At 45.3% G+C, this 144179-nt stretch overlaps 1 protein-coding gene across 1 annotated transcript; it reads left to right on the forward strand.

The window, feature by feature from the left end:
* The first annotated feature begins 49115 nt into the window (after positions 1-49115).
* Positions 49116-106709, forward strand: LOC144762465 (uncharacterized). Its single transcript, XM_078647676.1, has 3 exons — positions 49116-49174; positions 101673-102208; positions 105706-106709. The coding sequence occupies exons 1-3, from the start codon at positions 49116-49118 to the stop codon at positions 106305-106307; spliced, it is 1197 nt and encodes a 398-aa protein (XP_078503802.1). The 3' UTR covers positions 106308-106709.
* Positions 106710-144179: the final 37470 nt, after the last annotated feature.

A 144179-nucleotide genomic window follows, 5' to 3' on the forward strand; every position in this document is an offset into this window, starting at 1 on the left:
AACTTCCAGTCTCATGATTAGGGTTGCCAGCTCATTATTTTGATGGATCACTGACATAACTTCGACAGACCGAATATCGACTAGACAAAATATCGATGACAAATTATCGATTACAAAAATATCGATTCCCTATACTTAAACAAGAAAACACAAAAATATTGAAACCACAATATCGATAAAAATACATATCGACTACAACATTATCGACCAACAATATTATCGCATTTAAAAACATCGATTTTCACATCTTGACGTGAAACATAGCCAAAATATCGAAAACCAAAATATAGAATACAAATATATCGTCATTTAAAGATTATCGACTTTACAAAATACTTAAATAATGCACTTTATAATTTAAAAATAAATATTATACTCATCACAAATAACCATAAACTCTTTCATAAAATATATACAACATACTATAAATATTGCAAACATTTAAAAATAAACATTTACATCAAACAAACATTTTAAAACACATAAACAACTTTGCTAATAATAAAACATTTCTTACAGCAGATTATAAATATTCTTGCACTTTAAATAAAACAAATGGCATTACCTATATAAAAAAAATCCCTTACACATAAAAATAATAGTAATTGGCGTCACCCATATAAGGAAACCAATTAGCATAACATTTAAAAAAATTCAAATGCACACATGAGAATAGGCTATCAATTTAAACAACCAATAAAGTTTCAGAAACAATTAAACTAATGCTACAAAAACAAGAATTAAACCAGCTAAAATTGCAGTCAAAATCTCCAAAGAAAAGGAAGGGGAAACTCTGCAGGATTGCTGAAAGAAAACTGATTGACTTCAACAGAAAACCAGCTACACCTATCTAAAGTAAGTACTACTACCTTAATATACATCAAAAACCTAACTCTCAATCCTCACACCTGTATTTAAAAAACAAATACCTAAAACATGTCTTTTATTTCTACTCTATTTTCTACAGAGAAAAATAAAATAAAGAAGACCTAGACAACATCTGTACTTCAAACAAAAAAGATAAAAAGTAAGTATATAATTAAAAACATGACTTAAAACCTTAATAGATAGGTAACAAAGTACAAACTAGCTACCAGAGCTCAACCAAAAAATCATAAATACTTTTAAAAGATTGTAACATATTTTCACAATCTCCACAGGCACAAAAGAAATACACTGAAAATAACAATTTGAACAAAATCAACACCTGAAAAGAACAGTTTGAAGAAAAGCAACACCTGAAATCAACATAGAAATATACAGGTAAATATTAAATGTGCTAAACTGTGTTATTAGAATACAACTTTCATTATTTAAAGACTTTCCTAATATTTTAATTTTAATTTCTCCTAGCACCAAAAGACAAGCATGACTGAAGGAGCAAAATGTATTTATTCTCAAAAAGGGAAAATGCTTTGTTGTTATATGGGATATGTTTATACGCAAGAGAAACAGAAAGATATGAAAGTTTTTTGAAAGTGTACAAAATACTATTCTAGCAAATGTTATGGTAGAGCTATAACTCAGGAAACCACTATAACTTATACTAAGGAACATAATCACCCACCCAATGTAACTGAAATAGAGATTAGAGAAATGCTTGATTCCCTCAAAAAGCTAGTACTAGTACTGATCAACCAACAACTGCTATTTTGAAACATCATTTAAGTATACTACCCCAACATGCTTCTAGCCAAGTACCATCTATAGAATCCCTTAAAAGAACTATAGCTAGACAAAAAAGAGCTACATCAACTACTCCTCCCACACCTACAACTTTTGAAAAGTGCAAATTCCCCCTGAACTCTCTGTAACTCACAGTAAAGAACAATTTATACTATATGACAACAAGTCAAAAGATAAAAGAGTTATACTGTTTGCCACAGCAAACAACATGACTAAACTTAACCAATGCCAAACTTGGATGATGGACGGTACTTTTTCTGTATGTCCTAAACCTTTTTACCAATTGTACACTATCCACAGTCATTTCCAAAATGCTAATATTCCCTTCCTATATGCCCTCCTACCAAACAAACAGCAATCTACCTATCAAGAAATACTAACCCAAGTCAAACAACATACTAACGACTATTTTCCACAAAGAATAATCATTGACTTTGAGAAAGCAATGATAAACAGCATCCATAAAACATACCCACACACAGCAATACAAGGTTGCTATTATCATTTCAATCAATGTATATGGCGACATCTACAAAAATCTACATTGAGTATCCAATACGCCACAGATAGCACCTTTGCTTATCAAATCAAAAAACTAATTGCCCTAGCCTATGTGCCTATGACAGATGTTGCTGAACACTATAACTTATTAATAGACAGCCCCTACTATAAAAGAAACAAAGAAAGACTAAGCCCTCTGCTTGACTACTTGGTAGATACATGGGTAGTAAGGCTACACCGATCTGGCCATAGAAGACAACCGAAATATCAAATAGCCTGGTGGAATGTCTACCTTAGCACACTAAATAAGGAAGCTAAAATAAACAATGCAGTTGAAGGATGGCATAATGCCTTCCAATCAACTACAGGTAGAGGGACACCTACCCTTCACAAATTAATACAATCCTTACAAAAAGAGCAGAGTCCGAATGGAGCAATCAGTAACCCTGATTGGACCTAAATTAAGCAAAGAAACAAAAGAAAATGTATAACACACTCCAAAGCCAAGTTACCCTCTACCCAACTAGCAAAGGACTGGAATATCTCTCAATGATAGCTAAAACTATTCTATAAAATATAACATAACTATACATGCAACATTAGCCACTTCTAAATATAACAATTCCTTCCTTTGTTAAATCTAACAAATTGTAATTAAATTATCAAATACATTGTAAAAACATATATTAAATGTATTATGATAATATATTTACAAAATGTTACATATAACATAACAATATAACAAATTAAAACAGTTTTCCCACCCAAAAACATTTTTTTAAATGCTTACATTTCCGTTGCAGCTTGAAAAGTAATCCAATGTCAAACAATCCATACCAAAGCATTCAAAATGTCCATACAATCCAAGGAAGCCCAAAATAAAATGGAAAAATACAAGCAAATCCACAGCGACTCCTCTCCAATGTAATCCACTGGATGTACCCTTCAAAACCCGAAAATAGTAATTTAAAAAAATAAACGCTCCTGGAAAACCCAAAAAACAAAGTATGTGTGTAAAAATAAGAGTATATAATACTCGTGACACAACTTTAAAAAAAAAAACGGACCTCCTCCAAATCATTAAACCGCGACGATAACCTGAAAAATAGAAAAAATACATACCCACCCACACAAAAACACCCATACATATACAAAAACACATATTTATACTCTAAACATATCCATTTACAAACATTTAAACATCTTAGCATACCTCACACACCTACAACTGAAAAGCGGTAAAAACCAAATATCGTACACTCTAAAACACAATCAGGTATCGATAATACTAAATAAACCTAAACACACCACACATACACTTCATTAACTTATAAAATATAATAAAAACAAACTTACCCTCTCCAACGCGAAGCAGCATCCAACCGCGAGTTTTTCCGGCACCAAATGAGCCAAAATAACATTACGCGGTTAAAAAATAGTCCCTTTATATGTGAAAAGGCTATTTATTTCTATTTTTCAACACTTTAAAATTAAAAACCTAGTCTTACATTATATGTTATTAATGATGAATTTTTTTTAATATTTCTAAAATATCCTTTATTTAAAAAAAAAAATTTGCACTGTTCTTTAACTAACTGTTAAAAAGAAAATATTATTTATATGTACACTTTGTAATATAATTACTTTATATGTAAAAAATACTTCTATATGTAACTTTGTGTTAAACATTATATTTATAAATATTTTAATATTATTTTGAAAGTTACCTATGTATTTAAATATTTTTTGTTTATTTACCTATGTAAAAATTTATATTATTAATATTTTCAATATTAATTTTATTCATTTCTAACTTAAACTATTACCATTTTGTAACCCACAAAAATGTTACTATTGTAAAAACTTTATAAAAATGTATCTATCAATGTTCTCTACTTTAAAAGATGAAAAAATGTATGTACAACAATTATTTTTAACATGTTTATTATTAAAATATTTCTAATTTGTATGTGATTAAAATAATTGTTATTAAATAAAATGTACAGTATGTTATTATTTTTGTTATTAAAAATTACAGTTAAAATATATGTGAATAAACATAAACATTATTTAAATGCAATTTAGCATTTCTTTATAAATGTATATATTGACTTGCTATATTTTTTGTGATAATAAACACTATTAACTTAATAATTTATACTGCAAATAAAATCTTTTCCTCTACTTCCCATTTGTTTTTCCATCTTAATAAACTGTTTTTCAATTGTTCCATTTAACCCTGTGTGTGTATACTTTTTTAATATTCAAAATAAATATTAATTAAATAATAATTTTAATAATTTCAGATAATGTTTTTAATGTCATAATTATTAGAATGTATTTATCAATTTATTACTACACTAACATTAATTATAATTACTACTATAGTTTTTATATTTTTATAACAATTATTATTATAGTATTCAACCAACAAAAAATTATTTTTCTACAAATCTTTTGCTATTCTCACTGCACCAATTATAAACTCACAAAAAGGTACTAGACAGTAAACCCATAAAAATTACTATTCCCACTCCACCAAGTATAAAGTCAGGGAAGGGGCTGGACACTTAAAACCATACAAATTACTATTCCCACTCCACCTAGTATAAACTCAGGAAAGGTGCTGGATACTATAACCATATAATTTACTATTCCCACTCCACCAAGTATAAAGTCAGAGAAGGTGCTGGACACTAAACCCATATAAATTACTATTCCCACTCCACCAAGTATAAACTCAGGGAAGATGCTGGACATTCAACCCATATAAATTACTATTCCCACTCCACCAAGTATAAACTCAGGGAAGGTGCTGGACAATAAACCCATATAAATTACTATTCCCACTCCACCAAGTATAAACTCAGGAAAGGTGCTGGACACTAAAACCATATAAATTACTATTCCCACTCCATCAAGTATAAAGTCAGGGAAGGGGCTGGACACTGAAACCATACAAATTACTATTCCCACTCCACCAAGTATAAACTCAGGAAAGGTGCTGGACACTATAACCATATAATTTACTATTCCCACTCCACCAAGTCTAAAGTCAGAGAAGGTGTTGGACACTAAACCCATATAAATTACTATTCCCACTCCACCAAGTATAAACTCAGGGTAGATGCTGGACATTCAACCCATATAAATTACTATTCCCACTCCACCAAGTATAAACTCAGGGAAGGTGCTAGTCAATAAACCCATATAAATTACTATTCCCACTCCACCAAGTATAAACTCAGGGAAGGTGCTGGACACTAAAACCATATAAATTACTATTCCCACTCCACCAAGTATAAAGTCAAGGAAGGTGCTGGACACTAAAACCATATAACTTACTATTCAAACTCCACCAAGTATAAACTCAGAGAAGGGGCTGGACACTAAACCCATATAAATTACTATTCCCACTCCACCAAGTATAAACTCAGGGAAGATGCTGGACACTAAAACCATATACATTACTATTCCCACTCAACCAAGTATAAAGTCAGGGAAGGTGCTGGACACTAAACCCATATAACTTACTATTCCCACTCCACCAAGTATAAACTCAGGGAAGGTGCTGGACACTAAACCCATATAAATTACTATTCCCACTCCACCAAGTATAAAGTCAGGGAAGGTGCTGGACACTTAAAACCATACAAATTACTATTCCCACTCCACCTAGTATAAACTCAGGAAAGGTGCTGGATACTATAACCATATAATTTACTATTCCCACTCCACCAAGTATAAAGTCAGAGAAGGTGCTGGACACTAAACCCATATAAATTACTATTCCCACTCCACCAAGTATAAACTCAGGGAAGATGCTGGACATTCAACCCATATAAATTACTATTCCCACTCCACCAAGTATAAACTCAGGGAAGGTGCTGGACAATAAACCCATATAAATTACTATTCCCACTCCACCAAGTATAAACTCAGGAAAGGTGCTGGACACTAAAACCATATAAATTACTATTCCCACTCCATCAAGTATAAAGTCAGGGAAGGGGCTGGACACTGAAACCATACAAATTACTATTCCCACTCCACCAAGTATAAACTCAGGAAAGGTGCTGGACACTATAACCATATAATTTACTATTCCCACTCCACCAAGTCTAAAGTCAGAGAAGGTGTTGGACACTAAACCCATATAAATTACTATTCCCACTCCACCAAGTATAAACTCAGGGTAGATGCTGGACATTCAACCCATATAAATTACTATTCCCACTCCACCAAGTATAAACTCAGGGAAGGTGCTAGTCAATAAACCCATATAAATTACTATTCCCACTCCACCAAGTATAAACTCAGGGAAGGTGCTGGACACTAAAACCATATAAATTACTATTCCCACTCCACCAAGTATAAAGTCAAGGAAGGTGCTGGACACTAAAACCATATAACTTACTATTCAAACTCCACCAAGTATAAACTCAGAGAAGGGGCTGGACACTAAACCCATATAAATTACTATTCCCACTCCACCAAGTATAAACTCAGGGAAGATGCTGGACACTAAAACCATATACATTACTATTCCCACTCAACCAAGTATAAAGTCAGGGAAGGTGCTGGACACTAAACCCATATAACTTACTATTCCCACTCCACCAAGTATAAACTCAGGGAAGGTGCTGGACACTAAACCCATATAAATTACTATTCCCACTCCACCAAGTATAAAGTCAGGGAAGGTGCTGGACACTAAAACCATACAAATTACTATTCCCACTCCACCAAGTATATTTAAATACATTTGAAAATGTACGGACACAATTTTAAATTGTAATTTTTTTTAACATTTAAATAGAAATAAATTTGCGAATTTATTTCAAAATATTTAAAAAATTCAAATTTCAAATTATTATAAATTTGAAAATTTAAAAAAAACATTTTTTATACACTTCCCACCCTATTCCCCTAAAAACCCACAATCCGCTCCTAAAACATAAATATTTTCAATATTTTCCTGAATTTTTAAATTTTACAAAAAATGTGAATATATATTTTAAAACACTTCCCACCCTATTCCCCTAAAAACCCACAACCCACTCCTAAAAATTATTATACATTTTTAACTATATTTGTTTTTTTCTTACATTTGTTAATAATATTTTCTATATTTTACTAATTTTCAATTTTACCAAAATTATTAAATATATATTTTAAAACACTTCCCACCCTATTCCCCTAAAAACCCACAACCCGCTCCTAAAAATTATTATACATTTTTAACTATATTTTTTAAATTTTTACTAAAATATTTATATATTTTATAATACAAAAGTAACTATTTTAAAAATATTTTTTAACAACAAAATAACTATTTCAACAATATAAACAGTCTACATTTGAATATTCAATATTATGACAGTCGATATTATGACAGTCTATATTTTAACTTTCGATATTTTTCACTATTCCAAAAATTATATTTTTTACAGTCGATATAAATTACTCGATATTTTGAACTTGGATATTTTTTAAAAAACATAGAAATTGATAAAAATGACATCGATATTACTTACCTCGATATTACTGCCATCTCGATATTCTGGAGTCGATATTCTGTCCACTCGAGAATAAAAACTCGATATTTTGACTGCACACCTATTTTGATGTCCCAGACGGTACAAAAATAAGCAGTCATCTGAAGCTGTATTTTCAGCACTTATTTGTATATACTTTGAACAGAAAATATAACTAGAAAACACTTTTAATTGTGTTCTAAGGTGCCTGAATGATCCATGACTGATAGTCAAAGGGAACAAAGAGAGAAAAGTCACATTGTAGATGAATATATACTTTTTTATTTATAACCCTATTTAGGGCCTCATTAGGATGGCGGGCGGGCAACGGAAAACGGGACCGCCCGCCTTAAGGGCAGGGGTCCCGGGGGTGCCATTAGGATGTGCCCGCCACAGTGGCGGGCACATCCTGTATTTTCAGCATTGTGGCGGGCGGTGCTCTCTGCACCGCCCGCCACAATGCTGAAAATGCATTGCAGCATTTGCATAATGAAAGCGGCAGGCACCACGCGGTGCCTGCCGCTTTCATTATGCAAATGCAGGGGGTACCATAGGTACCCCCCTGTGTGTACCCCCTACTGTGGTTCACTCTGGGGGCCCGCAGGGGGCCCCCAGAGTGAAGTCCGCCTGCCTTTCCGTGGCGGCATTGCCGCCACGGAAAGGCATTGAAAAATGCCCATTATAATATGCCTCCAATATGTTATCCCTTAGGCGGCCGGGGCGGTGAACAGGCGGGCGGTGTTTCCCACCGCTGCGGTCCCCTCCGCCATCGTAATATGGCGGGGGGGATGCAGGGAAGGATGTCGGGCGGATTGGCTCCGCCAGGCTGGTGGTAGCCACCGCCAGCCTGGCGGAGCCAGTCCGCCCGACATCCTAATGACCTCCTTAGTGTCAAGACGAGGGCTTTGCAGGCTCTTTAAACAAAACATGGCTAACATTTTTCTTTTGGCAACTCTACTTTATATTTCTTTTCATGAAATGCATTCTCACACTACAGCAGTAAATGTAAAATGCAAATGTAAGGAATAGGCAGAGTGGGCGCACAAGGGGTACTGAAACCAGAAAAAATTAAGCCTCCGTAACCAGTTTAAAATGGTGTGTAAATATGCAAATGGTCTTTAAAGACCTGTGAAAAACTCTGGTGTGCCGGAGATAAGACTCCAGACACTGCCCAGCTGAGCCCACAGCTGCAGCAGCATGGGCTGAGACACACAACATTGGTGGCTTGGAGCCCTTTCAGCCCTATAGGCATTGCACGCCTGTTGCCAGTGATGGTAGGTATCGCAACTCCGTAATTAGCATGGATCACTTCCTCCCTACCCCGAGATATTCTTATACCCAGATATGATATTTGAGGTCTTCAGTCCACCATTGTAATTGATAATTTGGGATATAGGGAGTTGTGACTCGTGTGAGAGGGAAGAGCTGCGATTTCTCCTATTTGATTTGAATTCGCGGTAACCCTCCAAATTTGACAAACTCCCTCAATATACCATTAAGGCTCATACACATATAAAGAAATTAAAAGATGCAAACTGGGGTATCATAATGAAAAATCATGGTGAGGATGTCTCAGCTTGGAGGCCAGGGGCTCAACCTCAGGGGAAAAAAGTAGAGAAGAGAGCAGGCAGCCCTGTCTAATAGATCTCGTAATCACAAAGGTGTCAGAGATCACCCCATTGATCCAGACCTTAGCCTTAAGATTATAGTAGAGTAACTTGATCCAGGACATAAATGTGCGTGGAAAGCCCATCCTACCAAGGACATACTGCAGATAATCCCATTCTAGAGAATCAAAGACTTTGGTGGCATCCAAAAATACAGCCCCAGTAGCAACTCTCGGTTGATGTCCTGCAGGCCTGCAAATAACGTACACAGGTTATGCGAGGTAGAGCTCCCAGGTATGAATCCCAATGGATGGGACGTCAAAAGAGTTAGCCTGTTCGCTAATAATTTTGCCAATATCTAGGCATCACAATTAATCAAGGAGAGTGGTCTGTATGACTCACACCAGTTTGGGGGCTTTCCAGGCTTCGGTAACATATGATTAAGGCCTTGCGCATGGTCATGGGGAGCTTTCCCACCTGTAGCACTTCCCTGAAAATGGTGAGCAGGATTAGGGCCAGAATGTCAAATATGTATTTTAGTCAGGAGCTTTGCTGGCCTGCTGTTGTTGCATCACCTCCCGGATTTCATTGCTGGTGAAATCCTGCTCCAGAAATGTGCACTGGATATTGCTCAGCCAGCCCAGGGCGACATCCTCCAAGTATAGGCACACTTCCACAGCCTCCCTTCGCTGGCTGCTATAAAGGGAGTGGTAGAAAGCTGTAAAGGTTCACAGGATACCAGCGGTGTCTCTATATGTCTGATCATGTTCACCCTGGAGAATAATTACATCAGTGGCAGCACATGGGCATTTTATCATTGTAGCAAGCGTCTTACTGGCCTTTCACCTTCTCCATAGGCTTGTGCACCAGGTTATTTTCAGTGAAACTGACTTTTCCTGAGGGCAAATTCATGGTATTCTGTCAACGTAAACTTAATCTGCTGTGCTGTGCCAGGGTCTGCGGTAGCCGCTTGTTGCACTTGTAATTGTTTGAGTGTTATTTCTAGCCTATCTAAATGATCATGAAGAGGGAGCACTCCTCCTCCACTCTAAGCCAGTCAGAGCTCCTTAATATCAACCTTAAATGCTTCCCAAACTGTACAGATCTGCTGCCTTGACCCTTTGTTTCTTTAAAAAAAATTGAGTATTTCCTGCCTAAGTTCCTCTGCAAAGAGGACATCCAGTGGAATGAGTGAGGAAAGGCACCAATTGGAGCCCACTAGGTATGACATAGGCACAGTAAGTGTAAGTAGGATGAGAGAGTGATCCAAGAAGGTGCATGCGCGATGTCTGACCTCCTGTATCCACGGTCCCATTCCCCTGGAGACCAACCAGTAGTCCAGACGGGACCAACTCCCATGCATCCCTGAATCAAATGGTCCCTCTTTTTCAGGGGGGTGATGGATACACTAAATATCCAGGAGGTCGTGATCCTGGATTATGTCCCACAAGTAGAGTGGTGCTGAGTCACGGAAGCTAGGCGGGAAAAGGGAACGGTCCGGATTCTCATAGAGAACACAATTAAAATTGCTGTCTCAGAGTAGAAGGGAGGGTCCTCGAAGCAATCTGGTCCCACAGATGACCAAAAAACTCTTGGTCATCCGCAATGGGCCCATAGGAATTGACCATGGTAATGTTATGTGACATCAGCCTGTCCCATGTAATTACATATCTGCCAAGGCCCTCAAACATAGACCCCTGTTGTTGGAATGGCACTCTTCATATCACGAGGAGCACTATACTTCTGGCATAACTGCAGTAGGAGTAGGAAGAGAATAGCCTGTAAGATGCCCATTTCCCAGCAAATGGGTGGGAAACACATGCAGTAATATGCCTTTCCTGCAGGAGTGCTATATTAACCCCATGTCTCTCTAAGTAGGATACTATATGCCTCAGTTTACGAGGGTCAGTCTGGCCTCGAATATTCCAGGTGAGGCATGTGTCTGATGTGTGCAAAGAGCCAAGGGTAATACTTGACTCACTGGTCTGCCCTGTGACAGGATGAAGTGGTATCGCGTAGGTGTGATGGGTGGCAGGGATGTAAGTCTCTTAATATGGAAGCAGGGACAGTACCAAGGGGACATATGATATATTGCATTAACAGTTGCCAACCACAACCCCCTAGCTGATGGCCCAAACCCACCAGGGAATTGAATCCTCCCACCCAAAAAGAGAAACAATATCGACATAAAGAATAGAAGACATCTTAGTGTCCAAGTGGTTACCCGTGGGATACAACCAGAGAGATGGTTGAGTCTTCCTTGATTTAGAGAGGGCATCAGGGATAAAGATGAACTAGTTCCCCACCTTGCGTGTTGGGTGGCCAAGTCAATATCATTGGATCGGGTGGGGGAACATGAATAAATGGTGCATAAATAACTCAGGGATGACTGTGATAGTACAGACCAGGTCATTTCAGAGTAGTCAGGGGCGAATCAGTTTGAGATGAGGCAGCTAAGTAAGCCTCACTGGGTGCCGAAGTGGCACTCCATGTAGGAATTCCGAATACCTGTTTTGGGGTAGTGAAGAAATGTTGCTTGCCTTCCACAGTAATCCAAGGACAAGCTGGGTAGGGCATAGCGTATGGGATGGCGGCCAGCTGGAGACACTGTTTGATTGAAATAAAGTTGTGTCTTGCCTCTTGGACTGTAGCCATAAAGGGTGGAAATAGTGAAATATAATTGCTGTCAAAGTTCAATGAAAGCCTTTCCCAAACCAGGAGGAGGGAGGTATCATGGTCTTGGAAATTTAAGAGTTGGGCAATTATGGGATGTGCGGTGCTCCCAATGGGTGCCGATCAGCTAGTTCTCATTGTGCACATACCACTATGGGTAGGAGGGAGAATTACTCTGATCTGAAGAGGGACAGCAGCAATTTTTCAACATAGTCCTTTAGCTTACCAGTGCTGGTGGATTCAGGCATGCCCAGGATTTGGATATTATTAAGGTGAGAGCACACTTCTAAAACCTTGTTCTGAGCCACTGCCACCTTGTGGACCCTCTCCATGTTGAGGAAGGTATCCCCCGGGAAGGACACAGTGTCTTCCACCTTTGAGATGAGCTGCTCGATTCCTGTGGCCAGTTGTCAAGTTTCTCTGGTTTCCGCATAATGATGTCCCTTCTAGCGAAGTCAGGCTGGTCGGCAATGTTATCAATACAAGAGGGGGAACCTTTATAGGACGATATTTAATGGGGTCCACTGTACATGTCCCGACAGTAATCTACAATTAGAAGTACAGAGTTCCCCAGCGTTTGTTGTGATAGTGTGTGACCAAGAGGAAAGTGAACCAGCAGGGAACTAAGGGGTTCCCTTGGTGGGACTAAAGAACCTCACACATCCAGCAGGCTAAGTGACATACTTCATCACTCAGCGGCTAGGTGTCGTGCTTCATCATCGGCTCTTTGCTCCTACATCAGACCGGCGCTGCAATGACTGACGGAGTACCCGAGGGTACTACTTTTGGTGGAGATCTTTTGTCCCGGCCGAAAAAATGAGCGGAAGTGTGAGTGTTCTCGTGTGGTGTAGTCGTGAAAAAGTGGTGAAGGGTGTTTAAAAAAGGTGAGTCAGTCCACAGGGGGAGTTTAATGGCGTGGCTGGCTCCCTTAGTAAAAGGGTGAAAAGGGGGAGTTGAAACCTGCCTAGTTAGTCCAGGTGACTAACTCTACCCTCTTTATTGGTCGACATGTTTCATGCCACTAGGGCAAGTCTTCAGGACCTATCGGTAGCGTACTACACAGTGCACACAAGTGAAAATATTAAAAGCATAGAAAGTATACAACCTTGGTAGGTCGGTAAACAGGCAGGCCTTTGGTCCTACTCTGTGGGATTTGACCTAAAAGGAAAAGTAGGAAGGGTCAAATAGGTAGCAGAAACCAAATGTATGTGCAAATGATATCTGTATTTGAAGTGGTTCCAGAGGGCACACACTGTCTGGTCGTTAATAGCCGTAATAAAATCGGTGAGTGAAGCTATTGCACAGTGGGGGCACCTCACCGAGCAACCATTACTCAGTCAAGAAAATTAAGAGCTGACCAATGGACTTAATGTTATGGCAATGTTTTCATATCATCTACTCCTGTATGCTCTGCCCAGCATCTCAGTCCCAGCGTCAGTCCCTTGGAGAGTCAGGCGGGTGTCAAACTGAAGTTTTGACTGGCAACCCTCAGTTTAACCCATAGTTGTGCAATAGGTGTTGGGGTTAGAATGTTGCAGCACCGCAGTCCAAAGATGGAGTGAGGCATATCGGTACTCCAAGGTATGAAGCATCTGCCTCTGCTCCAATATAACTCAGGCCATGAGGGGGCACGAGCTGACCCACAGCTTTAAGGAGAGATGCAATGATGACTTTCGCTGGCAGGCATAGTGTTGTGTCTCCGCAGGGAGGGTAAAATGCAAACAGGGCACCATGGGAAGACCCACAGTGCAATGTTAGGAACTCACACAGGAATACCTCAATGGAATGTGCATGCGTATAATCTCCGGGAATCTGGAATGGAGCCATGTCACCTCCACGGTGGCACTCCCAGGCTCACTGTCAAATGTTCTGGACTGCCGCTGGGGACGCACTCTACCGCCCCCTGAGCCATAGCGCTTGAGCCAAGCTTCTAGGGTCAGTCTCAGCCGGGCCGAGCGGCAGTGTGGCCACCAGCAGGAAGGCAGGTTGTCTCGCCCGCTTTGGGTCCACGGCTCTCCTTTGATCATGCTGGCCACGAAGGACATACACTCAGCCTGTTCAACGAGAGACCATGCTGCTTTCCAGGTTCAAATCAGGTAGGAATGTGGGCCGAGGTCGGTATTGTCACACGCTTCAACAACACAAGATCAGGCCCCCAGGGCTGTGCCTTGGTAGGCCTCAGCATCGCTAGGCTTCAATTGCCCTTGAACAATTACAGGGCCACCGAACCAAACAAAATCCCCTTCCACATTACCCAGTCCACACTGGAAAGCATGTTTATTTATTTGTGTTGCGCTTTACAGGGTTAACAGATTGTATACAAATAAGCCTTAGGTTGGTGGGTAAAACATTTAGGATAAAAACAAGTACAAACATTTTACAAGAACGAAGGTCCATGACTATAAGGGTGGAGTGCCCGGAGGTGCCGGGTGGGTAGCATCTGGTCAGTCCATGGTCTCGTAGTAATAGAATAAAAACAAGGTCACTGAAGGTGAGTGCAATGCAAGAATTAGGAGAATAATTTGCCCTTTAGGAAGGTTTTGGCTTCCTTTTTAAAACGTGCCAGAGACGGAATTCTTCTAATGGCGGGCGGGGATGAGTTCAATATTCTTGGTGAGGCCCCAGAGAGTGCACAATTATAGGTTTTTTATTTCCGAAAGCGCGGAAGCTGGAGCAAAAGTTCTCTGGAGGACCAGGAGTTTCTGGCTCCTCCGGACACCACGAGATTCTGGGCGAGAAATACAGGGGATTTAGTGTATAGAGCCTTGTGAGTGACACATGCCAGTTTAAGTTGGATTCTAGCTTCAAGAGAAAGCCAGTTCAGAGCTTTCAGATGTGGTGAGATGTGGTCGAATTTTTTAGAACCTGTTAGGAGTCTGGCGGCGGTGTTGAGGCAGGCTTTTAGGGGCGCCAGGGAGATCTTGGGTAGGCCAGAAAGGGTAGTGCACCCATATTCGAGTCTGGAGATAACTAGTGCCTGGACTGCCATTTTTAGGTTGGGGGTGTCAAGGAAAGGTTTAAGTTTTCTTAGATAGCTCAGGTGAAACCTGGCAGTTTTGGCTATCAAGTTGATGTGGTCACACATATTCAAGCTGCTCTCCAGGGTTATTCCAAGGGATTTGGCAGAGTCCACTATGGTCGGTGGGCACTTTAGGGCTGTGATTGCCTTAGTCCATTCCCGAATGTCAGGATTGGTTTTGGGTGGGAAGATTAGAAGGAATTCAGTTTCTTGTGCATTTAGTTTGAGCTGGTTGGAGGTGAGCCATCGGACAGTCAACTTCAAGCCCTCATTCAGGGAAAAAATCTCCTCCGAGGATAGATCTAAAAGGATTAGGAGACAGGTTTTGCCTTGGTCAAGGGCTTGGAGAGCATCATCCACGATATGGAGAATGGCGGTTTTAGTGCTGTGATCCCATGCCTTAATCCGGATTGGAAATCAACTAGTTGGTTGAAGTTGGTGATATGTTGGCTCAGTTGAAGTTATAGAAGGCTAAACAGTGGATCCCTATAAACCTCAGCACCTAGCTTGCTATCCCTTACTGTTGGACTTGGCCCTTTTGGCAGGTTCACCCCTGAACTTTTTGCCTTTTAATATGACACAATGGTAGTGATTTCTGGTCTCTACGCACTTTGGCACTGTGGGCCAGTGTAAAGTGCGTGCGCTCTCTGAGTGCGTGTGGTGAGATTGGCCTGCCCTCCCATAGGAATGCATGGGGGATGTGTGTGTCCATGGTAATTCCTGATGTGAGAGGAGTGCAGGGGCGAGTTTGGTATGTGCAAACTCGTGAGATTAAATGCTGCGCAATGGTGTGCGCAGATTTATTGTGTCTAGTGGAGAAGTACCACTTTTAGAAGTTGGCATTTCTGTGTGCAGGTTCTGCCTGCCTAATGTGAACTGTATGTCTGGCTTGTGATTGACAGGGGCTGGCTGGTGTGCTTGGCTCCAGGAGCCAGGATGGGTCTGCCCGGTGGTGAATAGGGAGATCTGCATGCAGATGGGAGGGAGGGGTTGCACCTGGGACCTGAATAGGGCTGGGCCTCCCCTCCACAATGCTGGCTCCACCCCCTGTGGTGCGTCTGATGTCCCTGGCCTGTCCTGTGAATAGAGGAGAGGAGCTCAAGTGCTCCTAAACTAGTTGTATCTGGTTCCCGCCTAGCCCAGTGCTGTGTCACAAAGGGAAAAAGCTGTTTAAATAAGGGGCTGTGACCACAAGTAAATGTTCTTGTTTTTGACTTGAAACTACCAGGGGCGTGCTGCTGCTGGGGCCCAGGGGAAGGCTTGCCTCCCTGGGCCCTGCCCTGCCCCTGGATGCCTGGAGGACTTTTCCTTGCTGGGAGCTGTTTTGCTCCATCTTTGATGCCCAGGACTTCCTGGACTTTGTTCCCTTTGTGCTTGCTTTTGCTAAGGTTTGATGTTGCCTTGGGAGTCTGGGGGCTGAGCAGCGCGGCGCTGCAGCCCTTGCTGAGGGAATGCCCCTCGTATGGATTCACTCCTCCTTGTGGGCTTTTGCGGGTGCCCACCCCGCTTATTCTGCTTATTTTTGCTTTGATTTAGCAGGAGCCTATGATCCCAGGAAAAGCCAGAGGCACCGACGGAAAGGGCGGGGTCTCCTATTCCTGAGTAGTGACCAGGTGAGGTGAGGCCTAGACCTCATACATAGCAGGTGTGAAGATCACTCTGCTGGTAATGAGGTATTTCTGTACTTGAATGAGTGTATGCGCACTCATCCCATATAAAGATTATGCAGTAGCTATGTATTTCTAGGTCCTGAAGAAAGCCTGGGCGAAATGGCTATATAAGCTGAAACTAGTTGACCATTATATTTTAAGTGGCCTATTTGTTAAAAGCCACTTTCACATGTTTTTAATGAGATTGTAAGAGATGTTAGAATAAAAAGGAGTTTTCTCTTACAAATTCCTTTTTAAAGTTCACTCACTGATAGTTTCCATTAATGAACCATACTCTTATGTTATCTGTTACATCTAGTGACCATCTGGGTCATCTGTTGTAACTTTTCTTTCTACACCTCTTTCTTGTTTGCGATCAACAAGGGAGTTGGTGTTAGGATATCCAAATGATGACACTGGCCTCTCTTGGCAGTCGATGTAAATCCGACTACTCCACACTGGGGTCGCTTGTTGATCTTCTAATTTGACTAAGTGTGTAAATATTGCTGTCCTTTCTCGCTCTCACTCTTTTGTTTTATTTTTGACCACCAGATTCTTTTATGATTAGATCTTTTTTAGCAGGAGCCCACGCTGATTTATGTTTTTTATCACGAGGGAGCCCACCCCTCATTTTGCTGACATCGAGAAGTTCACTGACGCGGCTCCGAGAAGGAGAGTGCCGCCAAAACTGGAAGTCCGGCCCGCGCCCGGCTGACTGTGGGCAGGGCCTGGAGTGCGTCCCTTCAGCTTCCCCCCTGCCTGGGGGAAGCCGTGCGGGTCTCCGAAGCAGGGCGGCAAAGAGGATGGCGACTCAGCAGGGCTCCCATGAGCGGAAGGAGCCCTGCAGCATCTAAAGGAGTTCCCGGGTGAAGGTAATCCCCGTGAGGCTCTCGGGAGGGAGAGAGCCCCACCTTCTGTCCCCGCCGAGCGAAGACTGCTACCGGCGCCTGGAGAGCCCGGTAAGTGTGGGCCTCTCCATGGTAGTGGTGCTGGTGGGAGACAGAGTCAGAGCGGCCCGTATGCTCAGTGGGCCGCTCCAACATGGCTGCATTGTTTAGAGGGCCCCTTGTGGGGGTCCCAAGGCCCCGTGGGCTTGTGGCGTCCATGGTGGGCTTTTTTCTCCAGCTGCCCCACTGTTGAAGGGGGGTCAGCTGCAGCGTTTGGTGGCCATTTCCTGAGGGGGCATATGATTGGGGAGCCATTACTTAAAGGGCCAGAGTGGCCCAGGGGCAGTCCAGGCCCCCCAGTTGTTCCCCGAGTCTGAGGGCTCCAGCATTTGGCTAAGTATCTTCGGAGCCAGTGTGCTCCAAGGAGGCAGATTATTTTCAGACCCAGATGACTCCACCGGCCGCAGTAGTTGTTCTAGAGCCCAGGTGGCTCCAACCTTTGGCACAGTTGTTCTAAGGGCCAGTGAGAGCCCATGCCGCATTATGACAATCTACAGCTGCCCAGCAAATAGTGGGCAGCTGCACCGTTTAGGCGCAAGTCTTAAGAGAGTCCCTGAGAGGGACAGAAGTGGCACAGAGGTGCCAGACCTTAGTGTCAGCTGTATCGTTTAGGCCTCCATGTTATTGTTCGCAGCTGCCCAGCAAGTAGTGGGCAGCTGCAACGTTTAGGTTTTGCGCAGTGGCGCACACTAGACCTTCGATGCCCAGGCAGCAGCCCTGACTTTGTGGACATAGGGCATTTGAGCCCCCTGTTTGAGATGGCCAGTTGGCCAGGGGGATTATTACAGTTATAGGGCGCCAGGCCCTAATGTGATTTATGTGCTACTATTATTTTGGTGCTAGGAAATGTATTGTGTATAGTATGTTTTACGCACCCTATTTGATACCTCCGAAATATGGTTTATGATTATGAGGTTGTTTGCCTATTTTGGGTTTGTGTTAGTGAGATTATACTTCACTGTGTGATTTACGCCCCTATTGTGATTTTTACTTAGGTGGTTAGGGTCTAATGTATTTAGACTTGTGTGATACTGTGCATAATGTAGTTTATGTCACAGACTGATGCAAAGTACAGTGATTACCAGTGTTTACTGGTTGTACGTTTTAAGATCTATTTTACTTTTACCAAGTTCGCTTTGTGATGGTTCTGAGAGTGGTCCCTGTGGCCCTGTCAGGTGTACATAATCCCATGTAAATATTGCCCAGTGCCAGTTGGCACAGTGTACAGTATGTGTTTACTATTCTAATGTCTTTTGATAATACAACGGCTATTTTTTATATACCCTTGTGTGGAGTTCCTTTTGTAGTGTGCCTGGGATGTTGTTGCTGTTGTGGGCGTGCGCAAATGCTTTACACATTGCCTCCGGGATAAGCCTGACTGCTCGTGCCAAGCTACCAAGAGGGTGAGCAGGGGTTATCTTGGCGTGTAACTCCCTTGCCCTGACTAGAGTGGTGGTCTCTGCCTGGCTTTGGCGCAAGCCTTAGCCAACCAGAGATCCCATTTCTAACACCTACTTATATGAATGTAAACTATAACTACCCACTAGAGCGTGTGCACATTGACGAACACCCACTGTCACAGTGTGATTCCAATACAGGAAAATGAAAGCTTGAAACAACAGCACAGATGCACCACAATAAAGATTTGAACAAGGTGTTTTATAAAATCCACGTCCAAAGCGTATTCTTTCCAAAAATATTTCTTCTTTATTTCATATATTTTTTTAAATTATGATCTAAATGATAAAGACACAGCCGACGCATTTCGTCCTTTTCAGAAGGACTTCTCGAGGGCTGTTGCTTCAACAAACATATATACAAATATAAATATAAATATACACCAAAGGACATAAGACAAGACATTATTTTAAAAACATCACAAACTGTTTAACACAGATCTTGCAAAAAGACAATATTCGGCAAACTTATTTGTATCTAATGGATGATTGTGCATCCTGATATTAACATGAGAAATTAGGTAATCAAGGAGAGGAATTTAACACGTACACAGAAAGGGTTGAAGGACGAAGGGAAGGGTGATATATATTAAGAACGTCTTGCTAAAAGAGGTGAGCCAACTCCGTAGTAGTTTAATATCCGAATAAATTCACAAAAAATAAATAGTGATAAAAACCATGTCCCCTATTTGTGAACACATTAGGTTAGTCATGATACCCACCGAGTTAAGTCAGGTAATCTGGCATCATTGGTAAATAGATCGTATGATAAATCAAGAATATAGTTGCCAATTGCATGTGCCCTTAATATGTCTATAGTAAAGGAAACATTTTTTTTAGGATTAATATTCCCCAAATCGCTATATATATGATGGAGTATATAACCCAATACTTACTAGGTTAAAGAGAATTTTTATTAGCACCCTTGATTTGTTTGGGTGAAAGGAAAACGGGGAGTATAATAACTCGCAATAGGAATAATCCAAAGTCCCAGGTAAGGGGGCTCAATGAAGTATAACAAAGGGTTGTTCAATTACAACACCAACCTGTTTCAAGATAAATGTATGCGGTTATATCGGATACTGAGTTGTTAAATAAAAATTGTGTAAGAGAGTTTTATCGATACACGTCTGATATTGAAAATATAACACGTCATAAGTGCAAATACACTTATTTCTATATCACAGACACGTGACCTGGATGTTTTAACTAAGAACAGAGTGGAACCACAATAGTAAAGCCAATACCCGGTTTCCGATGCAAAAATTATGAATCCTATTGCCACATATTGAAGGGTTTTACTGGCATAGCCTATTCAGGAATATGTTGATTTACTGCACACATCAAAAAATTAACTTTAAGGGACGAGAAAAAGAAAATTGATGAATAAATCAAACCGTGATGACACATAACAGTGCAAAAAATCTAATGAATCACCATTTACATGCCAAAAGTAGAAAAGCTTACACATCCTTGGCTGGATTCAAGGAGACATGTCCAGAACATGGATAGAGCAGGAAAACTGGATTAGTTTAGATTTCAAAACAGTTCACTGCTCATGTGAAAGCGAAAGCACATCGTGTTAAGCAAAACTATCAATAGGCGTGGCCAACCCCACGTTATACTAAGTGGCATTGCACCAGTGTACCCTAGGGCGGTGTTGACCGAACCAAGGGAAATCCGTCAGTGCTTGTAAATGGCCATGCGCCCAAATCAATGTACTCACAAGGCCATGTTTTTAAAAAAAAGAAAGGGATGTCTACATGGTCAAAGCACCTCCCCTTCATAAAGCGGGACATTCAAAGTCGGCAGCCAAATTCCCTATTAGTATGAAGGCTGACGAATGAAGCGTAACAGTGAAACCCCCCCTCCCAGACGACAAGGGGTGCTTAAACAGTACCTGTCATATACATCTTGGATCACTTACCAGAATCAGTCAACATCTTCTTCTTAAGTGGAGAGCCAGCTGAATACAAGGCAGTACTCGGAGCCATCTATATATATCCGCACTAACTCCCGTTTATCAGAGACAGCTGTATATGGTAAAGAACTTCCGGGGTTTGCGGACTGTTTTAGCAGCCGCCATCTTACAGTGGTGTGTCCTGTGTAATAATCAATAGGGGAATGGCTAAATTGATACCGATAGTAACTAAGCCTCAGTATAAAAATTGAAAATAATATAAAGCTACTGAAATATACTCCACTAAGGGTTCAAAAAGAGATTTAAAAAACTAAGGAACCAAAGACATACATATCGAGTAGATATAAACTCATATCCGGATTTTACGGATTTTCTGACGGACGCCATCTTATAGTGGTGGACTGTATCGCAGTCACTGTGTGAATAGTTAAATTAATACGAAATAGCGACTGAGCCTCTGTGTAAGAGGCTAAAGTTAAGTATACTAAAAACGCACATTTGCAAGAGAAGACCAAAGGACTTGAAATGTACATATCAAATAGATATGAACATGTTTTTGCCAATTCATAGCCTGTTCTTATAGTAAAGATGAAAAAACAGAATTGTCCGCAAGAAGGGACTGGCAAAGACCGATTCCATAATGTGGGGGAGATATTCCATCTGGGTTTGTGGGAAAGTATATGTCCCAAACATTTTTGGAAGAATACGCTTTGGACGTGGATTTTATATAACACCTTGTTCCAATCCTTATTGTGGTGCATCTGTGCTGCTCTGGCTCAGTTGAAGTTGTACACATTTCTCCAGAACTTTCGCTAGGAGTGGGATATTGGATATAGGTCTAAAGTTGTCTGGGGAGGCAGGATTCAGCGTAGGTTTTTCAAGATGGGGATGACTTGACCGGCTTTTAGAGAGTCAGATATCGACCCCTGTAGAAGGGAGGCGTTGATTATTTTAATCCAAATAGGAATGATAGATTGGGAGGCAGTGGCCAAACAGTTGGAGGGGAGTGGGTCATTGAAGTGGTTGGGTTTAAGGAGGATAGAATTTCCGGAATGGTCGTCATATACTTTGATGTTGGACCAGTGCGCTTGGTTTTTGGGTGATGTCTGGGAGGGCAGCGCGGAGAGATAAGGCAGGTCCAGAGGTGGTTGGGAGTAGGTAGCGGATCTAAGTTTGTTTCCTAAGGTAGGAATTTTGTCAGAGTAGGAGGAGGAGAATTCCTTGCATGATATTAGAGATTTTGGGTTTCTTTGGACGTTTTATCCAGTTAAAAGATTAGTGTTTGACCATTTCAAAGAGCTTGCGGGGTCTGTTCTTGGCGTTCTCCAGTTCAGATCTGAAGAATTCTTTTTTGAATTGAGGATGTTCCTATTATAGGCATTTCTGGGCTGACGGAGAAGTTTTAAGTGGGAGGCTGAGGGGTGCTGTCTCCAGTTTCTTTCTGTCTGCCAGAGGGTTCTCCTTTTATTGTCGAGGGATCTGTTGAACCAGGGGTTTCTGTATTTGATTTGGGTTCTTTTTAGCTTTAGCGGGGCAAGATCATCAAGTATGTTAGACATACTCGAGGTGTAGTGTTCTGTGAGGTTGTTGACCATTGAGATATTTGGGGTGGGGGGTAGGTCAATCTCGCAGCGTGCAGCCAAATTCACTAGATCTAGTCTCTTTGTGTCTCTAACCCAACATTTTGGATTCACAGATTGTGGTGGCCTTGTCTTATGGGACCATCACAAAATAAGGGTAGCGTTACTTCACTCCCATACCAGACGCACAGCTTTATTGCTACATTGCAATAAAGATACTGATGTTTTATCTGTTCAATCACTTTTATTCTTGATATTCCAATGTTCCAAATATTCATTCCATTTTGCTCTGTCACATGAGAGCCATTACATGTATTTACATTTCTGATACTGCAGATATGTCCATCCGGACCTTTTTCTGAAGAAGGAAATACACCTTGTTCATCCTCAGTAGTATAATATTCCCAAGGCATTTTGGGCTATTTCATCGCCCTTCGTCAGGGGGTCACTGCAAATATCAAACACCAACATTTGATTATGTATTTAAGTTTCGCAGTGTATCGCATACTAAACATTAGTTGACTTAATCCATGTTTGAAATGTGTTACGATAGTCAACGTTCTCCCTCTAATTCCATAATCATGTTCTGCGGGACTTCTAACCAAAATTCCTCCACCTCATTAGTTATAAACTCCACACTCTAATGAAGATCCGCAAAATAGCCTTTCTCCACCCTTGTTATATTCAAATACATCCGTCAAAGTAGGAAAAAGTTTCACTAAAGTTCTCCCATACCTGCAGTGTGTGTCCACATTAATTCTTTCCTGTTCTGTCCTTTCACGAATCATTCACCAACTCGCTGGCATCTACTTCTTTTTTCCAGCTCGCCGGATGTAAACCCTCCCCTACTGGGTAACCAATTGTGTGTTCCTCCGTCAACCTCATTCCTACAATTCCTATAACCCAATGTGTGTGAGCACATAACTCTAACAGGTAATTAAGCCATTCAACTAAAACCTAAGTTTGTCACTCATTTATGACAAATGGAGCCACCCCAACAAACAGATCAACAAATGTGATTACACCGCCCACCTTCATGGTGTTAATAGTAACGCCAATTTGACCATTACTTATCTTTATGAACCATGAAATCCTAAATACTAGTAGCAAAGGCAAAAAGTTCCAAACACAGAATACATAGCACTCAGAATTCTCAAAACCGATTGCTCTGATAGTACGGTGGTTGCGCTTGCCAAATTTTTTAAGTGGATGTGGTTAATACGAAGGGACAAGCTGGAAGTATTGCAGCCTCCATAAATATAATCTGGTATTCATGCAGGAAAACAAATGGTATCAATTTTAATGATTTTATCAAACACAGTATTTATTTTTTTATTCGGTCGTGTTGGAACACCCTATATGTGGATAATATTAATTAGATGATTAAATGATGTATTCCCCTGTAAATATTTAAAATGGATGTAATAATGATGAAATGTTGATTTTAATATGTTTATGTACGTCTTTCATGACTAAAAGTCGAAATAAAGACTTATTTGAATTGAATTGAATACATTGTGAAACAGGTACTTTGATGTTTAACATGAATAAAATGGTAATGTTTTCGATGAAAATACTAAAACATCTATTGGTGAACAGATTACTGCCTGAATGTGCGAATATATGTTTTTCTGTAGCGATAATGCTTCTCCGAATTTGGTAGTAGAGACTGGTATTATGGATTATTGTTTGAATTGGGAAGCCTCTTTGTCTGATTTGTATTGCCTATTCAGGTTTGATTTTTCTGTTTCTTTATGATACAGCAGTTGTATATAGATCGATTGTTTGTAATGGGGTTACCGGTTCACTGGTACGTATGCCCTGATCCAGTGCAACAACAACTCTATTCAGGGTAAGGCACAAACAAACCCCAAATTAATCTGTGCTCACCCCCTTGTAGCCTGGCACAGAGCAGTCAGGCTTAATTTAGAGGCAATATGTAAAGTACTTATGGAACACTTCATACAGTAAAACAGTGAAAACACCACACAAAAATATTCCACACCAGGTTAGAAAATTGACAATACAATCGAGCATACAGAAACAAATTTCATTGGTTGCCAATGCATTTCGGCTTTGAACCACAGCACTTCATCAGGGGAATCTGTAACTAGTATATTCATTACAACACTGGTAATCTACAATAGTTTTGAAAACAATATATAGCTGACAAGAGCTCAAAGTATAAGTTTGTGCCTGTGAAAGTACCAATGTCCTGGAAATTGAAGCTAGCAATAGAAAGAGCAAGGAAGAAACACAGAGTGATGAAAAAAAAAACGAGCATAGAGGTCAAGTGATGTGGGGTTAAGAAAAGAGAAAGAAAAAACACATACGATTATTAACACGACCAGCGGTAAGACATCGTTCATGTTTTGGTTTTATTTGACTGAACAGTTATCATATGTTTCTGTATGCTGAATTCAAGTAACCACATTTTTGACATTGGATTGCTCTGCTATGATGAAGGAATAAATCACGCAGATTTTCCACGATTGAAGTTCTTGATGATCCTTCCTAAAGAAACATTTTTGAAATTGAAATTGTTCATTGATTAATATTGACCAATTGTATTCTTCTCACATTTACTTTTTGCTACTTTGACAATTATAGTTGTACACTGATTAGCGACACACGCGTGGTGCACTGGGTCAACCTAGGTATCTATCTAGGTATATCACTTTTCATTTGAACCAGGTGGCTTACAGAACCCCATGCCTGGTGCACACGAAACTGAGTTTGTGTTTATCAATTCATTTAAATCTTTATTCAGAGAATTTGAATACGTTTCCTGAGTGCACACTGGCTGCGTTCATCTATTTGTATACTCTGGAGACAGCAGCATGTTCACAAGATTAGATACTGACTAGATGAATGGCAAATATATCTAACCTTGGAAGGATGACTGATTCAATTACTTTTTGGGCGTTATATATCTGTTCAGTTCAACTCATATTTCATTAAGTTTAGGGAATGTCTTGCACATTATGGTTTTTCTGATGAGGTAGTTTAATGAGTTCATCATCATTATTGTTTCATATTCACATTCAATGTTCTTTAATGGTCCAGGGTGATCGTTTTTCATGTTCGTTTTTACATGTTTTCTTTGATGGGGGTATTGCATTGTGGGTTTTGTAGTCTGCTCGACTCTGAGCGAGGGAGTCATGTGGTCTGATTTTGCACACCTGTGAGGGTGGTTTAAAAAGTCACGAGGGTGGAAGTATTATGTTTGATTCTTGCAAATAACGGGAAGCACGAAGAGTTTCAATGCCGATTTCGGCTTTCCCAAGGTAAATGCGGGCAGTTTGAGTTTGGTGATGGGAGAGGGTTTCATTGTAATTTACGTGGTTAAACTGCAAGGGGTAGTTTAAATCGTTTTAGTCACCATTCAGGTTATTTTCTTGTTTTATTGTATATCTTTTTTGACACAGATTACGGAGGTTTAATGAGTTGTTGTATGGTCCAGTTTCTTTGAATTACTTTGTCACATTTTGTTTCTTTAATCTTCAGCATATTTTTTTCTGTTTTTTAGGTGAGCAAGTTATGTTGTAAAGTAGTTGGCTAAGTGTATTCTTCTAATTTTTTACAGCGACCCCTGACGAAGAACCAGACAGGTTCGAAATGCATTGGGTTATACGGATAGTCCTGTTGTGATGTTTGATTGCCTTCACACGTTTCTGTTTAAGCTTGGATGGGCTACTGAAAATGTTTGAAAATGCATGAATAAAGTATTCCGCACAATCTATCTGTCTCCGGATTGACTCTATATATTATAGAGATTACGAGCAATATATTTGAAAAGGAGTTTGGTTCACTTTGGTATACCTGGTTCATAGAAAAGAGATGGATTATATGGAACACTACTTATTATTCGCCGCAGTGCAACAGCTGGTGCCGCAAACAGCGGCATCTTTTCTTATTGTTTTCAACATGCTGTGTTGGGATGACACACAGCGCTGCTTGTACGCATGTATCCTGCAGTTTCAGCTACAATTTAAATGAATATTAAGGGATGGAGTGTATTCGCTACGTACTCATTTGCTTAACAACTTACTCATTGTCCCAAAAAGCGGTTGCACCCCATTGGATTCTTGGATAAAAGTCAAGTTTTTAAAAAGCAGGGAGTGTCACTCTGGAGACAGCAGCATGTTCACAAGATTAGATACGGACTAGATGAATGGCAAATATATCTAACCTTGGAATGATGACTGATTCGATTACTTTTTGGGCGTTATATATCTGTTCAGTTCAACTCATATTTCATTAAGTTTAGGCAATGTCTTGCATATTATGTTTTTTCTGATGAGGTAGTTTCATGAGTTCGTGATCATTATTTTTTCATATTCACATTCAATGTTCTTTAATGGTCCATGGTGATCGTTTTTCATGTTCGTTTTTTCATGTTTTCTTTGATGGGGGTAATGCATTGTGGGTTTTGTAGTCTGCTCGACTCTAAGCGAGGGAGTCTTGTGGTCTGATTTTGCACACCTGTGAAAGTGATTAAAAAAATCATGAAGGTGGAAGTATTATGTTTGATTCTTGCAAATAATGGGAAGCACGATGAGTTTTAATACCGATTTCGGCTTTCACAAGGTAAATGCGGGCAGTGTGAGTTTAGTGATGGGAAAGGGTTTCATTGTAATTTACGTAGTTAAATTGCAAGGGGTAGTTTAAATCGTTTAAGTCACCATTCAGGTTATTTTCTTGTCTTATTGTATATCTTTTTTGACACAGATTAGGGAGGCTTAATGAGTTGTTGTATGGTCCATTTTCTTTGAATTACTTTGTCACATTTTGTTTCTTTAATCTTCAGCATATTTTTCCCTGGCTGAGTGTATTCTTCTAATTTTTTACAGCGACCCCTGACGAAGAACCAGACAGGTTTGAAATGCATTGGGTTATAAGGATAGTCCTGTTGTGATGTTTGATTGCCTGCACACGTTTCTGTTTAAGCTTGGATGGGCTACTGAAAACGTTTGAAAATGCATGAATAAAGTATTCTGCGCAATCTATCTGTCTCCGGATTGACTCTATAAATTATAGAGATTACGAGCATTATGTTTGAAAAAGAGTTTGGTTCACTTTGGTATACCTGTTTCATAGAGAAGAGATGGATAATATGAAACACTACTTATTATTTGCTGCAGTGCAACAACTGGTGCCGCAAACAGCGGCACCTTTTCTTATTGTTTTCAACATGCTGTGTTGGGACGACACACAGAGCTGCTTGCACTCATGTATCCTGCAGTTTCAACTACAATTTAAATGAATGTTACGGGAAGGAGTGCATTCGCTACGTACTCATTTGCTTAGCAATTTCTAAAAGTGGCATTTTCAGAATTGTAATTTAAAATCCGACTTCACCAAACTTAGAACTTTAAATTAGGGGGCATGGCTAAGGCACCGTGCGAGATTGCCGCCTAGAGCGTTTTCTCTCCCACACCGGGACGGACTTTTGCTCTTAAATTGCGACTATGGCGCTCTTTCTGCTTTCGGACTCCTGCATTGCTCGTCGGAAGTTGTACTGCATCTGGTGAGCCCTTCTTTTCAGGCTAAGCGTCTGCCTGCTTGAAGTTTATCGCGGCGGTTCGTTTTTCTTCAGAACGAACGCCGCCGCCGCCATTTTAGACGCTCGCGTCTGAAATTTCTCCGTGAATGGTGCTTCGTCCTTTCGCCTTTGTTTCTTTCTCTGGGCATTCCTGAAGCCGCTTTTTCAGCAAGAATTGTAGCGTTATCCAGCAGAAACACCCTGCTTGCCCAATGCTTCATGTCAGGAAGATTTGCTTGTATGGTTCACCAATGCTGTTTTACTTGAGGTATTTGGCTCATCTATGTGACTGATATTTTGCATGTTCCTGTTCTCCTGAACACTGCCCATAATTTGAAGCTCAACATGTTTTCTACAATGCGACTTTTTTTTTTCTCTGTCATTTTTGTTGACTGCCTTCTTCTTGTCACATGCCTTAGCTTTTTGCTGCATTTTGCATCATAACCTACTACTATTTTGTCAGGACTGCGTCAACTGAGAAATGCTGCGCTTCTACATTTCTCCTGCACATATTGACATTTCAAACTAGCTCTGCTTGTCTGCAATTATATACCATGGTGTTTATTTGACTTTGGTGTTCCTGTTTTGGTGAGCACCAGTGTTTTCTTCACAGTTTATCTTCCAGCTTCCCTTTTCTGCAATTTTTTGACCTTCTCATTGCCTATTCTCCTGTATATGAATATTTTGGCCTTCCGGAATCCCTTGAGGGGGATGATCCTGTATCTTTTTTCACATCCTTTCTCCCAAAACTTTTGGAAATGCCATCTACCCCCTCTCTCAGTATTCAAAGAGCTCATATACTTGGCCCACATTCGACCACTTTGACGAAACCCCGTGGAGTTATTGTTCTCTTTTTGAAATTTACAGATTTGCTCCCAGTATTTTCAGCAGCTAGAGCTAAGCGACAAGTTTCCTGGCTTGGTCAAAGGGTTTTCTTCTCTCAAGATGTTTCCAATGCCACCGCAGCAAGAAGAAAGGAATTTCTATCTCTACGTTCTCCTTTGCGTACCCTTGGAGCTCGATATGGTTTGTTTCATCCATGTATCTTCAAAGTTACTCATCAAAATCGCACATGGACTTTTCAGGAGCCTGGAGAACTCAAGAACTTTATTCATATTCAATCTAATAGTGGCACGGATACCTCAACTTCTTCTTCTAATGGCTGAATATATATTTGTCCTTCATATTTGTTGATTTTTCTCATTGTCTTTTTCCGCTATGTTCTTGCTGTTGTTAGATATATTAAGAAGCTCTTTACATTTTTGTAGTATTGTTCTATATTTGAATTTGTTGTATTCCTGATGACATATTCCTTCTGTTACGTCTATATTGATTGTTTTCTTTTTCATCCCCTTACATAGAGTCATGTCGTTTACCTTTTACTTCATGCGCCTCCCTCATTGTTGTCTTGATGTCCTAATGTGGTCGGATTCCTGCTCTTCGTACGGTCCATCTTGTTACGTGTCACCACTACCCACTTCCCTCTTGTACTTCCCCTTCAGGTATGTTTTTTACAGTCGTCCTTTTGGATATGTACTGTCTATCCTTTTTTCTCCTCTTTTTCCACCTAGTGAACTTTTTTTCTGCTCCCCCTTTTTCTACCGTGTCCTCTTTTTGCTATTGCTACATACTCTTCTCTTGTTGATGCTTATTATTCTCCTCTTTTTCCTCTTTTCTTTATTTTCCTTTTTCTTTTTCTCTTCGGTTGCATTTGGCATATATCTTCCATTTGTTTTGATTTGCTGATGTATACATATTGTCTTGCATTTATTGTTCTACTAGGCTTCCCCCTATTTAACATTTTGAGTTATCTCGGAACGTAAAATGTTTTGTTAATCCCATTAAATGGCAGAGGGTTCTCTCTCACTTAGTTTCCTATACCCCTGACATTGTCCTCCTACAAGAGACTCACCTTAATGAACTTGAATCCCTTAAATTAAAACGGAGCTGGGTTGGTACCGTTCTTTTTTCCTCCTCCAATAACAAGAAGAATGGGGTTACTATGTAATGTAAGCACACATTTTTATAGCGCAACTATCGCTCCGAGGAGCATCTTGGCGCTCCACACCCAACCCTGATGAAGATGAGTTGGTAGACAGAAGGCAGTGACACACTGTACAATTATTACACCAAAGCTCTGCAGGCTGCGTCAGAGAGCGAAAAGATCCATGTTTTCAATGATCTTCTGAAGTCAACCTCCTTGACTATACAACGGAGCTGAGCTGGCAGTTTATTCCAGGCTTTTGAACCCAGCACAAAGAGGGACTTCCCTCCCTTAGTGGCTAATCTAAATCTAGGGACAACTAAAAGGTTTTGATTGGCAGACCTCAAACATCGCATTGGCGTGTAGTGTTGAAATCCCCTCCGAATATATTTAGGGCCTTGGGACTGAAAGGCTCTGAAAGCAATCACGAGAATTTTAAAAAGAACTCGCTTATAAATTGGCAACCAATGTAAAGTTTTTAGTGCTGCCGAGGCCGATGATCTTTTTGGCCAGCGTAAAACCAGGCGAGCTGCAGCATGCTGAACCATCTGCAGCCTATGCAGCACCGTTTTATTGGTGCCTGCATAAAGACTGTTGCAGTAGTCCAGTCTACTATCCTACTGCATAAAAAGTTAAAATGTAAGGTTTTGTCTGAGGAAAAAGATGTTGATGGCAGATAGATCCTTGCTAATATACTAGTTAAATCAACTCCTTTAACTGTTTTCAATGTTTATGGTCCTACCCAACCTGATTGTACATTTTGGGCTTTAATTACGAGCAAATGCATTCAACATAAAAATGACCTATTGCTCTTAGGTGGTTACTGTAATGAAATTATGGACCCATTTCTCGACCGCAAATCCACGGTTCGATTTATTCCTCACAAGACTCATAAACAATTTCTTGATACCATTTCACAAACACACCTCATTGATTCTTGGAGACTCTTACATCCACACACTTTGGACTACTCTTTCTTTTCTCCTCCTCACTCGTCTTTTTCTCGTCTAGACTATATTTTTCTTTCTCAATCCTTATCTCAGAACTTATTCTCTTCCTCAATTGAACCTATAGTTATTTCTGACGATGCTCCCATTGTAACAGACCTTGATTTGTTTTCACTTCATTCCAAATCTTCTCATTGGCGTTTCAATTGTGCTCTCCTTTCCGATCCTAATTTTTCTTCCTCATTTCAATCCTTTACTAATGATTTCTTTCAAATTCATTCTGACCCTCGTACACCTCCTTATATTCTCTGGGACTCCTATAAAGCTACTGCAAGAGGTTTCATTATTGATTTTGTTTCCAGGGAGAAGAGACAATTTCTTCAGAAACAGAAACTTTCTCTAACTCATATAAAACAGTTAGAACACCAATTGTATACCTCTTCAGACAAAGGTATGTCACCAGAACTTCTCCGTACTAAATTTGAATTTAATAAACTCACAACTGATAATGCTTCCTCTATTCTTCTTCGCAGTACCGCTCGTTATTATGGTGGTCGTAATAAATCTGGTAAACTTTTGGGTAACTATCTTAAATCCCATAAAGAACGTACTCTCATAGACTCCATTCATTCTCTGACAATACTCTTCTTCATAAAGATAAAGATATACTAGATCAATTCCAAATATTTTATCAACAGCTCTATACTCCAGAATCTCCTCCTTCCTCTTCCCTTATTCAATCTTACTTTGAGAAATTACCCAAACCTACAACTTCCATCTCAACTTTCCTGCTCTGGAAATTGATCTCTCATTACAAGAACTTTCTGCTGCTTTATCTTCCCGTACTACAGGTAAAACACCGGGCCCTGATGGTTTTCCTGTCGAGTTTTATTTACATTTTACGGATCTTTTATTACCCAAACTTCTGTCCCTTTTCCAATCGTTTTACTCTACTGGCAAGGCTGAAGGTTCTTTTCAAGATGCTACCATTTGCTTGATTCCAAAGGATGGCCGTGACCCCTAGTATTGTAAGAATTACCGTCCAATTTCATTAGTTAACGTTGATTATAAACTTTTCGCTAAATTACTTGCTTTGCGTTTAGATCCCCTTATGCCTCATCTTATTGGTAAAGAACAGTGCGGCTTTGTTAAGGGTAGACTTACTTCTGATAATTCCCGACTCTTTCTTAATGTTTTGAATAAAGCTTCTTCCCTTTCCATTCCCTTGGCTGCTATTTCTGTTGATGCGGAGAAGGCTTTTGATAGAGTGGATTGGCTCTTTTTGTTTGCTTCGTTATCCTGGCATGGTTTTGGTCCCAACTTTATCTCTCTTATTTCTTTGCTTTATTCTGCTCCCAAAGCCTCAGTCCTTGTGAATGGTCAACTATCTTCCTCCCTCACCCTTCAAAGAGGTGCACATCAAGGTTGTCCACTTTCTCCGCTTCTTTTTATTTTGGCCCTTGAATCCTTGCTAATATACTAGTTACCTCAACTCCTTTAACTGTTTTCAATGTTTATGGTCCTACCCAACCTGATTGTACATTTTGGGCTTTAATTACGAGCAAATGCATTCAACATAAAAATGACCTATTCCTCTTAGGTGGTTACTGTAATGAAATTATGGACCCATTTCTCGACCGCAAATCCACGGTTCGATTTATTCCTCACAAGACTCATAAACAATTTCTTGATACCATTTCACAAACACACCTCATTGATTCTTGGAGACTCTTACATCCACACACTTTGGACTACTCTTTCTTTTCTCCTCCTCACTCGTCTTTTTCTCGTCTAGACTATATTTTTCTTTCTCAATCCTTATCTCAGAACTTATTCTCTTCCTCAATTGAACCTATAGTTATTTCTGACGATGCTCCCATTGTAACAGACCTTGATTTGTTTTCACTTCATTCCAAATCTTCTCATTGGCGTTTCAATTGTGCTCTCCTTTCCGATCCTAATTTTTCTTCCTCATTTCAATCCTTTACTAATGATTTCTTTCAAATTCATTCTGACCCTCGTACACCTCCTTATATTCTCTGGGACTCCTATAAAGCTACTGCAAGAGGTTTCATTATTGATTTTGTTTCCAGGGAGAAGAGACAATTTCTTCAGAAACAGAAACTTTCTCTAACTCATATAAAACAGTTAGAACACCAATTGTATACCTCTTCAGACAAAGGTATGTCACCAGAACTTCTCCGTACTAAATTTGAATTTAATAAACTCACGACTGATAATGCTTCCTCTATTCTTCTTCGCAGTACCGCTCGTTATTATGGTGGTCGTAATAAATCTGGTAAACTTTTGGGTAACTATCTTAAATCCCATAAAGAACGTACTCTCATAGACTCCATTCATTCTCTGACAATACTCTTCTTCATAAAGATAAAGATATACTAGATCAATTCCAAATATTTTATCAACAGCTCTATACTCCAGAATCTCCTCCTTCCTCTTCCCTTATTCAATCTTACTTTGAGAAATTACCCAAACCTACAACTTCCATCTCAACTTTCCTGCTCTGGAAATTGATCTCTCATTACAAGAACTTTCTGCTGCTTTATCTTCCCGTACTACAGGTAAAACACCGGGCCCTGATGGTTTTCCTGTCGAGTTTTATTTACATTTTACGGATCTTTTATTACCCAAACTTCTGTCCCTTTTCCAATCGTTTTACTCTACTGGCAAAGCTGAAGGTTCTTTTCAAGATGCTACCATTTGCTTGATTCCAAAGGATGGCCGTGACCCCTAGTATTGTAAGAATTACCGTCCAATTTCATTAGTTAACGTTGATTATAAACTTTTCGCTAAATTACTTGCTTTGCGTTTAGATCCCCTTATGCCTCATCTTATTGGTAAAGAACAGTGCGGCTTTGTTAAGGGTAGACTTACTTCTGATAATTCCCGACTCTTTCTTAATGTTTTGAATAAAGCTTCTTCCCTTTCCATTCCCTTGGCTGCTATTTCTGTTGATGCGGAGAAGGCTTTTGATAGAGTGGATTGGCTCTTTTTGTTTGCTTCGTTATCCTGGCATGGTTTTGGTCCCAACTTTATCTCTCTTATTTCTTTGCTTTATTCTGCTCCCAAAGCCTCAGTCCTTGTGAATGGTCAACTATCTTCCTCCCTCACCCTTCAAAGAGGTGCACATCAAGGTTGTCCACTTTCTCCGCTTCTTTTTATTTTGGCCCTTGAATCCTTGCTAATATACTAGTTACCTCAACTCCTTTAACTGTTTTCAATGTTTATGGTCCTACCCAACCTGATTGTACTTTTTGGCCTTTAATTACGGGCAAATGCATTCAACATAAAAATGACCTATTCCTCTTAGATGGTGACTGTAATGAAATTATGGACCCATTTCTCGACCGCAAATCCACGGTTCGATTTATTCCTCACAAGTCTCATAAACAATTTCTTGATACCATTTCACAAACACACCTCATGGATTCTTGGAGACTCTTACATCCAGACACTTTGGACTACTCTTTCTTTTCTTCGACTCACTCGTCTTTTTCTCGTCTGGACTATATTTTTCTTTCTCAATCCTTATCACAGAACTTATTCTCTTCCTCAATTGAACCTACAGTTATTTCTGATGATGCTCCCATTGTAACAGACCTTGATTTGTTTTCGCCTCATCCCAAATCTTCTCTTTGGCGTTTCAATTGTTCTCTCCTTTCCGATCCTAATTTTTCTTCCTCATTTTCGGTCCTTTACCAATGATTTCTTTCAAATGAATTCTGACCCTTATACACCTCCTTATATTCTATGGGACTCCTATAAAGCTACTGCAAGAGGTTTCTCACTTCTATACGAAATAATAAGTCTATTTCTGGCTTCCCTTACGGTGATGACCACTTAAAACTTTCTGCGTATGCAGATGATACTCTTTTGTTTATCTCCAACCCTGAATCTTCTCTTCCCCCTTTATTATCTGAATTTGATAATTTTTCCTCCTTCTCGGGCTATTAGATCAATTCTGAAAAAACCGATTCTTCATGGAATCCCCTTTTCCTTTCCTGGTGGGGTCATCTCGATTCTATCAAGATGATGGTTGCTCCTATTTTCTTTTATAATTTTTCTATGTTACCTGTTCATATCCCCGCTCTCTGTTTTAAACGCATTGATTCTGCCCTCTCCAAATTTTTCTGGAAAGGTAAAAAATCTAGAATCTCTTTGTCCTTTCTTCGTAATTCTGAATTGAATGGTGGTGTTAATTTACCAGATTTTCATCTTTATCATAAATCTTTTTCTTTATGCCAAGCTTCCCGTTGGCTTTCTCCCGATTCTTCTCCCTTTTCTCCTCTCTGGCTCGATATTGAACGTGCTTTGCTACTACCCTTTTCTTTCAAAGAAATGTTGGGTTTTTCTACCAAAACCCCCTGTACTTCCCTCCCTCTGTTTAAACATACCTCTTCTCTCTTAAAGCCTTTGCTCTTTCCACATGATATTTCGCGAGAATTCTTTCTAAATAATCCAATTTGGCATAATTCTCTTATTCTATTTAATAATAGACCCATGTATTGGCCTTCTTGGAGGTTAAAGGGTATCATGTGGGTCAATCATCTCTTTGACGATGTTTCACCTTGTTCTTTTCCCCAATTTCAGCTTTTGTTCCGCTGTCCTCACTCTTTCTTACGTAAATGTACTATTCTCATGGAGATTCTTCTTGATCATCATTATTCTCTTCCTGCTTTGACCCTATCTCTATCTCCTCTTCTTACTATTCTTTCTACTTTTCCTAAGGCATCTTTAATTTATGAATTCTGTTCCTCTCCCAACCCGGAACATTCCAAAACCAAAGTGGAACTTTCTTGGGAACATGGTATTGATTGTAATTGGTCTGTTACTCTTTGGAACAAGTTCTGGTCTAGATCTTTAAAGATTTCCCGCTCTGCTTCTCTCACTCAATCCTTATTTTTTTTGTATCATAGGCTTTACCTTTCTCCTCTATCCTTATATCTGTTCTCTTCCTCTTCTGATTCTAAATGCTGGACCTGTGGCTCTTTAAATGCTGACCTTTTCCATCTATTTGTTCTCTGTCCCCCTGTCTCTTCTTTTTGGAATAAAATATGGTCTTGAAGTTGCCTTTGCTTCTTCTTGTAAACCACGTCGTAATGTGGCCCTTTATTGGTTACCCCTTACTACATATTTAGGCCAACTAGCTCGTCCATTATCCACTCACACCACTTCAGAGAATTTTAAACCTCCTTGAAGGACTCCCACTCTCTCCTTATTTGTTTATTTATTGTTTTCGATACTTTCCTATTTTATACTACTTTTTTGCATATGTATACTGTTATTTGACCGAATGTTTCTTTTACAGTTCAATTTGTCGCTATATTTATATTTATATTTATATTTTCTCTGCTATAGCATTGCTTTTCTGCCCCCCTTCCTCCTTCTAACCCTAAAAATCCCATAAAATGCTTTAGTTTTTCTCTTATGACATTAGCAATGCAATTGTTTTAGATTTTGTTCTCGTATCTTTTGCTTCCTGCTGGTGTCTCTTGTTGTTCATTATTTATTGCACTTAATAAAGCTTTCAAACATAAAAAATATTTTTAAATTAGATTCCAGAGACACCAAACTTGAAGTGATTATTTCTTCCCATTTGGAAATTAAACGTATAAAATGTTATATGGTAAAACCAATGTTATCCTATAGGAGAGATAGGCCTTGCAGTAGTAAAAAACACATCTAAAAGTTCTTTCTACTACTAGGATATGTAAACATAAAAGGACATGTCCAACTTTTTAAATACATTGCACCCTGTCCACTGGCCTGTCTAGGGACTGCTCTAAGGGAGACTTATATGCATTAAAAGGAACAGTTTGAGCCTGGCAAGGGGTTTATCTTGACAGATCCACATGGCAGTTTAAACTGCACTCACAGTTTGTGCAATGACAGGCCCAAGACATGTTTAAAAGGCTACCGAAGTGGGTAGCACAATCACTTCCACAGACCCACTAGTAATATTTAATTTACAGACCCTGGGCACATGGAGTGCACTTTACTATTATTATTTTGTACTTGTATAGCGCACTTATCACCCCTACAGGGGTCTCAAGGCGCTGTACGCATACCGCTGTGGAAACCTTCCTGGCTTTGCCTGTGAAGTGCCCACTCCTGGGCACCCCCCAAGGTGAAGCCAGGCATCCTAGCGCTGTTGGGGCCATTGTGGAGATTAAGCAAGCTATTGCCAAGAGTTGCAGAGTGGGACCCATGATTAGAGTAGGCACCAAGGCGAGAATTATCAAGTCCGCGGACATTGAGCCCAAGACCCTGCCGCGTCGGGAATTGAACCTTGGTCCCGGGCCTTACCTCTGCTTCAGGGTCTGCTGCTTCTAACCAGTGAGCCACATTTCTCCACAATGGACTATGGACTTATAAGTATATTAAATATGCCAAGTAGGGATAGGCCAATATTACCATCTTTTAATCAGTGAGCACATGCACTTCAGCACTTGTCAGCAGGGGTACAGTGCTCAGAGTCCTAATGCCAACTAAAATAGGTTCAGCAAAATGGAGGAGGAAAGGCAAAATGTTTGGGGGAAGACCTCCCTAAGGCTGACAGGTGTAACATTGGTGTAGTTTTATCTGCTATAACCTCATATGCTTATTCAAGTTGTTGTTTTTGTATAGTTTGAAATATGATATTTTGGGTGGCATATGCTGCCCATACATAAATAAGTTAAAAAATGAGCACTTTGTATAGTACTTTGAAAAAAGCTTGGGAGCGTGCCAAAAGCATTAGGAGAGAAGGAGTTCTTTTTGCATTGTAACTTTGCAGTTCGTATTTTCTGGATGCTAGTAAGAAAAGATGGGTTGAACAATAAAGCAAATTAATTATTTTTTACCTGAACTTGACTGGAGTACCACTAAATCTACTGCCAAACTGTTGCTTTCAGTGAGTTCACTGCTCTTTTCGGAACTGATTGATGAGATTTCTGTCTTTGCTTGAATCTGATACACCCGGATCAATGTGGTGTCTGTTACATCTGTGCTGAAATCTACAAAGAGGGCAGTACAAAGTGCTTACCAGCGAGTTCATGGATTCAGAGGAGGAAGGAGAGTGCTACGAACTTCGCTGCAGCATGTTGTTGGACCCCGCACACAGCCTGTGGCAGACAATCCTTGCCACTAGTATGGTTATGGCATCTCTGCACTTGCAGTCAACCTGGACAACAATTATTTCAAACTTGGGCTTTTTTTTCACTTCCAAACAAACGTCATGAGTTCCAAAAAAGGGGCGTAGACACAGTGGCTTAGCTAGACACTTTGCCACCCTTGACGTTCCCTGCCTTTGCCTCCCTGCAGCACCTGCATGAAACAGCGGGAGGGGGATAGAGGTGCTGGCGATTCCTGCGTTAGCCACCCTGCGGCATACGCATGTAAGAGCAGGGGGGTAACCGCCAGCCCCCAAAAAGTGCCACCCAGGGCAGACCACCCCCCTTGCTACGCCACTGCGTAGACAACTCTTCTAAACAGCCCCTTCCAAGATGGTCGGACGTCCATAGTTTTCTATTTGAGGTTCCTAATCTATGATGCAGAAGAGTCTTTTCCTGTGATGTCAGTTCCTGGCTGAAGTGGGTATAGTGGAGGCAATAATGACAGGAAGATGTGTTGCAATGCGTCAGTTGCCTGATTTTATTTATCTTGTTCTTCATCCGCTACTATTTTTGTCCCTGGGTTTGACTTCCAACCATTAGAACTTCTGGATTTTACTTCTGGATTTATGCCTGGTTCTTTTCTCTTCCCTGCTGTCAGGGGGAGTTGTGTGCCTAGCTAATTACCTCAGTGTTTATCCCCGTCTTCAATCAAGAGCTACACGATTGATTAGGAGTTTTTTTTACCCTGAATGGTGTTTTCTCCCTACCGGCATTCCTTTAAAGGAAAGGCTTGCAACCTTTCATAAATAGTATTCTGTGCAGGGTGGCACCCTAGCTACTTAGAAGTCCCAATTCGAGGTGAAGCATGGCTGTTTACAGTGATATCAGTTGCTGTTTGAATCGTACATAAGGAGGCAATCACACGAGCAAGATGTGTCGCAATGCATTTTTTCTCTATATTTCGTTGCACTTATTGCACACCTGTTCTCTATTTAGTCTTCGATTTTTGCCTCTTGCATGTGAATTCCATTTGGGTTCCTCTTGGGGATTGTTTTGCATGCCTCTTTATTCTTCCTATTGTCAGGAGCATGGTGTCTTTTTATAGCAACATAAATTTCAATTTATAATCAATGACTATCAGACTGTCAAGCAGGTTCTGTACCATTGTCTTTTTGCCTCCTGGGAGTGGCTTAAGGAGAAACCTGACTCCTTTCACGTGGATTATACTGTGCAGGGGGAGGAGTCACCCTTTCCTCAGGCAATCAAGAAGGAAAGTGAACAGACCCCTACACATCAAGTCCTTGACAGATGGTTTAAAGGCGTAGATTTCTATATGTAATATAAAACACTTTTTGGATTCCAGAACCTTTTTGCATCACATTACCAGTACACCAGGGAAGTTATTGAGGTAATCCGAGACCCTGCACATTACATCTCTCTTCTGAAACTCCCACACTCAAGATTTGATGGAAGCATTGCCTTAAGACATGTTATGGCTTATTACTGGATTGGTAGATTATAAAGGTTGCACATAAAAAAATAACAGTGGTTTGATAATATGTACATATATTTTTGATTTTAAGTATTCCACTTTTGAATTCTATATGTTCATTTATCCAGGTGTATGTGTTAAAATGTATATGCACAATTACTAATGTAATTAAATGTTTGATTTACTGCAACGTTATAATTTACCCTGCTTGAATATATTATGTAGGGTTTATTTTAGCATAGCTTGATATTTACATGTTTTCGTTGTTATTCCAGAGCAATCAACTATATTTCATAGAATGTGATATCCTGATTTTTTCAGATACTGATTGTAAACGGTAACAATTTCCACCGAATCTTATATGCCAAATTTCTGTCACCACCTTCCAGGCCTCGGGACGTTTTGCAAACTCTGCTGTCATATTTGCGGGCACTTCTAACAGACTCGACCTTGAGCGTGAAACTTGACCTTCATCCTAGCCTAGCATTGCTTAACGGCGGCCTTCTTCCTCCTCATCGTATTTATTTTTATTTATTTATAAAGTTTTATATAGCGCGAACATGACCCACAAGGGTATCAGAGCGCTTTACAAAACACTGTTATCATTATATCACATTATACATACAATCGGAAATCACATATAATACAAAAGAGATAGACATTAGTGTTTGGATATAATCGGTGGTAAATAGTCATCAGAGAGTTAAAGCTTTAGGATGTTAATTTGTTCATTAGAAACATTTTCGCTTCTTTTTTGAAGGCGGTTAAGGAGGAAATGCTGCGTACGTCTGGAGGAAGGGTGTTTCAAATCTTTGGTGCGATACCTGAGAAAGCTCTGCACCCAGTTCTCTTTTTGTGGAAGGATTGAGGTTTAAGTAGTAGTGAGCTCGAACTTCGTGAATGTCTACATCTACCCGACCGCTCTAGCTTTTGTGCTAAATAGCTTGGGGTGTTGCTATGTAGGGCTTTATATGTGATGCAGGTAATCTTTAGTTGTATTCTCGTCTCGTAGGGTAGCCAGTTCAGAGCCTTCAAGGCCGGGGTGATGTGGTTATTTCTTTTTATTCCGGAGACCAGCCTGGCCGCAGTGTTAAGCGATGCCCCGAGCGGTGCTAGCTTGTATTTTGGAAGACAGCATAGAGTGGTGCTTCCGTAGTCCAGTCTTGTTAGTACTAGAGCTTGAACTGCCATTTTTAGATCAGTCTGTGGGAGCAAGGGTTTAAGTTTCCTTAGGATACTCTACTGATAATTGGCTCCCTTGGTGGCATTGTAGATTTGTGCCTGAATATTTAAATGTTTGTCCAGGGTGACTCCCTGGGATTTTGCGGAGTCAATGATGTATGTGGCGCAGTCAAAGGAAGTTAGATGCTTCAGCCAAAAGTCTATCTTGGGTGTGTGATTGGGAGGGGAGATGAGGAGGAATTCAGTTTTCTTGGTGTTCAGCATGAGGTGGTTGCCATTGAGCCAACTTTGGGTATTATGAAGAGTGGCGATGAGGGAGATGAAGTCATCTGGTGAAAAGATTTTCACATATAGTTGAGAGTGTTGTCCGCCTATAGGTGATATAGAATGTTTGCAGAATTCAGAGCATTAGCAAGGGGTTTCATGAGTAGATTAAAAAGTATTGGTGATAGTGCTGATCCCTGTGGAACTCCAAGGGTGACCATGGATGGTTGAGAGAATGATTGCTTCATCTTGATTCTTTGGGTTCTGTTGGTTAGGAAGAAGGTAAACCATTGTAACACTGGACAGGTTAGGCACATCCTTTTTTCAAGTACGGACAGTAGATTGTCATGTTTTTTTTTCTTCAAAACCAATTTTATTGAGCAAGCAGGCAAGAAGGGGGTGGCACCCCACCAATCGGAGGTCACCACCAACATCACAGGTACAAAATATCAGATAAGAAGCAGGTATTCAAATATGCATTGAAAGTAAGCTCGACATTAATAAACTTCCAAGCCCACCCAATCCCACAACCCCCGGCCCTCCCCAACTCCCCGCAACCCCCCCCACCCCAGCCCCCCAAGCACGTGTACATACAGCAGCGGATTAAGGACATAGGTGTAGTGCTACAAGAGTGTCAGAGAGTCAGGCCTATTACATCCATTCAATCAGACATCCTCTTCCCGTTCCACGGGGGGATCCAGAGACAGGCCCCGGTATTCGGCCCATCGCTTCCAAATTTTGTAGTGTTTGCGAGGGCAGCCCCGCGCCTCAAAGATCGGCCTCTCAAGGCCCATGAAATAGTCCAGGCCCGCCTTCCATGCCGACAGGGGGGGGGGCCCTCACACTCTTCCACGCCTGCGCTAGGTCTCGCTTGGCCACAACAAGCCCCAGAAACAACAAATGCCGCTTATAGACGTTCCCACCAACTCCCTCCATAATATGCAGTAACCCCAACCGATGGGTGCGAGGGAGGTCCCAGCCGAGGACTTCAGATAGACAGCCCCACACACCTCTCCAAAAGCCAGACAGTCTACCACACAACCACACCGTATGCAACAGGGATCCAGGCACCATCCCGCAACGCAGACATTCCGGGGACGCAATCAGCCCAGCTTTCCACAGTCGTTCGCGGGTGTAGTAGGCCCGGTGCAAGTACTTAAATTGGATGAGCCGGAGCCGTATAGCAATGGCGGCCCCACGAGGGGATTCTAAAGCTTCTCTCCAGTCATCATCATCCAGGGGCCCCACGTCCACCTCCCAAGCAGCCCGAAGAGAAAGTAGGGTAGAGGAGCAATGGACAACTAGTGTCTGGTATATCCGGGATACCTTCCTATCTCCCAGGTCGCCCATGAAGACCTTCGCCTCGACCGGACTGAATTCTGGCAAGGAGTCCAGGCTAGCAATACTCGGGGTGAGGGCATGGCGCAGTTGCAAATAACGGAAAAACTGAGACTGAGGCATGTGGAACTCCGTACGCAGTTCCTCGAAGGACTTGAGGGTAGTGCCGGACATGACCTGGCCCAGTAGCGAGATACCTATCGCCTCTCAGCCCTCAAAGCCTGCCAGGGCCGCGAGCTCCGGGAGCCGGCCGTTATGCCAGAGAGGCGTCTCAGCCGTCAGCCTGCCCCACCAGCCCATGCGGAGGAGGGTCTGCCTCCACACCGCAAAGACCACTCTGGTAACCGACGGCAGCGCACGACGCAACCGAGCCGAGTATAAAAGGGTGTGCAGCGTGTGGTCGCCCATGAGCGACCGCTCCAATGCATACGCCGGGTCCCCCCTGTCACCATACCACCACTCGTTGAGAACAAGTAGATGGGAAGCCTGGTAGTACGAGAGGAGGTCAGAGGTGGCCAGGCCCCCGCAATAAGTGGATAGGAAGCACGTTTTCAACGCCACCCTGGCCGCCCCACCGGCCCACAAGAAGCGACCCAACGTCGAATTGACTTGGCGAAACCAGTGCAGCCCGATAGGGTGCGGGAAGTTTTGCAGCTGATATAGCAGTCGAGGAAGCGCCACCATTTTAAAGATGGCCGACCTCCCAAAAATAGTAAGGGGCATTCTGGACCAAGTCTTGACATCGGCCTGGACCCGTTCCCAGACCGGCAGAACGCCTCGATCCCACGCTATGGTGCGCGATCCCGAGAGATAGACGCCAAGGTATTTCAGCCCATCCGTCGCAACACGCAGTCCCGCAGCCCAGGGGTCCGCCACGACCCCGCCACCCAGCACCCATAGAGTGGACTTGCGAAGGTTGAGCCGAAGGCCGGAGACCTCACCAAAGATGCGCATGACCTCCAGTACCCGGGGACCCGAACGCTGTAGGTCAGTAATGAAAAAGAGGAGATCGTCGGCATAAAGTGCGATCTTATCCACTAGGTCCCCACCCCATTCAAACCCGCGTATCTGGGCATCAGCACGCACCCGGGATGCCAAAGGCTCCATTGCCAGGGCAAACAGGTATGGGGACAGCGGGCAGCCCTGTCGGGTACCCCGTCCAATCCGAAAGCGCCCAGACGTGGCTCCAGCCACTCGGACTGAGGCCGTGACGTTGGTGTACACTAATTTCAAATATGACAGAAACACCGGGCCGAGGTTGAGGCGGGGCAAGAGCGTAAATAGGTAGGCCCAACTCACTGAGTCAAAGGCCCTGTCGACATCCGCTAGTAGAAGCGCTGACTGTTCATCTCGAGCCCCCATGGCATCTATCGCCGCCTGCACCCGTCGGATATTATGTCGAGTTGCTCTACGAGGCATGAACCCGGCCTGATCAAGATGGACCAGGGCGGTGATATGGGGCAGCAGGCGGTTCGCCAAGGCCTTAGCTAAGATCTTGGCCTCTACATTCAGTAGCGAGATGGGCCGATACAAGTCATGCCTGTCTGGGGCCCTGCCGGGTTTCAGAAATACCACGATCTCGGCATGGCGCCAATCCGGTGGCATTTCCCCCACCGCCCGTGCTGCCTCAAGCGCACGTCTGTACTGGGGTCCCAGCTGAAGGTGGAACTTTTTGTAGAACTCACACGGGTATCCACTCGGGCCCGGCGCCTTCCCAGTATTGAGTTGCCCCAGCGCGTCCCCGAGTTCCTCAGCCGTGAGCGGGACCTCGAGCGCCGTTCTAGTGGCGTCAGAGACGGCCAATGGCGGTAGGTCATCGAGAAACGCGGAAAGCTCCCCTAAAGCCAGGGAGTCCTGAGGGGCGTATTGTGTCTCAAAGTAATGGGCAAAGCTAGCCGCGAGACGGGCCGGATCTGTTACCACCGAGCCATCCTCCGCCATGAGGCCCGGCAGCGTGAGGGGCTGAAAGGTAGCCTGACACTGCCGGTGGAGCATTGTGCAGGACTTGTCCCCCCACTGATAAACCCTGCTACGCGTGGCGAGCCACGCCTGCCTGGCTTCATCATGCAAGACCGAGGCATAGGATTGCTGCGCCTGCAAGAGCTGCCGTACCGCAGTCTCATCTCCACTCTCCCGGCCACGCCGCTCCAAGATTTCTACACGAGCCGCAGCGGCCTTAATGGCCTCCCGGCGCTTCCGTCGGGCAGCTGCACACCAGGCGATATCTACACCCCGTATCGTGGGTTTCAATGCTTCCCACACCGTAACCGTGCCAACATCCCCTTCCGGATTTTCGCGCCAATAATTATCGATCGCTTCACGCAAGTGATGCACGTATTCAGGGTGCTGTAGATGCCACGAAGACATCCGCCAACGAAACGGTTGTCGGTGCGTAAGAAGGTCTATAGTGGCCACCACTGGGGAGTGATCCGACAGTCCCCTAGGCAGGATAGCAGCGTCTCTCACACGACTCAAGCAGGCACCCGGCATAAAGATGTAGTCCAGTCTCGAGAAGGAACCATGCACCGCCGACACATACGTAAACTCATTCGCGCCAGGGTGAAAATGGCGCCACACATCCACCCAGCCCAGGCTGTCCGCAGTCGCGCGCAGTTTAGTATTCGGGGGAGGGGAGGAGGGATCTACCGTCACAGGCGCACGTCGCAGGCGGTCCGAGCCCACATCCATAACATCATTCCAATCGCCCCCAACCACCGTTAACACATCTGGCATGTCATCCCACACAGCAAAAAGTCTCTCCGACAGGGCCCACTGCATTGGGGGAGGGGCATAGACACTACCAAGAATCACTGGTTCGGCACCCATCCGTCCCTGGATGAAAACAAAGCGGCCCTGGGGATCAATCCACTGCCTCTCATGAACGTACGCCACCCTACGATGGACCAAGATAGCCACCCCCCTCGAACCCCTCGCAAAGCCGGCATGGTAAACCTGCTGGAAGCCAAATCTCTGGAGGCTGAGGACCTTAGAGCCCAACATATGGGTTTCTTGGAGCAATAGCACATCTACCGCTTCCCTCTTCCCCCAGCGCAACACCGCTCCACGTTTGATTTTATCGAGCATCCCCCTCACGTTCCATGTAACAACTCGAATGGCCTTATGAGGAAGCACAGTAGTTGGATCAGCCATCATCTAGATAGCCACCCCCATTAGGCCCTCTGCGCCACTCCAGCACCCCCCACCGAACATACGAGTCACCATCTATACACACGTGCAGTCCCACCCCCCCAACCCCCAACAACAACAAACCAGCCCTTCCCCCATCCCCGCTCCCCCCACCCCAATACCTCATAGAACACAGAAGTATCTGTCGCGGCATGGAGAGACCCGGATCCAGAACCGAGGACCCAGGGCCCACCATACCAATGGATCCCAACACCCCGAACATCACTCACTCACCCCACCCCACACCCACAGCTCGTGAGGGTCGAAGGCCCTTAAAAGTCGCCTCCCGAGCCCCGCAGCATCCCCACAGATAGCCACATATTCCCACAGGCGGAGAAAGTCCGGCATCACCAAGTCCCTAGTAGCTGACCAAAAACAGAGCAGGGCAACACATTACCAGACAGGATCAAGGTCCAGACCCCCCCAGAGTTCAGCTGCCAGCGTCCGAGTGTTCAGAGTCCATAGCACCACTGGTCTGCGTCGCACTGACGGAGGCCGACCGTTTACGTGACCTGGACCTCCGATGCCGCCCCTTCCGGTTCGTGCGGTTCGTCCGCTCCTGCGATGATCCTCTCGATCCTCCCGGATTCAGCCCCGGCTGGGGATGCGGCCTGATCCTCACCGTCTCGTCCGTCCACCGAAAGACCTCCTCGGGTGAATCGAAGAAATGTGTCCGGGACTGGTGAACTACCCGTAGGCGGGCCAGGTACAGGAGGGAATACTGGAGTTTCAGACCCCGCAACTTAGCTTTAGCAGCCACAAATGACTGTCTCTGCTGCTGCACCAGCTTCGTGTAATCCGGAAAGATCATGATTGTGTGATTTTCATAGGAGAGCGAACCCTTTTTCCTCGCCTCACGCAAAATGGCATCGCGGTCATGGTAGTTCAGGAGTCGTGCAATGACAGGCCGGGGGCGCTCACCCTCCGGCGGCCGCTGTGTTAGGGCCCTGTGCGCCCTCTCAAGCACGAAACAGGTGGACAGTGTCCCCTCCGGGAGCCAGTTCCCAAGCCATTGAGTCAAAAACTGCACCATGTCATCTTTCTCACATCTCTCCGGGAAACCTATAAAGCGTAGGTTGTTCCGCCTTGCACGCCCTTCGGCATCCTCCACCCGGGTTGCGAGAGTCTTCTGGGTGCGCTCCACCTCCGCCAGCCTCTGCTTCAGTGCGCCGATGTCGGTCTCCGTCACCGCGACGCGAGACTCGGTCACAGTAATTCGTTCCACAGCATTGCGAAGATCCTGGCGCAGCAGCGTGACATCTGCACCCACGGCCCCAATCATGGCATCAAGCATGTCCCGGGACTGGGTGATGGCTGCCAAGATCGCCGCATTGTCCGGCACTGCCCCGCCGCCACTGCCGGCCGCCCCTGCTCTACCACTGGGCCCCGTGAATTTGTCTATAGGGCCCTGCTTGGGTGGCCCTCCACCACCGCCTCTGGTCATGGCCACGGATAGGTTTAACTCCGGCACTCACCGGGCTGCCGCCTGTGGCTCCGGCGCTGGAGACCCCCGCCCGGTCGGACCGTCCACTTTAGATCAGGGCGGATACTTCCCGTGACAACCCACAGCCAGGCTCCAGGAGCAGGTCCACGGCAGCGGGTATAGGGAGCTCCGGGCCCCAGCCGAGTGCCACCACAGGCGTTCCGGGGGCGCAGAATGAAGATTACCGCCTCCAGGCAAGGCCAGTCCCAATGTCGCAAAACTCGAGGCCCCGGTCTCACAAGGGCAGTGCAGGCCTCCACCCCGCCGTATCGTCCGTGAAAGGGCCCCCGGGCACAGCACTCGGTGATAGGGCGGCTCCACACCTCGTGGATCACTGGAGCTGCAACATCGGGCCGGGACCCCCCCGGATGAAGCGATCTCCGGTAGTCCGGCACCGACCACTACTCGGCGTCTCGAAAATCCAGGTCCCGGATCCACTGCCAGCAACCAGGCCGCACTCCGCCGCTGGCTCCGCCGGCCCTCAGGATAGACGATTCTGCCGGATCAGCACACCGGAGGGGTTAGGGCACGTTCCGGGACCGATGCCACTCGCGTGGTACCAACTGCGGGCTCGGGGGCCAGGATAAATGAACAATTGATGTCCGGGCCGGCGGGAGCTCTACAAAGCTGCGACCGCCATCTCTGCCCGCCAAGCCACGCCCCCCAGATTGTCATGTTTAACCGTGTCGAAAGAGGAAGATAGGTCAAGAAGTATCAATAGGCATGATTTGTTATGATCTAACATTTTTAAAATGTCATTCATTATATGGGTGAGTGCTGATTTGGTACTGTGGCCTTGACGGAAGCCGGATTGGTGTTTATCTAGGAGGTTGAAGTTCTCGGTGTGGTTGCAAAGTTGAATTTGTACAAATGTTTCCAATAGTTTCGCAAGACTGGGGATGCTGGATATTGGGCGATAGTTGTTGAGGTCTGTGGAGAGGGAATTGGCTTTCTTTAGTATAGGAGTGACCTGCCCTATTTTTAGGCAGTCAGGTATGGAGCCTTGCCTCAGATAAGCGTTAAAATGTTTTGCCCATACGGGTAGAATAGAGGTCTTTAACAGTTTGGAAACAGATGAGGTAGAGGATAGAAGAAATGATTGGCAGGGTTGATCGCTAGCAGGGTGCTATAGATTTCGTGTTCAGGGATGGGTGAAAAGGAGTGCGAGTTGGCATTGTTTTTTGGAGCTTCGATCAGAAAGCTAAAAAGGTCCTTGATCTGAGTGTAAAGAATAGACTGATGGTCAGTAGTTTGTTGAAGGTCTTTCTTGGATTGAATGTCATTTTCAATGGTTCTAGTCTTTTCTAGGAGGAATATGGCAAGCTTGTCGCAGTTAGGGGTAGCGAGTTGCTTAGCTCCACTACAATTGGAGAGCTACACGATTGTTGTTTTACGACTTCGAATAGTTTTTTGGGACGGTTAATGGCTTGGTTCAGCTGTGTTTTGAAAAAGTCTGAGATTTTTCTATTGTAAGTATTTCTCAGTGCTCCACATTGGTATAGGTGATCAGTGGAGGGTGCTGCGTTAAATGCTTGCTCAGCTAGTCTTAATTTGCGCCGGTCCGAGTTTAGAATCTCATTGAACCATGGTTTGGAGATTTTGGTGGAGACGTTTTTTTTCTTGGAGGGGCGCTGTGGTATCAAGTATTTCAAGCATAGTGGCATTGGAAAAAGTCTGTGAGATCATGGACATCAGCCATGTCTGTTGAGGGGATCAGGGCCGAATTGTATTGGGATACCAAGTCGTTGGGATTCATATTTTGGATATTCCGTTTCTATTGTTTTGGTTTTGTAGGTTGGCTTAGTTTTGGAGTTACCTCACTATTGATGGAGAAGAAGATGCTATAGTGATCAGTCCACTCACATGAGGAGATGGATTCTAGAGATATAGTGTTTTTTTTGCTATGATGAGGTCTAATGTCTCCCCCTTGGTGTGGGTTGTGGCTGTCACAGAATTGGGACAGATCCTGGTCTGACAGAAAGGATTTGAGACTGCTTACATCATGAACGCCAGTATTGTTCCAATAGAGATTGAAGTCTCCCAGAAAGATCTGCGGCACTTGTGAGTCGGCGTTGGCTGTAATGACTTCAATTTCAGATTGTCACCCGGGGGTGGTATATTATGTGAAGTTTGCAGATGATGCCCTTGTCATCAGAGATGTTTGTGCTGAGATATTCACAGGAGGATAAGGAGATGGAGTCTGCTTGATTAACTGTTATTGTGTTTAGATAGATGCAGGCTAACCACCCTCCCGGTTTCTCAGTTCCGTCCAGGCAAAATATATCATGACTAGGGGGAACAGTAGGTCAAGGATGGGAGCAGAGGAACTCTTTAGCCATATTTCGGTGAGGATGATGATGTCCAGATCATTCGAGAGAATGAGATCATAAATGACCGTAGCATGTTTGTTAGCTGATCTGCAATTGATTAGTTTGCTAGTCGAGTGAGTGAGGGTAGATTGCATTATGTTGACCTTTTTGAGGTTTTCCCTAATTATGGATCTGTAGTTGTGAGTGGGTTCTCTGTAGGGGTTGGGTCGGATGGATTGGAGAGCGCCATCTAGAGACTTGCTGCTGTCTTTATGGCTGGTGTATGATATGAGAAGGTCATGTAAGTCATTGTCAGATAGTCCATCCATTGCCCTCGTAGGACGATCCGGGTTGTTGGGGGAGGGTATTTTACTCCGTGTTGTATAGTCTGGGTGTGGATTTGTGGTGAAGTATCTGCTGGTTTGCTAACTAATTCGGTTCCCGGTGGCGCTAGTAGCTTTATTAGAGTTTAGGAGTTCATTGGTGATTGAAGATAGATTTTGCATTTTGTCCTTGAGATGGGCTAGACCTATGGTTAACTCGTTGAATCGAGCGGTCCAGTCATGATTAGGACACTTAGTTAAGTGTGTGGGTGTGTGTTCCTTTTTAGTGGTAGGTCCTCCAGTATGGCCTGGTTGCATTGGGATCTGGATCTCAAGTTGAGTGGGGAAATCATTATTAGTTTTTGATGGGGTTAGTTGAGTAAGGAGGGTAGTTGGTGGGTCAGTAGTGAGGGATCGTATTAGTGCATAACTCTTCCGCCGAGCTGAACTGTGATCTCTCATATTGTGGGTGCTCACTTTCTGTTGATGCACTCACAGGGCAGGACACTGGCACTGCTATGATGCAAGAACTGGGAGGTGTAGGGATGGATTGTCTCGGAGAGCTTCACTGGATGTATTGCTACAATGTGCCATGTACGATGTAAACCATTGTTGCAACTGCTGTACTAGTGATATGAAAAATCACAATTTAAAAAATAAAAGCAATTTCCGCAGAATATAAGTCGGGGATAGGATAGAAGGGCTTCTTATTGAATTTTATGTAAAAATAATGTTCAGTCAGACTATATAAACTGGATCAAAGCATTATTAGATAGAGGGGAAATTCGAGGGACTCCAGACTGAAGGTCTCACTGTAGCTTTACACACCTTCCGCAGCTGAAAGCTATATATAAGGTACATCGAGTCTCCCGAAAGACTTATCTGCCTGCTTGAGGACAACATAGTCGCTGGGGCGCAGAGACAAGAAAAGCAGATGTCTCCTTATTGAACACTCCTCCTGTTGTATAGAAAATGTATGCATCTTTGGAAGAGAGTAAGCTACTTTTGGTACTAAGATCAGTTTAGTTAGTCGAGGAAAGGCAGGAGCTGGAGATATTGATGTTGAGAAACTCAAAAGCACCATCATAATGTTATATATTATTTTCTTACATTTAATATATATGTATATTTTCTATAGTTCGGCCTATTAACAAATATTGTTGCTAATATCTTCTTTATTTTTATAATGATTGCTATTGATATTGTGTGCACTATGATAAGATTTTGATTTAAAAGTGTTGCAGAGTGACACCTTTTTTGGTGGTGACCTCCAGTTTTTCATTTTTTTTATACTCCTTTGCTGATAATTTTGAACTTTAACACTGGGACACTGCCATCCAGTTCCCAGTGTATGTGTTATGACCCTAACTCAAAGTAGAATTTTATTTAAAATCCTTTTTGGATATTTTAATTTTTCTAGAAGGTCATTGTACAATGGTGTATAAACTACACCTACGGCACGTAAAATTATACGCTGTTAGAAGCGGCTGTCTCTAGTTGGCAGAGGTATACACTTCTGACAAATAGGGACACACCTTTTCTAGTCAGGGCAAGGGGATCACACACTTAGATAACCCCTGCTCACCCCCTTGGTAGCTTGGCAAAGCAGACAGGCTTATCTCAGAGGCAGTGCGTTAAGCATTGATGACCACATACAGTAATAAAGTGAATACACTACAAATGGACACAACACAGTAGTATTATAAAAATAAGGATTTTTTATATAAGGCTTAGCACAAGACCAAATAACGATAAAAATATACCACAATCTTAATAAATACTCTTGGAAGGAAAAATAATAGTTCAAGCGTAGTTTCTTCTTAGCACAAAGTCTTTAGTATCAAAAGCAACTCTTCTTCTCTAAAACACAGTTCTTGGAAACAATGTAACCCACACGGGAGTCACACGACGTCGAGGCAAAGTTAATCCAAAGGTTCGGCGTCGACCGCGAGGAGCGCGACGTCGAGCCCGGAGTCGCACAGACCCCCACAACACAGTACCTTGGAAAAGTGAAGCACTCGAGGATCAGCGGCGTCGAGATGTCCGGCGTCGCGTCTTCGGCGTCGATCGGGCCTCGGAGTCGGGGCGATCTGCAGCGGCGTCGACCGAAGTCAGGCAGGAGCAGCGCTCACGAGGTGAAGCAGGATACGGCGTCGTCGATGTCGATGTTGCAAGAGTGAGCAGCGCTCACGGCGTCGAGAGGGCTCGAAGTCGATGCGATCAGCAGCGGTGCCGACACGAGGTCACTTGGAGCTGGAGCTGAACTCGCTACTCACTGGCGTTGTTGCTGGCGTCGATCGGGCCCGGCGGCCGGCGTCGAGGAAGCGGGACACTGGAGCCGTTACTCACGATTTCGAGCTGAATTCGGCGGCGTCCGTCGGCGTCGAGATTGCTGGATTCTTTCAGAGGTGCTGGATTTACAAGTTCCAGCAAACAGCACTTTAAGCAGATGAAGTCCTTTAGCCCTGTGACTTCAACAGGAGACTGGCACTCTTCCAGCCCTTGGAGATTTTCTTAGCAAAGATTGAGAGTACACACACAGTTCCTCTCTCCTGGTTCCTTGGCAAAAATAAAGAAGCAATGCAGGATTCCCCCAACAAACAGCACTCTGGCAGAAGGGGTAGGCAGTCCTTAGATCAGCTGGCTTCTTGTCCTTGGTTCAGGTTTCCTTGTCAGAAGTGATCTAAATTCTTGGTTCAGGGGTCCTTCTCTTATACCCCTTTTTGGCTTTGATCCCTTTGTCCATGATGGGGAATTTCCCCCCATCTTGGGTTTGTTGTGGGTGTTGCCAGGCCGAAGCACCTGGCCTATTCACTGTGCAGGGCAGAGTCTTCAGCCGCCCAGCAGGAGCGGAGCCAGCATTGTCACTGGCAGGGGCAGGGCCATCAGTTGCCCGGCAGGAGGTGGGCCAGGAAAGTCCCAGGCAGGCACAGAGTCATCAGTCGCCTGGCAGGGGGGCGGAGCCAGCATTGTATCAGGCAGGGCAGGCTATCAGGAGCTACTCTTCCCCTACTCTCAATGTAAATGCCCCACTCACCCCACACTGACTCATTCAGACCTCTGGAGCCACCCAGCTCCTGTCACACGCACACCAGAACCAGCAGAGACCGGTAGACAGTTAGACAAGAAAATAGCTACTTTCTAAAAGTGCTATTTTCAAACACAGAGTCCAAAAACCATCCACACAAAAGGATGCGTTATTAAACCCTGAGTTCAGGGATACCAAACTTGACATTGCACCATGCTCCCCGAGCCCGCTAGGATTATAGCATTAATAATCACGTATTCAGGGTGCTGTAGATGCCACGAAGACATCCGCCAACGAAACGGTTGTCGGTGCGTAAGAAGGTCTATAGTGGCCACCACTGGGGAGTGATCCGACAGTCCCCTAGGCAGGATAGCAGCGTCTCTCACACGACTCAAGCAGGCACCCGGCATAAAGATGTAGTCCAGTCTCGAGAAGGAACCATGCACCGCCGACACATACGTAAACTCATTTGCGCCAGGGTGAAAATGGCGCCACACATCCACCCAGCCCAGGCTGTCCGCAGTCGTGCGCAATTTAGTATTCGGGGGAGGGGAGGAGGGATCTACCGTCACAGGCGCACGTCGCAGGCGGTCCGAGCCCACATCCATAACATCATTCCAATCGCCCCCAACCACCGTCAACACATCTGGCATGTCATCCCACACAGCAAAAAGTCTCTCCGACAGGGCCCACTGCATTGGGGGAGGGGCATAGACACTACCAAGAATCACTGGTTCGGCACCCATCCGTCCCTGGATGAAAATAAAGCGGCCCTGGTGATCAATCCACTGCCTCTCATGAACGTACGCCACCCTACGATGGACCAAGATAGCCACCCCCCTCGAACCCCTCGCAAAGCCGGCATGGTAAACCTGCTGGAAGCCAAATCTCTGGAGGCTGAGGACCTTAGAGCCCAACATATGGGTTTCTTGGAGCAATAGCACATCTACCGCTTCCCTCTTCCCCCAGCGCAACACCGCTCCACGTTTGATTTTATCGAGCATCCCCCTCACGTTCCATGTAACAACTCGAATGGCCTTATGAGGAAGCACAGTAGTTGGATCAGCCATCATCTAGATAGCCACCCCCATTAGGCCCTCTGCGCTACTCCAGCACCCCCCACCGAACATACGAGTCACCATCTATACACACGTGCAGTCCCACCCCCCCAACCCCCAACAACAACAAACCAGCCCTTCCCCCATCCCCGCTCCCCCCACCCCAATACCTCATAGAACACAGAAGTATCTGTCGCGGCATGGAGAGACCCGGATCCAGAACCGAGGACCCAGGGCCCACCATACCAATGGATCCCAACACCCCGAACATCACTCACTCACCCCACCCCACACCCACAGCTCGTGAGGGTCGAAGGCCCTTAAAAGTCGCCTCCCGAGCCCCGCAGCATCCCCACAGATAGCCACATATTCCCACAGGCGGAGAAAGTCCGGCATCACCAAGCCCCTAGTAGCTGACCAAAAACAGAGCAGGGCAACACATTACCAGACAGGATCAAGGTCCAGACCCCCCCAGAGTTCAGCTGCCAGCGTCCGAGTGTTCAGAGTCCATAGCACCACTGGTCTGCGTCGCACTGACGGAGGCCGACCGTTTACGTGACCTGGACCTCCGATGCCGCCCCTTCCGGTTCGTGCGGTTCGTCCGCTCCTGCGATGATCCTCTCGATCCTCCCGGATTCAGCCCCGGCTGGGGATGCGGCCTGATCCTCACCGTCTCGTCCGTCCACCGAAAGACTTCCTCGGGTGAATCGAAGAAATGTGTCCGGGACTGGTGAACTACCCGTAGGCGGGCCGGGTACAGGAGGGAATACTGGAGTTTCAGACCCCGCAACTTAGCTTTAGCAGCCACAAATGACTGTCTCTGCTGCTGCACCAGCTTCGTGTAATCCGGAAAGATCATGATTGTGTGATTTTCATAGGAGAGCGAACCCTTTTTCCTCGCCTCACGCAAAATGGCATCGCGGTCATGGTAGTTCAGGAGTCGTGCAATGACAGGCCGGGGGCGCTCACCCTCCGGCGGCCGCTGTGTTAGGGCCCTGTGCGCCCTCTCAAGCACGAAACAGGTGGACAGTGTCCCCTCCGGGAGCCAGTTCCCAAGCCATTGAGTCAAAAACTGCACCATGTCATCTTTCTCACATCTCTCCGGGAAACCTATAAAGCGTAGGTTGTTCCGCCTTGCACGCCCTTCGGCATCCTCCACCCGGGTTGCGAGAGTCTTCTGGGTGCGCTCCACCTCCGCCAGCCTCTGCTTCAGTGCGCCGATGTCGGTCTCCGTCACCGCGACGCGAGACTCGGTCACAGTAATTCGTTCCACAGCATTGCAAAGATCCTGGCGCTGCAGCGTGACATCTGCACCCACGGCCCCAATCTTGGCATCAAGCATGTCCCGGGACTGGGTGATGGCTGCCAAGATCGCCGCATTGTCCGGCACTGCCCCGCCGCCACTGCCGGCCGCCCCTGCTCCACCACTGGGCCCCGTGAATTTGTCTATAGGGCCCTGCTTGGGTGGCCCTCCACCACCGCCTCTGGTCATGGCCACGGATAGGTTTAACTCCGGCACTCACCGGGCTGCCGCCTGTGGCTCCGGCGCTGGAGACCCCCGCCCGGTCGGACCGTCCACTTTAGATCAGGGCGGATACCTCCCATGACAACCCACAGCCAGGCTCCAGGAGCAGGTCCACGGCAGCGGGTATAGGGAGCTCCGGGCCCCAGCCGAGTGCCACCACAGGCGTTCCGGGGGCGCAGAATGAAGATTACCGCCTCCAGGCAAGGCCAGTCCCAATGTCGCAAAACTCGAGGCCCCGGTCTCACAAGGGCAGTGCAGGCCTCCACCCCGCCGTATCGTCCGTGAAAGGGCCCCCGGGCACAGCACTCGGTGATAGGGCGGCTCCACACCTCGTGGATCACTGGAGCTGCAACATCGGGCCGGGACCCCGCCGGATGAAGCGATCTCCGGTAGTCCGGCACCGACCACTACTCGGCGTCTCGAAAATCCAGGTCCCGGATCCACTGCCAGCAACCAGGCCGCACTCCGCCGCTGGCTCCGCCGGCCCTCAGGATAGACGATTCTGCCGGATCAGCACACCGGAGGGGTTAGGGCACGTTCCGGGACCGATGCCACTCGCGTGGTACCAACTGCGGGCTCGGGGGCCAGGATAAATGAACAATTGATGTCCGGGCCGGCGGGAGCTCTACAAAGCTGCGACCGCCATCTCTGCCCGCCAAGCCACGCCCCCCAGATTGTCATGTTTAACCGTGTCGAAAGAGGAAGATAGGTCAAGAAGTATCAATAGGCATGATTTGTTATGATCTAACATTTTTAAAATGTCATTCATTATATGGGTGAGTGCTGATTTGGTACTGTGGCCTTGACGGAAGCCGGATTGGTGTTTATCTAGGAGGTTGAAGTTCTCGGTGTGGTTGCAAAGTTGAATTTGTACAAATGTTTCCAATAGTTTCGCAAGACTGGGGATGCTGGATATAGGGCGATAGTTGTTGAGGTCTGTGGAGAGGGAATTGGCTTTCTTTAGTATAGGAGTGACCTGCCCTATTTTTAGGCAGTCAGGTATGGAGCCTTGCCTCAGATAAGCGTTAAAATGTTTTGCCCATACGGGTAGAATAGAGGTCTTTAACAGTTTGGAAACAGATGAGGTAGAGGATAGAAGAAATGATTGGCAGGGTTGATCGCTAGCAGGGTGCTATAGATTTCGTGTTCAGGGATGGGTGAAAAGGAGTGCGAGTTGGCATTGTTTTTTGGAGCTTCGATCAGAAAGCTAAAAAGGTCCTTGATCTGAGTGTAAAGAATAGACTGATGGTCAGTAGTTTGTTGAAGGTCTTTCTTGGATTGAATGTCATTTTCAATGGTTCTAGTCTTTTCTAGGAGGAATATGGCAAGCTTGTCGCAGTTAGGGGTAGCGAGTTGCTTAGCTCCACTACAATTGGAGAGCTACGCGATTGTTGTTTTACGACTTCGAATAGTTTTTTGGGACGGTTAATGGCTTGGTTCAGCTGTGTTTTGAAGAAGTCTGAGATTTTTCTATTGTAAGTATTTCTCAGTGCTCCACATTGGTATAGGTGATCAGTGGAGGGTGCTGAGTTAAATGCTTGCTCAGCTAGTCTTAATTTGCGCCGGTCCGAGTTTAGAATCTCATTGAACCATGGTTTGGAGATTTTGGTGGAGACGTTTTTTTTCTTGGAGGGGCGCTGTGGTATCAAGTATTTCAAGCATAGTGGCATTGGAAAAAGTCTGTGAGATCATGGACATCAGCCATGTCTGTTGAGGGGATCAGGGCCGAATTGTATTGGGATACCAAGTCGTTGGGATTCATATTTTGGATATTCCGTTTCTATTGTTTTGGTTTTGTAGGTTGGCTTAGTTTTGGAGTTACCTCACTATTGATGGAGAAGAAGATGCTATAGTGATCAGTCCACTCACATGAGGAGATGGATTCTAGAGATATAGTGTTTTTTTTGCTATGATGAGGTCTAATGTCTCCCCCTTGGTGTGGGTTGTGGCTGTCACAGAATTGGGACAGATCCTGGTCTGACAGAAAGGATTTGAGACTGCTTACATCATGAACGCCAGTATTGTTCCAATAGAGATTGAAGTCTCCCAGAAAGATCTGCGGCACTTGTGAGTCGGCGTTGGCTGTAATGACTTCAATTTCAGATTGTCACCCGGGGGTGGTATATTATGTGAAGTTTGCAGATGATGCCCTTGTCATCAGAGATGTTTGTGCTGAGATATTCACAGGAGGATAAGGAGATGGAGTCTGCTTGATTAACTGTTATTGTGTTTAGATAGATGCAGGCTAACCACCCTCCCGGTTTCTCAGTTCCGTCCAGGCAAAATATATCATGACTAGGGGGAACAGTAGGTCAAGGATGGGAGCAGAGGAACTCTTTAGCCATATTTCGGTGAGGATGATGATGTCCAGATCATTCGAGAGAATGAGATCATAAATGACCGTAGCATGTTTGTTAGCTGATCTGCAATTGATTAGTTTGCTAGTCGAGTGAGTGAGGGTAGATTGCATTATGTTGACCTTTTTGAGGTTTTCCCTAATTATGGATCTGTAGTTGTGAGTGGGTTCTCTGTAGGGGTTGGGTCGGATGGATTGGAGAGCGCCATCTAGAGACTTGCTGCTGTCTTTATGGCTGGTGTATGATATGAGAAGGTCATGTAAGTCCTTGTCAGATAGTCCATCCATTGCCCTCGTAGGACGATCCGGGTTGTTGGGGGAGGGTATTTTACTCCGTGTTGTATAGTCTGGGTGTGGATTTGTGGTGAAGTATCTGCTGGTTTGCTAACTAATTCGGTTCCCGGTGGCGCTAGTAGCTTTATTAGAGTTTAGGAGTTCATTGGTGATTGAAGATAGATTTTGCATTTTGTCCTTGAGATGGGCTAGACCTATGGTTAACTCGTTGAATCGAGCGGTCCAGTCATGATTAGGACACTTAGTTAAGTGTGTGGGTGTGTGTTCCTTTTTAGTGGTAGGTCCTCCAGTATGGCCTGGTTGCATTGGGATCTGGATCTCAAGTTGAGTGGGGAAATCATTATTAGTTTTTGATGGGGTTAGTTGAGTAAGGAGGGTAGTTGGTGGGTCAGTAGTGAGGGATCGTATTAGTGCATAACTCTTCCGCCGAGCTGAACTGTGATCTCTCATATTGTGGGTGCTCACTTTCTGTTGATGCACTCACAGGGCAGGACACTGGCACTGCTATGATGCAAGAACTGGGAGGTGTAGGGATGGATTGTCTCGGAGAGCTTCACTGGATGTATTGCTACAATGTGCCATGTACGATGTAAACCATTGTTGCAACTGCTGTACTAGTGATATGAAAAATCACAATTTAAAAAATAAAAGCAATTTCCGCAGAATATAAGTCGGGGATAGGATAGAAGGGCTTCTTATTGAATTTTATGTAAAAATAATGTTCAGTCAGACTATATAAACTGGATCAAAGCATTATTAGATAGAGGGGAAATTCGAGGGACTCCAGACTGAAGGTCTCACTGTAGCTTTACACACCTTCCGCAGCTGAAAGCTATATATAAGGTACATCGAGTCTCCCGAAAGACTTATCTGCCTGCTTGAGGACAACATAGTCGCTGGGGCGCAGAGACAAGAAAAGCAGATGCCTCCTTATTGAACACTCCTCCTGTTGTATAGAAAATGTATGCATCTTTGGAAGAGAGTAAGCTACTTTTGGTACTAAGATCAGTTTAGTTAGTCGAGGAAAGGCAGGAGCTGGAGATATTGATGTTGAGAAACTCAAAAGCACCATCATAATGTTATATATTATTTTCTTACATTTAATATATATGTATATTTTCTATAGTTCGGCCTATTAACAAATATTGTTGCTAATATCTTCTTTATTTTTATAATGATTGCTATTGATATTGTGTGCACTATGATAAGATTTTGATTTAAAAGTGTTGCAGAGTGACACCTTTTTTGGTGGTGACCTCCAGTTTTTCATTTTTTTTATACTCCTTTGCTGATAATTTTGAACTTTAACACTGGGACACTGCCATCCAGTTCCCAGTGTATGTGTTATGACCCTAACTCAAAGTAGAATTTTATTTAAAATCCTTTTTGGATATTTAAATTTTTCTAGAAGGTCATTGTACAATGGTGTATAAACTACACCTATGGCACGTAAAATTATACGCTGTTAGAAGCGGCTGTCTCTAGTTGGCAGAGGTATACACTTCTGACAAATAGGGACACACCTTTTCTAGTCAGGGCAAGGGGATCACACACTTAGATAACCCCTGCTCACCCCCTTGGTAGCTTGGCAAAGCAGACAGGCTTATCTCAGAGGCAGTGCGTTAAGCATTGATGACCACATACAGTAATAAAGTGAATACACTACAAATGGACACAACACAGTAGTATTATAAAAATAAGGATTTTTATATAAGGCTTAGCACAAGACCAAATAACGATAAAAATATACCACAGTCTTAATAAATACTCTTGGAAGGAAAAATAATAGTTCAAGCGTAGTTTCTTCTTAGCACAAAGTCTTTAGTATCAAAAGCAACTCTTCTTCTCTAAAACACAGTTCTTGGAAACAATGTAACCCACACGGGAGTCACACGACGTCGAGGCAAAGTTAATCCAAAGGTTCGGCGTCGACCGCGAGGAGCGCTACGTCGAGCCCGGAGTCGCACAGACCCCCACAACACAGTACCTTGGAAAAGTGAAGCACTCGAGGATCAGCGGCGTCGAGATGTCCGGCGTCGCGTCTTCGGCGTCGATCGGGCCTCGGAGTCGGGGCGATCTGCAGCGGCGTCGACCGAAGTCAGGCAGGAGCAGCGCTCACGAGGTGAAGCAGGATACGGCGTCGTCGATGTCGATGTTGCAAGAGTGAGCAGCGCTCACGGCGTCGAGAGGGCTCGAAGTCGATGCGATCAGCAGCGGTGCCGACACGAGGTCACTTGGAGCTGGAGCCGAACTCGCTACTCACTGGCGTTGTTGCTGGCGTCGATCGGGCCCGGCGGCCGGCGTCGAGGAAGCGGGACACTGGAGCCGTTACTCACGATTTCGAGCTGAATTTGGCGGCGTCCGTCGGCGTCGAGATTGCTGGATTCTTTCAGAGGTGCTGGATTTACAAGTTCCAGCAAACAGCACTTTCAGCAGATGAATCCTGGGATGCGGCTGCTCCCCAAGTCCTGAATCAATTTCCTATGCTCTCCTTGGAGGGTCTCAATCTCCTACTAGATAAAACAAAATCTGCTTCTCCTTTGGACCCGGTTCCTTTGAGAATACTAAAGAACTGTAGGGATATTATTCTTCCTCCAATGTTGAAAATAATGAATGGAGCTTTGGAGCAAGGTATTTTCCCAGTGGCATGGAAGAGGGCCATTGTAAAACCCCTCCTTAAAAAGCCCACCCTTGATCCTGGTCTACTCAAGAACTTTAGGCCTATTTCTCTTTTGCCGGCCCCTGCTAAGATGTTGGAGGCACATCTGAATTGTCATCTTTCCAACTTCATGGATGCCTCAGGGTTCTTGGATGGGTCCCAACATGGCTTTAGAAAGCTGCACAGCACGGAGTCTGCTTTGACTAAGGTCGCAGATAACATCCGTCGGAAAGTCGATCTGGGGCAGACTACCGTGCTAGTCCTGCTGGATCTTACAGCAGCTTTTGATACCCTGTCTCCCTGTACTTTAACATCTAGGTTAAGGGAGGCAGGGGTAGCAGGACCGGCCTTGAGTCTCCTGAACTCCTTTTTACATCAGCGAGAGCAGCGAGTGATGCTTGGGGACCACCTCTCCCCTGTCAAGTCGTTGCAATGTGGGGTGCCACAGGGGTCGGCATTGAGTCCGACCCTGTTTAATATCTACGTGGCCCCCCTTGCAAGACTAGTAAGATCTCAGGGGATGGAGGTAGTGTCGTATGCCGACGACACGCAGATTATGGTGTCCCTGACCCACTCTGTGAATGCCACCGCGTTCAACTTTAAGTCCTGTATGCAACTTGTTACAGACTGGATGATTTTCAACTCATTAAAGTTGAACGGTGACAAAACGGAGGTCCTGGTCTTTGGCAAAGACCAGGGAATGTGGTCAGGTGAGTGGTGGCCCTCATCTTTAGGCATCTGCCCCACACCCACACAATCTGCTAGGAACCTAGGCGTCATTTTTGACACCCGGCTCTCCATGGAACTTCAGGTCAATAGGACAGTGGCCACTTGTTGGGGGGTCATAAGGATTCTGAAAAGAATTGCTCACTATCTCTCCCCACAGGCACGTAAACAGGTTGTGATCGCCCTTGTTGGCTCAAGGCTTGATTATTCTAATTCACTCTATGCCGGGGCCAACAAGGGCCTCCTACAACGCCTACAGGTTGTACAAAACGCCGCAGCGCGTTTTGTTCTGGCCCTCCCGTGGCGGTCTTCTGCGACCTTGGCAAGGAAGAATCTCCATTGGTTGCCTATCCCTTCCAGAGTCTCGTTTAAACTTCTCTGCCTTACTTACAGTGCCTTGAGGGCAGGCCCGAATGATGCCTTGGGATCCTTGCTACTCAGGTATGTCCCAAACAGATGTCTCCGCTCTCTAGAGCTTAATCAACTGGTAGTCCCACGCGCTAGGATGGCGAGATGGGGGAGAAAGGCCTTCTCCATTCTTGCACCACAACTATGGAACACTCTTCCCCTGGAGATCAAATTACAGCCCTCACTTGATCTCTTCAGGAAAGCTTTGAAAACTTGGTGCTTCATTAAAGCCTATCAGTGAGCTCTTGTTTCTGGTTGCCGTCAGCTAGTTTTGAGTTAGGCGCCTTGACGCCCACTGGGCATAGCTGCGCGTAGATAAATCACATTTCATTCATTCATTCAAGTCCTTTAGCCCTGTGACTTCAACAGGAGACTGGCACTCTTCCAGCCCTTGGAGATTTTCTTAGCAAAGATTGAGAGTACACACACAGTTCCTCTCTCCTGGTTCCTTGGCAAAAATAAAGAAGCAATGCAGGATTCCCCCAACAAACAGCACTCTGGCAGAAGGGGTAGGCAGTCCTTAGATCAGCAGGCTTCTTGTCCTTGGTTCAGGTTTCCTTGTCAGAAGTGATCTAAATTCTTGGTTCAGGGGTCCTTCTCTTATACCCCTTTTTGGCTTTGATCCCTTTGTCCATGCAGGGGAATTTCCCCCCATCTTGGGTTTGTTGTGGGTGTTGCCAGGCCGAAGCACCTGGCCTATTCACTGTGCAGGGCAGAGTCTTCAGCCGCCCAGCAGGAGCGGAGCCAGCATTGTCACTGGCAGGGGCAGGGCCATCAGTTGCCCGGCAGGAGGTGGGCCAGGAAAGTCCCAGGCAGGCACAGAGTCATCAGTCGCCTGGCAGGGGGGCGGAGCCAGCATTGTATCAGGCAGGGCAGGCTATCAGGAGCTACTCTTCCCCTACTCTCAATTTAAATGACCCACTCACCCCACACTGACTCATTCAGACCTCTGGAGCCACCCAGCTCCTGTCACACGCACACCAGAACCAGCAGAGACCGGTAGACAGTTAGACAAGAAAATAGCTACTTTCTAAAAGTGCTATTTTCAAACACAGAGTCCAAAAACCATCCACACAAAAGGATGCGTTATTAAACCCTGAGTTCAGGGATACCAAACTTGACATTGCACCATGCTCCCCGAGCCCGCTAGGATTATAGCATTAATAATCCTGGCAGCCCATTCTAACTTATGGAGAGCAGGTTACCTTACAATAGTGAAAAACGAATATGGCTGTAATTCACTATTAGGACATGCCAACCTTGTCAGGCTTGTCCTACCTTATGCTTACAATGCACCCTGCCCTTGGGCCTACCATAGGGGTGACTAACATGAAGTTAAGGGAAGGTTTAGGGACTGGCAAGTAGGTGTACTTGCGCAGTCCTCGTGACAGTCAGACTGCACGTGGTCTAGCAATGGTAGACCTTCAGACATACTTTTACTAGGCCGCTCTTGTGGGTGGCACAACACGTGCTGCAAGCCCACGAGCAGCATTTGTATTTACAAGCCCTGGCACTCCTGGTGCACGCTACTAGGGACTGATAGTAAACCAAATAAGCCAAACATGGAATTCAATCAATACAGCAATTTCACATAGGGAGCACTTGCACTGTGGCACTGATCAGCAGTGGCACGGTGCCCAAAGCAATATACCAGCAAAACATCGTAAACAGAAGAGGCAAACAGAAAAAATGGAGGAGAGACTCATGCCAATGATGCCAGGTCTAACACGTGTCCCCTCCAGCTGAAATGTGGGGAGAACTACCCTTACCCTAGGGAGTCCTCATCACTAAGGCGGAAAAATCTGGACAGACCATCAGCATTGGCGTGATCTGTGCCAGGGCGGTGTTCCACCGTGAAGTCCATCCCCTGTAGGGAAATGGACCACCTCAACAGCTTTGGATTCTCACCCCTCATCTGCATCAACCATCTGAGGGGCCTGTGGTCTGTCTGAACCCGGAAGTGAGACCCAAACAGGTAGGGTCTTAGCTTCTTCAGCGCCCAGACCACAGCAAATGCTTCTCTTTCTATCGCACTCCACCTCTGTTCCCTGGGAAGTAACCTCCTACTTATGAAGGCTACAGGTAAGTCTCGGCCCTCTTCATTCACCTGAGCTAGAACAGCCCCCACGCCATGCTCTGAAGCGTCCGTCTGGACAACAAATTCTTTAGAAAAGTCGGGTGCCTGGAGTATGGGTGCTGTGCACATTGCAGTTTTCAGGGTGTCAAAGGCCGTCTGACAGGCGTCAGTCCAGATCACAAGTCGTGGCTGCTTCCTGGAAGTTAGCGAAGTCAAGGGGTGCACAATGTTACCATAATCCTTGACGAACCTCCTATAGTAACCCGTGAGACCCAAGAAGGCTCTCACCTGAGTCTGGGTTTTGGGCGGTGCCCATGCCAGGATGGTATCAATCTTGGGTTGTAGGGGGGCCACCTTGCCACTCCCTACTTGGTGCCCCAAGTACACCACTGAACCCTGCCCAATCTGGCACTTACTGGCTTTGATTGTGAGGCCTGCTCTGCGCAGGGCCAACAACCCTTCCTGGAGGTGGTGCAAGTGTTCCTCCCAGCTGGCGCTGAACACTGCGATGTCGTCCAGGTAGGCGGCACTGAAATCCTCCAGTCCAGCCAAGACCTGGTTGACCAACCTCTGGAAGGTGGCAGGGGCATTCTTCATCCCAAAGGGCATAACCCGGAATTGGTAGTGCCCATCTGGTGTGGAGAATGCTGACCTCTCTTTTGCCCCATCAGTCAAGGCGATCTGCCAGTACCCAGACGTTAGATCAAACGTACTAAGGTACCGGGCAACCCCTAACCGATCTATGAGATCATCAGCTCTGGGGATGGGGTGCGCGTCAGTCTTGGTGACTGAATTGAGTCCTTGGTAATCCACACAGAACCGAAGTTCCGGTGAAGCACCAGGCGCTGCAGCCTTTGGGACCAAGACCACTGGGCTGGCCCAAGGACTGCTAGAGGACTCAACCACCCCTAAGGCAAACATTTTGGAGACCTCCTCCTTGATGTATGCTCTGACCTTGTCAGTCACTCTGTAAGCCTTGTGCTTGACAGGAGTGCTGTCCCCGGTGTCCACATCATGGACACACCACTGAGTGACACCAGGAATCAAGGAAAACAGATCAGGGAATTGTCCCAACAGTTGGCGACAATCCTGCTGCTGTTCAGGGGTCAGTGTGTCAGAGAGGACAACACCATCCACTGACCCATCTTGCTCTTTTGCAGACAGGAGGTCAGGAAGAGGCTCACTCTCCTCCTCCATTCCAGCATCTGTAGCTAGGAGCATGCCCACTTCGGACCTTTCTAAGTGGGGCTTCAAACGGTTGACATGCAGGACCCGCAAGGGGTTCCTGGGAGACTTCAAGTCCACCATGTAGGTGACATCGCTCTTTTTCTCCACAACCTCAAATGGTCTAGTCCACCTGTCCTTGAGCGCACAAGGTTCCACAGGGGACATAACCCAAACTTTCTGTCCAGGCTGAAGCTCTACCAGAGTGGCCTTCTGGTCGTACCACCGCTTCATCTCCTCCTGGCTGGCCTCCAGATTTGCCTGAGCAAGATCTCTGAAATGCCTAGTCTGGTTCCTAAAGGCCAGCATGTAACTGTATACATCCTGGGGAGGTTTCCTGGGAGATTGCTCCCAGCCTTCTTTGACCAGACTCAAAGGTCCTCTTACCGGGTGACCATACAAGAGCTCAAAGGGGCTGAACCCTAGAGACTTTTGTGGCACCTCACGGTAAGCAAACAACAGGCATGGCAAGAGGACGTCCCATTTACGCCTCATTGGTTCTTCAAGACCCATAATCATGCCTTTAAGGGTACGGTTGAATCTTTCAACCAACCCATTACCTTGAGGGTGGTAAGGAGTGGTGAACTTGTAAGTTACCCCACACTCCTTCCACAAAGACTTCATATAGTTGGAAATGAAGTTGGTGCCCCGGTCTGACACCACCTCTCTGGGGAACCCCATTCTGGAGAAAACACCCATCAGTGCCCGTCCCACCACGGGGGCTGTCACCGTTCTGAGAGGGATGGCTTCCGGGTACCGTGTGGCATGGTCCACCAAGACCAGGATGAACCTGTTGCCTAGGGCTGTCTTGGGGTCCAGGGGCCCAACAATGTCAATCCCCACCCGGTCAAAGGGGGTACTGACCACGGGAAAAGGTTGGAGGGGAGCCTTCTGCTTCCGCCCGCTTTTCCCACTTGCCTGGCAAGTTTGACAGGTCTTGCAATGGATATCTGTATCCCTTCTCATCTGAGGCCAATAAAAATGGGTGACAAGCCTGTCATAGGTCTTGTCCTGCCCCAGATGTCCAGCTAAAGGAACGTCATGAGCCAAACCCAGTAGGAAGGCTCTGAAGCGCTGGGGTACCACCAGCACACGGGCTGACCCAGGCTCAGCAGCCTTAGGCTCGCTATACAGGAGGTCGTTCTCCCAGTAAACAAAATGTGACCCTGACTGATCACCTGAGGTTTGGGCTGAGGCCTGCTGCCTCATACCCACAAGAGAAGGGCACACTTTCTGTTCTGCACAGAATTCTTCCCTGGAGGGACCACCCTCCTGCTGCCAGTGGGTCAGCTCGGGTAGGTCTCCCAGTTCAGCAACTTGTTCACCTGTGGGTTCCAGGGCATACCCCTCAAGGTCTGCCTCCTCCTGGACCACGGGAACTATGGGGGACGGTTTCCCGCGCCCCCTGCCTCTTCTCTTCACAGCTGGGTCCTGGGCCATACTTTCAGGCTCCAGAACCCCATCAACACCCTTACTTGCTGTCATGGATCGAGTGGTTGCACACACCCACTCTGGCACACCCAACATTTTCAAATGTGTCTCCCTCTCCACCTTAGCCCAAGGGGAGTCTTCCAAATCATTGCCCAGGAGACAATCAACAGGCATGGCGGGCTTTACAGCAACTTGAAGAGTACCTGAAACTCCCCCCCATTCAAAGGGAACCTGAGCTACCTCACACTCTCTCTGGGAGTTGTCAGCAGCTATCACAGGGTAGAATGCGTGGGGAACAACCTGCTCTCTGGACACCAAGTGACACTTGACAGCTGTCACACTCGCTCCGGTGTCTCTGAGAGCTTCCACTCTATGGCCATTAATGGTCACCCACTGCCTATATTTCTTAGTGTTACTAGGCAGCGGGGGTGGAGGGACCAATTCCATGTCTCCTAGAGAGACCAGGGACATTTCTGCGGGACCCTCCCCACCATGGGCAACCATCTCCTCCCCTCCCAGGGCTACACTCGCCAACTGACGGGGAGCTGCACGTGGTGGTGCAGTAGAGTTCTTCAAGGGACACTGAGGATCATAAAAACGATGTCCCACCTGCTTACAAGCGAAGCAGGTCATTGGGCCCCTACGAACAGGTTTACCTGTCGGGGCCTCTGATTTCTTATCTGGGGGAGGCTGGGAACCCTTCCCTTGGTTCCCTTGGGGATTACTTTGGGGCCCTTTCTGGAACTCCTTCTGTTTACCCTTGTCCCCCCCACTCCTCTGCTGGGGACCCTGCCCACCTTTGGCCGAGTCTCCCACTGGACCCTTGTGGACCCTGGTACTGACCCAGCGGTCCGCCTCCTCAGCAAGTTTTCTAGGGTTAGATATCTTGCTATCAATAAGGTGCTGGCGCAGCTCTGGAAAACAGTTATTAGACAAGTGCTCCCAAGCAAACAAATCATAAAGAGCATCATAACTTTCCACTTTGCTGCCCTTTACCCAACCATCCATGGCTCTGCAAAAATATGACACATATTCCACCCACGTCGTACCAGGCAACTTCTTACATTCTCTAAAGGCCTGTCTGTACTTTTCTGGGGTTAGGCCATACCTTAACATTAAAGCATCTTTCATATGAGCATAAGACATCCTATCCTCAACAGGCATGTCTAACAGGGTATCTCTTCCCTCATTCACAAAGCGACCCCACAACCCCGCTCCCCAATCCTTCTCAGGGACCCGGTGGGCCAACAATGCTAACTCATATGCTTTAAACCATTGACCAATATCCTCATTCTTCTGAAAATCTTTGATCACATCTTTGGGAAAATAAAACCTACTTTCTGCAGGCACAGATGGGATGCTGCCACCAGAGGGATTCAATTCTAACTCTTTAGCTTTGAGCTCCAACTCCCTCATCCTGGTATCACGCTCAAAAGCTAACTTCTCTCTTTCAAACTCTAACCTTTTGATCTCCATATCAGCTTCTCTCCTGCCTCTTGCATTCTCTATTTCCAACTGCCCATTTATCTTAAGTTTTGCCATTTCCATGTTGTAAGCTCGCTCTTTCTCCCTTTCTTCTCTTTCTTCAGGAGAAAGACCCTTGGAGGAAACACTGCTGCCGGGAGGGGATGTGGGCCCATTCACTGGCACTTCCTCCTCCCCTTCCCCTGGCGGTACCACCACCGGATCAGAGGAATCTCTGGCCTCCAACCAGGCCTGCAATGCTTTGAGATATTCTGGTTTGTTTTTGCAGCCTGTGGTAGGAACTTTAAATTGCTTGCAAAAGGATTTCAGATCCTTTAACTGATAGTCGTTGATCTTACTCCTATCAAATTCCTCCTCAACAACAGGTGTAGTGCCTCCAGCATTACTCATGGTCAAAACTGGCAGTTTCCAAAATCAAGCTCCAGGAAAGCGGAGAACAAAAATAGAATATCCAACCAAAACAGATTGTGGCTGCGCTATGGTCTGCTTTCACTATGTAGCGCACACTAATACTGCACATGGGTCATAAATGCAAAGTTCAAATCCTCACCGCTGACCCACCAATGTTAGAAGCGGCTGTCTCTAGTTGGCAGAGGTATACACTTCTGACAAATAGGGACACACCTTTTCTAGTCAGGGCAAGGGGATCACACACTTAGATAACCCCTGCTCACCCCCTTGGTAGCTTGGCAAAGCAGACAGGCTTATCTCAGAGGCAGTGCGTTAAGCATTGATGACCACATACAGTAATAAAGTGAATACACTACAAATGGACACAACACAGTAGTATTATAAAAATAAGGATTTTTATATAAGGCTTAGCACAAGACCAAATAACGATAAAAATATACCACAATCTTAATAAATACTCTTGGAAGGAAAAATAATAGTTCAAGCGTAGTTTCTTCTTAGCACAAAGTCTTTAGTATCAAAAGCAACTCTTCTTCTCTAAAACACAGTTCTTGGCAACAATGTAACCCACACGGGAGTCACACGACGTCGAGGCAAAGTTAATCCAAAGGTTCGGCGTCGACCGCGAGGAGCGCTACGTCGAGCCCGGAGTCGCACAGACCCCCACAACACAGTACCTTGGAAAAGTGAAGCACTCGAGGATCAGCGGCGTCGAGATGTCCGGCGTCGTGTCTTCGGCGTCGATCGGGCCTCGGAGTCGGGGCGATCTGCAGCGGCGTCGACCGAAGTCAGGCAGGAGCAGCGCTCACGAGGTGAAGCAGGATACGGCGTCGTCGATGTCGATGTTGCAAGAGTGAGCAGCGCTCACGGCGTCGAGAGGGCTCGAAGTCGATGCGATCAGCAGCGGTGCCGACACGAGGTCACTTGGAGCTGGAGCCGAACTCGCTACTCACTGGCGTTGTTGCTGGCGTCGATCGGGCCCGGCGGCCGGCGTCGAGGAAGCGGGACACTGGAGCCGTTACTCACGATGTCGAGCTGAATTCGGCGGCGTCCGTCGGCGTCGAGATTGCTGGATTCTTTCAGAGGTGCTGGATTTACAAGTTCCAGCAAACAGCACTTTAAGCAGATGAAGTCCTTTAGCCCTGTGACTTCAACAGGAGACTGGCACTCTTCCAGCCCTTGGAGATTTTCTTAGCAAAGATTGAGAGTACACACACAGTTCCTCTCTCCTGGTTCCTTGGCAAAAATAAAGAAGCAATGCAGGATTCCCCCAACAAACAGCACTCTGGCAGAAGGGGTAGGCAGTCCTTAGATCAGCAGGCTTCTTGTCCTTGGTTCAGGTTTCCTTGTCAGAAGTGATCTAAATTCTTGGTTCAGGGGTCCTTCTCTTATACCCCTTTTTGGCTTTGATCCCTTTGTCCATGCAGGGGAATTTCCCCCCATCTTGGGTTTGTTGTGGGTGTTGCCAGGCCGAAGCACCTGGCCTATTCACTGTGCAGGGCAGAGTCTTCAGCCGCCCAGCAGGAGCGGAGCCAGCATTGTCACTGGCAGGGGCAGGGCCACCAGTTGCCCGGCAGGAGGTGGGCCAGGAAAGTCCCAGGCAGGCACAGAGTCATCAGTCGCCTGGCAGGGGGGCGGAGCCAGCATTGTATCAGGCAGGGCAGGCTATCAGGAGCTACTCTTCCCCTACTCTCAATGTAAATGCCCCACTCACCCCACACTGACTCATTCAGACCTCTGGAGCCACCTAGCTCCTGCCACACGCACACCAGAACCAGCAGAGACCGGTAGACAGTTAGACAAGAAAATAGCTACTTTCTAAAAGTGCTATTTTCAAACACAGAGTCCAAAAACCATCCACACAAAAGGATGCGTTATTAAACCCTGAGTTCAGGGATACCAAACTTGACATTGCACCATGCTCCCCGAGCCCGCTAGGATTATAGCATTAATAATCCTGGCAGCCCATTCTAACTTATGGAGAGCAGGTTACCTTACAATAGTGAAAAACGAATATGGCTGTAATTCACTATTAGGACATGCCAACCTTGTCAGGCTTGTCCTACCTTATGCTTACAATGCACCCTGCCCTTGGGCCTACCATAGGGGTGACTAACATGAAGTTAAGGGAAGGTTTAGGGACTGGCAAGTAGGTGTACTTGCGCAGTCCTCGTGACAGTCAGACTGCACATGGTCTAGCAATGGTAGACCTTCAGACATACTTTTACTAGGCCGCTCTTGTGGGTGGCACAACACGTGCTGCAAGCCCACGAGCAGCATTTGTATTTACAAGCCCTGGCACTCCTGGTGCACGCTACTAGGGACTGATAGTAAACCAAATAAGCCAAACATGGAATTCAATCAATACAGCAATTTCACATAGGGAGCACTTGCACTGTGGCACTGATCAGCAGTGGCACGGTGCCCAAAGCAATATACCAGCAAAACATCGTAAACAGAAGAGGCAAACAGAAAAAATGGAGGAGAGACTCATGCCAATGATGCCAGGTCTAACACGTGTCCCCTCCAGCTGAAATGTGGGGAGAACTACCCTTACCCTAGGGAGTCCTCATCACTAAGGCGGAAAAATCTGGACAGACCATCAGCATTGGCGTGATCTGTGCCAGGGCGGTGTTCCACCGTGAAGTCCATCCCCTGTAGGGAAATGGACCACCTCAACAGCTTTGGATTCTCACCCCTCATCTGCATCAACCATCTGAGGGGCCTGTGGTCTGTCTGAACCCGGAAGTGAGACCCAAACAGGTAGGGTCTTAGCTTCTTCAGCGCCCAGACCACAGCAAATGCTTCTCTTTCTATCGCACTCCACCTCTGTTCCCTGGGAAGTAACCTCCTACTTATGAAGGCTACAGGTAAGTCTCGGCCCTCTTCATTCACCTGAGCTAGAACAGCCCCCACGCCATGCTCTGAAGCGTCCGTCTGGACAACAAATTCTTTAGAAAAGTCGGGTGCCTGGAGTATGGGTGCTGTGCACATTGCAGTTTTCAGGGTGTCAAAGGCCGTCTGACAGGCGTCAGTCCAGATCACAAGTCGTGGCTGCTTCCTGGAAGTTAGCGAAGTCAAGGGGTGCACAATGTTACCATAATCCTTGACGAACCTCCTGTAGTCAGACCCCCCAGGATATTGCGGCATAGATTTGCAAATTTAGCGGCACAAAAATGGAAATTTAGCGGCACAAAAATGGAAATTTAGCGGCATTATTGCGGCACTTTATTTTACTCGTAAGCATTCCTTTTCAGCCTTAAATCAATGTAAACTGATTTAACAGGGAATTCCACTGTGAAACTGGCATGTTTAAAGTGTCTGCGGTTCTACAGAAGCACAGCTCCAATCTGCACCTCGTGAGAGGGGGCCTATTTCTCCCTGGGGTGTTCTAGCACCCATGTATGCACCCCTGCTGGGGTACTGCTGCCTCCTGGACACGTCCATTTAAAAAAACAGTCATTTCTATCACCCTTTTTAACATTGAAAATATATTGATAATACAAATGTGACCCATACAGGAAGTCTTGCTTTGCTGCTAGAGCGCTTTACTAGAAAGTAATGCATTGAATTAAGTGTGACAATTTAAGTGACACTTTGTGAGTGGACAAAGGCAAGGGAATCCATAAAAAAACTATCCTCCTATCTGAAACCCAATGGTCTAAAAAGGCCTTAAAATATCCCCAGCAGTTCTGAAGTGCTGCTGCAGGGTACATAACTGCCAAGGCTTCAGGTTGCTATGTGTGACATTTTCATAAATTAAGTGTAAACATGAGTGACATTCAACGATTATGAGTGACAGTTTCTCCTGAACGAAATCAAGCAATGAAGTCTAGGGAAACAAATAAATATAAGAAATACCCCCATTTGAGCAATTAGAAACTCTAAGAATATCTTGAAACTGCAGCAAAGTACCAGAAATGGAAGGACATTAGCCTAGTGCCTTTGTAACCTGATTGAAAGACCTGTTAAGTACTCGGGTGCGGCTGCATTAGACATCGCCAGCCCGCGAAACTGTGTCATCCTGGGCTGACACAAACGACGGGGGGGGGGGCTGAATCCCGGTGAGCCCAATGGGTGTTGCGCGCCTGTCTTAAATCTACCTCCTGCCTTGTACTCCACTGCCAGCACTCCCTGCTCTATTATCTCACTCTGGCAGGTTCTGCTTTCTCCTTTTGTGACGGGGTTGCCATCTTTCTAATTGTCTCTCTTCCCGATCTGTGTGTTTTCCCCTTGATTCGCCCCCCCCCCCTGCTCAAATTAAGCAATGTCCTGCTCTGGGAATGATTGGCTTGCCATCCTAGCATTTTCTCCGTGGGTTGCCTCCTGAGTGAGGAAGAGAGTGGACTGCAACAATCCAACCAGGCCCCACGTCATCCATCTAGTCACAGTCTGCAGCGACGGGTCCATTTGAACCTTTTCACCAGGACTTATATTTGGTTTTCACTTTGGTCGTAGACAAGAGCAGCAGTAATACGGTAATGTTCCTGCTTTATTTTTAACTGCCCCCGTACTCGAAAGATCACAGATTCGGGTTCTCTGAAGCCTTTCAAGCTGAAATGTAGGGCAGGGCAGAGGCCATTGTTTTCACACATCAGAGGTGCAAGAAATGTCCTCGCATCTTTCTTCAGTGTCGCAATTCCTTACTGCGGCAGTGCCTCAGGCCGCTCCACTCTTTATTAGTTCTAATACTCAGTTACACAGGTAAAGTGAGCAGTATTCGAGCACTTGGGGGCAAAGAGTCGCATTCCTTGTACCCACCCTCCCAGAGCACCGGCCATGAGCTTTTTTAGGGGAAAGGTGAACGCAGCATGTAAACAGACGCTGCACACGAGCCTCAAACACAGGGTTTTTCATGACGGGGAGATAAACTTTAGCGCTTGGGAAATTATGTAAGCCGTGACCTGTGCCCTTTACAGTACTCGCCTGCCAGAAGGTAGGAAGGGGTGCGGCCTCGCCAGCAGGCTCAGAGTTTGTTATTGGCCTCAGGCGTCATGATGAGAGAAAGTCCTGTTCCCGGAGCGAGGCGCCAGTAGCTGCATTTACACATCAAAGCCACACCTAAACGATAGGATCTTGTAAAGTGGGACACAGCAGGTATTCGGCGGCTGGACGGCGGCAGTAGTGACATGTGCGCAAACAGCCTATAAAAGGGTAATGTTTGATTTGGTTACAATTATCGCGGCAATAAATGTAAATATCGCGGCCATCGCGCTAGTCAGCCGATTTCGCGATTTTTTTGCAAATCGCGAAATCGCGAAAGGCTGGAGGGTCTGTGTAGTAACCCGTGAGACCCAAGAAGGCTCTCACCTGAGTCTGGGTTTTGGGCGGTGCCCATGCCAGGATGGTATCAATCTTGGGTTGTAGGGGGGCCACCTTGCCACTCCCTACTTGGTGCCCCAAGTACACCACTGAACCCTGCCCAATCTGGCACTTACTGGCTTTGATTGTGAGGCCTGCTCTGCGCAGGGCCAACAACACTTCCTGGAGGTGGTGCAAGTGTTCCTCCCAGCTGGCGCTGAACACTGCGATGTCGTCCAGGTAGGCGGCACTGAAATCCTCCAGTCCAGCCAAGACCTGGTTGACCAACCTCTGGAAGGTGGCAGGGGCATTCTTCATCCCAAAGGGCATAACCCGGAATTGGTAGTGCCCATCTGGTGTGGAGAATGCTGACCTCTCTTTTGCCCCATCAGTCAAGGCGATCTGCCAGTACCCAGACGTTAGATCAAACGTACTAAGGTACCGGGCAGCCCCTAACCGATCTATGAGATCATCAGCTCTGGGGATGGGGTGCGCGTCAGTCTTGGTGACTGAATTGAGTCCTTGGTAATCCACACAGAACCGAAGTTCCGGTGAAGCACCAGGCGCTGCAGCCTTTGGGACCAAGACCACTGGGCTGGCCCAAGGACTGCTAGAGGACTCAACCACCCCTAAGGCAAACATTTTGGAGACCTCCTCCTTGATGTATGCTCTGACCTTGTCAGTCACTCTGTAAGCCTTGTGCTTGACAGGAGTGCTGTCCCCGGTGTCCACATCATGGACACACCACTGAGTGACACCAGGAATCAAGGAAAACAGATCAGGGAATTGTCCCAACAGTTGGCGACAATCCTGCTGCTGTTCAGGGGTCAGTGTGTCAGAGAGGACAACACCATCCACTGACCCATCTTGCTCTTTTGCAGACAGGAGGTCAGGAAGAGGCTCACTCTCCTCCTCCATTCCAGCATCTGTAGCTAGGAGCATGCCCACTTCGGACCTTTCTAAGTGGGGCTTCAAACGGTTGACATGCAGGACCCGCAAGGGGTTCCTGGGAGACTTCAAGTCCACCATGTAGGTGACATCGCTCTTTTTCTCCACAACCTCAAATGGTCCAGTCCACCTGTCCTTGAGCGCACAAGGTTCCACAGGGGACATAACCCAAACTTTCTGTCCAGGCTGAAGCTCTACCAGAGTGGCCTTCTGGTCGTACCACCGCTTCATCTCCTCCTGGCTGGCCTCCAGATTTGCCTGAGCAAGATCTCTGAAATGCCTAGTCTGGTTCCTAAAGGCCAGCATGTAACTGTATACATCCTGGGGAGGTTTCCTGGGAGATTGCTCCCAGCCTTCTTTGACCAGACTCAAAGGTCCTCTTACCGGGTGACCATACAAGAGCTCAAAGGGGCTGAACCCTAGAGACTTTTGTGGCACCTCACGGTAAGCAAACAACAGGCATGGCAAGAGGACGTCCCATTTACGCCTCATTGGTTCTTCAAGACCCATAATCATGCCTTTAAGGGTACGGTTGAATCTTTCAACCAACCCATTACCTTGAGGGTGGTAAGGAGTGGTGAACTTGTAAGTTACCCCACACTCCTTCCACAAAGACTTCATATAGTTGGAAATGAAGTTGGTGCCCCGGTCTGACACCACCTCTCTGGGGAACCCCATTCTGGAGAAAACACCCATCAGTGCCCGTCCCACCACGGGGGCTGTCACCGTTCTGAGAGGGATGGCTTCCGGGTACCGTGTGGCATGGTCCACCAAGACCAGGATGAACCTGTTGCCTAGGGCTGTCTTGGGGTCCAGGGGCCCAACAATGTCAATCCCCACCCGGTCAAAGGGGGTACTGACCACGGGAAAAGGTTGGAGGGGAGCCTTCTGCTTCCGCCCGCTTTTCCCACTTGCCTGGCAAGTTTGACAGGTCTTGCAATGGATATCTGTATCCCTTCTCATCTGAGGCCAATAAAAATGGGTGACAAGCCTGTCATAGGTCTTGTCCTGCCCCAGATGTCCAGCTAAAGGAACGTCATGAGCCAAACCCAGTAGGAAGGCTCTGAAGCGCTGGGGTACCACCAGCACACGGGCTGACCCAGGCTCAGCAGCCTTAGGCTCGCTATACAGGAGGTCGTTCTCCCAGTAAACAAAATGTGACCCTGACTGATCACCTGAGGTTTGGGCTGAGGCCTGCTGCCTCATACCCACAAGAGAAGGGCACACTTTCTGTTCTGCACAGAATTCTTCCCTGGAGGGACCACCCTCCTGCTGCCAGTGGGTCAGCTCGGGTAGGTCTCCCAGTTCAGCAACTTGTTCACCTGTGGGTTCCAGGGCATACCCCTCAAGGTCTGCCTCCTCCTGGACCACGGGAACTATGGGGGACGGTTTCCCGCGCCCCCTGCCTCTTCTCTTCACAGCTGGGTCCTGGGCCATACTTTCAGGCTCCAGAACCCCATCAACACCCTTACTTGCTGTCATGGATCGAGTGGTTGCACACACCCACTCTGGCACACCCAACATTTTCAAATGTGTCTCCCTCTCCACCTTAGCCCAAGGGGAGTCTTCCAAATCATTGCCCAGGAGACAATCAACAGGCATGGCGGGCCTTACAGCAACTTGAAGAGTACCTGAAACTCCCCCCCATTCAAAGGGAACCTGAGCTACCTCACACTCTCTCTGGGAGTTGTCAGCAGCTATCACAGGGTAGAATGCGTGGGGAACAACCTGCTCTCTGGACACCAAGTGACACTTGACAGCTGTCACACTCGCTCCGGTGTCTCTGAGAGCTTCCACTCTATGGCCATTAATGGTCACCCACTGCCTATATTTCTTAGTGTTACTAGGCAGCGGGGGTGGAGGGACCAATTCCATGTCTCCTAGAGAGACCAGGGACATTTCTGCGGGACCCTCCCCACCATGGGCAACCATCTCCTCCCCTCCCAGGGCTACACTCGCCAACTGACGGGGAGCTGCACGTGGTGGTGCAGTAGAGTTCTTCAAGGGACACTGAGGATCATAAAAACGATGTCCCACCTGCTTACAAGCGAAGCAGGTCATTGGGCCCCTACGAACAGGTTTACCTGTCGGGCCTCTGATTTCTTATCTGGGGGAGGCTGGGAACCCTTCCCTTGGTTCCCTTGGGGATTACTTTGGGGCCCTTTCTGGAACTCCTTCTGTTTACCCTTGTCCCCCCCACTCCTCTGCTGGGGACCCTGCCCACCTTTGGCCGAGTCTCCCACTGGACCCTTGTGGACCCTGGTACTGACCCAGCGGTCCGCCTCCTCAGCAAGTTTTCTAGGGTTAGATATCTTGCTATCAATAAGGTGCTGGCGCAGCTCTGGAAAACAGTTATTAGACAAGTGCTCCCAAGCAAACAAATCATAAAGAGCATCATAACTTTCCACTTTGCTGCCCTTTACCCAACCATCCATGGCTCTGCAAAAATATGACACATATTCCACCCACGTCGTACCAGGCAACTTCTTACATTCTCTAAAGGCCTGTCTGTACTTTTCTGGGGTTAGGCCATACCTTAACATTAAAGCATCTTTCATATGAGCATAAGACATCCTATCCTCAACAGGCATGTCTAACAGGGTATCTCTTCCCTCATTCACAAAGCGACCCCACAACCCCGCTCCCCAATCCTTCTCAGGGACCCGGTGGGCCAACAATGCTAACTCATATGCTTTAAACCATTGACCAATATCCTCATTCTTCTGAAAATCTTTGATCACATCTTTGGGAAAATAAAACCTACTTTCTGCAGGCACAGATGGGATGCTGCCACCAGAGGGATTCAATTCTAACTCTTTAGCTTTGAGCTCCAACTCCCTCATCCTGGTATCACGCTCAAAAGCTAACTTCTCTCTTTCAAACTCTAACCTTTTGATCTCCATATCAGCTTCTCTCCTGCCTCTTGCATTCTCTATTTCCAACTGCCCATTTATCTTAAGTTTTGCCATTTCCATGTTGTAAGCTCGCTCTTTCTCCCTTTCTTCTCTTTCTTCAGGAGAAAGACCCTTGGAGGAAACACTGCTGCCGGGAGGGGATGTGGGCCCATTCACTGGCACTTCCTCCTCCCCTTCCCCTGGCGGTACCACCACCGGATCAGAGGAATCTCTGGCCTCCAACCAGGCCTGCAATGCTTTGAGATATTCTGGTTTGTTTTTGCAGCCTGTGGTAGGAACTTTAAATTGCTTGCAAAAGGATTTCAGATCCTTTAACTGATAGTCGTTGATCTTACTCCTATCAAATTCCTCCTCAACAACAGGTGTAGTGCCTCCAGCATTACTCATGGTCAAAACTGGCAGTTTCCAAAATCAAGCTCCAGGAAAGCGGAGAACAAAAATAGAATATCCAACCAAAACAGATTGTGGCTGCGCTATGGTCTGCTTTCACTATGTAGCGCACACTAATACTGCACATGGGTCATAAATGCAAAGTTCAAATCCTCACCGCTGACCCACCAATGTTAGAAGCGGCTGTCTCTAGTTGGCAGAGGTATACACTTCTGACAAATAGGGACACACCTTTTCTAGTCAGGGCAAGGGGATCACACACTTAGATAACCCCTGCTCACCCCCTTGGTAGCTTGGCAAAGCAGACAGGCTTATCTCAGAGGCAGTGCGTTAAGCATTGATGACCACATACAGTAATAAAGTGAATACACTACAAATGGACACAACACAGTAGTATTATAAAAATAAGGATTTTTATATAAGGCTTAGCACAAGACCAAATAACGATAAAAATATACCACAATCTTAATAAATACTCTTGGAAGGAAAAATAATAGTTCAAGCGTAGTTTCTTCTTAGCACAAAGTCTTTAGTATCAAAAGCAACTCTTCTTCTCTAAAACACAGTTCTTGGCAACAATGTAACCCACACGGGAGTCACACGACGTCGAGGCAAAGTTAATCCAAAGGTTCGGCGTCGACCGCGAGGAGCGCTACGTCGAGCCCGGAGTCGCACAGACCCCCACAACACAGTACCTTGGAAAAGTGAAGCACTCGAGGATCAGCGGCGTCGAGATGTCCGGCGTCGCGTCTTCGGCGTCGATCGGGTCTCGGAGTCGGGGCGATCTGCAGCGGCGTCGACCGAAGTCAGGCAGGAGCAGCGCTCACGAGGTAAAGCAGGATACGGCGTCGTCGATGTCGATGTTGCAAGAGTGAGCAGCGCTCACGGCGTCGAGAGGGCTCGAAGTCGATGCGATCAGCAGCGGTGCCGACACGAGGTCACTTGGAGCTGGAGCCGAACTCGCTACTCACTGGCGTTGTTGCTGGCGTCGATCGGGCCCGGCGGCCGGCGTCGAGGAAGCGGGACACTGGAGCCGTTACTCACGATGTCGAGCTGAATTCGGCGGCGTCCGTCGGCGTCGAGATTGCTGGATTCTTTCAGAGGTGCTGGATTTACAAGTTCCAGCAAACAGCACTTTAAGCAGATGAAGTCCTTTAGCCCTGTGACTTCAACAGGAGACTGGCACTCTTCCAGCCCTTGGAGATTTTCTTAGCAAAGATTGAGAGTACACACACAGTTCTTCTCTCCTGGTTCCTTGGCAAAAATAAAGAAGCAATGCAGGATTCCCCCAACAAACAGCACTCTGGCAGAAGGGGTAGGCAGTCCTTAGATCAGCAGGCTTCTTGTCCTTGGTTCAGGTTTCCTTGTCAGAAGTGATCTAAATTCTTGGTTCAGGGGTCCTTCTCTTATACCCCTTTTTGGCTTTGATCCCTTTGTCCATGCAGGGGAATTTCCCCCCATCTTGGGTTTGTTGTGGGTGTTGCCAGGCCGAAGCACCTGGCCTATTCACTGTGCAGGGCAGAGTCTTCAGCCGCCCAGCAGGAGCGGAGCCAGCATTGTCACTGGCAGGGGCAGGGCCATCAGTTGCCCGGCAGGAGGTGGGCCAGGAAAGTCCCAGGCAGGCACAGAGTCATCAGTCGCCTGGCAGGGGGGCGGAGCCAGCATTGTATCAGGCAGGGCAGGCTATCAGGAGCTACTCTTCCCCTACTCTCAATGTAAATGCCCCACTCACCCCACACTGACTCATTCAGACCTCTGGAGCCACCCAGCTCCTGTCACACGCACACCAGAACCAGCAGAGACCGGTAGACAGTTAGACAAGAAAATAGCTACTTTCTAAAAGTGCTATTTTCAAACACAGAGTCCAAAAACCATCCACATAAAAGGATGCGTTATTAAACCCTGAGTTCAGGGATACCAAACTTGACATTGCACCATGCTCCCCGAGCCCGCTAGGATTATAGCATTAATAATCCTGGCAGCCCATTCTAACTTATGGAGAGCAGGTTACCTTACAATAGTGAAAAACGAATATGGCTGTAATTCACTATTAGGACATGCCAACCTTGTCAGGCTTGTCCTACCTTATGCTTACAATGCACCCTGCCCTTGGGCCTACCATAGGGGTGACTAACATGAAGTTAAGGGAAGGTTTAGGGACTGGCAAGTAGGTGTACTTGCGCAGTCCTCGTGACAGTCAGACTGCACGTGGTCTAGCAATGGTAGACCTTCAGACATACTTTTACTAGGCCGCTCTTGTGGGTGGCACAACACGTGCTGCAAGCCCACGAGCAGCATTTGTATTTACAAGCCCTGGCACTCCTGGTGCACGCTACTAGGGACTGATAGTAAACCAAATAAGCCAAACATGGAATTCAATCAATACAGCAATTTCACATAGGGAGCACTTGCACTGTGGCACTGATCAGCAGTGGCACGGTGCCCAAAGCAATATACCAGCAAAACATCGTAAACAGAGGAGGCAAACAGAAAAAATGGAGGAGAGACTCATGCCAATGATGCCAGGTCTAACATACGCCATATGAATTGAGACACTATATTGTGTCTCCTACTTTGAGACACTGAATACATGTCACAGGCCTGAGGCCTGGTACCCTGCAGCCTTCAACCTCTCATCTTTGCAGGAAGACCTGTAAAAATAAACTCTTTACACACACCCAAAAACCCTGTTCTACGCAGTTAGTAAGTCATCCCTAAAATTACCTTATTGTCCATAAGGTGGGGTCTCCAGTGGCTTCACTAAAGCTAACCTGTATCTGCAGTGAGTAAATCACCAAAGGCTATTTTCACTGCATTAGATTTAGCTGTTCCCAATTATCCTATACGAAACAGCTAAATAAAAAGTTCAACAGCTTTTCCTAACTGCCTTTTTTTAAAAATCTACGTCATTGGTAAAGCCACATATCACTTTCAAAGATGTTTTATTTGGTTGCTTTTGTTATTTAATTATCCTTCCTCTGCAGCTGCAGGCCAGCCCTATCCTGCATGTAATGAGGTGTGAAATGCCTTCCAAGTACTGCACAAAAGACCACTTTGATTTCAGGTCGACCTGAATTTGTAGGGATGACCCATCTGATCTTGGCAGGATATTCAGTGTGGGAGCTGCTGCCCCTCCTATTGGCACAAATGTGCCAAATCCAGCTTTACAGGCCTGTCTGAGGCACATGTAAAACATTTGCTCCCTTGAAAGGGAACTAACAGACCCAGGTCAGAATTCTTGTGTATCCCCTGTCTGGTTATGAAAGTACCCTGCTTTGCTTTTGCCAGATTTTTTTAAGTTGTGGGTCCCAGTTCTGTTCCTAAAAGATTTTAGTGTTAGAAATGGCAGGGTACCAGTACTTCCATAGCAAAGACACAATCACAGCTCTCAGAGGCAAATTTTAGTGGGGCTGAAGACTTTGGCCTTTTGTATTTTTTATGTGCCCCGATACATTGCATTTTAAGTCTGTTTAAAGTAAGTCAAACAGAAACTACTGAAAAAGTAGATAGGCCTTGGAATTTTTACCCCAGAGTTTATGTTTATGGAACTTGTAAAGTGCTCGTATACCAACGGTCTCATGGCGCTAAGAGGAGAAGTGAGCTATCCTTCAGGCTCTAACAGTAAACTTGGGTGAATAACCATGTTTTAAGTCTTTTTCTGAAGCTAAAATATTCTGAGGTTATTCTGATTTCAATTGGAAGGGAATTCCACATGGTGGGACCTTCTACCGAGAAACGCGAACCACCCATTCTCTTACGTTTAAATCTTGGAACAGTCAACATTGTGAGGCTAAGAGTGAGTGAGGCTCAGAATGTCTTAGGGTATTCTCCACCCACAGAATGATGAATGCTACAAAGCTGGACCTCACCCTGCATTCCTCAGAACACTGCTAGACTTGTGAAAGGATACCAAGCAAAATCCAAGGACAGAAAGAGCTCCAAGGATCATGAGGCTGAACCCCTCGGGTGCCTCCAGGGACATAAAAACGCTGAGGAGGACTTTCCTGTTTAGAATACCAGTGGAACATGGCAGCTGGACTGGGACTGGACTTTGCTGTTGACCTCTGCTCGACACGCCAAGAGTATCTTGGCACCTTCCCTTGAGGTTATGGAGGCCTTAGAGGTAAACCTCTGTGGTTGTTTGGGCTCCTGAAGAAAGTTGGGAAACTTTTGGAAACTGTTCCTCCAGAGCTTCCGAACTTCAGTGGGATCTGCTGGTAAAAAAATCTGACTGGTATTTCCACTGTAAGAGATTGGATTTTAGTGTTGTCCCATGCAGAGATCTAGCACTTCTGAAAAAATTATTAAATCCCATTGTTAACTGGAACTTAACCGCATGCGCGCTAGCGGTTTTCCCGCTGCGCGCTGCGTTTTTTTAAAAAACCGCGTTGCATGACGAGCTCAGCCCGTCATGAGCGTACGAGCGTCGTCACTCATGACGAGCTGAGCTCGTCATGAGTGCGGAAGGGGTTAAACATTTTTCAGCAAGAAATTTCAAAAGCTCCTGAGTGCCAACAGGACCAATCTGCTTCAGATAGCTGGACTTTGGATCCACGGCGCTGCTACAGCTGCAGTGGCGTCCTGTGTCGAGATGATTTTTCTACTCAAAAGGTCACAATCTACATTGGGACTTAAAAGATATTAAAATAATTTGCTTCAAGAAAGTGACAAACTGCCTTTCTGAAGTGGTACTTTTTAAAAAACGTTTTGAATCCCAGACTTTCACTGGGACCAGTCCACTTGGTGAATCCGACCTGGGAAATTGCACCTTAGTCTCAGTTTGCCGCGATTGTTAATTTACATTGGGTGCTTTATTTTTCTTGATGTTTTGTCTTTTAAATTGTTTAAAAAATCACATCTCCGGTTCCCATTATTGGATTGTTGCTGTTTTGGTCTTATTTTACTCATAATTAAGGGTGGGCATAGTTGGTGGAGTAATACTACGCAGAACTCCACATAGTTTTGGTACAATAACAAGAATCTCCGTCTTTACATGCTAAAATGCATATAATCATTTCACAAAAGTGAAAGTGAGAATTTTGCAAGCAGTGGGAGAAGTGATGATTTTTGGGATCCTCCCTAACCTAAGGAGAGAACCATACAGATGCCTTGAAAACAAAGAGCACATCTTACTGAACGATTCAGTGATGGTCCCTCCTCTTAGGACCACCCCAAACACAGTTATTATGGGCAAAAATAAAACCCCAACCAAAGGCCCTGCAGAGCATTATGGGGCAATATTAGCAGTAGGCAGTCAATATTATAGTATCCAATATCAAAATATTTCTACAAAGAGCTGTAGTTCAAAATCGTCGTTACTAGGTGTCCCTCACGAGTCAAATGCCAAAGCACTGAATCAAGCTGCAGTTCCACTAGTCGTTACTAGATGTCCCTCATGAGTCAATTGCAAAAGCATTGAAATTATTCCATCAAGCTGCAGTTCCACTATTCATTACTAGATGCCCCTCACGAGTCAAATGCAATAGCATTGAAACCCTGAGCTGAAGGTAATACTATAAATTCTACAAAGAGCTGAACTGCAGCTTCATGAAAGGGTTTCAATGCTTTTGCATTTGACTCGTGTGGGACACCTAGTAACGACAAGTTGAACTGCAGCTCTTTGTAGAAATTTTGATATTGGATACTATAATATTCACTGCCCACTGCTAATCTCATACCATAATGCTTTGCAGGGCCTTTGGTTGGGATTGTATTTTTGCCCATAATAACTGTGCTTGGGGTTGTCCTAAGAGGATGGGACCACCACTGAATCGTTCAGCATGATATGCTCTTTGTGTTCAAGGCATCTGCTTGGTCCTCCTCCTAGGATAGGAGGGACCAAAAAATCATCACCTCTCTCATTGCCTGATATTTTAATTTTAAAGTTCACTTTTGTGAATTGGTTATATGCTTTTTAACATGTAAAGTTGCTTCATCAAAGCATTTGTGGGTGCAGTTTAGAAGCTGATCTCCGCAAACTCCTTAAGCGGAGTTCATTGCCCAGGGTTACTCATAATGTTTCTTTTCTTTATTTTAAACTTGAGTGTGGAGTTTTAGCATGCTTGGGTGACTTTTCCTACTGTTTTTGCACTACTTAAATACTTCACACATTGCCTTTGATTTAAGCCTGACTGCTTTGTGTCATGTTAGCAGGGACTGAGAAAAGATTTATTTAATTTAATTGTTGTGATTCCTATCTTAGAGGTTGCTCACTCTTTACACAACACATATGGTATGGAACCTGTTATTTGCGAATAGTTATTCCAAAAATGTTTCAAGTGGGACAAATTAATGAATCAACAAAAAAGCAGCATGGGACAAAGAAAAGAGGTGCCAGTGGAAATGAAATTGTAGGAGACATGCTATAATACCATCTTCTATCGTAGTTGATAAACTAGCTATTAATACAGCGGGATGATTCTTACCATTGATGCTGAAATGGTTTCTATCCGATCCATGGCTCTGCAGAATAGGCTTGGTTTAGATGTCCTTTTCCCGAAGGAGGACGGAGTCTGTCGGTTGTTAAAGGTCCAACAATGTTGCACCTACATACTTGACAAGAGAAAGGACTTACATAAAAAATATTACTGATTTAGACAAAGACCTGAAAGGGATAAAAGCTGATGGTGCCTGGAAATTACTAGGGAAAGGATTTTCCGCTGCTAGCAGATGATTGGGTAAACTAGGAAGTGGAATTTCGGGACAATTCTTAAAACCTTTGGTGATAATTTCTCTGTGTGTAATGCTGGTGTCTGTGACAATCAAAGTATGTAGACATAAGAGAGGAGCAGAGGAGTGAAAAGGAAAAGACCAGATGTAGAATTGAGAGATAGACAGAATCAATATTTGAAGGGGAATCATGCCATCATATCAACTTAGAGGATGCTCACTCTTTACACAACACATATGCTTACAAAAAAAATGATAACATACCTATAAAACTGAATGTGCACCATGCACTTGCTTCAGAAAATGACAATGAGTAGTAGAAAAAGTCGTACATGCACCGTAAAAGAGTGCTCAGAATAGAAAAATTATATGATGTGGATCTAAAATGTTTAACAGTTGATTGTAGTATAAGTTAAATCATGCTAAAAACTCTAAAGTAGTTAGAATTTACTTATCAAACTGAAACTTGCAAAATTAACTAATCAATATGAATGTATGTACGAAGATCCTATTAGGATTGCTCACCATATACTGATTTACATGAAGAAATTGAAAGGTGAAATGCTCAAAAAGCTATTCTTTCAGTCTCTTGGACATGCACCATTGTTTTTTGAAAAGTTGGTGCATAACTGTTATTGAATTCGATAGAAAGCTATGTTTAGAGTCTCAAATTTCCTAAAACTATTATGTTTTTTTTTAATGTACGCACATGTGGTACACTCATATATTTTTCAACATAGTAATAGGCCATACTTACTATTGAACAGATTCCTGAGACAGTCTGTAACCATTGACTGCTTTGACAAATGCATTAATGAATTTACACATGCTTATGTTTATTGAGGTAATCAGACATTAATTACACTATAATGCCTTTCTAAGTACATTAACTTTACTTCGTTCTTTAGGCCTGCACTTTCATTTGATGTCTGTGTGAACGTTTTTTGTTCTAGCTTCACTCATGTAACATTCTTGTATTTTCCCATGAGACGCAAGGAGAGTTAATACATATGGTATTAATAAAATTAATATTCCTATCAGAACCGGACATTTGCAACTAGTACACAAGAGAGGCACATCGATGAATGACCTGTTTGTGATCTAACCTGTGTGCATGAAACAGACAGTTGTTTTCATGATTGGTGTGGGAACATTCTCGATTGTTTCTATGTTTGCACCTTATGAGTGGAAGATTGCCTCATGGATGTCTGATGGTAATAATAACACAGTGGGTGTTACATCTTGTCTGATGAACTGTAATATTGAACGTTCTTTGGAGGAGATGGGCTCCTTCTGCTTCTTCCTTTGTGTGGATGGAGTCTTGATATGACTACTTCTTGTTTTCCGTATGGTCAGTTGGCCAGATCCTTTGCCTATGCTGAGAACTTTAAAGACTCCTTCTTGCCCCTAAAACAGGAACATCTTGCTTAGCGGACTTTCCTAGGACTCCCGGCCGAACCATATCTTGTAATGTCCTGCTTAGATTCAATTTGAACTTGCTAATTTGAGCCTTCTTTCCAGATTTGTTCCTTACTATACATAACCATTCTTTCCACAGGGACTGTGCCTGGGATATGTAAATGTATAATAGAAATAGCTATAAATTGTGTGCAGAACATCAGGTTCTGTTGTTGCTCTTTGTATAGCAGCAGCAGAGTTGTTAGTCTGTGTGGTTCTAGCCTGTCTGAATTTCTTCAGGAGATTCTGACTTTCTGTTGCTAATCGTTATATTTACAGGATGGTTTTGAGAGTAATATATCTGAATTTGATTACAAATATATAAGTTAATTACCAATACCTGGTCCTCGTTGGGTAGCCAACGCTAACACCCTAGTTTCCTTCACCCCTCAATGCGATGAGCAAGATCCATTGGAGGACCGATGTTAGTAAATAAATTAAATACTAAACTTTTAGGGCCCAGTAAAGGAAAAACGCTGCAGCACAGGTGGTGACCTTATTATTTGATATGGACAGTTGTCCACCCATATAATAATCCTGTTATGTAGAAAGACGGTATGGCTTCCACTAAATATTCTTTTGAGTCTTGCAGGGCTGATCATTACCTAACACTCACCTTACTCATATAATGCTCAGTGGTTTGCAGGAGGTTGCAGGCCACTGGGTACTCTATCTCATATTGGTACATTCACTAAGTCCTTAGTGCCAGAGGGTCTAGAGAACCCTCTTCGGACCATGTTCTGGAGCAGAATTCCAGAAAATGTATCAGGTTCACATCCTTCTCCCTTACTTATGGCTCTGATTCATTCTCGCCTTGACTGTGGAACCACATGTATCATACACTACTTGATAATTAGGTGATTGCAGCTGGTTCAGTATTTGGTGCCTCATCTTTTAAACGGTAGCAGATGCAGAGACCATTTCAATCCATTCTTAGAAACCGCCACTTGCTCATAGTAAAGAAAAAGATTACTTTTCAAAGCTCTGACTGGAGTGCATAGGGCAATCCATAACATTTCACCTTCTTTTTTGCCATGGAAATTCAATCTACACGTTTCCCAATATAGTTCCGCACGCTCAGACAAAACCTGTGTCATTCAGTTATATAACGGTTTCTATTTTAGCTCTTAATGAATGGAACAAAGGTCCTTGCGTTGTGGTCCTTATCCTCCCTTTCAGTGTTTTGATATAAAAATTAGAATTGTACTTTTTAATTAATAAAGTTATCTCTAAACAAAATGATGACAAATAACTTGTTTTTATACTTTGTTTCTACATTAAAACAAAATTGTGATGGTGATTAAAGTCCATTTTTAAAAAGGCCTTTTGCATTTCTTAACGAGGTAGAATCGCAATTTTGGCCCATTAGGGAATGCAAAACAACCTTCTCCTATCTACAAAGGCCTTTAGGGAATCGCAAAATGCGATTTCTACCCATTAGAAATCACATTTTGTGATTCCCTAAATAAGAAATCACAAATAGAGATTACCTATTTGTGATTTCTTAGCATATGTACAAAGCGTTTCCTAAATCAGGGATACTCCAAGTACGGCTGAGGCCGCATGCGACCCTTCTGACCTCTAATTGCGGCCCCCTTGTGGCCAACAGCTCTGGGCTGCTGTTCACTTGACAGAGCAGGAACATTCAGAAAGCTGTGAAACATACAGGCATACTTTATTTATAACTTAACTAAAGTAATGGTAAAGAAGAAAAGAAGGCGTCTTAGACAACTTATTTTTAAGAACACCTTTAGTTTTAAGGACATCTTACTACAAATATGTAAAAACATGATAAACGTACTACAAATTTCAAAAAAGTGTATTTTATTAACATGCATGAGTGTTTTTACCTTAGTAGATCACATTATATAACTGCATTGCAAGGCATTTACTAGCGGTGATAGTTTTCAAACATTATCTTGGAAAAATTCATGCCGCACCGTTCTGAAAACAATGCCATTTGTCAACAAAGAGGTAAAACATTTGTCAGGTGCGCCTTGTGTGTAGCCATGGCTGTTATATAATTGGAACATCATTATAGTTTATTAAATAAAACATGAGAAGGTTTTGCACAGCACATATCCTGAACTCTTATTTTAAGGGGCTCTCATATATGATAATGAGGAAATAGGAGGCAAAGTGAAACTAATCAATTGCCTAGGATTGCACAATGTTGTCAAGTGGGGAAGCCAGGACTGATACCAGGTTTTCTGTTTCATATTTTGCATTTCAGCCACCAGATGAGTATCTCTTTCCGTTTCACATTTTAGATTAGAAGTTAATGCTTTGACTTTAATACTTGGTGCATGAGAATAGAGCGTTGGTGGCAAACAGAAGTCACATGAAGGCTTAGTTTGTTGTCCACACGGTGCATCTGCTTCACGTACCCATATGTTCACCTTTCATCACCCCAAACCTTGCATTGCTGCCATTAGTGCAGCCCTCGGGTATGCCACAGACAGTACTTTGCAAGTAACCATGTCATAATTGCAAATTTCGTATTTAGGATATGGAATTACCGTTGACTAAAAGTCGATGATAACCATGTGCAATTTGAAAAAGACCCCCAAGATGCTTTTTTTTTAAGTGCAACAGAGCACACACATGCCCCTAGGAAATATGTGTGCTCTACATGTGCACCACTATTTTTGGGGTGCATTACGAGGGGCCTTATGCCAATAGCCATCCTTAGTGTAACATACCGATTTCCTAATAGGAAATCACTAGTTTGGAAATGCTAAATCGTCCCATTGGTACGAATAGCGTGGGATTTCCATAATTGCGATTTCCTAATAGCGAATCCTACTCTGTAGAAATCATATTAGGAAATCAGTATTTCTGTACATATCATTATGCATTTCCTAAATAGCGATTCCTATGGAGTCCCTCGTTAGGAAATGCAAAATTGCATTTTCATACATCTGGCCTTATGAGACACAGAAATGTACAGAGGGCTAGCAAACTTTATACTCGCTCTACCTCTGTTAAGTGGTTGACGACCTTTCCTTAAATCTACCTCCATTTCTGTGGATCCAGCATAAAAGATCATCTTGTGAGTGCCTACAAACCATCCAAGAAGAAACATTGATCACAAGTTGTTGGGCCTTTTTTCCATGAATGTCCACTTTAAATGTAGTAATTTGGTTTACATGTAATGTCTCCACAAACACAAAGTCTTCCACATATGAAGATATCAATCATAAGCTCAAATTATTTTCAAACTGAAATTTAGGTAATTTGACTTACTGCAGCAGATGTCCTTTTGGTTTAATCTATATTGATCATACCTCACAAAAAAACCTAAGCATTTGTAAGACAACAAATGAGCTGAATTAGGAGTAGATATGCCAGTTTTACAGGGTACTCATGACAAAATGACATAGGCTGGTACGTGAGAGACATCCTTGCCAAACCAGAAAACGGAAAGGATACCGAAAAATGTCTCATGCAGACAAGATGGTAAATTAATATATCATAGCAAATGCATTGAGGAAAGTTTGAACACTCAAAAACTGAAACTCCAAGATCAAATGCTGAACTAACCCTTCTGATGACTATCCCTGGACTGTTTTGTCTGTTGCAAGGTTGATATCCTTGGAATACTCTGTTATGACCACCCCAGGAATGTTATGTTATCATAAAGCCTTTGGCAAATAAGGTGAACTTAAATGCAAAAAGGGCTTTGTTTTAATAGTGTAAATTCCTGTGTGTGGTGTAATATGTGAATAAATCTGCTGTTGTGGCTGGCAGTGGGCTTTTTGAAGTAGTGATTCATTGGAAAGCTGGAGAACAACCACAAGTGTGTGAGTTTTTGAGCATCCACAAACATTTACAAGATACCTTTTGACTGTGTGATTAAACTCCGCTAAGTGCAAAAAAACTCCAGCGCGCTACGCGAAGCTCTGCAAGCAGTGGAATTTCTTTAGATAAATGTTGTTCGCGTTGATTTTCAGTGGCAGGTGCTTGTCTGCACTGTGCAATCATCGCAAAAGGCACCATGCACAGTGCAAGCGGGCGCTGCTTCGTTTCTGCTGCTCGAGTAAATTTTTCTTCAAGCAGCAGCTTTCTCTAGCGAATGGACGGTTTCCCAAAGCGAGCGGTCGTGAGCAAACGCGACCACTCGCAATGAGAAATTTGACCGCCCTTGTTGAGAAATCTCACTGGGAGGCTGATTTTCCACGCTTGTGCTCGGCAACTTGAAATTGACGCGAACAAGGTAAAATCTCGCTGGGAGGTGGATTTTCCTCGCTCGCACTCGCCAACTTGATGTTGATGAACACGAGCGAGGGAAAAAACTCAGCTCTGCATAGAGTTTTTCGGAACTCCGTGAGCCCCGCGGAATGCGGACAACTCTGCAAATGCCGCGAGCAGAGCTGAGTTCACCATACAGACTTACCGTGGACACGGCTGGATATTTTCTCATGTTAAGAGCAGCAGTAAATTTGCACCCAGGGAGCTAGACTACAATCCACATGGGTGGTGGTGCAGGAAAAGGTGTCTCTCCACAGAATAAAATATTTTCCCCTGGAAAAAAAATAAGGTTCTGTTGTTTAAATATACGTCATTTACACAATACTCTGTGAGCCTCCCAGGGCTATGAGCTGAATAATTAAAAAATGTAATTAGAGCAGGTCCCAAGGTGACCTCCATATCAGTTTTTTCACTACTTTCCTGTCATATGCTGGAGGTGCAACCCAATGTCACTGGGAGTCCAGCCCCAGATAATATCTCATTCCAATTGAATTACCATGATATCGCTGCTAGCTTTCAAATTTATCTTGTAAATTGTTTTATTGCATATGACCCATGATAATAGATGTACATAAACTGTCAAATACATAACTTGTTACCTGCTGATGGATTTGGGTTATTCATTCCCCAGTAGGACTCCACCGATGACTTTGTCAAGCACTGGATTCTATTTCACATGAACTAGGCCACACCTTCTGTGAAGGTTCCTTAGATACACTTGTAAGATCAGTCCTCCACATTTTTCACCGAAATTAAAAGCCCTTCATGCAGATTTCCACATGCATACATGGTAACATATGTAATAAAAGCAAACACAAGGAGATGATGTTGCGGCCCTCACCTCAACCCCCGGACGTGCTCGACCCCGCGAAGGTTGTCCTGAGGCAACTCCCAGTCACTCAATCTTCATAAAGGGCTACAAGACTTCTATTATGAAGCGGTCCATGCTTCAAATAAGCACAGTACTTTGCATGAGACACACAGGGCATCCTATTAAATGGGGTGCAATCTTTCCCTAAAACCCCACTCGTGCCCAGCCTGACCCCAAGATGGCCACCCTCTGCCGAAACACCAAGCTCTCCCGGATGCTTCAATGGAGTATCCGAGACCTCGCCAAGCCAAATTAAGGACCGGCCGCAAGAGGGCCCTGAACCAATGCCCTTCTGACTCGCCGGACATCTTAATAAGGACTCACAGGTTAGTATAGGCAGCCCCCGAGTGCCAGTCCCCATAATGGCCTCCCTGGACCTAATTTCTGGATTGCCGATGTAACTTTGCAGAGGTGTTCCTGCCACCCCATAGAGGGCGCCATCAACGATACAGGCCCCCTCCCAGGGTATCAGCCTAGCACACACCCTCAAACCTGGTCCTAGAGAAGTCCCACTCTGCCTCCCCTCACATTACATGATCTCTTTTCCCGGGAGGGTAGACCACGACCTCCCCATTCCCCCCACCCGGCTAGAAGCACTCTCTCCTACTCACGGCAACACTTCTATTCTACTCCATAAGGAATCCCCCTCCCTCCGAACACAGACAAAATGCCGCCGGCCATGCTAGTTGTTGCCAACCACTGAACACCGAATTACTTGAAACCTCACGGGCTGAACTCCGTCGCGATTAATTTCCCCTCCAACATTTCAAGTAAAGCGAAGAGAAATTTCAAACATAGACTGAATAGAGAGCACACTGAAACACTATTTGCTGACACCTATCATTGCTCCTCCAAAGGGCAGATACAAATGTATCTTATCTTCCATACTGAAAGACCCGACTACTGGAACGACATCGTCACAACACATCTTCACATCTCCAAAACTACCATCACAACCCATAGCTGCAAACTGACGACCTCTCTCTCTAACCACCAGATACAGAGCGGGAACACCTCCATAACCATCTACTCAAATGGCACAGTCCTGATACAAGCTAATAATGATAATCTTGAGGTTTTTGACACCCTCTTCCCCCACCCATCATTCGACCTGCCCGACCCCTCCCTTTCCCCCGGTGAGCCCGTCTCGCCAGGTGAGGCGCCGTACCCCGTCTCGCATCATCTACGAGAACCTCCTCCCCTCCCCAGCGAGTCACTACCCGCAACTTTGCCCCACCGAATAATGATCCCAACCCCCCCTGTCGGACAACCCTCCTACCCTCGCCTCCCCTTCCATCCCGACCATCCAACCAGGAATGAGTCATACTCCCAATCACAGACTCCCTACAACTCTACTCCTCCCTCAGGCCACTTGAAGTCCAAATCAGGAGCCTGTGCTCCTCCTGCCCACGATCCCTTCCAGAGATAACTCAGGTAGCTCCTCCTCCAATAGCCACCACAACTTGGACGTGTCCTGCACCTCTTTGGTCAACTCTGCCCAAGACACCCTCCCTCCCACCTCGGATAGCATGATGCATCGCCTCGCCCACCTTGGAACTCACCTTGAAATCTTAATCCGGGGCCTGAATGAAATTTTAACTAACCTTGACACGGTCCAAAAGCCTATTCAGCCCCCCACCACTGCGCCAAATCTCACTCAACACTGGCCTGCGAAGGTGCCGCCTCCTAGCGGGCCCCCTGCCTCCTTCACGTCCCGGCCATCGACCCCTAGAAGAACGGTTACTGAGAAACACTTAGAGAGACCCAGAAGATCGAAAGCTGGGCTGTCCTCACTGGAAGCGGCAGACCTAGCCTCAACCTACGACTATCCTCCCACTACCTCCCCCAAATCCAAGATCCAAGTGATTACGGGAGTCGGAAGAGACCACCCTCCCCCAAAAGCCCCAAGACCCCTGGCTCACCTCACTTCTCTACTTAGGGCCCCATCTATAAATAATCAGAGCAAGGAAGGCTCCCCCATCAACTGCATGCTCCTAAACTGCAGATCAGCCTCCAAACATGCACCCGAACTAGCAGAAGCCATCCTCTCCCATGATATAGACATAGCATTCATCACGGAGACTTGGCTCAACAATCTCTCCTACCCTAGCTTGGACATGCTGGTGCCTCCTGGTTTCCAAATGATCAACAAAGACAGAAAAATTCAAAGAGAAGGAGGTCTAGCAATCATACACAAGAACAAAATCTCCATTATGGAAACTGCCTCTTGCCTGTACAGCTTCTTTGAATGTTTCACAGCCAACACCAAGACAAGTGACAACAGGCCAACACTTTGCCACCTCCTGTATCACCCCCCAGGCAACACCTCTGCTTTTGGGGAACACTTCTCCGACCTGATTGCCCATTGCTCACTTGGAAACTCAAACAACATAATTCTTGGCGACCTCAACCTAAGGAAGGTGGAATGAAACAAATAACTTGCTAATTCAAACCCTAAACAACCTCCTACAAGATAACAATCGGACCCAACACTGCTCAGAATAAACTCATCACAGAGGAGCAACCCTTGACGCAATTATTGACCAAAGCAGTGCAATTACTATCGACCACATACTTCCCGTAGACTGGTCCGACCACCACATCAATTTATTTCACATCAACCAATCGGTCTCAACCCAACACCCTACGCAGGATCCCCCAAATGGATTAGAAATACAGTTCAGATCCCTCAAGCTGAACGAGAAGAAAGGGTACGCTTGCTACTCCCCAACATTACTGATCATCTCCCCACAACCGAACTCACCTCTCTCTTCAATTCAAATATGACTCTCATCCTGGACCAACTGGATCCTCTAAAGCTAAAAAGACAGGAGCATTCCTTCCAGATCATGTTTCACCACTGACATCAATGAAGAAAGAAGACAATTAAGAGCCTCAGAAAGACTCTGGAGGAACAACCCCACCGTCATCCACAGCGATCAACTCGAAGCAGCCCGCAGGAAGAACAAAAAGCACATTAAGAACAAAAAAAATAATTGCTCTGCTCCGCGCTTGACAACGCAAAGAACAGACCTAAAGCGCTCTTCAATATCATCAGGAAACAAACCTCCAAGCCTGTTGCCTCCCCAATTCAGGCATCCAAAGTACTGTGTGACAACTTCGCCATCTTTTTCAATGACAAAATTGCCAAGATCATTCTCTCACTAGGCACCAATAACATCCTCTCCACCGAGAACCCGATGCTTGAAACCAACGACAGCGCCTCCAAGACAACCCCTAAACACTGGTCCTCCTTTAATCCCATTCAGGAAGCAGCGATAGTCAAACTAATCTCCAGCGCTAAGCCCTCATCGCACACCCTTGACCTCACCTCACCTGACCAAGGACATAAAGCTCGTCCTAGCCCCGCTATGGTGCAAGATCATAAACAGATCCTTGAGATCAGGTGAAATACCAGACTGCCTCAAAGTCGGACAAGTCACGCCACTGCTGTAAAAGCCCGGCCTAGACACTAAGGGGTCCATTCGGATGTCGGGCGGATCGCCACCGCCATGCGGGCGGTGGCGATCTGCCCGACATCCTTGTCTGCCCACGGCGGACAGAAACACCGCCGCTTTTCCGCCCCAGTCGCCTTGTGGCTGGGGCGGAAAAGGGTGTATATGGTGGCGGTGTCTATCAGACAACGCCAGCCATATTAGCATGGGCTTTGGGAGATGCCTTTCCGTGGCGGCAATGCCGCCATGGAAAGGCAGGCGGTCTTTACTTCGGGGGCCCCCTGTGGGCCTCCATGGTGACGGCGAGGTGGAGGGTGCACATGGGGGGTACCTGTGGTACCCCCCTGCATTTGCATACACAATGCGGCAGGCGCAGCGCGGTGCCTACCGCTTTGTGTATGCAAATGCCTGCCATGCATTTATAGTATTGCGGCGGGTGCTGGTGTAAACACCGCCCACCGCAATGTTATAAATGCTTGATGCGCCCGCCACTGTGGCAGGTGCATCATAATATGCAAGGCGGGATCGCCGCTCAGCACGCGGGCGGTCCCGTTTTCCACGAGGATGGCGGGCGGGCAAAGTCCGCCCGCCATCCTAATGGGCCTAAGGATCTGAATACCTTCAGACCTGTCTCAAACCTACCTCTTCTGTCCAAAATCCTGAAAAGATGTGTACTTCCACAATTGACCCAACACTTGGACAACATCAACCTTCTTGATCCCCACCAATCGGGCTTTAGAAAAGGCTGCAGCATTGAAACCACAATCCTTAATGTCATAGATGATTTACACAAGTCACGTGACTCGGACCAATGTTGCCTTCTCATTCTCCTGGATCTATCGGCTGCATTCGATATGGTCAACCACAAACTTCTCATCAAGGTTCTATAAGAAAGAGCAGGTCTTGAAGAGATGGTCCTACACTGGTTCTCCTCCTTCCTTCACAAAAGCTCTCAAATAATAAAAATCTAAAACTTTGAGTCCGACTTTCACCCTGTTAACAGGGGTGTTCCACAAGGGTCAGCGCTCTCCCCTCAGCTTAATAACATCTACATTGAACCCCTTACAACCCTACTCAGAAAATCCAACATCCCTTTCCACCTATATGCTGACTACACACAGATATATCTGGAAACAACCTCCATGGATGACATCCAGCGACTCAACACCACGCTCAGAGAGGCACAACATGGCTCTCAAGTAACTATCTAAAACTCAATCAAGAGAAAGCGGAAATACTCCTCATCTCCAACAAAGAAGAGAACCCCCAATTTGCAGAATGGCTCAAAGCTATTGATGCTCTCAATGGTAACCTCACCCTGGTGGAATCAGTAAAATCTCTAGGTATCACCCTAGACCCAAAACTGGACATGAACAAACACATTACTAGATCCGCAAAAAGCACCTTCCTTAACTTGAAGCTACTGCACAAACTAAAACCCTTCCTCCCGACCAAGGACTTTCAACAAGTCACCCAAGCACTGGTGCTCTTCAGACTCGACTACGGGATTGCAGCCCTGCTGGTACAGCAAAATCCCACCTCGCCTCCCTCAAAACAACCTTCAATGCAGCAGCCAGAATGGTCACCGGAACTAAGAAATTCGACCACATCTCGCTCGCACTCGGAGAACTAAAATGGCACCCAATTGAAATGTGGGCCAGCTTCAGAACAGCCTGCCTCACGCACAAAGCCCTTCACATAGGCAAACTAGAATACCTGGCCGCCAAACTCAAAAAGGCCGGCCAGTCCAGGAACCTCAGGAGCTCCAATCCTCTGCTACTCATCCCGCTGAAAACACGCAAACAAAAAAACGCGACCAGGTCGTTTGCTGGTAACGCGCCCAAAATCTGGAACTCCATCCCCCCCATATCAGAACTATCCCCTCTTTTGCAAAATTCAAAAGCCTGCTCAAAGTCCTCTTCCTCGATTGTTCCCTAGCGAACCAATAGGATCCATTGAAGTACCTCAGCCGGCACTCCATCTGACTTTAACTCTGTGTCCTGTGACACTGACATCCTCTACCCCGGACCCCTTCTGGAAATCCTATTCTTGTTCCCCTCCCTCTGTCCCGAACAAGAAAACTTACTGGCTACTCGCTCTGTGTGACCTGCAATCTTCATGTTTCCTTTCCCTCAATTACTCCTTTGTTTGAACTCCACCTGTCACGTATCTCTATGTTCTACTATGATCTCTGCACTGCTTGTTTGCATATTAGTTACTTGTTGTAAAGCGCTCTGATACCCTCGGGTCTAGCTAAAATGATATAAAACTCCCCAAAAAAATACCAAAAATATAGCTGTGTCTGAACTGGGGTGGCGAAGTGAGCTAAAGAATGATGATGGATTCAAACCAGAATTGTGCTCCATCCATCATCTCCTTGTGTTTGGTTTGTTCGCACTAAGTTGGCAGGGTATGCCCAGACGTGGGTCCCTTGCTCACTTTGCCACTGGATTCAAGCTAGCCTGGCTGATGAGGGGTGTTACCCCAAAATCGGTCTCAGAATGCTTGTTTCCGGTCCATGGAAGACATTGCTTGGCAATTCGAGCTGGACTGTTCCCATGAGGCACAGGGTCAAGGCTGATTTGCATATAGCTGTGTCTGAACTGTGGTGGGGAAAGCGAGCTAAAGAATGATGATGGATTCAACCTGGATGTGTGACTTGGGGTGAGTGTTTGAAAAGTTTCAGCTCTCGCTCTGTGCATCATCTCCTTGTGTTCACATATGTAAGTAACACGGAATTCACAAAGAAATTCTGCACTACTCATGGGAATCTAGGACAGGTGTAGATTCCCAGGAGGAGTTTTGGAATGATCTGTGTATTCCATGGTATTTGGCAATGTATTTCAAATGCAAGAGAAATTATACTGGACTAATTTGGCCAATATTTTTCGTGAATTGGCCCGAGTGCATAATTATCCCAAAACACAGCAGGTTCAATGTATTGATTTGTTGTTGGATTTTTACCTTGGTCACGTGACTTTACTGTTGCCCAACTTTACACTCTGCTTTCAAGAGACAGTGAAACAACTGTTGGTGAGCTTTTACTCATGCGCCCATAACAGTTTAATAGTGTGTGTAGTCTTCAGCAAGAATGCACAATAGTTTTTTTTATGTCTGAACAATTTCGTCAGCGGTTTCCTGGCGATTTTAATTATAGTGACTTGTTTCGCTCTCACTGAGCAGTCAGACATGTGTGATGCTCTGCGTGAGGGCGTGGGTCGGGGGAGGGGTACGTCTCGATGACGGAAGCCTACTGTCACTGCGCCATTGTGGGAGCTAATTGCTTGCAAAAGTGCAATTCATGTGCATCAAGATAATTATTGTTCAGACTCTGAACAGGCACTGCAGGGAATGGTGATTGATTTGAAAACAAAATAAGTCACACTATATGCATTTCAAGTGCTTGCATCTCGGTCTCTGTCGCAGCTTCCATTATCACTGGGCACTTAGAGGTTGTTTGCAGCGCCACTGAATGGACTCCGCATAATTAAAGCACACACAATTATCCGGTAATTAATTTGTACTTTCCACCGGTTGTTTTCATGAACTCTTGACAGAAAGGTTGCCGCTTTTGCTGTGCAAAATAATTAAATTCATGGTCGGCAGAGCTCTGGATTTCACGACTGCGTTTTATTAATTTGTAGCGGGTTCACGCTTGATTCCCTGGGGGAGACACTATTTTATGGGCAGGGGTGGCAGTGACTTTAACGTTGCTTTAATTATTTCCGGTTAACTCCGTCTCCGAACCACCAGATGACACATTTAGATGCACAAACTAAGCAATATTAGGGACAGCATTGGGCAACTGCAACATTTGAGTTTGTTTTGGTAATTAGAAAATGAGGACTTTGCTGATTTTCCGACTTATTATGACAACAGATGGTCTGAGCGCCTTCTACAAGCTAATGATTGGTATGCAGCAATAACAATGCAATCACTGATTAAAGCGGCCTTCGTGAAGTTACTGACAACATCAGACAAACAAAGTCAATTTGAGATACATATAATTTGAGGGACACATAATAACACCAAAAGTAGCAGCACTGGCAAGGGTTTTAGGAAATCCAAATAAAGAAGTATTATTAGTGACACTGAAGTTGAACAAGAGCACCATGATACACTTTCTAAGCCTCAGCGCTGAGAGTGGTCTGCTACAGAGACTTTGACGGCAGGTGGCGCTAGAGAGGAGAGCAGAGAGTGCTGCCAGATCGTCGCTGAGGGAAAGCGGAGCGGGGCAGTGCGGTCACGGCAGAGCGGAGCAGTGCGGTGTATTTGCCATGAACGGTGACCGGGGCCGAGTCCGGGAGTTGGCAGCGGCAGCCGGCAACGGTAACGGCAACCGGAGACACTGCAAAAACTGCAAAACTGTAAAATCCGCGGCTTCTGGCGGCTTTCTGGCTTCTGGCGATTCCCCACCCCCAGCCACAGCACAGCACAGCAAGTCTATGCGGGGGAGCAAGATCGAGCAGAGGGGTGATGGGTTAATTGGCTGACTACCCCCCCTAGCCAGCTCAACCCAGCCCAGCTCAAACCCAGCTCAGCACAGCCCAGCCCAGTGAAGGCGTCGACAGCACCGGCAGTACCGGCAGCACCTGCACCAGCAGTACCAGGCAAGACCGGGCGGCACTGGCCTGTACTAGGGTAACACCAGGCATACACATCAGGACTAAGCTGGTGAGTGCTGTGTTGGTGGCGCGTGGGGGGGGGGGGGGGGCACCTAAAAGGACCAGCGTTTTTTGCACCAAAAAGGACCTGCGTATTTGCAAGCAACCCAGAAAAATAACAACCAGGGACAAGACCAAGAGGGGAACCTGGGCGTGGCCAACATTACACCTCTCCGAAACCTAGACAGAGCCCGGCTAGAGGGAGTAGGGACGTCGGCCAGTGTGCACCCTGAGCTGCCCCAGCTTTTTTCCCCAGCTTTTACCTTCTGCCGGTCGTTTGTATCCCAGGGTCAAATAACCCCAACATGAGATCTGGAACGATCCGAGGGGACCAAACAAGGGGGGCTTGGGGGAGGGAGCCGACCGCCGGGAGGTCTCCTCCCCCGGGCGGTTTGGGAGAGCTGCGAGGGGTGTCCCTTTAAGAGGGACAGAAGTTTCCAGAATTGGGCTGGTCCAGTAGGACCAGCATAGCCCAATTATAAACCCCCCGCCCACTGCCTACCAGCCACCATTTTAGGTTTGGTGACCTGGTGGCTAGGTGGGCTCATAGCTTTTTGTCGTCTAAGGTAATTGTGAGGTGCTTTGGGTGTTTTTTGGACAGCTTTATTGTTCCTTTGTTGTTCATTTATTGGCATGGAGGACTACCGCGTATTGGAAGCCATGCGTCTGCTGTCGGAAGCAGGTCGCATGGATTTGTTGGTGGGAGGGGGGCCGGCGCGCCCCCAGCGCCAGGCCTCTGCCGGCGTGTCCGCCGCGGTTTTGGCGTGTTCTTCGCCTAAGAAGAGGCGTTCTGTTCAGGTAAGTGAAAGGGGCCGGTCCCGTTCGAGGAAACCGGCCCCTCCTTTACAGGCGCGTGTGGCGGCGGGGGAGGGGGGAGCGCCGGTAATTTTGGGCGCTCCCGTAGCCGGGGGTGCTGGCGCGGGACCGGCTTCTGTTGTGGTTACGGAGTCCTGGGGTGGGGCGGGAGGCTCTCTGGCGGCAGGGCAGACGGCTCGCATGCAGCCGGGTCAGGCGTCTGAGGCGCAATTGATTGCTTCGGCGGGGCGGGCGGGGAACGGGTTGGAGGCAGAAGCTCTCGCTCCCGCTCCGATTATACCGGCCAAGCGGGGGAGGGGGGGACGGAGAGGGAGTAAGAAGCGCTCCGCTTCTGACCCCATTGGGGAACGCCGCGTGGAGCCTGCGTTTGTCAGGTCTGCGCGAGGTGCGCGCAGGGGTTCGTTTCAATTGGATGGTTGGCAGGGGGCAGAGCAGCAGCACGTTATGCCGGATTTGAATGTTACAGAGCATGTTGTAGCAGAGACGCAGAGGATTGTTGACCCACGCGCTGGTATGTGGTTAACCCCTTCACACCTTGCTATATCAGAGAGGGATGTGCTTTATGATAGGGATTCTAGCCAGCTTGTTACAGGTGGATTGGACAGGCAGGTTGGTATGGAGCATCATGCTGGCCAGGTTGTTTTTGCACAAGATGTTGGTACTGTCCGGGGGGATGGGAACAGTAATGTGGGCAGCCCGTTATTATTCTCTACACCTGGTTCTTATGTGGGTTCTGCTATGTCTGTTGGAGGGGGATCCAGAGGAGAGGGTGAGTGGGCCCAGGTGGGCGACAGTAGTTCCATGTATGGTGAGGTTTTGGGCCAGGACACGGTAAGTTCAGGGGCTGTTGTGTTTCCTGGTTTTCAGGAGGGGAGTGTCCGTTTGCGGAGGGATGACAGGAGATTGTCACAGGGGGGTCAGGGAGCTTTTTATGGGGAGAGTCGGGGGTCTGCACCTGTGCATGGCACAGGTTTAGGGGGATTGGGTAGGGCTGTGGGGGATGATTTTGTGGGGTTGGCTCACCCTGGTGTGCGGTTTACAGGGGCTGGGGGTTTCTCAAGTACGTTGTTGGAGCGTGAGGGGTTTTCCAGGCAGGTGAGTGGAGAGTCTGTACATGGGGATGCTGGAGGTCCTTATCTTATGTTCGGTTCTCCTGGATGGGAGCATTTTGGTACAGCAGGTTTGGCGCAGCGGGGTTTTCACAAGGATATTGGGGTCCATGCGAGGGGTTTGGGGGTACCTTTGCAGACCTCTTCTTCGGTGGCGGCGGGCGCTAACTTGGATGTCAGTGATGAGGAGGAGGTGATAGGCGACTCTCCGGTTAGGGGAGTGCCATTGAAGGGTTGCATTAGGGGACGTTCTTTGGAGAGGTGCCAGGGGTCGCTTGTTGATGCTGATTTGCGGAGGTCAAGGTCTGTTTCGAGTGTTGCTTTTAGGGACCCTAGCACACCAGTCCAAACTTTTTCTTTTCAGGATAGGAATAGGTGTGGAGGTCCAGACTTTGCAGGGCGCGGTCCAGTCCCATCACGCCAAGGGGAAGTAGGAGAGTGCCTAGCGCGGCCCTCTCTGTTCCAACGAGGGATCCCGCCGCGGCCAGCACACGAGGGTCTGGCGTGACCCCGCTGGCCCCAACGAGTAGCAGGTATAGGTGGCAGGCCTTGCCGGCGGCTAAGGAGCTGCAGAGTCAACGCGCAGGGAGGTACGGGCGTGTACAGCCTGCTCCCCCTCCTGGAGTTTCAAAATCATTTAAATGTACAGTGGTTGATACCGGGTTGGGTAAGACCCGTGATGATTTGTTGCACACTAGTGCCGATTCAGTAGTGTTGGACTACGACGAAGAGAGTCCTGAAGAAGGTGAAGTGCGGGATCAGGAAAGGGGGGTGCCCTCTCATGTTTCTTCTAGTGTGTTACAGGCTCCAGTGGTCCAAAGTCAAGTGCAAGGGAGAAGAGAGCACGGCCCATCGGTTAGGGCGCCTCGCCGACCGGATGCATTGACCTCGGAGACACGGGCGGAGCCATCGAGAGTGGTCTCTCTTTTGCCAGGTGAGCAATCAGCCACACAGGCCAAACCTAAAATGGTGTCTGTGGGTACCGGTGGTGAAACTGAAGTGATTAGTAGTGATGGCCGTCTGGTCAAAGGTCGATATGTAAAAGACACAGCAGTTGGTACAGATGATGTGGTAGACATTCAGAACACAGTGGTAGGTCATGTTATGGCTGGTGCTTCCAGCAAGGTTAAAGAGCCTGTGGCCAGTAAAGAACTAAAAATCAAGAAAATGCCTTACATGGGGGTTACGAAACCGTTAGGTGCTCATCTCATGTTAAGTACAAAGGAACGAATTTGGAATGGTGAGTATGTGGAACTACTGAAGCTACTCCACAGGGAAGTCCGGTCTAAGGAAGGGTCTAAGGAGGAGGAGTTTGAGCTGGCTAAACGCCCCAGAGTGCCTTTAACTATTGAAAATTGGACAGCTGCATTTTTGATTTATGCTAGTGTATATTGCGAAAGGTTCCCTGAGCGCAGCGTGTCCCTTTTTAAATACATGGACGTCATTCGCAAGGCCCAGATCACCGGGGGTGGTTTTGCTTGGTCTCAATATGATGAGGAATTTAGGGCCAGAATGGCTTGGGACCCGGAAGCTAAGTGGGGGGAGATAGATAATGACTTGTGGCAACACACAATGGGGTCAGCGTCAGGGGGGAAAACCATTTTCACGGCAAGTGGTTTGCCGTTAGTTTATCGGCCCTTTCAGGGGAAGCCCACCCGGGGAGGGGTGGGGGCCACTGCAACCTTGTACTCAGGGTCTGGTTTCTGTTGGGAATTTAATAGGGGCTCCTGTACCAGGGAGTATTGTAAATTTAAACATGAATGCTCGGGTTGTGGTAAGAAACACCCGTTGTCCAAGTGTTGGAACAGTCAGCCATCGGATGGTACACAGGGTAAGCAAACAGTTTCAGGAACATCAAATACGACTTCACAGTTTTCAGGAGGAAGGGGATACAGAGGTGCTAAGGGTGCTGGGTCCAAGGGCTCGTACGCCAGTTAATTTAGAAAGGCTGCGCATTGCCCTCCATGGTTTCGAAGATCAGTCAGCAAAAGTTACACTGTTGGAAGGTTTTCAGTTTGGGTTCCGACTCGGTTACTTAGGTGCTAGGGACCGGAGGTGGTCTGCCAATTTGAAATCAGCTTCTGAACATGCCACAGTGGTACAAGACAAACTTACTAAGGAAGTACATGAAGGGAGGATGGCTGGCCCGTTTCACGATTGGCCGATCCATAACTTGATTGTTTCACCGGTTGGAGTTGTCCCGAAGAAAGAACCGGGACAGTTTCGCCTGATTCAACATTTGTCATGGCCTGAAGGGTCGTCTGTTAATGATTTCATTGACCCAGAGGCAGTGTCTGTCTCTTACTCTTCGGTTGACGTGGCCATGTCACTTGTTGTGACAGCGGGCGCAGCCGCTGAGATGGCTAAGTGTGACATCAAGTCTGCTTTTCGGCTATTGCCTGTCCACCCGGACGATTGGAGCCTTTTAGGTATTCAGTTCAATGGTAAGTGGTACGTGGACAAGGCTTTGCCGATGGGCTGCTCCATATCATGTGCCTTGTTTGAGTGTTTTAGTACTTTTCTGCAATGGTATTTTTCCCATCAGTCCGGTCATACCCTGGTAACTCACTATCTCGATGATTTTTTCTTTGTTGGATCCCCGGGCTCCGCGGAGTGCCAGAAGGCTCTGGACACATTCCAAGGGCTCATGGAGGATTTGGGAGTTCCTTTGGCTCCCGAGAAAACACTGGGCCCTGCCACTGTCCTATCCTTTTTGGGTATTGAAATTGACTCTGTGAGTATGTCTGCTCGACTGCCGGAAGACAAAAGGGTCAACATGATTGTATTACTGGATGTGATGTTGTCAAAGAGAAAAGTGTTGGTGAAAGAGATTCAAGTGCTTTTGGGTCATTTGAATTTTGCCTGCAGAGTGGTGAGAGCGGGCAGGACCTTTTGTAGGAGACTGGGCAGGGCTTTGGCAGGTCATCATTTGCCCCACCATCGTGTTCGTCTGTCTGCTGGTGTCAAGGAGGATTTGAGAATGTGGAAGTTTTTTCTGAACTCCTTCAATGGTGTCCCCTTGGTCAGAGAGGTTGACTTTCAGTGGGATGTACAAATGTTTTCGGATGCTGCTGGCAGTGATGGTTTTGGGCTCTTTTGGAATGGCAAATGGTGTGCAGAACGTTGGCCTGATGAATGGTTGAATGGAGGTCGCAGCATCACTTTTCTGGAACTGTTCCCCTTATTGGTCGCCTTGACATTGTGGGGGGAGGAATTGGCGCACAAGAAAGTGCTGTTTCGTGTGGATAACATGGCGGTGGTGGAGATAGTGAATCGCCAATCGGCCAGGGACGGACAGGTGTTGAAACTTATGAGAGTTTTTGTTCTTGGTTGTTTGAAACACGATATTCATTTTCGTGCGTTGCACATTCCTGGTGTGGACAATGACATTGCGGATGCTCTGTCTCGTTCACAGTGGGAGAGATTCCGTGGTCTGGCGAAGGATGCGGACAGATCCCCGACTCCGATGCCGAGTCATCTGTGGCACGTCGGCGAGGTCGGGTCGTTCAATTGGTGGTAGGTTCTCTGTCTGTGTCCACGCGTTCTGCGTATTCCCTTGCGTGGAAGGAATTTCTGGAATCTGGTGCTGTCAGAAGGGAGGATCTGTCGAGTCGGTCGGATGATGTGGTCAACTTTATACTGGACCTCATGGATAAGGGTTTGACCAAAGTAACCATTGCTGGGAAACTGGCGGGGATTGCTTTCATGGGGAAGTTGTGGTGGGGCTATCCTCCATCTGCGGGGGAAATTGGTAGAAGGATGCTTGAGGGATGGGCCAGGGAGCAAGGGCACATTGGTAGATCCAGAGCCCCTATATCTTGGCAAGTTCTGGCCAGGTTAATTACGGTTTTGCCTTTAGTTTGTTCAGATGATTTTGAGGCATGTCTTTTCTCTATGTTGATGGCTTTCATGTTTTTTGGTGCTTTCAGGGTATCTGAGTTGTTGGGTTCAAAGTATAAGTGTGGATTGTTTTGGAAGGACGTTTTCTGTTATGATGAGGGAGTTCATGTATGGTTGGCCAGTTCTAAAACGGATCAGACGGGGAAGGGGAAAGGTGTATGGTTACAGGCATGTGCTCCGAAGCTTACTTGCCCTCTACTGCTTGCGCGGCGCTGGCGTTCCTTGTGTGGGGGTGGCGATGAAGTCCTGGTTTTCCAACATATCACTGGCACCCCTGTAACACCTTATCAATTACGTATGGTTTTGCGCAAAGCGCTACAGCACATAGGTCTCGATGGCAATATTTATGGGACTCACTCTTTCAGAATAGGTGCTGCCACTGAAGCTTTTCACAGGAATTGGTCTGAAAGGGATATTAAGCGATTGGGGCGCTGGTCTTCTAACTGTTTCCAGCGTTACGTGAGGAGCTCGGCGGAGGAGGCGCATGCGTCATCCTCCTTCACAGGATTTTAACTCTTTTTTCTTTTTCAGGATCCGTTGCTGGACCTCGCTCCTCGGTGGTAACGGTCTGGATAGTGGGGCATTCATTTGTCAAGTGGGCCAGAGTCCAGGCGGCGAGGAGTTACTTTGGAGATCTACTTGGTTTCAATGATCGAATGTTTAACGTTCTTTGGAAGGGTAAAGGTGGGATGCTCTGGAGAGAGTTGATCCCTTGTTTGAACAACAACATGGTGGGCGGTGTCTGCCCGGATATTTTAGTTATTCATTTGGGAGAAAATGACCTATGTGCAACGAAAGGTGTAGTCTTGCTGCGAGCTATGAAACGAGATTTAGGCCTCATTAAGGAACGATGGGCTGGGTGTCACGTTTTTTGGACAGAGTTGATTCCTCGCAGGATATGGAGGGGAGCGGTGAATCCCAGGGCTGTCGATCGGGCTAGGAAGAAAGTGAATTCGGAGGTGTCTCGTTGCTGTAGGAGCCTTGGTTTCAGTAGGATTTCACACAGGGACATTAAGTTTGAGGCTGTTGAGTTCTTTAGGGATGATGGAGTTCATCTGTCCCGGGTGGGCATGGAACTTTACTTGTTGGAGATTCGTGAGGTTTTAGCCCGGGCTTTGGCCATGCAGCGTTGATTTTCTGGTTGTCTTTCGCTTTGCGGTGGGGGGGCAGAAAGGGAGGCGTTGCTTCCCCCGCCTACCTTTCTGGGTGGCGGTGTTTTTGGGTATCATTACGGTTTTTAGGCAGATTGCTGGTTGAGTATTAGTTCAAGTATTTCTTTGACAAGTGCTGGGGTATGTTGGTCATGGTTTGACCGTTCAGTTTTGTGAGGGGGGGGTATCTGCAGGAGTGCAGGGTCAGGCAGGGTTTATGGTTATGGAGGACCTGACCGTTGTTATTGTAATTGTGGTTGGACGAATAAAGTTTTAACGATGACGTATGTTTGTTTAATGACGAAATGTTTTATTGATGATGTAATTTTATTGATGACGTAATGTTATAATGCTGTTATATTTTTATTGATGTATTGTTGGGAGCGGGAGGGCTCAAATGTTTTAGGGGTGGGGGAGGGTCCGGGGGGCTGAATTTGTAGTTATTTAATTATTTAGTGAGGTTTAGTTTTGTAAGGCGTTGCCAAGGTTTGTGTTTGTAATGTGCACCTGTGTCTTAATAAAGCGGCCTTTTACACACACAAACAACTTTTGGTCTACTTTTCTCCCACCCCTCGCCCTCTCTCCCAAACAAGGGAGGGCAAAATAAGCGGAAACAAAATCCTAAGCGATCTAAGGGGGAAAAAGGGGTCCAAACAGATACATCTAAGTCTATAGCGAAGAGCCCAGCACTGGACATAATCGACTTAACGGACTTAACTGAGGCTGAGGCAATACAGAACCAATCTGCCATGAACAAACTAACAAGCGATGCGACTAACAAAAAAGGGAGTACTAAAATGAATAAAACTTTGGCACAGCCAAAAATCTACACAAAATTCTGCTTTTTAAAGAACCCAGGGGACGCTTTATTCTCACAGATCAACAAAGTATCAGGCCTTCAATCGCCTCTTGAACCACTCCAACTAACCCTGCATCACCAGCCCAGTGACAAGCAGCCCCGACTGGACGACGGCAACAGCAGTAGGATTGGCAATAGTAAAGGAGACAAAAACATAACATCTATAACATCGCCCCAAAATACATCAACACCTCAGCGCAATGACATCCAACCAGGGCAAAAGCCCGAAATGGCAGGTACTCCAGCAGGACGGAAAACGACCATAGACGCCAACTTAATCCAAGTACACTGGCCAAATGAAGCCAAGGACATGTCGCCATCAAAACTGGAGGAGTATATCTTTAACATCAATATCAACAGCAACATCGAGAGTGCCAGTTCGAGCAACGATTTTGGCCACGGAGGCATATGCGATAACGGAGAGTGTAAGAGGAAAGAAGAAACTGCTATCGCACTAGCGCGGCCAACAGAAACGGATTCCTCATTAGCAGTCTTGGACATCACAAACAACGAACCCACACTAGCACCCAAGGCGTCAGAAGGGACGCGGAACAAAGACACAATCCAGAAGAATCTCACCCCAGAGGTGATTGAAATCTCTTCTTGCCTAAGGAAAGAGGAGTGGGAGGAACTTATAATGGCTTACCCTAAAGATCAGAGTATAAGCAGGACGGCCAGTGAGACATCAAAAAGTAGAACGGCCTGCATGCAGACAAATATAGCAGGAATGGGCAGGCCAGTAATAGCGCAACCCCACAAAGATCCACACGTGTCCCAAGAAGCGGGGCCTAAAGAGTCATGGAAACCAGGATGCAACTCCAGCACAAGCCAGCCAAGAAAGCGTATGGCCCAGTCTCCTCAACACAGTACAACTTCTGGTGGATGCAGTACACTACCATTCAGAGAAAATGGACACCCAACTAACGTTATTGGACACGCTGGCTGTATTCGTAGTTGCAATAGATGGAAAGCTGGGCACGCTGAACTCGCTTCTCCAGAGTAAATTCGACCAACTTGAGGATACCAAAAGGAGAAACGGTATCGAGTGTGATTGTGGCCCAATCATCTACAAGCTGGCCACCCTGCCGACATTAATGACGGACTTATGCGGTCTGCTCAAACGATCTGCCGAACACAGTCAGAAGATCAGCTTCGACGCACAGGGGTGCCCTAAAGCGAATGATTTCGGATAAAGTGACCACTGCAAAAGCAGAGGCGGCTGAAGCAGACATCGCACTCAACAAGGATACAGTTGTCGAACGGCATGGCAAAACATCGATGACTGGCGCCCAGGATCACCTCAGGAAGAAAGAGACAACCCAGGACACAGGGGAGAATAGAATGGAGTCAATAAAAACTCCTGCAGTGGGTGCCGATGCTGACATAAACCTGAAATTAAAAGCCAAACAGAGGTGTGCGAAAAAACGTAAAGGGAGGAAATACAAGCCTTGCTCGACACGTGAAGGCTTTATGCAACTCTTTGGGCAAATTAACCCTGCAGAACAAAGCACGAGCAATCTGGCGGAAGCAACAACTCCAAATCGTGATCACGACGAAATGAGTGGCACACCTGAGGATAACGCCCAACTAATAAACACAAGCTCAGGGATACCAGCAGCTGATCCACCAAGTAATCAAGTTGCTTTATGTCAACACTGTGGGTCCATCACTCCACCGGTTGACACTGAATCACGGAATTTGCAAACACATAGTATCCAGCCTCGTATAGAATCCATGGGAAACCCAAAAGCCTTTACAAGCCCAAGGGGAGATAATACAGGAAGACAAGATGTAGGACTCACTGAACAACAAATACTAACCATCACTAAAGCGACCGTGTCAACTCATCTACAGGCAGGCCAGACTGTGATAACAACTGCTCCTGTAGCCCTGATTTCAAATACGCAGCATTCACGCTGCGTAACCTCTGGTTTAATCGTAGGTGCAAGGTATCAAACCTCAGCATGGGAGCGCAACTGAGAGGGCTATCGAGCATTAGCAAACACAACAAGTGGTGCGAAGCGGACACCAATACTAAATACGGACAACGTATCTGGGGGCGGAAGCAACCAAGGAAAAGATTCGGATGCCACATGGCTCACCCCAGACTTTACATCTGGGGGCACAAGCAACCAAGGGAAAGATTCGGATGCCACATGGTTCACCCCAGACTTTACATCCAAAGGAAGCCACGATATCCTCAGTAGAGGCAATATCTTGCGATTACTGGCCCACATCCCCACACTGTCATCCGTGGCAAGCTCTGACCTGAAGTCTATTGAATTTATAGCGGTGGAAGGCACAGGAAAAGAGGCGAGGAAGGCGATTTGGGCTTCGGCTGACCTGGCACAAAAGATCCTTATGGAATCCGAGACCTTAAAAAAATGGGGCATTACGACGAAGCCTTTCACAAAGCCAGGATATCCGGACGTCCTGTGCTCTGAGAGAAGCCTAATCTCGAGGGAGCACGCAGAAGGCAGTAACATCTCGGTCCTTAGGGGCGCGGCCGGGCCAAGCTGTATTGGCAGTAATGGGTTCATCGAACTTGCTCTCGGTGAACAACACGGAAGACAAGCTCCAAACGGGTGGCAGGAGCAAAGACGGTTCGTGAGAACCATAACAAACAGCAACTGACATGCGGTGCGGACAACAACGGAGCACCCACAGAATCAATTGTGTATATGCTCCTGGAATATAAATGGCCAAGCATCCAAAATGCTGGATTTGGATTTCATAGACTACATTCGATCCTTTGACCTAATTGCGCTACAAGAAACTTGGCTTGCTGAGCCCCCGCACCTTCAGGGGTACCTACGCTTTTTTTCCGGCGCCAAGAGCTTAGCCAAGTATGGGCACTTAAGAGGAGGTTTGGCAATATATGTGGCTACAACTAGCTTTGTGATGGTAAAAGAAACCGGGCCCTCGGTGACAGCTGCACTCGCAGTTAACCTGACTCTGACAACAGGCTCAGGCAACGCAATTAACAACTGCACCCTGGTCAATGCTTATATTCATCCCAAAGGAAAGAAAAAAGCAGCGGAGGATTTATATGCCTTCATAGAAGATGCATCACTGGGGGAAAAACTACGAACCTAGTTCTCACTGGGGATTTCAACCTCAATCTTATGGGAACAACACAAGAGGAGGGAATTATGGCACAAAACACATCTTGGGCCCTACCACTACAAGGAATGCCACAAACAGCCCAAAAATCAAAACTGGGAAAAACGGTACTCGAGGCACTAGAAATTTTTAATATCAGGGCATTAAACGGCAGGTTCGCAGGGGATAATCCGCCAGCCTCAACTTTTCATTCAAGAAAATCGAACAGCACAATAGACTATACCTTCATATCCCTTCCAGTTTTCCAACATATAAAATCATATAGGATAGGGAACCAAACAGATAGCGACCACTGCCCTCAGGAAATCACCATGGATCTCGCTAAACCAACTTACGAGCGTTCGACGGCTCCTAAAGAGTCCATCTATACTGTAAACTTCAAAAAAATTAAGTATTCGACTGCAACGGGAGAAATCTTGATAGGACTGGCAAAACAACATTACATGGAGCTCACAGGCCCCAATGAAGTAGCGAAATGGGTGCAGTTTACTACTGCCCTGGGGCACAATGCAACAAAGCCCAAAATGCGCACAAGGATGAATAAGCTGGGTATCCTTCCTCGAGCATATAGAGGGAAAATTAAAGAAATGAAAAACTCAATCTCTAACTTAATGAGAGCAGTACAGCTGGATCACAACAACAAAGTGAAGTCGGAACAACTTACTAAATTAAAAGCTTCGTTAAGAAAACTAAAGTGGAAAGCAAACAGAACTATAGAGGAACAACTATGGGCAACACTTCATGAGGACATAAAAAAGAACGACGGAGCAAGGTTCTGGAAAACAATAAATTCATTAATGCACCCTGCAAAAACGGAGATCACATCAAATATCACAGAGGCAAACTGGGCAGCTTATCTTGATAGCCATTTTAATCGAGACCTGTCGGCTAATAAGAACATGAGCGAACCTATTTTTGGACAAGCCCAGGATGTTGGTTACACGCTACAATGGTCCCCAATCAATCAGGACACGGTGGGTGACACAGATCATATATCACTGCAACACAAAATCAAACGGCAAATAAAGAAAGGAAGAAGGGAAGGTGCGCCGGGTCCAAATGGGATCCCGCCCGTCCTCTTCAAACAAGATTTGGACTATTGGGCAGCGGCATTTGAACCCCTTTTTTGGGAGATCAGGCATACTAACATCTTGCCAGACTCTTGGAAGGGCTCCATCATTGCCCCCATATATAAAGCAGGGGACAGGGGTCTCCCTCAAAACTACCGGCTAGTTGCCTTAATCGATAACGACGCAAAGTACTTTGCAGGGCTCCTACTGGAAGAACTACAGGCATGGACCACGAGGAAATCTCTTATACCGGTCAACCAAACAGGCTTCGCCAAAGCAGTGGGAACAACAACAAACATATTGACTATGGGCATCCTCATAGACAAGGCAGAGACGAAAAAATTGCCCCTACACCTCTGCTACATTGATTACAAAGCGGCATTCGACAACATCAACCGCAATCAATTATGGAAAAAACTAAATGGCTGGGGCATCCCAAAAGTTTTGTTGGAGCTGCTAATAAACCTACATACAGACACCTGGATTCAGATTAAGTTGGGGGACGGCTCAATGCTGTCAAGGCGGATACAAACCAACAACGGCCTTAAGCAGGGCTGTGTATTGGCCCCCACATTGTTTAACCTCTACCTGGGGGATCTGGTGCCCCTATTAAACAACTGTAATTCACACTCGCCAAAATTAGGAGGCCTCAATCTACCATGCCTCTTATATGCAGACAACCTGGTGCTAATAAGCTATACAAGAGTAGGACTCCAAAACCTCTTAAATACGACCCAGAGATATTCCGAGTCAAATGACTTAACAGCGAACCTCGAGAAAACACAAACAATGACAATCAGTAAGAAAAAAAAGAACAAAGCTTTCTCGTGGTTCTGGAATAACACCCGTATCAAAGACACCTTGTCGTACAAATACCTAGGTGTGAAGATAGATAGTGGTGGCCAATTCAGCGCACAAAGGGCTAGTATAAGAGGTAAAGGCCTAGCTCTGGCAATTGCATTAAAATCATTAAACAACCTTTCCGGCCCTTCTCTGACTCCTTTATTACATGTCATACGTGCCAAACTGTTACCAACACTAACTTATGGGAGTGAGGCTCACCGTGGCAGAGATGCCACAATACTTGACAATACGATCGTGACGGCATATAGAATCATCTTCAGCCTCCCAAAGCAATCCTCCCCAGCTCAGATCAGACTGGAATTTGGAATTCGGTGTCAGCTTTTGGCACGACAGGGGGCATACATCTGCACATGGGACAAAGTGAGAAAAACTACCGCAGGAACCCTGAATGAATATTTATGGAAGGAGTTAGAGCAGTCCCAAAACTCACCAGCAGCAAAATAGCTGGCAAAAAGCTTAGAGGACACCGGGCTGGCAGAGCTCTGGGCATCCCCTGCAGATCATAAAACACTTAACAAGCTGGTAAAGAAATCGATCAAGCTACAGTCGTGGGTCCAGGACAAAGCCATCCTATCAAAAAGATCTCACGCATGGATGGTAGTAAACACATATCAGACACAAGTCTCCCAGCCTTATTTTGGTCTGGGTTATGCAAAAAAAAACAAATTGACTTTCTTAAGATATAGACTGGGCCTGCTACCATGCATTCAGCACCTTCCTCACTGGCTGAGATCGAAAGCAGGAACACTATGTCGGCTATGTGGCAACGGGGCAGAAGACATGCTGCACCTGTTATGCTCGTGTGAGGAATTGCAAGAAGAAAGGAAGTTCCTGCTGAAACGCCATTTTATTCTACATGGGGTACGCACACGAAGGAGCACAGTGCTAACCTGCTTCTCAGCACAGGACCCTCAGCTGAGCTGCAGCTTTGTGAAATTTTTAAAACCAGTGGAAAAAAACTACCAAGAACTGACCAATGAGAACTTAATAAATTAGAACATCAATTCGATTGTGGAAATCATTTAAGCCACAAAATTTTATGTAAAATATGAATGGACCTGTAGGCCTAGATAACGGATGGGAAGTATAGCATGGTCCAATATATCCGGCCTACAAACAAAGTTTGTTTTAATGTTGAACTGTTTATTCTTATTTCGCTATTGTATAGCTTGGTCTTAAACGCATGTCTTTTTATGCTGCATTTTTAATTTTCTTATTGTGTTACTGTACATTGGTTTTAATTAACTGTGCAATAAACTTTAAACCTCAGATTCCATGTTAGGCATATTTTGTCTTTAAAAAGAAACGCTCACCTAAAACAAACGCTCCCCTTTAATATTTTGGCGCTTTCATGCTTTCTTTCTTTCAGTTATGTGTATTCAAGAAATCATCTTCAATGCTTTCTTAGGAGAACTTCTAAATTGATTTAAGCGGGACAGCGCTCTGGGCGGAAAGAAACTTTCGTAGTGTTAGTGTGCAAATGTTGCTCTTATTTGTAGGGGTGCATTATAATCATGGGTAGTCTGCACCTACATATGATCCTTTTTTGTATTAACTTAGGCCATTAGAATATGAACTGTAACAACGTGAAAGGTGAACGAGTTAGGGATATTTTCATTGTAAACGTGAAAAAATCAACATTGCAACTACATGTGGTTAGTTGAAAATATTAACATGTAGAATTTGTACAAGTCACTGACAAATACTCCCATAATTGATGTCCCTATGTAACTTGTTCATTTAGATGTGCTCAGTAATGTATATGTGTAATTTCATGAGGTCTTCTGCTGTTTCTTATGTTGACCGATTTCTGTAGACTTGAATTGTATTTTTCCCCTGGAAGCTCTCATTTTAGATTTACTAGTGAATTTCATGTGCATGTTGGATTTGTTCTTCCTCACGTTTCTGTTGCAGGTGGAGAAATGATCCTTGTTAGCTAGAATAATGTCTTTGTTTTAAGAGTTAGGCTCAGTGGCGGTTGGTGACATTTGAAAGTGGTGAGGCGGAAACTGATAATCATACAGCACCGTAGCGAGCGATCCCGAACCCCCCCAAGGAGGGTTCGAGGGGATTTCCCCCCGAGAAAATTTTGAAGAAATAGTGGAAAAATGAAGCATTTCCAAGCAAATTTGAGAAAGCAGGAAGGTTAATAAAGCAATTGTGAAAGTGCAGGTATTACATTATTAAAGAGCTGTCATATAACATACTAGGTAGCTGCTTATTCAGTATAACAACAGAGCTTCATAACAGACTTCAAGATACAATTCTGAGAACCTCACAGATTGTTTTTATTTAAACTGCAAACAACAAAACAAACAACTTTTTTGATTTAAACTGCAAACAACTTTCTTCCCATAGGAGGCACGTCTCTCTACATAGTTGTTGATGAGCTTATTTTTTTCATGCAGAATAGTTCCAAAATCTTATTTCAGTAATAACAAGGGTGGCAGACCTTAATGTATACGTGTGGTTATGGCACACATTGTAGTTGTTTGCCTAAGCGTTTGTTTTACAGTATTTTTACTGGTAGTAGATGCACCAGATTTGTATTCTGATAGACGGACTTTCACCTTTTCCAGATTAATTTTTTTTACCGTTTGTTCCCGTGCTAGACGGACTTTCATCTTTTCCAGATTATTTATTTTTACAGTTTATTTATTGTTTACAGTTTGTTCCCGTGCTGTCAATAAGTGTGCGTTGTCTGGGGGATGGATTGAAATAAACCTCTGATGCTAAGGGCCAAACCAGAATAGATTGCAATGTGACAACATGTTTATGGATGACACATATAAATGTGCATTCAAATTCATGTTAACATGTTACAGTACTCGTGTGGCCATATGCACTGTCTTTGCACCCGTCTTGGATTTCTGCAGTTTCTCCAAAGAGTTGCAGACCGTGGGAAATAAGTCTCAGGCAATGTCTTAGTATGGCTGAATCCTATTGTACACTCGTCTGTATCATGCACTTCCCAGTCCCTCATTTGCTAGCCACATGCATTCATTTTTCCACCACTTCTCGTTGTCTCCCTCCAGTTTGTCTTACTGTTTCTCTCCCTTTCATTCATATTGTCTGCTCTCGTCTTTCTCTCTCGCAATCTCTCTGGCCCACTCGTACCTTTTTCAGACTCACTATCTCCTTCTTTCATAGCACCTACAATCTAGCTGCCACTGCCCTTCAGTCTCTCTGTGACCCTCCTCTCCCCGTGCTCTGCCTGTTCTATGCCTGTGCCTCTCCGCGGCTTGACCTGCTCGGTGGATCGTCATCTTCCATATCTGCCCATATCCCCTCCATATCTTTCATATCCCCTCCTGTTTCTCACCGCATGATCTCTGTCTGCGGCACTCTTCTTCCTCAAAGCCTGCCATCCTTTCTCTCTTACTCCTTCTTTGTGTCTGTTTCTCAGGCAGTCAGTTTCTGCCTTCTATCTCCCCTGCTCTCCCTCCTTCCCTCTCGTCCTCCCTCTCCCTCCCTCCCCTCACTCTCTCACTCTCCGTCTACCTCTCTCCTTTTCCCTCACTTCCCTCTCCCTCTCTCCTCTCTCACCCTCTCCCTCTCTCTCTCCTCTCCCCCTCTTCCCCTCTCTCTCCGCTCTCCCTCTTTACCCCCCCTGCTCTCCTTTTTCTCCCTCTCCCCATCTCCCCCTCTGCCTGCTCTCCTCTCTCTCTCCCTCTCTCCCTCCCCTCTCTCTACCCTCCGTCCTTCGCTCTCGTCCTCCCCCTCCCTTCTTACCCTCCCTCTCTCCCTCTACCCTCTCTCCCTTTCTCTCTCTCCCTTTCCCTCACTTCCCTCTCCCTCTCTCCCTTTCCCTCTCTTCTCTCTCCTCTCTCCCCATCTCCCTTTCCCTCACTTCCCTCTCCCTCTCTCCCTTTCCCTCTCCTCTCTCCCCGTCTCTGTCTCTCTCTCCTCTCTCCCCCTCTCTTTCTCATCTCTCCCCCTCTCTCCTCTCTCTCTCTCTTTACCCTCTCCCTGCTCTCCTTTTTCTCCCTCTCCCCATCTCCCACTCAGCACCACCACAGCATCACTCAGCACCACCACAGCATCCCTCAGCACCACCACAGCATCACTCAGCACCACCACAGCATCACTCAGCACCACTCAGCACCACCACAGCATCACTCAGCACCACCACAGCATCACTCAGCACCACCACAGCATCACTCAGCACCACCACAGCATCACTCAGCACCACCACAGCATCACTCAGCACCCCTGCGCCATCACAGCGTCAATCTGTGCAACCATTCAACAGCAACTGGTTCAATTATTACAAATGTCACAAAAAGATGTTAATATTTCACTTCTGTTCTTGGATTTTCGTCACAATAAAATACACTGAACATAATCTTCACAAAAGTTTTTTACAAAAGTTTAAGCTATTGCCATTATAAATTACAATCACTTTTATTTAAGTATTAATTACTTAAAAAATTAAAAGCCATTGTTATTTGTAATATAAATACATCTAAGTCACGTAAATACAAATCATGTTGCATTACAAATGCTATAGGTGTCACATTTGCGAAAGTTATAACTATTGGCATTGTAAATGACGAAGATATTAATTTAGCTATTTTCAAAACCAAAACAAAAATAAAAAAATTGTCATTTACAAGACCAATAGCTCCAACTTTTCTAATGCAAGACCTATTGCATTTCCAATGCTTGTTACAGGAGCACACTACAACATACTTCTATGCTCTACTAAGAGGACAATCTCTTTATTTCAAAACCATCGGTCCATTTTACAAGGGTAAACATTACATCACACTTGATGGAGCCCTCTGGGGAGATAGTGGCAGGATACTTATAATATGGTTATGAGAGAAGTCCATCATTGATATTGGATGATTGGTATCTACACTGTGTTATGGCCTGTTGCGCTCGCCTTTCAGCTGCGGCGCTTCACGGTGGTGGCAGACAGTGGCCTATTAACATACTCAGTTGGTTGCAATGCCACTTACACAGATTTACACAGCTAATCTGTGTAAATGCCTAAGTAATACTACCCTTCCCTAGAGTATGTGAAATATTTGCTTCCCCTTTTAAAATACTCCACTATTTAAACTCCTCCACAATATATGCTTCAAGAATGTTATTATGTAAAGCTCTCTAATGTGTACTACGTCTTAGTGCATCAATATGTAATAGAAGCACACCTAGGGGGTTTATAATTAGCAATATCAAGCAAACCACACTGTGCCATTGCATTGTCTGTAGCAGCACCAGACCAGCATCACTCAAAGACCCGCTGGTCTAGTCTCTTCCCTCAGTTCACAGCCAAGGGCTTCGTACATCTTTCATGTCAGGCTTCAGTGTGACAGATTGACTTTTCTCAGACGAATAGCCATCATTATTTCATTTCCAAAAGGCCTGCTTTGCCACACTCACCATTTAAGTGAACGGGGTGAGCAGGGCACGGTTGTTTCACGGACTATTAACTGCTCACATAACAGTGCACTAAATTAATTTCAGGTCCCGCCTACTGTTGGCTAATGGCAATATTTTCCTAATGGCAACACAGACTTAAGGGCAGCGTACACATAAGTGCAGATGATTTAATCATTATTCAAGTAACGCAGCATAGATAACACATTTGTTGTGTGTGCAAGGGGATAACTACAGCACAAAGCCATGTCGACCGCATGGACAAGGGAAGGCCAGTGTGGCCTGGCACAGAATGTGGCTGACATTGGACGTCACCACTCCCATTCGATCTGCTCTTGGATTTCAGCCATTAAGTTGTGCATGGTAGAGCTTTGCTAGGAGGATATTGTGTGAGTATAGATCCCTAAGACAGATTCAAAGTTTAAGCCAACAGTTGGGCACGTTTCTTCCACCCCAATGCTTTGCAACCATTTACCAATCGTTTGGCCAGTAGCATACTAAATCGGTTACAGGGCCTTTTTTTTACATTACAACATTGTCCTTTCTGTCTGTCTTTTCCTTTCCTGGTTCCTGTGTCCCTCTCCTATCTATCTTCCTTAGCCCTCCTCCCATCACCACTAGTCTATCCTATTCATTCCCCCTTTCCAACTCTCACCCCGTCTGTCTCCCCCTCACTTTCTTCTTGCCCCCCCCTCCCCACACCCCCTTGCTCCATCCTCTTCCCTCCCCTTTCTTCGATCCCTGTTCTCTTCTTCCATCACTCTTCCATTACTCCCTTCCTCTCTCTGCGTTTCCCTGCTCTCCCGCTCGTTGTGCTCCGCCGCTCTCTTTCACTGTCCTCTCCCTGCCCCCATCATTCTTAGAGTTCCACGTGCCACAGGCGCACCATGTCTCAGGTGTCTCATTAGACAGGTATCCCTGGGTAACCAAAGCACGCTCAGCTGGTAGAGTCCGGTGCATCACGTGACATACAAGCATCCATCTTAAGATCAGCTTGCATGTGCCCGGCTGCCCCCGAGGGAGAGTCAGGGAGTTGGTGCCTTCTCTCTTCTCCTCAGCAGGTCCTGCCCCAGCCCCTCCTCCAACCCCCACTAACCTGGAAATCTTAATAGAGGTCTCTCTTACTTAACTGCCAAGGCTCACACGTCATTAGCAATACTTTCGACTTTTTAACCCACAGCATGTTGCATTCTGGAACTTGTAGTTTCACTGCTAACAGAGGAAGGAATCATTCTAAAAATTCCAGCATTCTAAGTGCTGCTGGCTAAAAAGCCCAGACTCACCGAAAGTGTCACACATGGCATGACGTCACTTGGCGCCCATGTCCGCGCTCCACATTAAAATTATATCAGAGACAGAGCTGGGCTCGGGCTCCACATGGCTGCACCCTGTCCAAGTAGCAGGGACATTATCAGAGACAGACTCCATGGGCCTCAAGCAGCCGTCTGAATAGACTGCTGTGGCTGCAGCAAATCTCGGCTGTGTGTGCATTCATTCCAGTCTCACCACCATAATCGCCGTCAGTGTGCGCGTGCCGTGACAGCATGGCAGCATGCATGTCACAAGAAAAAGAATGCATTATCATTATTATACCAGGCTTATCATCAGTGCTAGTGCTGCTGGAGTGGCGGCACAGGAAAAAAACTTACGTGGTGGTGGTGGGTGGTGTGGCGGTCCGAACCCGTACAGTCTGTGGCACAGTCTAGAGACTCCCTCAGCTCGCACTTAGTTTACACAGACACAACCAACGACGACGAACTGGAGACTCGACTCGAGTCAGTGGAATGAACAGACAGACTGCTGGTGGTCACTCTCTCTACTCACTGGTCTTGTTGTGACTAGACTTCGTTCGTTCGTGATTCTCTGTACTTTACTACTTTCACTTTCTTTTTTACTACTTGTTGTGCCAGGCAGCAGTGCACCACGCACGGTGACGTGACAGCGTAGAAATGGCCAATCACCTCGACATGGCTGGAATTAGCCATATGGTGATTGGCCATACAGTGCGGTCCCTAAGCAGAGCAGCCAACACCCACGTGCGCCACCATCCTGCTGCAGCAGCCAATCCTGGCGCAGCATTAACAGCAACACTGCGCCAGGATTGGGCTACGAGCAGGATACTATCTGCCCATTAGGAGACCGGGGGCCCCGGGTCCCTGCCTGGCAGTCCCTGTGTCTCGAGTACCATAGAGGGGGGGGAAGGGAAGGTCTACTACTATGCGCATGCGCGGGCAAGTAGAAATTTGTAAGCCTCCTGGATTCCACATGCGCATTGTTGCGCTGTCTACTCGGAGTCTCCGACTGCTCTGTTGTGCGCTGCCTCCTCCTGTCACTCTCTCCCTCAGCCCCACCCCCCACGGCCCACTTCCTATAGGATGCCCGATTCTGTCGGGCTTTTCCGGGCAGCAGGTAGCGCGCAGTGCGCTAAATGATTTATTTATCAGACATCGATCAATGCATTTTTTAAAAAGCCTTTAAATGCATTTGTGGCGTGTGGGGTCGTCCATGGCTAGTGGGGCAACGCCCCAACGCCCCCAATGGACGCACCGCCACTGGTTAGGCTTAGGGAGGAGAGGATACATTGAACGTCAATATTGATAATAAAGAACCGTTTGTACTTTCTCATCGGAGTAAGCCTGGGAATCAAGGTCATATTGCCAAGGCCTGGGAGTATCGCTGCCATGTGGAAAATTCCCTACAAGGAGGGGGCTTGACTGGATGGCGTGATGTTGCAATGCATCTTGGGATACTACCTGTGAGAGTGAAGTATCGAAGTTAGGAAAAGTGTTCGGAGACTTCTGCCTTGCCTTGAGAGAGAGCATCGTAGGATGAGCTCTGTCGTGACCCATCTAAACATGAAGAAACTTCTTAGGAAGACTTCAGGTGCTGACACCTTGATGGGTCTTGCCGTGGGAGATGTTAAGTATGGATGTCACGCTAGTGGTAGTGTAGGGACAGACTAATGCTCTATGCTCACAAACTTCATCTGAAGGGGAATCTCGATGTTTGCACTATTTTCTGTATTCTGATCCTCAAACTGATTATTCTGTGCATGCTGCACCGTTTTAAATTCATCTGTAGGTTTTGCTTTATATTGTTTCCAATGAATTTCTACCCCCTCATCGTGTGGTGCTTTTGTGTCCAACTGTTCTTGGCTTTGTAATAAACTAACTAAATCTAATTAGGAGTCTGTGATTCTTTGGAGTCATAGTTCACTGAAACTGCAATGATTGATTGGCTAACAATTTTCTCCCATCCACGCTTTCATGCTGATAAAGGTTCATCGTCCTGGGGTTCCAGAGTAGATCTAGAATGTGGAACCTAACTCTTTCAGTTGGTAGCAGTGTAGGATGGTTTTCACATGAAGCGGGGGGGGGGGGGAATCTAGAAAACTCTAGAAAAGACCTAGATCCTCAAAATAGAGTTCAATGATCATGACGGAGAACGATGGACTTTGGCCGGACTTGGTCCAAGGTTTGTGATTTGAGTTTCAGGTCCCGAAGTTGCCTAAGATCCCAGGATATATTAAGTCGTGTAGAAGGCACTGATTTGTTGTGATTGTCTGACAGCAGTTTTGAGTTGTCGTGAGACATCATCGGCAATTCCACCGAAGCCAGGGATCCTTGTATGGATGGGATGTGTGAGAATCGTACAGTAAATCTTGTGTCCAGGGGTGGTCTTTATTGATTCAGGTGACCAGAGCAGGTCAAGGGTCACTGTGTGCGAATGTTCTTGAGTGATTGAATTCCATTGATCTTTTAGAACGGCAGACAATTCTCCAGTTGTGATTGTGTGAGTGAACGTGAATGGCGAAATTGGGAAGGACGGTGAACCCTCTCGAGGAGGAAAAGATGATGTCAGAGGGTGCTGTGCTGCGATAGGTAGGTTGGTGTAACTCCACGCTGGGATTAGTTGGTACTCATCAGGAAGTTGTAATTGAGAACATCTTGTCGGTTAAAGGGATTTTTTTATTTATTCAAGTGATGCTTTAGGGTTTTACGGGATCTGTGCAGATGAGATCGGGGAGTGGTTACTCGAGTGGGTGAGGTAGCACCTCTTGAGGATACTCCAGCACAATACATGGCAACGAATGTAGGATGCCATACTATAGTTTGGCTTCAAAATTGGCACAAAATCACTGAAAAAGAGGGAGTTTTGGCGTTCCCAAATTATAGTTTCTTTCGGTTGGAGGTGTTGTATCCGTTGAGGGGAGTGATGTCTTCGCTAAGGCCTCCACCTAGACCAACCCAGTTTGAGGCACTAGATGCATGGATGTGAGCAGTTCAGGCAAAGAACAGGGAAAGATGTCAGGGAAAGATTAACCACTTTGTCCGCCGCAGTGTGGAAAAAAATTACTTGTGCGCAGTTCGGACGGCACCCGGCCGTCTGACGCACATGCCCACTGCGACGTCCGACGGCCGGGGGTCATCCGACACATCGAAAAGGTTAAAAAATAGAGAGTAGACACTATTGAGGGAGATAAATTGTACCCAATGCTGGTGAGAGAGGGGGATACTCAGGATAGGAATGGAGGGGAAAATGGAAATGATGGGAGTGATTAAGATGGCAGCTTGTTAGACAGATTATTGGCAGAGCGTCCTACACCATACAATCCACATTCAGAGGAAGGAAGGTGAGAACTGGCAAATGAAGCAAATATAGAAAGAGCGGTAACATCACAGACAGGCCCTAGTGCAGGGATAGTGGGAAGGATTTCAGCAGGAATAGAAGGAACAGGGTGACCGGTGTTAGGAAGCCTTTACTGTAAAGGTCACTATCAGACCTGTAGTCTCTGTGTATTACCCAAGCCTAGTGGAAAATGCTAGTCAACAACAGCCAGGGTTAGAAGAAAGGGTCAGTTCAGGGGGAAATGTGACTATGAGTGGGAACAATCTGTTTGTGCTGCTTATAGAATCTAGTGCCCCATTGCCAGCAACTTCAGATCCTTTGAGAGTACATGTTGGGTCTAGTACCATACAATCTGTGTCATTAGTGAACTCAAATCAGTTTTAGAATGTGGGAAGCTCCAGTCAGTAGACCCATGGAAGGATACCAGAAGTAGGCACGGGTCAGGAAACCTTTGGAAACCAGCATGTCCTGCAGGCCCCAACTTCAGAGTATTGGCAGAGAAATCAGAGCAGTGAGGGGGAAGGACAGAGTAGCACGTTGAGTCAGGGTACAATCAAGCTACAGTAAAGCCAAAATTGCTACATGTAGTGAGCTTGAAGACTGAGGTGGATGAAATAATCAGTGGGAATTTGCCTTTGGAATGGACAGAAATTTATGAACAGGATGAGCTGCTGTTTGTGGCAAAGGATGTCATCTGTAAAGCGAGACGAGCACATGAGAAATTGGAAGAATTGGCCCACAAATATGATGTAGACCTGTCCAAAATGAAAATGTTACAGGGAAACCATAGGTTGAATTCCAGTGATCAAGAGCTAGAAGAGAAAAGGGTAACAGGCTTGAAGACACACATTCGAGAGTGGATCATAGGGATACATACATGGAGCATGCTTGACAAATGGGAGGAAAGATGGTCAAAGAATAAGAGGGTTAGGAAGGTGCTGGGAGAAACACTGCCTCCGGGAGGAGGAGTACCAGAAGTTGAGGTTTTCCCATTGTGTGAGGTGCCAAGCAGAGGGTGTGGTGCAAAAGGGGGTGTGATGGACGGAGCATCTGAACCAATCAAACACTCACACCCAGTCAAAAGATCTGGGTTTGATCCATCACCGTTCTTTAGCCCACTCTGCCACCCCAGTTCAGACATGGCTATATGCAAATCAGTCTGACCCTGTGCCTCATGGGAACAGTCCAGCCCGAACTGCCAAGCCATGTATTCCCTGGACCAGAACGAAGCTTCCGAGGACCGGTTTTTGGCATTCCAGCCGTCTTCAGCCCGACTTGCTTGAATCCAGTGGCAAAGTGAGCAAGGGACTCACGTCTGAGCATACCCTGCCACACTTGTGGCGGCCAAAGCGGTACAAAAGGGGGTGGTGATGGACGGAGCATCTGAACCAATCAAACACTCACGCCCAGTCAAAAGATCTGGGTTTGATCCATCACCGTTCTTTAGCCCACTCTGCCACCCCAGTTCAGACATGGCTATGTGCAAATCAGTCTGACCCTGTGCCTCATGGGAACAGTCCAGCCGAACTGCTAAGCCATGCCTTCCCTGGACCGGAAACATGCTTCCGAGGACCGGTTTCTGGCATTCCAGCCATCTTCAGCCAGGCTTGCTTGAATCCAGTGGCAAAGTGAGCAAGGGACTCATGTCTGAGCATACCCTGCCACACTTATGGCAGCCAAAGCGGTACAAAAGGGGGTGGTGATGGACGGAGCATCTGAACCAATCAAACACTCACACCCAGTCAAAAGATCTGGGTTTGATCCATCACCGTTCTTTAGCCCACTCTGCCATCCCAGTTCAGACATGGCTATATGCAAATCAGTCTGACCCTGTGCCTCATGGGAACAGTCCAGCCCGAACTGCCAAGCCATGCCTTCCCTGGACCGGAAACAAGCTTTCGAGGACCGGTTTCTGGCATTCCAGCCGTCTTCAGCCCGGCTTGCTTGAATCCAGTGGCAAAGTGAGCAAGGGACTCACGTCTGAGCATACCCTGCCACACAGGGTGTGTGCATGTGCCTTGGAGCAGTGGTGATTTAGCAGCGTTCCCAAATGGTTTTCCTCGGCTCACAGAGAAACCTGCTGAATGGTATAAGCAAGTTGATTGCTGTGTAAAGATTTCAAAGGTGTTGTGAATTGACCCGAATACATTGCTTGATATTGTGGTTCCTAGTGACTTATGGTCTGCTTGTAAAATTGCTATTGATAGGCCTTCTGCTGACCCAGACAGAGAACCCACAGGTAATTACATGGTTGCAGTCTAAAATATCTCCACAAGATATCAATTGGGTTAAGATAGATGGGACAACCCAGGAACCCAAAGAATCAATACATGCTTACTATGAATGGCTATTGCAAGCTATTAAGCAATACAGTGGGTTAGTTACTTTTGACCCTAAAGATATTGAGCAGTTTTTTCCCCAAATTTGTACTGGGACTGAGCCTGGGAATTAGTGTTATGATTCAACAGCATTTTATCTGCTGGAAAAACAAGTTTCGTGGTTGAAATCCAATGGTATATGCCGGATATTGCAGTGATAAGGTGGATTCCAAGCACAGGAGAATAAAGGACAAGTTGATGTTGGCCCAGATGAGGAATGCGAACAGAGTAGATCAGGAGCACGCAAATGGGGGATTCTTAGGTCAGAATCAGGGAAATAATCAAGGAGGGGTTCAAAATGTCCCAAATAATGCTGGACAGGGAAAAAGGAAGAAAGGTATAGACATTTCTACACAAAAGAAAACAACTGCTTGTCATTATTGTCACAAATTCGGGCATTGAAAGCGTGAGTGTCGAGCAAATCCTGCAAATCAGTTGCAAGAAGGAGATTTCGTACCAGCGCTGATGTTATAAACACTGTGACAAGACCCAGATCTTATAATGGCTGAGGTCAGAATCAACTAGTGCAAGTACCCCAACCTCCAGGAGTTCCGCAGAATAATCAAGCGTATCAGCAAATGTCCTTCGAAGAAACTCTAGATGGTTTCAAACAGGACCTGTCACAATGACGGTGCCTGAGGTGGAAGGAAGACTGTACCCTTGGTGAAGTCTTAGAAGTAGACCAGAGTGGACAGTATGTGGAGGCAGACGGGGATCATCCGATAACATTCTTGATTGATATTGGTGCTACCCGTTCTACTGTGAGATCTGCAATAGTTCCAAACTTCCCCCTCTCGGGACAATTGATCCAAGTTGTAGGAGTTGCAAATAGAAGAATGACCAATCCATTGACAGAAATAATGCCTGTGAAACTAGGAACTTTTCAGGATCAACACCAATGTGTGGTGTGCAATTCGAGTCCAGTCTGTTTGCTAGGATGTGATCTCTTATGTAAACTGAATTGCACCATCTATTGTAAGCCCAATGGAGTAGAACTACAGACTACTGATGATGACATTGCATTCAAATTGGCGAACCAAAACCACTGTGTAGACATGTTCTCCAAACTAACAGTGGATGGATGACATGCCACGGGACTTGAGAGACACCGTCCCTCCCTGGGTGTGGGACTTCACAGGGAAAGAGATAGGATTGATTAGAGGAGTTGAGCCAGTTCGTATACAGATCAAGCCAAATGCAGAAATTCCAAGAACGCCCCAATACAGTCTGACTCCTAAAACGGTGTCAGGGATTACACCTGTGATTGATTACATTATTTTGCAGGGATAATAGGAAGTCCATGCAATTCACCCATAATGGGTTTGCAGAAGCTGAGCAGCAAATATCGCATTGTTCAAGTTTTGAGAAAAATCTATGCAATTTGGATTCCATGTTGTCATGTGGTGCCAAATCCATCTGTGATCCTGTTTCAGATTCCTTGCAAGGCTGAATGGTCTACTGTGATTGATTTGTGCCAAGCATTTTTCTCCATTCCATTGCATGAGGAAAGTCAATTTTTATTTCCTTTCCGGCTAGAGAATCGTGTTTTAACATGTGTCATATCCCACAAAGGTATACTGAAAGTCCTTCCATCTTTAACCAGATTTTGAAAAAGAACCATGAGAGCTTGGTGCTGCAACAGAATTCAGTGCTTGAGCAGTACATTGACGACCTCTTGATTGCATCAGAGACAGAAGAGGCTTGTAGGGATGATACCATTGCTCTATTGAACCATTTGGCAGACAATGGACACAAGGTGTCACCGATCCAGCTTCAGTATTGCTTGAATGAAGTTCAGTATTTGGGGCATCGCATCAAAAAAAGCAAGAGAATGGTTTCACCAGACCGTCTTGAGGTGATCATGAAAATGAATGTGCCTCTTACACAAAAGGAAGTCAGGATGTTCTTGGGAATGGTTGGATACTGCCGGCAATGGATTCCAAACTTCTCGTTGAAGGCGAAGCCCTTACAAAGCCTGGCACACAAAGATGTGAGCGATCCAGTACCATGGGATAGCAATTGGTTGGTTGCCTTCTTGGAGCTGAGGGAATGCCTTTGTCGTACTTCAGCTCTGGGAATGCCTGATTCCATAAAGCCCTTTTCACCATTCTGCTGTGAAAGGAAGGGTTGTGCTCTATCTGTACTCCCCCAGGCACATGGGGATGTTCTTGGACGGTGGCCTATTTCTGAGCTACATTAGATCCTGTAGCTTCACCATTACCCGGATGTCTCAGATCCATTGCTGCAACAGGTGTCAGCATTGAAAGGTGTGAAAGTATTGTGATGGGTCATCTTCTTACTGTTTATGTTCCACACTCAGTTGAGCTCCTGATGATGAGAACCAAAAAACAGCATTTTATGAATTATAGACTTAACAGATATGCACAAATCTTGTTAGCCGCTGAAAACATTACCTTGAAGAGGTGCTCTGTGTTAAATCCTACTACCTTGATGCCTATTCCAAATGTTGATGGGGAAGATTGTAAGGACCATGACTGTCTGGATGTGACTGAACTTTGCACCAAACCGAAACACGACATTGTTGATGAACCTCTGCCTGAGTCTGATCAATTACTTTTTGTTGACAGTTCATGGTTTAGGGACAATGAGGGTTACCTAGGAGCAGATTTTGCTGTATGTACAATTTCTGGAATTGTGGAAGCTGCTTTTTTACAAGGAGTATACTCCGCACAAGTAGCTGAAATCATTTCTTTGACCCGTACATGTCTTGCTTCAGATCCAATCAGAGTCACCATCTATACCGATAGCCAGTACATTTTTGTTGTGGGTCATGACTTCTGACAGCTATGGTCACAGTGGGGTTTCTTAACATCATCAGGACCGCCCGTTAGGAATGGGGCGTGCATGAGACAACTGTTGCAGTGACTAAAGGAAGTGGTAGTCATGAAGTGCGCTGCCCATGGGAAAGGGGAAGATTTTGTGACCGTGGGGAATAGATATGCGGACGTAGGAGCCCGATTTTGTGCAACTCATACATGCATTTTTAATGGATAATATTCTGGTGAGAGCACAGAAAAAAACAAGCTCAGCATGATGCTAGCCATAGCAGATACCTGGGATGAGGTCAGGCGGCTGCAGGGAGAAGGGTCAGATCCATAACGGGCTGATTGGATCCGAGCAGGTTGTGAAAAGAGGGAAGATGGTATTTGGGTCTCAACTGATGGTAAGGCAGTGTTGCCAGATTGTTTACTAAATTCTATGGCAAGACAGATTCATGGAACAGTTGAAATTGGAAGAGGTGCAATGGTGTGAGTGTTCAGAGAAACGTGGTGTAATCAGAGGTTTTGTGTGGTTGCTGATGCAGTTTGCCATCTATGTGTCACATGTCAACAGATGAATGCTGGTAAGAAAACGGTGGTTGCCTTAAGTCACATTGGAAGGACGGGAGGTCCCTTCAACCAAATGCAGCTGAATTTCATTGAGATGACTAGGTGCAACGACTTGAGATACATTCTGGTTGTAGTGTTCATCTTTTGACGGTGGGGGTAATCATATCCGTCTAGAAGGTATAATAGCCTCACAGTAGCCAATTTATTGTTGAGGGGGCTTATACCTCGGTTGGGTTTCCAACTACATTGGAGTTGGATATAGGTACTCACTTCCATAGTGAGATCATGAAGCTGTTGTGCACTGCCTTAAATTTTGATCAAAGATTACACTATAGCATCGGACGAGAAGCGTCAGGAATGGTGGAGCAAATAAATGGGACACTAAAGATGAGAATAGCAAATGTGTTCTCTTCGACGTCTCTGAACTAGCCCAATGCATTGCCTTTGGTGTTGATAAGTTTGCGCAGCATTCCAGACAGGTGGACTGGGCAATCCCCTCATGAGATCTCCATGGGGAGGGTGATCTGCTTGCCTGCAGTGCCATCCACAGCATTAATTTACATCACATATGATTTGGTTCTTGACTATTGCAAAGGATTTGCTGATGTGGTTCGTTCTGTGTCTCACCAGGATGAAGCTGCGACTGCACTGACCTCGAAAGACCTCTGCCATGACTTGGGCCCTGGGGATTGGTTTCCTGGTCCAAAAACATGTGAGGAAGAACTGTCTCAATGCACGTTAGCGAGGTCCCTTCCAGGTGATTTTGGTGATGAACACTGCTGTGAAGTGTGGAGGCTTGTCGAACTGGATACTTGCTTCCCACACCTGCAGAGTTTCAGGACGCTCGGAAGAAACAGCTCCTCTACGGGAAGTGACTAAAGCCGTTCTTGCAAGACCACCAGAGAGGGCAAGCCAAGCTGCGAGGGTTCCTAGAAAGGCTGGATACCCAACAGGTCGCGCTGAGATGGGGGTCATGCTACACAAGGCCCAGGTAAAGACTCTGAGGGAGACTGTAATGTTGCAAGTGGATAGAGTCTGACTCAGCTGAAGAGACTGGTATGGAGAATGGTTGGGTACGACGGAAGTAAACTGAAGACGCAAGATGTTAGATTTGGCAGCCTTGGCATGGGTTTCCCCTGTATTTTTGCTTTTGCCTCCTGTGTTTTTATTATGTGTTGGAATTTGTGTTTGCTGATCTAGATGCTTTGGGAACGTTGCCACTACTGTTCAGTGCCAAAGTGCAAGTGCTCCCTGTGTACATTTTTTTCATGGATTAGTGTTTCCAGAATTGGCTTATTTGGTTTACTGTTAAGCCCCTAGTACAGTGCAGTGTATGTGCCCAGGGTCTGTAAATCAAAAGGTGCTAGTGGTCCTGCAGCACTGATTGTGCCACCCATATGAGCAGCCTGTAAATGTAACTCAGACCTTCCACTGCAAGTGGGAACTATTGAAACATGAACCAGGTTTCAAAGGTTTATTTACCCGTGATCCGCTATTTGCTTATATACACAGCAAAAATATGAAAGAATTGCTATCTACTCAATGTACTGAAGTCAAGCAATTTATTGGCATGCGCAAATGTTTGAGCTGTGTCAATTGCAATAATGTCATGATTGACAATACAATACATCACCCACAGTCTGGTAAATCCATCTCTTTGAAGTACAATGGTGACTGCAATACCTTTAACGTCATATATACAATCAAATGTCCTTGCGGTCTTTTATATGTTCGAAAGACCTCGCGCAAAATCAAAGTTAGAATAACTGAGCATAAAAGCACAATTCGTACGAAAAGCATTAAATCTTATTTTGCCACGCACTGGTTTGAGAATAAACACAAAAATGCCCAACTGCAATTCACTATCCTAGAGGTCTTGTTCAATAAACCTTGGCAGGACATCAATAGGAGGTTGTCACAGAGGGAGGCATGGTGGACAAAATTCTTACACACCCTCGCGCCAGGGGGACTTAATGATAGGATTGAATTAATGTGTTTTATGTAGCATTACATTCAGACTGAATCCCCCAAGTTTTTTTTAAAGAACAATGGGATAATTCATTTTTGAATGATTCTGTATGTTGTTACTGTGTATTTACATATGCCTGTCCTTTCTCCACATTTCGCATTGTTGATTGAATTTCATGTACACAATAGCAGATTGTTAATGCACCTATTTTCAGCCAATGACAAACATTTGAGTCTATACTCATATAGTTTATAGAGCACTATTTTCTTTGTGTCTTGTTTCTTTACAGTGCACTACTATTCTCTATACTTGAGCACATTCACGAGGCAGACCACCATTATTGATCACTGGTTCTTATTAGTCAGTGCTCACACGTGACAGAGTTGCAATCGCAAACTCTGTTCATTATTCAATTTTTTTGAATACACTCATGTTCGTGAACATAATAACGCGGGTATTTTTCAGTGCATGTTCGTCGTTTCTATTTTCAGTTTTCTTTGCACATTACAAGATGGCCGCCACAGAGGAGTCCGTCATTCATGTCAGTTCCACTCTCGCACTCTTCGTTTAAACGAGGAGGGCGCAACACTTTTACTTCAGCGCCTCGCAGTGTAACAGCGTTAGCCGGTACGAGCTTCAAGCCTTCGGTGAGTCCTATGTCAATGAGCTAGGATGTTTGACAGTTGTAGTGAGACCGAGCGGAGCGTTTTTAAGTAGCATATTTTCATTCATTTTTCCAGCATGTTCATTTGAACATAAACCCATTGTGATTCTTTTGGTTGGCTGTTCGAGATACACGCCAACGCCAGTCATCATCGTGTGAGAAGTATCTTTACCATAACGAACATTGGATTGGAAGGTACAAGTTGCATTTTCGTGGTTAGATATCAGGATTAGTTTACAGAAATGGGAACATTCATTCCGTTTTGTCTTTACACAGTTTTAAAGTACCTCCACTATTGGCCTCAGCAGCAGCCTTTATTATCCTTGCAGTTCAGCTCAGCCTCCAGTAAGTTTTTCAGCAACACTAATCACCATCCATGGGTCTTTCGTTCCCCTGCCATTGTTCATGGTGGCATTATGTTTTTTTCTTTTTCGCAGTTGCTTGTAAATAGTATATTCACCGGACGCCAGTTACCTTTGTGTCCAGTTTTGGTCATGCGTAAGTGTTCATCCTCATAGTAGTCGGTCGCAACTTATCTTTTTCACTGGGTCACAGTTGCAATGGGTCACATACTTTTCTTCTCGAGCACTAGTTTATCATTAACACACATGGGTGTCAGTCAAATGGTTTCTTTAACACACATCTTTTCTTTCTTTTCTCTATTCTTCTTTCCTATTATGAAAATTGGCTGTCAGTAGACCAGTATGAGGGCTGCATCATGTGATGAATTGCACAATACCTGGATTTTGATTGGTCATGTTTCCTGTTAACATGGATTTGAGTAGTTTACTTGATAATTGAGTGTGTTTATTGGGTAATTTTTGTATTTTCCTACAGTGCCCCTGAAGAAGGGATTCATTCCCGAAATGCATTGGGCATGAGGGCGTGACCAAGAATTCACAATCGATTTTACAGCAACATTATAATAATGGTTTAATGCAAAAATGTTGATTTAGAAATTGGTTTGAATTATTGACAATATCATAGCTTTTGATTTTTTATCAAAATTATTTACGCATTAAAAATACTAAGTTAATTAGTACTAAGCAGACAAAAAGTTTTTGGGTTTAATTGGCATGCAACATATTGATGTATTATTGTTCTACAATACGATACTGTACACCGCTGTGCACCTGGTAAACTGGTGGTTTTCCATCAGCCACTTTCTTTGTATTCAGACTGGCAGTCTTTATACTGGGGAGCACGCATTCTTTGTTAAACGGATTCAGACACTAGGATTCAGATATTGGTGAATAGGGAGTGCGCAGACTTTTTTTCAAACAGTTTTTTATTATTGATATATATCCTTTATTTCGATAAAATATCATAAAAGGTGCAGATTAAATAAACATTTCATTTTACATAGTCCATTGTAGGTAGCTGTATGGGTAAGTATCTTTTAGAGTGCGGACATGTGATATTAAAATTAATAGATAAAACGGATAAAATCAGTTTCCATAAAATCAGCAGTAACTTCCAGTGTCATTTACATTTTTTCACCCGCTTTTCTCCTAATAAAGTATACGGCAAGCAGGTACCTACTAATACAAAAAACTATACCTTGTCGTGTGTCAGTTGTTAAAATTCTTTCTGCAACTCTGTGCGTCTTAACACCAATGTTCAAACAGAGAGGTTTGATCCATTTTTTCCTGGCTGCCAAATATGCGGGACAAAAGAATAGCATGTGTGCAATGTCCTCCTTCATACCTTCACTACACATGCCACAGTTATCATTGCCGTTTGTACTCCACTTTGCTATGTGACTTTTTAGCATCAATGATCCATATCTAAGCTTTAAGTATAGGGGTTTTGCTAGAGGGGGATTTACTTCATTCAGAAAGTGCTCAAAACATGGCTCTATCTTGAACAAGTAAAATTCTTTTGTCAAGGAACCATTAGATAGGTCACTGGTTCTCGTTTCATTCATGTAAGGCCAAAAGGAGCTTTTTAGAATCCTTTTTGAACATGAAGTTAGTGCAGTTGGATTTGTACAAAAATGGGCTAGTCCAACGCTCTCCAACCATGCTCTAATATGGGCATACCATGTGATGCGGTTAAAGGTATCCAGTTCCTTTATCTCCACTAGAGCTATTCTATAATGTCTCAGCTCAGGTATGGTCCATAGCCTAACCCATAACATTAATGGCCTTAATATGGCATGATGATCTGTCCGCTTCATTTTTAGGTCAAGAAGCATTGGTATTATTGGGGTATGTACTGGTTTTTACAGTTTTTGTTCATACGCCATTATCAAGCCAGCTGCACCCCGCACTTAGCGTACAAAATGTCTTTTGAAAGCATATCTCACAGAGAACAGAGCTGAGACACTCACTTACACAACGTCTCAAGTTAAAGATATTTACATATTAATCCAGGAGGCACCATCATTCAATGTCCAAGGTAGTTCTGTCACACAACAAATTAAACAACTGGAATTCATCACACGAAGACCATTAAGTCAACGACTTCATGCATCAACACTTATACAGTACCATAAGGTACAACGCATCCCACGCGGTTTGCGGTTGCCCATCAAACCTCTCCTATACAGATTTCAATTCAACAAGGCATTCATGGAAAAGTGGCAGGCAGTACTTAATAAGTGTTCTTTAGATCTCATTCTACTATTGATTGAGGAATTATCCAGAACAATCAAGGAATTAGAAGATGAAATTGATATTATCAAGACTGATCTTGAAACCAGATGTGAAGCTGAATTCTGGCAATCAACTTTAGATGACCTCAACGCCAAATTGGACAACTATGGAAAAGACATCCAGAAAAGAAAATTGAGGAAGTTCCGTCGGGACACCATTGATTACAAACTCAACGAGGTGTACACCTGGGCAGAGGTGTACGCCCGTCGGCGTCCATACCAAAAGCCTAATACTTCATCTCAAGAGTCAGTCGTATCTGACCGAGAGTTAGATCCCATGAGAGCACCAGTACCAACTCAACAAGGAACTAGCCATTCGAGCACAACAAATGGAGCAAGTGCCACTACTAGCTGAACACACACGGGTACATCTTCTATCCCGTCGTCTTCTTTGTTGGAGAAAGGCCCATCCGCAGGAAGACCAACGGATCAACATCAAAAAAACAAGGAGAAGTCAAAGAAAAAGACAAAGAAGCCGAGGCACGGAGCCTCAGGAGCAAGACCAAAACCTTGTCATAAACATATCCTCTGTTGAACTAACTCCAACCAAACTACAAGTTCTTAATAAAGGGACGTCATTTGTGCCGGTGTACCACACCAATCAACTCGAACTAGAGGTGTCAGTATTCAAATTCATGCGGAATCTTAGATTGAAACACTTCTTTACAAATATAGTACCTACTCTAGAGTCTACAATGAATGAATACAGACACAGACCCTGAATTACGTCTTTTCAAGGCGAAGAGTTCTTATATGGCGCCAGTCTCACAAAAAATACTAGACACCTTTGAAGTGCTTGTCCACAATGACCTGGCTAAATTGAATTTAAATCCTAAAGTTCATACTAATTTGAAGAAACATGAGAGAAGTATCCTTATTACTCCTGCAAATGATGAAAAAAAATCACTTTTCAGATGGCTGACAAGGGCGGCGCATTAGTCGCCATGGACAAATGTTTTTATGAACAGAAAGTCACACAACATCTATCAGACACTACGACTTATATCAAGCTTGACAAAGACCCTATTCAACAAGTGCTCCCTGAGCACTCAAATATCAATAATATGCAATTCCAACATCAAAAGTCCACAAATGCTCAAATTGCAGGAAGAAAGTTATGATCCAATTCTTGTTTCAAGTCAAATCAATAAAGTCCTTGTGTTCCAGTTAGATTTTTATTCATCCACTGTAATCTTCATAAAACACAGCCAACGCAGCCAACACGTGTTTCGTCGGGCTAATAAACGCACTGTGACTTCCTCAGGGCTGCAACCCAAACAAATAATACATAAATTCTAAATACTTAATTAAATAGACAAGTTATGATAACACTAATTAATTAACCTATGAAAAAATAGAAAAAAATGGAATCACATGCTAGAATAGAACAAAGGGTGGGACCACGTCCAGATTCACCCAAATGTGTCTAAAAAGCTAAACAAAAAACAGAAAGCCACCACCATTCATGTCCTCTGTGCTTGTAGGGCCAAAGTTATATAATAGAAAAGAGTGTAAGGAGAAGAAACTCAAAAATGAGTACCTGTACTGCAAAATCTCCAAAAGAACTCTCAATTAAATATTCCAAGTTCCTCCTCTATCAATATCCTGAAATCGTAATACATTAATATTACCACATAGAACGTAATTCCCCCACACCACCAATCCAAATTCAGTTACTCCATCAGACAAAACAAATCATGTACCGTAGATTGATATCCCACGTCATTTATACGTATTCTCCAATAGCAATCCTGTCCTCTATACATTAATCATGGTTGGGTCCACTAGTAATTTCATGACACCTATAACATTAAGATTTATTACACTGTTTGTAATTTTTTGCTAACAGAGTAAATTGGCACAAGAAATAAAATAGCAAGGAATGGCCAAAACTACTCACCCTATGCGTTCAAATCTAAGTGTACTATTCTTCCTATTCCACAGTGTCGGATAAGGCTTACCAATCACTATTCCCTGTAAGAATATATAAATAAGTCTATTATTCCTATCCAATTTCCAATTCGAAAACACACACTCTGAATTACCCATATTTATTAAGATACGTTTATACCGAGTACTAGCCAGTACTAATCCAAATCTCTCAATTCAACAAAAGACTCCTTGTTTGCAATCACGTCTTTAACCAGTATTTACCTGGTAATGTTGCTTATAAACAAACAGATATTTCTATAAATCAAACTGCTCCATTAAACTTACCCGTGCCTCAATTAATTTGCATCAGAAAAGGGGGGGTGATGAACAGAGTGCCTGAATTAAGCAGACCACTCTTACCCAGTCCAAAGATCAGGGCTTGATCCATCACCGTTTTTGAGCTCACTGCACCATCCCAGCTCAGAACTTGGCTATATGCAAATTAGTCTGTTCCTGTCCCAGTGCATGATGGGAACAGGGCAAACCAAACTACCAAGCCAATTCTTTTACTGGGAAGGAAACAAGCTTCCGGGGACCGGTTTCTGCCATATCAGGCGTCGTCGGCCCGGCTTGCTTGAATCCTGATGGTGCAATGAGCAAGGGACTCACATCTGAGTATACCCTTCCACGCTTATGGTGGACAAAATGATTCAGAAAAGGGGGTGGTGATGAACAGAGTGCCTGAATTAAGCAGACCACTCTTACCCAGTCCAAAGATCAGGGCTTGATCCATCACCGTTTTTTAGCTCACTGCACCATCCCAGCTCAGAACTTGGCTATATGCAAATTAGTCTGTTCCTGTCCCAGTGCATGATGGGAACAGGGCAAACCAAACTACCAAGCCAATTCTTATACTGGGAAGGAAACAAGCTTCCGGGACCGGTTTCTGCCATTTCAGGCGTCGTCGGCCCGGCTTGCTTGAATCCTGATGGTGCAATGAGCAAGGGACTCACATCTGAGTATACCCTTCCACGCTTATGGTGGACAAAATGATTCAGAAAAAGGGGTGGTGATGAACAGAGTGCCTGAATTAAGCAGACCACTCTTACCCAGTCCAAAGATCAGGGCTTGATCCATCACCGTTTTTTAGCTCACTGCACCATCCCAGCTCAGAACTTGGCTATATGCAAATTAGTCTGTTCCTGTCCCAGTGCATGATGGGAACAGGGCAAACCAAACTACCAAGCCAATTCTTATACTGGGAAGGAAACAAGCTTCCGGGGACCGGTTTCTGCCATTTCAGGCGTCGTCAGCCCGGCTTGCTTGAATCCTGATGGTGCAATGAGCACTGGGCCAGGGACAGACTAACTTGCATATAGCCAGGTTCTGAGCTGGGATGGGGCAGTGAGCTAAATAACGGTGATGGATCAAGCCCTGATCTTTGGACTGGGTAAGAGTGGTCTGCTTAATTCAGACACTCTGTTCATCACCACCCCCTTTTCTGAATCGTTTTTGGACACTATAGGTGTGGCAGGGTATACTCAGACATGAGTCCCTTGCTCACTGCTCCATCAGGATTCAAGCAAGCCGGGCCGACGAGGCTGAAATGCCAGAAACCGGTCCCCGGTAGCTTGTCTCCTTTCTGGTGAAGAATTGGCTTGGTAGTTTGGTCTGCCCTGTTCCCATGATGCACTGGGCCAGGGACAGACTAATTTGCATATAGCCAGGTTCTGAGCTGGGATGTGGCAGTGAGCTAAATAACGGTGATGGATCAAGCCCTGATCTTTGGACTGGGTAAGAGTGGTCTGCTTAATTCAGACACTCTGTTCATCACCACCCCCTTTTCTGAATCGTTTTTGGCCACTATAGGTGTGGCAGGGTATACTCAGACATGAGTCCCTTGCTCACTGCTCCATCAGGATTCAAGCAAGCCGGGCCGACGAGGCTGAAATGCTAGAAACCGGTCCCCGGTAGCTTGTCTCCTTTCTGGTGAAGAATTGGCTTGGTAGTTTGGTCTGCCCTGTTCCCATGATGCACTGGGCCAGGGACAGACTAATTTGCATATAGCCAGGTTCTGAGCTGGGATGGGGCAGTGAGCTAAATAACGGTGATGGATCAAGCCCTGATCTTTGGACTGGGTAAGAGTGGTCTGCTTAATTCAGACACTCTGTTCATCACCACCCCCTTTTCTGAATCAATTAATTTGCAGGCACACAATCTCGCTCCTCGATAACCGGCGTTCTACGTGTGCGTCATCTTGAACGTCCCTCATATACTCCCTACTCATGGGCGGCATCTTAGAGTGTGTTCCAAACGCGTATACTACTAATATTATAAATTGTCTGGACTCCTTACTATTAAATACCCCACTCGGTATTGTGGACTACAATTAACATACAGTGTGTCCACATTGTATCTCCCTCAGAATCTTGAGTATCTCGTACACGCACACTTATTCATGGACGCTATCTTAGAGTGTGTTCCAAGCACGTATCTTAAAGATAGATTCCTTAATATTACAGTCTACAATTTAGGCATCCTCATTCAGTGTATCCACATCATGTCTCCCTCAAGATCTAAAACGTCTCACATACGTTCACTAATCATGTGCGCCAACTTAGGGTATATTCCAATCGCGTGTACCGCTAAAGATACAAACTATCTTCGCGTATCATAAATAACTACCTCACTAAGTATTATAGCCTTCGCCATCAATTCTGTAAGTATACTTAGGGCCAGATGTAGGTAATCCGATTTTACAGATTCTAAAATACCGAATTTTACCGAATCGGTATTTTAGATTCGGAAAATGGTATGTAGATAAAAAATCGGTAAAAAATACCGATTCAGTGAAATTCGGAATCAGACAATCGGATTTTACCGAATCGATAATTACCAAATCGGTATTTACCGATTCGGTATTCCCTATTCATTCCTATGGGCCTTTTGGCCCATAGGAATGAATGGGGAATACCGAATCGGTAAATAACGATTCGATAAATACCGATTCGGTAAAATCAGAATCGGAAAGCAAACAAAAGTGAAACTTAAGTAGGCAGCCAATCAGGTACTACCACCCTCCCCCTCCCTACCAGGAAGTGGCTACAGAGGCAGCTGCAACTCATTAGAAGCTTCTGGAAAGGCAGTTGGAGCTGAGCTGAGTCCCTGAGCAGCCGAAAGGGTTTTGAGCACTTTTAAAACTGCAAAATGGCAATCAGCAAAGAAAAAGAGCAGGCAGAGAGGAAAAGGAAACTCAAATTCAGCAGCATGGAGCTGCAGGTCCTTGTGGAGGAGGTGGTGAAGGTACACCAAAAACTGTTTGGCAGGCAGTCCCTCACTGTGGCAGAATCTGCCAAAAGGAAAATCTGGCTGGACATACTGGACAAAGTTAATGCAGTGGGGGTGACAACCAGAGACACAGAGGACCTTAACCCCTTGGGTGCGGCCGCGATTCTGCCCCTGTGCGGCAGAATCGCGAGTGGGCGGGTATATAACGGCCCCTGGCCATCATCAGCACACGAGCCCCATGATGCATGACGGCTGGGGGCCGTCATCAGCATCGAAGGGGTTAAAAAGCGTTTCTACGACCTCAGGAGCCAAACCAAGAAAAAGTTGGCAGAACTGGTGGAGACAAGAACCCAGCACCCCCCTTATTGACCTGGAGGAGATGGTGGCCTCAACCATTGAACCAGACAGCGTCTGCGGACTGGGAGAAGTAGACAGCTCAGCCAGAGCTGCAAGAAAAAAAGGTATGAGACATGCACAGCATTCCCCCCATACCATCATCCTTACCTGTACCCTTTGTGGCCCAGTGAACCCCAGTGAACCCCAGTCCAGTACTGCTAGCACTATACAGGAGCAATGCATCATGTTACATGTAGTCAGGAAATGTAAGAACATGTCATACAGCACAGCAACCACCAAGTTAGGGAAATAATTGCAGAGATAATAAAGCTAAAGTGAGAAATATTTAATTGTAGTGACTGTGAGATAGTAGCGCTTAGCTAATGTACGCTCATATGTCCACAGGTGAAACGTCTCGCAGGCGTTCGCAGGACACTGAAGGCACACCACCAGAGAGGGAGGAGAGTCAGGAGCCAGATCCATCTACCCAAGACGTACAACAGGACACAGGTGCACCAAGTAGCCAGCCTCCAGCACAAGACTCAGAAATGGCTCCAGAGTTGCAGGCGTCCGCTCACAGATCACAATCCCCTCTGTTGGTATCATCACCAGTAAATGCCAGCATCACCGCATGACACAGCACCTGCATCACAACCAAGCAGGAGGCATGTTGTGGCCCCACTTCTAGAAATGGAGTCAGCAGCAGCTGACATGCAGGGTGATGAAAGGCACAACTTGCCTGTGGATGTCAGCTCTGGCACAATGCACTCCAGTGCAGTGATGGGCCATACTGGTGCAAGACGCCGCAGAGTCCTAGAAAGGCCCGCAGATGCACCTGTGGAGGGTCCAAGTGTGTTCCGTGGCCTGGAGGGGAGCATGGTGAGAATCCAGAGGATGCAGGGAAGAGCCATCCAGGCATGCCAACGCCAAATGAGGTCCCTGTACAGTAACATAGGAGACATAGGAAAGGGCATCAGGGAGCTTGTAGAAGTGAACAAAGAGATGGCAGCAGGGATGCGCGAAATGAGGAAACGCAATGATGATGAGATTCTCAATGAATTCCTTCACTTTTACGAATCACTATACTCTTCTGAAACTCTTTCTTCCGACACCTGCATATCTCAATTTCTTTCCAAAATCCAGCGTTCCCCCGAAGACCGTCCTGATCTTTCATCATTGGAGACTGATCTTACGCAGAAGGAACTTCTTGCTGCATTGAAGACTCTTAAAAAAGACAAAGCTCCTGGGCCGGACGGTTTTATGGTACAGTTTTTCACCCACTTCTCGCATTTACTTATTCCTAAATTACATATGCTTCTGTCTACCTTTTTACAAACGGGTACCTCTTCAGGTTTTTTCTCAGATGCTCTTATTTGCCTCATTCCCAAGGAGGGTAAAGATCCGCAATTCTGCAAGAATTACCGACCCATCTCTTTGGTCAATATTGACTACAACATTTTCTCTAAAGCTCTAGCTCTACGCTTGGAATCCATGTTGCCTGACTTATTGGGCAAGGAACAATCTGGTTTCATTAAGGGTAGATTGCTTACGGACAACACTTGTTTGTTTTTTGACATCCTTTCTAAGACCTCACATTCCTCTCATCCTCTGGCAGCCATAGCTCTTGACACAGAGAAAGCGTTCGATAGAGTTGAATGGCCCTATCTCTTTCGTGCATTAGACTGGTTTGGTTTTGGTCCGAAAATCTCCACTTTAATTTCTATTTTGTATTCCCATCCTAGAGCAGCGGTTTTGGCGAATGGTGGCATTTCTCCATATTTCTCTCTTGGTAGAGGAGTACGACAAGGATGTCCACTTTCTCCCTTTCTCTTTAATCTCGCCTTAGAACCATTTTTGTTAAGGCTACGCCAAAATGACAAAATTCATGGCTTTAATTTTCAAAAAACTGAAGTCAAAATGGCAGCCTATGCTGTTGATGTTCTTTTATTCTTATCTCAACCCCAATCGTCTCTTCCTGCCTTCCTAGATGAGGTTAATTCTTTTGCATATGTCTCGGGATACAAATTGAATAAAGTGTGAAATTTTGCCTTTTACCAAATACACTTTTAAAGCGGATTTTGTAAATTCGGGTTTTATATGGAATCCCAATTCCATCAAGTATCTTGGTCTTCACTTCACATCTTCTCTTTCCGGTATAGTTGCTCTTATGATTGCATACAACTATTGACCACACTGACTACGAAATGTCAGCCTTTATATCTATCTTGGTGGGGCAGATTGGACACTATTAAAATGATGCTCTCACCTATAGTCCTCTACACGATATCCAATATTCCATTAGCCATTCCTTTAAAACATTTTAAGCAAATTAATTCTATCTTGTCTGCTTTTTTATGGGGTCATAGGAAATGACGGATGTCCATTTCAAGACTAATTCGGCCTAAAACGGAAGGGGGGTTAATTTTCCCGATTTTCTCTTGTATCATAGGTCTTTCTTACTAAACCAAGCATCAAGATGGTTCTCTGAACCCTCCGCGAATTACCCCCTTTGGACTACTCTTGAACAATCATATATTTTTCCATTCTCCTTTAAGTAATATCTTTCCTTTTCTCGTAAACCACATTCCCTGTCGACGCCTATCCTTAAGTATACTTCTAAGCTTCTTCCACCGCCCCCCCCCCTTTGCTTTCATTCTTTGATCACCCCATCTGGCATAATACTTCCATTTTAATGAATAAGCCAATTTTCGGAAATCCTGGAGACAACGTGGCCTTATTTGGGTACACCAGCTATACAATCAAACTCAGGATCAAACTATTTCCTTCCCACAGGCGGCTACCTCTTTTCATCTTCCATCTAGCTTTCGTTCTCAATATTTTAAGTTGGTACAGACACTTCAACTAGCTCAAGCTAATCTCATTACTTCCTCCTCTGCTCCTTCTCCTGAACCTACGCATGTGACTGCCTTACAACCCTTATTACTCCATAATAGTAGCGCTTCCAAGATTTATAAACTCCTAAATGGTCCATCTGTACCAAGAATCACAACCAAGACATAGGCTGCTTGGGAGGAGGATCTGGCAGTTTCGTGGACTGTGGAACTTTGGAATAAACTTTGGCTCAAGCTACGCATTCCTCTAGAGCTGCGAACACCACTCAGACACTCTTTTTCGTGTACAATCGACTCCTATTGTCGCTGCTTACTCTTAGCACCAGGCACCCTGACACCTCAGACAAATGCTGGACCTGCTCCTCACCATGGGCAGACTTATTTCACTTACTTTTTGGATGCATCCTCACACATCAGGTTTGGACTAGAGTGTGGTCTCAAATCAACTCTATTTTCACTTCTACCCATCCCTTCTCTCTCACTCATATTTTCTTAGGCAGTGTTTCCCACATCTGGGCGGATTGCGACTTTAACACTAAAATAATAGACTTGCTATTAGCAGTGGCTTTCCAACAAATAACTATTAATTGGAAAGACTTTACCAAGTTATCCTATCAGGTGTGGTGGTATGCCAGTTGCTACAATCACCGTCTAGATAACACTTTTTTATATCCACTCCATTTAGCACCAAAACGAAGAGACCTCTGGGACCCAGTTACATCATTTATAGATGCCAGTGCTGGACGTTCTCTCTCTCAAACGCCCTTCCAGCAAGAAGTACCTAAACCCCCATGACTTCCCTTGAGTTGCTATGTTTTATCTATATATATATTATAAGTTGCTCTCCATTTTATATGTGCCTAATTCTTCACTATTCACTAATAGTCTTATATGGCATATTGTTATGTTTTTCCTTGCTGAATTATATACTTGCCAATTTTAATTGCTGTATTGTATGTTCTTTTTTTATTCATTATGTAATTATCTCTTACATATTGATATCTTACTTTTTCCAATAAACTTGCTTTGAACTTAAAAAGACGATATTCAAAACTCAATATTGTAGTGAGGTACTAAGCAGGACACCCAAGACATACACAGTGACCCAGCAAATTATTTTCTTCCAGTGAACAAAGATAATGAGAAATCCTAACAATCGCCTTCAAGTAATAAACAAACTTCATTCAGTAAAGACAAATAATACTTAAAGGGCTTAAAATGTCATTCATCCTCAGAATGAATGAACAAAGAGCCTCTTGCCAATGCATGGGCAGTTGAACCTCCAAAACAGATACTTTCTGAAATTGACTAAACAGAACATCCTACTTGCTCAGAGGTAGAAGGCAATCGCAGTCTCTCTTACATTAAGGTGATTAAACCTCTGAATTTGACTGTCGATTAAGCCTCCAAATTAGACTGCCTCTGAAATTGATGATGTAGTCAATCACAGCCCGAATAAGGAAATCTTAATTCCTCCTTCTTAGGGAACACCTATTCTAAATTATTATTCCCGCCCAGTGAATGCATCCCAAATGACTCGTAAAAACAAAGTTGTCCAAGCTCTACTTTGATAACTTTTGATGCTAGAATCTTTCCTGTGCGATTTTGAAAATGATGCACATTGCTTACTTTCTCAAGCTCAGCTAAGTATGTCCAAAACATTTTATGACTCCAAAAGGCACTGGTCTAACCACTGATAAATTCTTTCAAACTACTTGTCATCAAAATGTTCTCAAGAGGGATAATGAACTGTCCTTAATTAAATGCAGAAACTGAAAACATATTGATGGAAAAGCACAAAAAAGCAAAGCAGCTCAATAATCACTCGTGCAATCAACGAGATAATAAGTAACATAAATCTACAATTGCAAATTCTTCTACTACAACCTGCACAAATACTTCAATAAACATGCAAGTCTGTTGCTAAAATTAACGGTAACAGACTCAGTACAAAGCAGAAATACAATGAAAAGAACATTAATTTCAATAACCTTACTCAAAAAATTGAAATGCCTCTGAGTTGCAGATCTATACCCCACTACAGGTACAGATAAAAACAAGAACACTATCACACAGAATCGTACAAAATTAAGTGTACCATAAACAGTGGCGGCTGGTGATATTTGAAAGTAGTAAGGTGTAAAAGTTTGGTATGAGTGTTACATTGTTAGTTTGTGAAGTGCGCAAGCACGACTAACATAAAAGGTGTTTGGGGGTTCTCCCTGAAGAAGACAGTGGCAAAATGGTGTATTTTAAAACTAATTTGAGGAAGGAAGGAGGTTGATAAAGCAACTGTGGCACACATTAAAAACTGCCCCATATCTTACTGCATTAAATATGTTCAACAATGTTTGTAGTGTTCAAATTGTACAGTACACTGAAAGTATCGAAATGTCACACATAACCAATCTGAAAATGTACAGAAGGCAAATTCAATTGCTTCAAATGTGAATGTCACTGTCTACAATTCTGACCAGCTTTCTATTCTTCAAGACTGTTGCATTATTTATGTTTACTATTGCTCTACACACTGTAGCTGGCAGCAGTGACCAGGGA

Source organism: Lissotriton helveticus, chromosome 6, assembly GCF_964261635.1.
Source record: "Lissotriton helveticus chromosome 6, aLisHel1.1, whole genome shotgun sequence".
Lineage (NCBI taxonomy): Eukaryota > Metazoa > Chordata > Amphibia > Caudata > Salamandridae > Lissotriton > Lissotriton helveticus.

What these genes read in the sequence shown, in the direction of transcription:
- LOC144762465 (XM_078647676.1), top strand. Translation starts at nt 49,116, where the DNA reads ATGAACGCCAGTATTGTTCCAATAGAGATTGAAGTCTCCCAGAAAGAT. An exon ending in CAGAAAGATCTGCGGCACTT is followed by an intron (nt 49,175 to 101,672) that starts GTGAGTCGGCGT and finishes CAGACTTTGCAG; the next exon opens with GGCGCGGTCCAGTCCCATCA. An exon ending in AGTGGTCTCTCTTTTGCCAG is followed by an intron (nt 102,209 to 105,705) that starts GTGAGCAATCAG and finishes TTTCTTTTTCAG; the next exon opens with GATCCGTTGCTGGACCTCGC.